Source organism: Spea bombifrons, chromosome 2 (genome assembly GCF_027358695.1).
Source record: "Spea bombifrons isolate aSpeBom1 chromosome 2, aSpeBom1.2.pri, whole genome shotgun sequence".
NCBI lineage: Eukaryota > Metazoa > Chordata > Amphibia > Anura > Pelobatidae > Spea > Spea bombifrons.
Window position 1 is genome coordinate 47,941,596 of NC_071088.1, and position 114,604 is coordinate 48,056,199.

The window sequence follows — 114,604 nt, forward strand, 5'->3', positions numbered from 1 at the left end:
CACCAGGAAACTCAAGTACTCCCTTCATCTTCCAGCATCCGAGGTAGCTGCCCATATTGCCAAGCAGAAGTTATAGCCCTGCTATTAGGCCTGCCATTCAATCTCCCACTTTCTCCCCTATCAGTCATTTTTTGAGCCTCAAGGAGGCTATTCATTCTGTAGGAATCCTCTTGCCTGCAAATATTTAATAATTAACATAATGTAAATACCAACTAAACATGCATGATTGCCCAAGTGTATTCATATTAAATTATACAGCACTTGTAAAAAAAATGTTTCTGTAATACGTAATCACAGGTGACCAGTTTAAAATAGTCAAACTTGCAACCCTGATAACAAACCTTTGAAAATCCAGTTTGACTTTAGATGATTATCTTTTCGTGTGTCGTTTGCATGCCGAAGCTACTACAAACAGAATAAATATCGAGCTTTAAAAAAATGTTCACATTTTCTAATAACACGTACTTTCAATTTGCATTTAAATCTACAGTACCGTGCAAAAGTTTTAGGGAGGTGTGAACAAATGCCGTTAAAATAGGAATACTTTCAAAAATAGATGTTTATCGTTGCCATTTGAGAAAAAGGAAAAGTGAGTGAACATTAGGAAGATCTTAAACAAAGCAATGTTTGGTGTGACCACCCTTTGCCTTTCAAAAAGCATCAATTCTTCCCACTGTTTTTTTTAAGGAACTCGGTAGCCAGGTTGTTCCAAACATATTTGGAGAATTAACTGCAGTTCTTCTTTTTTCACACCTACCTGTGCAGGGGCGCCCGAAGACTTAACACCGCCTGGGGCGAAGTTTAAAACGCCGCCCCCCCCGCCCCCGCCGACGCCGGGGGGGCGGCATTTTAAACTTCACCGACGCCATAATCTACGACCCCCGCTGAGCGCCGGAAATTGACGTCACTTCCGGCGCTCTGCATTACAAGCCGGCACCGAGACCGAACAGGGAGACTCGCCGCAGAGGAGAGAGAGAGAGGGGCGCCGAGCGGGTAAGCGAAAACCACTCGGTGCCCCTCTCTCTCTCCTCCGCTTCAAAAAAAAAAAGCGCTTGGGGCAATTGCCCCAGTCTGCCCCATTATAGGGCCGGCCCTGCACCTGTGTATGTGTGTATGTATGTGTATATATAAAATGCGGTTTTATAGGTTCCTCCATGATATAATTTAGATACCCCAAGCTAACTTGTCTCAACAATCCTTGGCTTAGCATGTCATGCCACACAGTTCCTAAACAGGTTAAACTAGTCTGGTATTTAACAATAATGCTGATACCAACTGTAGCTTGCTCTTTACAAGCTTGATGATAAATCAGTATTATTGTGGAGTATTTTATCATCAATATGTGTAGTCAGTGTTGTAAGATCATCTATCTAAATCTGGCTCTTCTACATAAAGTTAGGGAAACCAGCTGGCACAGGTGATTGTGCTGTTCGAGTGTTTAGCGCCACATGCTCTGTTTCGTTGGACAGTTCTGTAACTAAACCCAGCATTAGTAACATAATTCCTTGTACTGTTGAATGCCCAAATCCTTCCCAGAAATAATTCGTAAAACATGTAAAACGTTGCTTCTTTCATAAGCTTTGCCAGGAACACCAAATTGGGCACTGATAGGCTGGTGCCATGGCAACTTAAAGATGTGTGTTGTTCTCATGATTAAACCTTTGAAGGAAAAAAAATGTAAAAAATATAATGAGAGAGATATACAGGATGGGTGTCACTGCTGAGAAAAACAATACACAACAAAGTGATATGAGAACCCTTTCTTCCCTCACCACAGGGAAGGACCACTGGAGTTGTCTGAGGGGGGTCACCCACAGGGTCTACCACACATCTCTCACCAGAAAAAAAAAAACAAATCTTCAGAGGGATCCAGCTCTACTGTGGCCATTTTTAGTGATTCAAACATTTTCTAAATTCTGTGTCAAAAAAAATCAGCTGAATCTAACGGATTCTTAAATACAAAGAAAGCACCTGCACAGTGCCAACGCCCCCCCCCCCAAAAAACCACAACAACAGATGCATCGTGAAGGGCAAAAAGAATACATAAATAAGTGCCATTATTCCCCAAAGCTGTTTAGGCTGGTGTTATGAAAAAAACAAACTCTACACCACAAACGTAATCTAAAAGGTTGGGGCTTGCACTCGTGAAAGTGCTTGTAAATATCCCAAGGTGCTTACTTAAGTGCAATGGTGTAACCCTCATCATTTCATCCATGGTGACATGCATGCAGATCTGGGAACTGTCTGTGGGATCCAAGCTATCCCAGTTTTAATGCCAGAGGACACAACTTTCCATCTCTCTTGGGTACTCACTTAGCCAAAAGGCAGAGAGGCTCAGATCCAGTAATTCTGTCTCCAGGCCGTCATCTGCAGATCTACCTCTCGATGCAAAAAAAAGAATGAACTATTATACCTAAGGTTCATATTGACAACTTTTTTGTGGATGTATTATTACATCTATAGGGTATATAGAGTCCAGCTCAAATTCTTCCACTGTTGAGCAGCTCACTCAGCTGTAAATCCACATACAGTGTGTAAATATCATACACTAAATTAATAACATTAAGGCAGTGTATGAAATCTTAGTTCCTTACCAATGTGCTAGATGTAGAACTAGGAGTCCAATTTTAAAAAGCTTTTTAAAAGTATTTTATTATGTTTTACCATTAATGTTAGAGTATCAGGGCACTACATTTTTTTGTTTAGTTTATTGTTTAATGTTTTTGCTTTATACTGTACAGGGTTGCAGTATACATAAAATGAGAATGACAGATATACAGATTCCACAGGGAGACCCAGTATATGGCTTGCCCAGGGCACTATTTTAACGCTAACAAAGCTACACTATGAGATCAAGAAGAAATGGGAGCGTGTTAATGCAATCTATAAGTATTGTGTGTAAAGCCCCCCATTAAATGTTTGTACTTGAGCAGTGTATATGTGAAATGTAGAACTATGTGTCAATGTATAATTTGTGGGTTTGACTAATGGGTGTAACTCAGGGTGTGTGTGCTTCGTGTTGAGCCCAGCTTGCTATGCGTCAGACACTAGAGGTCACTGCGCCATCTATCCATCTATAAGCCCCAGTCCTAGATAAACAGATACATTAAAATTAATAAAACAAACGTGAGAAGTAGACCGTTTTTAATGACATATATTAAAATAATCAGCAGAATGTGCAGACTAAGTGTTATTGGCGGCAAGTGGTACAGATTGAAGCTTTTGTAGTGTATTTCTAAATTTTGGAGTAGCAGAATTAGACCTACGATTACATGAGGCGACTGCATAACTTCGAACACGTCCCTGCGCATGTGTGAATTTGTTTCTCAATTATGTGCGCTGCCCCGACTGCAGTGGTGGGAGCGTGAGGCGTCTGTCTCGGTGCCGGCGCTTCACGCTAACACCACAGAGCAGCGAGGCAGACGCCTCACGCTCCCACCACAGGGCTGCACGGTAAGTGACCTAAAAAGGGGGGTAGGGAGAGGGTAGATAGTGAGAAGGGGGGGCAGGGAGAGGGTAGATAGTGAGAAGGGAGAGGGTAGATAGTGAGAAGGGGGGGTAGGGAGAGGGTAGATAGCCTGAGAAGGGGGGAGAGGCGGTAGATAGTGTGAGAAGGGGGGAGAGGGGTAGATGGTAGTTAGTGTGAGAAGGGGGAGAGGGGTAGATAGTGTGAGTAGGGGGAGAGGGGTAGATAGTGTGAGAAGGAGGGAGAGGGGTAGATAGTGTGAGAAGGGGGAGATGGGTAGATAGTGTGAGAAGGGTGAGAGGGGGTAGATAGAGTGAAAAGAGGAAGAGGGAAAGATAGTGTGAGAAGGGGGAGAGGGGTAGGTAGTGTGAGAAGGGGGGAGAGGGGTAGGTAGTGTGAGAAGGGGGGAGAGGGGTAGATGGTAGATAGTGTGAGAAGGGGGGAGGGGTAGATAGAGTGAGAAGGGGAGAGGGGTAGATAGTGTGAGTGGAACCTGTCCTGTGAAACCGCTGTATGGTCTTGCCCACCGTGCTGCAGCTCAGTTTCAGGGTCTTGGCAATCTACTCATAGCCTAGGCCAGGCATGTCCAAACTTTTTTCGAAGAGTGCCAGATTTGATGAAGTGAACATGTGCGAGGGCCGACCATTTTGCCTGACATTTTCTGAACCATTAAAATTAAATGTAAATTAACTATTTTATGCAAAGTTTATTGAAAACGGCATACCACATCTATCCCTTTCTCACTGTCTCCCCTCCCTACCCCCCCTTCTCACAATCTCCCCTCTCCCTCCCCCCTTCTCACAATCTCCCCTCTCCCTCCCTACCCCCCTTCTCACAATCTCCCCCCTCCCTCCCTACCCACCCCCCCTTCTCACAATCTCCCCTCTCCCTCCCTACCCCCCCTTCTCACAATCTCCCCTCTCCCTCCCTACCCCCCTTCTCACAATCTCCCCTCTCCCTCCCTACCCCCCTTCTCACAATCTCCCCTCTTCCTCCCTACCCCTCCTTCTCACACACTCCCCTCTTCCTCCCTACTCCTCCTTCTCACAATCTACCCTCTCCCTCCCTACCCCCTTCTAACGATCTACCCTCTCCCTCCCCCCCTTCTCACGATCTACCCACTCCCTCCCTACTCCCCTTTGTAGGTCACTTACCGTCAACTCCTGTGTGTCCCGCCGCGGCTGCTGCTGCCGCCGCTGCTGCCGCCGCCTGCCTCTGCGCTGCCCAGAGTGCAGTGTTGGAAGCATGAGGCGTTTGTCTCGGGTGTCGGCGCTTCACGCTGAGCGCCGGCACCCGAGACAAACGCCTCACGCTTCCAACACTGCACTCTGGGCAGCGCAGAGGCAGGCGGCGGCGGTGGCAGCGGCGGCAGCAGCAGCGGCGGCGAGCAGAGGAGTCCTGGATTTCTGTCAGTCAGGGGGGCCCAAGAGGTGCCGAGCGGTCGTTTTCAGCAACCGCTCGGCACCCCTTGGGCCCCCCTGACTGGCAGAACTCCAGGGCCCGGTCGCAGTCGCGACCCCGGTAGTTCCGCCACTGCCTACAATTTCTTCATCAGATGCCCTTGTGGCTGTGTGTGCCGGCGCAGGGAGAAGGAAAGCCCAAATCTAGCGACGTCCGAGGTCGCAAGATTTTGGGCTTTCCTTCTCCCTGCGCCGGCACACACAGCCACAAGGGCATCTGATGAAGAAATTGTGTAGGGGAGGGTTAGATTTCAACCCTCGTCTACAGTCAAACATGAACCCTGTTTAAAGTTACTGTAGACGAGGGTTGAAATCTAACCCTCCCCTACACAATTTCTTTATCATATGCCCTTGTGGCTGTGTGTGCCGGCGCAGGGAGAAGGAAAGCCCAAATCTCGCGCTTTCCTTCTCCCTGCGCCGGCTGATGACGCCAAGTCCCATGGCTCACCTGGGGGGCCGTATCAGTCCGGAACGCGGGCCGCAATTGGCCCGCGGGCCGGACTTTGGACATGCCTGGCCTAGGCCATCCTCAGAGAGTTTTTTGCCTTGAGGTGCCATGTTGAACTTCCAGTGACCAGTATGAGAGAGTGTGAGAGCAATAACACGGAATTTATATATATATATATATAAATAGGTAAGAGAGCTGATAGGGCGAAACGCGTTTAGGTGTTTGACGTTATACCCGGAATACCCGGAAGCTGTTTCTTGCCGGTTGGAACTATAAAGAGGACTCCGATAATTTGATACTTTAATTCAAGAGCATATTGCACTTTATTGCTGCAAATAAATCTTTTTGCAATACATATCCTGTCTCCCCATCTGCATTTCACTGTTTGTATGGATCAGAAAACGGTTCGAACGTAAACAACGGAGGAGATACAACTTGGGAGAGGAATCCCACAACGCTTGTCTAGTTTGAGCAAGCTGTTTTGCTCAACCTTACATGAGTGCAATATTATCCTGGGGGGAAGTCTTTCACTGTTATAATATAGAAAGCACTATGATTATTACCGTATATTCCGCCGTATAAGACGACTTTTTAACCCCAGAAAATCTTCTTAAAAGTCGGGGGTCGTCTTATACGCCGGGTACTAACCGAGTACCGAATACTTACCCAGCCGGAGAGTCCCAAGAAGCCACGAATCTCTAGGGGAGGGGCGAGTGGAGAAGCCTCCTCCCCTGGGCCGGTCTTCAGGGCCACGCCGAGGTAGGTGCAAGATCGTGATCTCCCCAACTAGCCATGGACAGCAGGGCTGGTTGGGGAGATCACGACCTGCCTCTAACTAGCCCGACATTAGGGAGCTCGAGGTCTTCAGACCTCGGCTTCCCTGCTCCCTAATCACTACGCGCCGGCTATTGATGCCGAGCACGGTGATGACGTCATGTACCGGCGCTCGGCATCAACTGCCGGCGCCTAGTGATGAGGGAGCAGTAAACAGAGGTCTGACATGACAGACCTCGCGCTCCCACGACTGGGTGGAAGAAAGAAGATAGAAGATGAGAAAGGTAAGAGATGGGGAGAAAGGGGTGTGAGTGCAGTGTATGTATGTTGGTGTGAGATGGTCAGTGTGTTTGTAAGCTGTTTTGTATATATATATATATATATATATATATATATACATGTGTGTGTGTGTATATATATATATATATACATGTGTGTATATATACATGTGTGTGTGTATATATACATGTGTGTGTGTGTGTATATATATATATATATATATATATATACCGTATTGGCTCGAATATAGGCCGCACTTTTTTCCCCCACTTTAAGTTTTTAAAGTGGGGGTGCGGCCTATATTCGGGGTCTAGCGCCCGACGCCCGGGACATGCAGTCCCGGGCGCCGGGCAGGCAGCGGGGTTAAGATACAGATCCCCCGCAGCGGTGCAGGGGACCTGCATCCTTCTCCCCGATACGCTCAGACAGCCTCCCCTGCCGGCACTTCCCACGGGGGGGGGGTGCCGGCACGGGAGGTTATCTAAGCGTTTTACCTCTGCCCACCCCCGACTTACCGGAGCAGACTCCCGGGTGTCTTGCGGGGCCGGCGGGAGACATCTACGCAATACGCGTATGCAACTTCCGGTACCGGAAGTTGCATACGCGTATTGCGTAGATGTCCCTCGCCGGCCCCGCAAGACACCCGGGAGTCTGCTCCGGTAAGTCGAGGAGGGGGGGCAGAGGAGGACAGCGGCAGCGTATCGCGGGGAGGGAGGACAGCAGCAGCGGATCGCGGGGAGGGAGGACAGCGGCAGCGGATCGCGGGGAGGGAGGACAGCGGCAGCGGATCGCGGGGAGGGAGGACAGCGGCAGCGGATCGCGGGGAGGGAGGACAGCGGCAGCGGATCGCGGGGAGGGAGGACAGCGGCAGCGGATCGCGGGGAGGGAGGACAGCGGCAGGGTATCGCGGGGAGGGAGGACAGCGGCAGCGTATCGCGGAGAGGGAGGACAGCGGCAGCGTATCGCGGGGAGGGAGGACAGCGGCAGCGGATCTCGGGGAGGGAGGACAGTGGCAGCATGTTTTTTTTGGTGCTTTTTTAAAGAAAAAAAACTTTTTCTTTAAAAAAGCACCAAACTTTTAGGGTGCGGCCTATATACGGGGGCGGCCTATATCCGAGCCAATACGGTACATACACACATATATGTGTGTGTGTGTGTCTGTGTGTATATTTATATATATATATATATATATATATATATATATATATGTATATACGTGTGTGTGTAAAGGCAGGGGTGTGTGGTGAGGGCAGTGTATAAATGTGTATGTATTGACAGGCGTATGTTAGTATGTGTATATATATATATATATATATATATATATAAAATGTGTGTGTGTGTGTGTGTGTGTGTGTGTGTGTGTGTGTGTGTGTGTGTGTGTGTGTGTAAGGGCAGTGTATGTATGTATATGTCTGTATAACAATCACCGGTAAGGTACATCGCTTGCTGTGATTCGCTGGTTGTTGTACGCTGGGTAGAGGGGTAGTGTTATACGGCGAGTATAGTCCAAACTCTATATTTGAACTGGAAAGTTGGGGGTCGTCTTATACGCCCAGTCGTCTTATACGCAGGAATATACGGTATTTGTTTTTGATTTTCATATGTCAACAAGCCTCCATTTGAAAACGGTTGGATGCCAATTCCACCTAATTGAGGATATAAGTATTGTTTTCAATTATATTTCTGGTGGATTATACACTGTGTGTGTCACAATTTTGGTGAATTTTATATTTTCACTTTTATTTATATAGAAATTTATTTGGTAAAATTATTTAACTAACATATACATATATCTTTAAATTGTGTTTTTTTGCGCGACAGTTTATACATTTATTTAGATATATATATATATATATATTTATGAGCAAATCCAAAAATTAGCGCTATTTCTCCTAACGGACTGCTTTCACTAGATGGGTCTGGAACCCTATGGCAGTGGGCAACAAAGTCCAAAGGTGTCAAAAATCCAAAAGGGGCAAGCAGAATGGAGGTCAGGCAGTCCGATTTTGAGGCAGGCAGCAAGCGGCTTCACCTTTTTAAGGACGGTTTTTCACGCCGAAACTGGTCAGTGTTTCCAGAAATAATGGCAAAACTGCTGTGACTATTATCCTGGCTGAGTATTCTACTTTATTTTCATTCATAATTGAGGGTGATACATTTGTATCCAGTGAGTACCTACAACTGTGTTTCCCCTGTCTCTCTTATTGAGAGCTTTTTGTGTACTACATTTAACTACATTTAAGTCACCTTTTAATCCATTGGATATTCAATTTTTGTCCCTGCGTTTATACAGCAACATCAAGGAATCAGTCCATTGCCTAATGGGAAAGCTCTCTCCCCTCTATATACATTGGACTCCCCTGCTACACCAATCACAAAATCAAATAGTTGCGCCAGCCAACACCAGGGATATCCATGAATGTATAAAAGTAATTTATTAAACGTCTGTGGACAATAAAATCAAGGAGGGCAACAGAACAAAACCACAAACAAAAAGGCTTGACGTGTTTCGCACAAACAGTGCTTAGTCGTAACCTGGACCGGGTCCTTTTGGCGCTGCAGCACCCAGCTACGCTTGGATTTATTATTTGAAATTATATGGGATCTTCTTGCTACACCAATCAGCAAGAAAACTCCATCTACTTCACCTTGCAGTGGAGCAATTGAATTGGTGGAGCAGCACTAACCCCCCCCCCCGGGTTAACATCATGAACATCATTAACATTTGAAACATAGATACCTTTACTTTCTCCTCCTACTAGTGGCAGCTTTCCGCAATGAAGAGTTTTTTTAAACTGGTTGACAGATCAATACGTAATGCGATTAGATGTAATATTAATTGGGTGAATATGCTCCTACGGATTAGGAATAACACCAAGAAAAGATGTCATTGTCAATTAAACAAAAAGAACGAAAATCGAAAATACAAACATTTATTTTCTGTTATAAATTAGTTTTTTTATTCAAAGCCTAAACGTAAAAGATCTCATTTTCATTCTTTTATCAATTCAGATATAAAAAAAATATGATGGCAAAAGTTTTTTAGGCAAGGGAAATCTTATTATGCAAAATTTTAATTTTTTATTGCAATCTCACATATAAAATAACACATTGAATGTATTATAAACTGAAAGTTTAAAAAGAAACAATTATTAGCAGTAGTTCATCCCACGTACCTAAATATCGACTTGATATATGACCTTGAATATATGAATTGTATTAAGCGCTGCGTAAACTGTTGGCGCTATATAAATAAAAGATAATAATTATAATAATAATAATGTGTCACAAATGCCGCTATGTTGCATAAAATTAGCTAACACAATATGCCAATGGAACACAGGAGCGATGACTGCTGATAATGGGCCACCGTATGCCTATGAAGATATTCCATTAAAAATCAGCCGTTTCCAGCTACAATAGTCATTTAAGCAACATAAGCAATCTCTGCGCTGTATTTCTGATCTATTTGATGTTATTTTAATGGACACAATTTGCTTTTCTTTCACTATACTCAGCAGGAAAATGAAGTATAGACATGGCACAGTAGCCTTCTAATGGTTAACTTCTTGAGGACAGTTGGGGGGGCACGGTTTGACGGCGAACAAGATGGACGCTTGAGTCCAGAGCTCCAGCACGCCTGGCCCCAAAATAAGCTTCAAATTCACAATCTCACTCACCATGGGCAAGCACATTAAGGCTCACGCTACCTCGAAACCGTCGGGATCAAGGGAAAAGGGGTCTCTTACCTCTGTACCCCCATTACTGCGTGGATATCTAAGGTAAATTTCGTGTCCCATATGGAGGACCTAGTGGCTACATATACAGGTCGGGAATATAAAAATGGTCTTAAATTGCTGCCCTGGACGAAATTTATCTCTTCAACTCGTCTAATTGATCTGTGTTACACACACCCCCGCGGGATTCCATAGACTGATGTTGCTACTAACAATGACGAGGTCAGCAGGGTTCCCTCCTTTTTTCTCTTTTTATTCACCCTCTTCGTGGCTCTAATATATGGGATGTCATAACGGGTCACACCCCGACCGGCAGCGCGGTCAAGCAGCAATTTCTACGTTTGTTATTTACCTTTTCTCTATTTTTGTTTTATTGTTTGTTGTTTTAATTCTTCTCAGCCCCTGGAAAATTCATCCCTAAGAAATACTGCTGGGATTATTTGTGATTGCGACTTTGACTCTGCTATGCTATCAATATGCAACCCTGTCCTGTTGTCATTATTGTTCCATACAATGTATTGTATCATGGGACGTCTGATACGTATGTATCCATTTTGTACATCTATTATGCAAGCACGTCACAGAAAATCATCGCCTTAACGACAATTGACGTACCAATATTCACCATATTGAAAGGCTATATATATTAACCCTAAAATTAACCCTAAATACCCCATTTACCATAACTGCCCCTAAATTAACCCTAAACACCCCATCAACCATAACGTCCCCTAAATGAACCCTAAAGACCCCATTAACCATAACGGCCCCTACATTAATTGCATGTACTCCAGATAAATTACCTAATAAATTGGTATGGTTGATGGGGTCTTGGGTGTTAATTTAGGGGCAGTTATGGTTAATGGGGTCTTTAGGGTTAATTTAGGGGCAGTTATGGTTAATTTAATGCTGATGACTGAGGGTTAATTTAATTAATTTAATAAAGTTAAATTAAAGTGCAGTTAGAGGTGAAGGTGGGCAAACTAAAGTAGAGCTGAAACAACGAATCGATAAAATCGATAATAATCGATAACGGAAATCATCGATAACGATTTCCGTTATCGATTAATCGAGTGATCAATTCGTTGTTGGAGCACTCGGCTCCTTTTACTTACCTCCGCGAGCGTTCCCCGCTTCTGCTACACGCTCTGCAGTCTCCGCCTTCTTTCAGCTACGTGACGGATGTGACGCGTTCCGGAGGTAAGTATTCTTCATGTCTATGTGCACGGATCGCACAGAGCCACTCGCACAGAGCGAATCGCTCTGTGCGAATGGAGCCACTCGCACAGAGCGGTTCGCTCTGTGCGAGTGGCTCCACTCGCACAGAGCGGTTCGCTCTGTGCGAGTGGCTCCACTCGCACAGAGCGGTTCGCTCTGTGCGAGTGGCTCCATTCGCACAGAGCGGTTCGCTCTGTGCGAGTGGCTCCATTCGCACAGAGCGGTTCGCTCTGTGCGAGTGGCTCCATTCGCACAGAGCGGTTCGCTCTGTGCGAGTGGCTCCATTCGCACAGAGCGGTTCGCTCTGTGCGAGTGGCTCCATTCGCACAGAGCGGTTCGCTCTGTGCGAGTGGCTCCATTCGCACAGAGCGGTTCGCTCTGTGCGAGTGGCTCCATTCGCACAGAGCGGTTCGTGAGTGTGGGTGCAGGGCAGAGTGGGGGTGGGGGTGCAGGGCAGAGTGGGGGTGGGGGTGCAGGGCAGAGTGGGGGTGGGGGGTGCAGGGCAGGAGACTGGGTGCAGGGCAGAGTGGGGGTGGGGATGCAGGGTGTGAGTGTGGGTGCAGAGCAGAGTGGGAGACTGGGTGCAGGGCAGAGTGGGGGTGGGGATGCAGGGCAGGGTGTGAGTGTGGGTGCAGGGCAGAGTGGGTGCAGGGCAGAGTGTGAGTGTGGGGGCAGGGCAGAATGTGGGGGCAGGGCTGGGTGCAGGGCAGAGTTAGAGACTGGGTGCAGGGGCACAGTGCAAAGTGCTGGGTGCAAAGTGCCAGTGCTGGGTGCAAAGTGCCAGGGCTGGGTGCAAAGTGCTGGGTGCAAAGTGCCAGGGCTGGGTGCAAAGTGCAAAGTGCTGGTGCAAAGTGCTGAATGCTGGGTGCAAAGTGCTGGATGCAAAGTGCCAGGGCTGGGGCAAAGTGCTGGGTGCAAAGTGCTGGGTGCAAAGTGCCAGGGCTGGGTGCAAAGTGCTGGGTGCAAAGTGCTGGGTGCAAAGTGCTGGGTGCAAAGTGCTGGGTGCAAAGTGCTGGGTGCAAAGTGCTGGGGCAAAGTTTCTTGAACAGTAATAGTCCACCTCTTTTCAGAATGTTTGGGGTTATTTTGTTTCATAAATATTGTGTTTGGGTTCTTGTACTTTGAAAATATTGTTTTTTATTACATCATAACAAAATAAGAATGTTAATGTAAATTTTAAGTTGTTTTTTAACATCCAGTTCATTAAATTCTTTTAAATAAACGAAAAATTTGCATATTGTTTTTTTTTATCCGATTAATCGATTAATCGAAAAAATAATCGGCCGATTAATCGATTATTAAAATAATCGTTAGTTGCAGCCCTAAACTAAAGTGGAATCTAAATCCTGGGGGCAGTGAATACTTCAGTGACATCACTAGAGTAGGCAGGCAGGAGGGTTCATTGACTCAAATGAAAGGGGCGGGACCAATCGTCAGTGTGACTGCAGTTGGCGACTAGGAAATAGTAACTCCTGTGAGTCACATTGAGTGATCCGAAGATTCGGATCATGAATCGGATCATTTCAATGAACGACTTGAAATGGTCCGATCCACTTTACTGATCCAAACTTCCATTATTACAGGACAGAGACAATCGGGGGAGTGGCTGGGAGAATGAGAGAGGCGGTAGATGGCAAGATAATCTCCCCCTCCCCTGTCTCTCTATTGGTGTTGGCTGCTTGTCGGGGGTGAGAAGAGGAACCCAGTATGCTGGATAGTAGCGTAGTAGTAGTAAGACAATAGCCAAGGGTCAGGGCTGTAGACGGCAGTGTAGTCATAGTACAATAGCCAAGGGTCAGGACTGGAGACGGCACTGAAGTCGTAGTACAAAAGCCAAGGGTCAATACCAGGAATAGCGTAGAAGGAACACCAAACAAAAAGCTCTGACTGGCACAATAATTTAGCTCTTGTACCCACTTATTTCCCATACAAATAACTATAAAACATTCTTTGTATCAAATTATTTGTATTAAAATGCCAGAAAGAAAAACAGTTCAAAGGCCCTAATACATTAAATAGATTAGACATAATGGAATCAAAACATTTGCTACTGCAAACATTTTTAGATGAAAAAGTTCAATTTTATTCAGTGGAAAAAAGCAGCGATTAATACCACCACAACTGTTCTAGCACTGCATCATCCAATGAATACCTCATACCAGATACATTATTTTTTTTTTTTGTCAAAATGCACACAGTTCATGGCGCAAAGTGGTCTGCGGGTGGGATGAAGGCCATTGGGCGGCTGCGAGCAAAATTTAAAGCGGCCATTGCGCGGCTGTTAGTCCGCCTCCACCGGCCACTAATGAAATTAAAGCGGCTGGTGTGTACGCAACACGCCGCCCAATGGCCTTCATCCCACCCCTTTTTGCTGTATGTCCCTTTACATCATATTATTCGTATTGTAATGTATTGTATATATTCATTTCCATGCCCAGTTACCGTCATAAAATCTGCAATGTTTTCTGTGTAAATGTGTGTGTAAATAAAGTTTTTTTTTTCCTCCAATGTGATGTCATAACAGAAGATGCACAGATCTCCACACAGGAGCGAAGCTGTCACTCTGGAGCATCTCCATCTACAGCAGCAAAGAAGTCTGAAGAAACGTCAAAACTGCTGGCCCCCTGACAAAGAGATCTGCGGAGTGTCGGCTCTCCGGCAAAGAAATTCGCAGAGTGTCGGGATCCCAGCAGAGGTCTGAAGATTGTAACCTGCAGATCGACGTTTATGATCAATTATTTGTATTTTATTTTGAATTTCATTTTTGCCCATCCACAAGATAAAATTGACCTCTTAATGCCCAGAGGGAAGGGCAATTCTTCCAGCCACGGCTTCTCTAAAGGTTTCCTCCAACGCTGGGGTTTTTCCTTTCCTGCAGGCTGGAGAATGACTCTTTGTGAGTCCAGAGGTGGCCCCCCTTTCGACCTGCTTTATGGTCGATTATGTAGAAAAAATTGATTATATAATAAACTTTTATTATTCTCATAATCGTTGTCTGTGAATTTTTCTTCCAAATAGTAAAACTGCTTACTTGCTTTCTACTGTCATTCACCAACGGAGGAGAAACAAATTAATTTAACCTTTGAAGGGTCTTCTGTAAGCAGCATTTTGTGGGGATCACATTATTCACACATTACCATCTGCACAGGGCAGAGATACTTCAGTTATTAATGTCTCGTAGTGAAGTGATAGAGCAGCAAATAAAGGAGAAGGTACATTCTACATGGCAACAATTAATGGTTTAAATACCCTCACTGTATAAGCTTCTACACTCCAGCTTGGAGGCATCTCCTCCTTTGCATAGATAAATCAAGGACACCTTGTCTTTTTTTAATAAAGAAACAACAGATTTATAAAGAAGTAATAACAATATCTCTTGTTTTTTATAAAATTATGTCAACAAATATTTAACAAATACATAGATTAATGTTTAAGTCGTACTTTACCTTTTGATGGGGAACTGCCATATATGTGACGAGACTAGGATTAATTCCAGCATTTAATAAAACATCTTACATTATTATATGTGACTTGTGAACAGACCCGCGAGGGCAGAATGCGTTGGGAGCAGCTGCTTTCCAGCCAAATGTGACTCCGAGGACAGACGACCAAAGATGCATCCTTCATGTTTATTAATCAACGGAAATAACGGTAATCCAGCAGTTATAGGAGCCAACAGTGATTTTTATTTTAAAGGGGAACTCCCCTTTTTTATTGAGTCGTACCACATCGAAATTACGTGTTCAAAATATTGCGCCATGCTCTTTTTAAAATGTTTTGTTTTTATGAATATATATTTTGCTGTTTTTTTGTTTTTTTTTTAAACCAGTTGTAGTTTTGCCCCATAATATACAAATGGTTAATATGCAGCTGTCTGAAAGCATTATGAGTTCTTGCTCAGTTATCTGATCCCAATTTAATCGACTATACAACACTGGGAGTTATCACTGTATACAGCGCTAGGGGTTATATTACTGTATACAGCGCTGGAAGGTTATTACTGTATACAGTGCTAGGGGTTATATTATTGTATTCAGCACTGGGGGTTATATTACTGTATACAGCCCTGGAAAGTTATTACTGTATACAGGGCTGGGGGTTATTACTGAACACAGCGCTGGGGGGTTACTACTGTTTACAGCACTGGAAGGTTATTACTGTATACAGGGGCTATTACTGTATATAGTGCTGGGGGTTATATTACTGAATACAATCCTGGGGGTTATATAACTGTATAAAGCACTGTGGGTATATTACTGTATACAGCCCTGGAGGTTATATTACTGTATACAGCGCTGGAGGGTTATTACTGTATACAGCACAGGGGCTGTTACTGTATATAGTGCTGGGGGTTATATTACTGAATACAATCCTGGGGGTTATATAACTGTATAAAGCACTGTGGGTATATTACTGTATACAGCCCTGGAGGTTATATTACTGTATACAGCGCTGGAGGGTTATTACTGTATACAGTGCTAAGGGTTATTACTGTATACAGCATATACAGGTGGTACAGCATAACACCTGTTACTATATACTGAGGCACACATTGATGGTGGTACAGCATAACACCTATCACTATACATTGAGCCAGACATTGACAATAGTGTATCATAACACCTATCACTATATAGTAAGCCAATCATTGATGTCGTGTAGGCCTACCATTTCAGTGTCTTGTATAGTACATATAGATGCACCAAAATGAAAATTCTGGACTGAAACTGAAAATTCAGCTTGGCCATACCTTTTAAAAAAAAAAAACATACTTTTTAAGGTCTGCTGGTTTCCTTGTTGATTGTAAGCTCCTTGGAGCAGGGCCATCCTCACCTCTTGTCTCTTTAATTGATGCACTACTTGTTATGTGCGCTTTACTCGTTGTACAGCGCTGTGGATTATGATGGAGCTATACAAATGACTTGACAATATTATTATTATTTATTTTGTATTCTTTATTGCTTAAAAAAATGATACAATGTTTCATAGTGGGTTATTTAGAAAAGCATAACGGATTTAAAAATGAGTGAAAATGTATAAACCAAGACAGCGTCTAAAATAGTCAATGAAAAAGACGCACAACAATCTAACAAAAAGCGTCACATCCGATGTATGTGTATACATTTAAAGCCAAGTGGCTACAGCGGGCCCTTATCCCCTTATTTTCACTGGAACACAGACACACTCATGCCAGGATACACTCCCGCTAACACACACATGCTCATGCTAACCCACATAACCCACACACGTTTACACATAAAGACTAGGGTGACCACATTTTTTTCTGCCATTCAGGTACACACTATGAAGCCCATGAGATCACACACATAGGCGTGTGTATATATATTGTGACATTCATGTAGGATTGGTGGTGGAAGGGAGGTATGTGTCTCCTAGATTCCTTTCCTATGTGAAGTAACACCTGCTAGGTGATTAATTTAGGTGAATGAGAGGGTGGATATAAAAGGGAAGCCAGGAGGGCAGGTAGCTCTCTGGCTGAGGACACAGAAAGCCTGTCTGTGGGAGAGACATGTGTGTAAAGGTTGCTGGACTTATTATTGTTAAGTTGGCAGAGAGAAGCTCTCCAGCTGGTAGTGAGGGACATCCCTTGTAGAGTAAGTGCCGGACAGGCAAGGTTTTTCTTTTGTTGCTGTGTTATATTTTTGTCTTTGCAACCTTTCCAATAAACCTGACCCCGTGTCAGATTGCACAAACCTACTGCTGTTTGCCTGGTGAATGAAGACAGGGACTTGTCCCTTGTCCTCAGCGAGGGGCGATCCCAGACCTACCTCACAATATATATATATATATATATATATATATATATATATATATATATATGCGCGTTAGACATGCATTTTTAACTACATAATATGTACTTATCTCTTTGAAGTAAAGACTATGATTGAAATATGACTTCAAAATAACTGTGCAGTTTCTTTAATATTAGCCCATGCTACCGATATTTATTAATATTAACCCCTGCTGTCAATATATATATAAATATTAGACCCTGCTGCCAATACATTTTATATTGAAAAAAGCATTTTTTGTTGGGCCCTGCTCCTGCACCACAAAAATAGGTATAGATCAAATAAACAACACATAAAACAGCAGTTATTTCAACTGAATAAGACATACAAACCTACATAACTACTGTAACAAGGTGCAGGGTGTTGTTGCAGATGGCGTATACATACCCCCTCAATTTTGCAGGGTTTTGTATGATATATAGCCCCAGGGGGAGTATGTGTTGCACCAGATTTTAATACGTTTCTATATGGGCCCCTGGGGTGGAGCATAGGGCGGGATGGTGCTCGACCGGAGTTTACATACACTTGGACTGACACAGCACTTGTTTGGGGGTTTCATACCTCCCAACATTCCAAAATGTTAGAGGGACACTTTAAAAAAAAAATAATAATAATAATAATCTGGCGGAACTCGCCAATAGAAGCAATTGCACTTTACAATGTCGCGCTCGCATCGCCACTTAAAACACACTTTATTTTTGTCAGCACAGTCATGAATATTAAAAATAACCAACACATTGAATTGAATTCCCATAAGGCTCAGCCAGACATGCTACTTCCATGATGCTGGCTGAGCGCCATGGGAAGTGCAGCAACAGTAAAGCTGCAGATGCTAGCTGTGAACTAAAATTCCTATGATTCTCAGCCAGCCAGGTGTCCACCATAATGCTGGCTGAGCATCATTGGAAGAATTTTTTAATTAAAGAAGGCTAACCTCCCTCCTTTGATTTTGGAATCAAAACATTTGCTACTGCAAAAATTTTTAGATGAAAACGTTCAATTTTATTCAGTGGAACAAAATAGTGATCACATTATTCTTCACGATATTCTTGTAAGAAACTATTATTTCTTTATTAATTCATGTAAACTATTTTTTCATATTTAATAAAAGCTATGATTGAGATTTTTGTTTTTATTTCCTTTTATTTGCCAACCTGCCCCCCCCCCAGTTATGCACATCTGCCCCCAGGCTTGCCACTCTGCCCCAGAAATGGCTTATACCCCCCTTTATGACACTTTGCCTCTCTGATATGCCTTATACCCTCCTATATGCCACTCTGCCCCATGATATGCGTTAACCCCTTCAACGCCGCGATTGCAGCATTTTATGAAAAACGGATTTTGAGCCGACAATATCACTCCATGGGAGTGATTGAAGGCTTGGGGGTGGGCTCTGGGTAGCTGTGCTGTCTGCTCAGACACCCGAGCAGACAGCCGCAGCAGTGCCCCGCGATCAGCATGATTGTGGCAACGTGGGGGCATTTTTTTGAGATGACGTACCTGGTACGTCCCGGTCTGCAGCTACCATTTAACCATGGCGTATCAGGTATGTTTCGGTCTCGAAGGGGTTAATGTATCACGCTACGGTTGGTCATTCTACAGAAAAAAGAGGTTTGTTACATTAAAATAAACACACCCTGATTATAGGATGACACCCAAAATGTTTATATTAATTTAGGAAAAAAAGAAAAAGCCTGAATATAAGACTACCCTAAAGGAACAAAAACACTAGTAAATATTAATTCACATGTAAACTATTCATATTTAGTAAAAACATTCATTGAGAAAAATGCATTTTGAAACATTTTTGGCTATTTTTGTGGGACAAAAAACATCTTTAGCTATTCGTGGGAAAAACTGAGGCCTTTGGCATTCATTGTCTTATTCTCATGTAATAACACACTGATAAGTCTTACTATAACAAGAATAGAAGGTCATAGAAGAGAATTCTTCGGGGTTGACCAAGAGTCTCCAGATGAAGTGATGCATCCATGGATCTCCAGGTCAGTTTGCTCCTTCTCAGGGAAGAGTAGTAGCATTGGCCCCACAGAGATCACCTCCAATCCTACTGCACTTAGTGATGGGAAGTTCAGATCATTAAAGTGAATCGGATCATTTCGATTCGTTCACTGAAATGATCCGATTCATGATCCGGATCTTCGGATCACTCAGTGTGCCTGCACGGAGTTACTGTTTTCCAGTAACTCCGTGCAGGCACACTAACGATTGGCCCCGCCCCTTTCATTATGAATCCTCCCCCCTGCCTCCAGTGATGTCAATGAAGGCAGAGAGTCGTTCAAAGATTCGGATCTTACAGGGATCCGAATCTTACAGTGATCTGGATCACTGTAAGATCCGGATCATTGTAAGATCCGGATCATTGAAAGATCCGGATCTTTGAACGACTCTCTGCCTTCATTGGCATTCTAATCATTCAGAGAATGTCACCATACTGTTATAAATAATACATTAATAATCACTGCCCCCAGGATTTACATTCCCCTTTACCTGCAACTGCACCTTAAGCTAACTTTATTAAATTAATTAAATTAACCCTCACCATTAAATTAACCCTAAACACCCCATTAACCATAACTGCCCCCAAATTAACCCTAAACACCATTAACCATAACTGCCCCCAAATTAACCCTAAACACCCCATTAACCATAACTGCCCCTAAATTAACCCTAAACACCCCGTTAAGCATAACTGCCCCCAAATTAACCCTAAACACCTCATTAAGCATAACTGCCCCTAAATTAACACTAAAGACCCCATTAAGCATAACTACCCCCAAATTAACCCTAAACACCTCATTAAGCATAACTGCCCCTAAATTAACACTAAAGACCCCATTAAGCATAACTGCCCCCAAATTAACCCTAAACACCTCATTAAGCATAACTGCCCCTAAATTAACACTAAAGACCCCATTAAGCATAACTGCCCCTAAATTATCCCTAAACACCCCATTAAGCATAACTGCCCCTAAATTAACACTAAAGACCCCATCAACCATACCAATTTATTAGGTAATTTATCTGGAGTATATGCAATTAATTTAGGGGCAGTTATGGTTAATGGAGTATTTAGGGTTAATTTCAGGGGCCGTTATGGTTAATGGGGTCTTTAGGGTTAATTTCAGGGGCCGTTATGGTTAATGGGATCTTTACGGTTAATTTCAGGGTCAGTTATGGTTGATGGGGTATAAGGGTTAATTTTATGCTGATGACTGAGGGTTAATTTAATTAATTTAATAAAGTTAACTGTAGGTGCAGTTATAGGTAAAGGGGGGCAAACTCAGGGGAATCTAAATCCTGGGGGCAGTGTGAACATTATTAATGTATTTATTTATAAAAGTATGGTATCAGTAATATTCTCTGAATGATTCGAATCTCTGTAAGATTCAGATCCTTGTAAGATCCGGATCCCTGTAAGATTCGTATCATTCGACTCTTCGGTTCATTCGACTCTTCGGTTCATTCGACTCTTCGGTTCATTCGACTCTTCGGTTCATTCGACTCTTTGAACGACTCTCTGACTCTATGAGTCATCGTTCCTGTGTGAATTAATGAGCTGTAACCTGACCCCAGAGTCTGTGTCTGAGTGCTCTGCAGATGACTCACAGCTCTAGGATCAGGTTACAGCTGCATGATTCACAGACTGAACCGCTACAAATGAATCGTTCAGTCTAGTGAACCGATTCATCCGGATCACTAAAAAGAACCGGATCAAATGAACGATTCGTTCATGATCCGGACATCACTAACTCCACTTAACCATAAGGCTGTCTTAACTAAAATCTTTGTAAGTGGGAGAACTTGCACAATTGGTGGCTGACTAAATACTTTTTTGCCCCACTGTATATCCGTGTATACATAGATATATGTGTAGAATTCCTCCTCCATCCATACTTCGGCTCTCACAGACATCTGTTACTGTTATGCTTTGTCTAACTGATGGTACACTTTCTATAGCACGCACACATACACTTACATACCAAGTTGTATGCTGGAGAGTCGCTCCACTCCTAATTTATTGATGTGTACATCCAGCTACCATTTGACTTGTGACTTATGTCTAGATACACTACACCTTTTGATTTACCTCTCTGTGGCCCCTGCACTCCACATCACCGCCAAAGGTGCTCTTTTATTTTAGATGACTTTTTGGCACTCGTGTGTGGAGGTATGCCCTGTTTGGATTGCTGAGGTGGTTCCTTGGCACACATATTAGTTTAGCCTTTTTTCCCCCTCCCTCCCCATATCTCTATCCCCTTATACTGTATATTATTCAAGCACTGACTTATTGCCTTATTCGCACCTACGTGTGCCTGACAGAGAGGCTGCAGTTGCCACTCTGGTCTCTATACAATACATCTTATGTACCTTGTTTTTCTTTCCAATACATAGATACTCACCCCCACCAGAGCCTACCCTCCTCGCCCTCCATGGGCATGGACAGGGTTACTGGCCATTCTCTTGGTCCTTCGGCTCCCAGCTAGATGCTTCGGCATCGGGCTTCTCTTCTGCCCAAGTTTGGTTTTGTCTTTTGGGTTTCTTTCAGTTGTTTTATGCTTTTTGTTTCTTGTCCGGTGGAGAACCAAGCACAAGATATTTTGTTTGATTTATCTTTAATGCCTTGCTTTGTATAACAATATATTATGCCTTTAGACTCACTTAAGGTTGTGTCCCTGAATGTTAGGGGTCTTAATAAACCTCAACAGCAGTCGAAACTGCTTTATATTTTGCAGTATTCTCATACACATATTGCATTCCTCCAGGAAACCCACTTTCTTTCCTCTAAACAATATACATTAACCAATAAATACTACCAATCCTCTTACTTTGCTAGCTCACCCTCCTCCAAGACTAAGGGAGTTGTGATACTCTTGCATAAATCAGGAACCGGAGGGTAGAGGTTTATTTCTAAAGGATATCTTGGGGCACATTCTGGGCACACTCTGGCCAATGTTTATGCTCCCAATAAAGACCAGGTCCCCTTTTTAGTGAAACTGCTCTCTGGGCTAGCAGACTACCAAGAGGGTCTCACCATTCTTGGGGGTGACCTGAACATGGTGTTGGATCCACGTCTGGACTGCTCTACGGGCAGGTCTCACATCCCATATACAAAAATCAAACGAGTCAAGGGTATGTTACTTTTAAATCAGTTGGCGTACTCCTGGAGATCCCAACACCCGACCATCCTGGACTACACTTTCTATTCTTCCTTGCATGACAGATATACGCGCATAGATGCCCTCTTTGTTTCGCACAAACACCTCTCTTATCTACGCTCTACTTCTATTGACTCTCAGACTTTTAGTGACCGAGTGTCCATCCACCTTGTCCTTCGCCTGCCCTGCGCCCCTTTGAAACAGTGGCGTTGGCGCCTCAATGAGAACCTGATAGACAACCCCACATACGTAGACGACTTCTCTAAGCATCTTAAGCATTATTTTACGGAAAATGATCTGGAGGGTACTCCGATCCCAATGCTTTGGGAGGCCCATAAGGCAGTCATTAGGGGTCACTTTATTCAGCTAGGGGCTAAGTTAAAATGGGAAGACCAACTATCTATTGTCTCGATCGCGTGGAAAATCGCAGATCTTGAAATCCAGCACAAATAGTCCCTGGACCCAGTTCTTTTAGACCAGTTGAACTCTCTTAGGAGTCGCCTTTCGGCTCTTCTTGATTCAAAGGTGAAAAGGAAATTCCTTGCTACTAGGAGCCTCTTTTATGAATTGGGTGATAAGCCCGGGAAGCTACTGGCCCGCGCACTGCGAGCCAAACGAGCTGCCACTTTTCTTCCTAAGATAAGGGACTCGCAAGGCACCCTTCGTCACGAAACTGGCGAGATAACTAAATGCTTCAAGGAGTTTTATAGTAACCTTTATAATTTGCCTTCCAGTCCTGAGTCAAATGTTTCCTTGACTGACCTCTCCTATCTTGCGAAACATCTCCGCTGTAAGCTCCCAAGGGAAGCACAGTGGGACAGATGCTCCTATTACGATTGACGAGTTAACGAGAGCACTTAAATCAATGCCGAGGGGGAAATATCCTGTTCTGGATGGGTTTACCCCACTATATTATCAGAAATTCCTGCATATTTCAGGGCCCTATATGATCTCCCTATTTGGTGCATTGGCTAAGGGTACTCTCCTGGATTCACAGACCAATACTGCTCATGTCACGGTCCTTCCTAAGCCGGGAAAAGACCCTGAGCTATGTGGCAGTTGTAGGCCAATTTCCCTCATTAACACAGATTTGAAGTTACTGGCGAAGGTCCTTGCTCTTCGGCTCCAACCCTTTATCCCTAAACTAATACACAGGGATCAGGTGGGCTTCGTGCCAGGACGGAAGGCTAGGGACAATGTCATCAAGGTGCTCAATTTAATTACCCTAGCTAGACATCAAGATACCCCTTTATTGCTGATTTATATGGACGCTGAAAAAGCGTTTGATAGGGTGTCATGGCCGTTTTTATTCAAACTCCTTGAGAGTGTGGGACTGGGTCCAGGCTTTGTTCAACAGATTAGGGCCCTTTATACACACTCTTCGGCACGTATCCGTGTTAACGGAACTCTATCTGAAAAGATTACACTTTCAAATGGTACACGGCCGGGGTGCCCCATGTCCCCTCTCCTCTTTATTCTTACGTTGGAACCATTGGCTAATGCAATAAGACATAATCGCCTTATCAAAGGGGTTGCAGTTGGGGGGACTGAACATAAATTGGCTATATATGCTGATGACATGTTGTGTTCTATTACTGACCTTCTCAATTCTATTGCACATGTCATCTCAGAACTTGACACTTTTAATTTACAAAAATCAGAAAATCCCCCCTGCCCATAGATCCCTTCTCGCCCAATGCCATCCATTCCGTTGGTCTGCCGACTACATTGGGGGTCCTTAAGATTAATATCTTGACGCGTCTTTATAATTTGCCTTCCAGTCCTGAGTCAAATGTTTCCTTGACTGACCTCTCAGACTCCTATCTCGCGAAACATCTCCGCTGTAAGCTCTTTTTTATCCAATCACTCCCCATTTTTGTTCCTAATGCGTTTTTTAAGTCATGTCGCAGGACCTTCGCCAGGTATATTTGGTCTACTACTTCGCCCAGATTGGCGTTCTCGTATTTGACTTGGTTTAAGGCCCCTGCGGCGAGTCAAATACAAGAACGCCAATCTGGGCGAAGTAGTAGACCCCTCCTGATATCGAGGGGTATTGGGTGTCCTCACATTTACGAAGGGTGGTGGAACGGACGCGTGGTGCCTCGGCATTGTGGGTGCAGTTAGAGGCTTCATTCTTTGCTTCTCCTATCTCTGTTATACCTTCGGTGGCGGAAAAGTATCGTTCCCCTCTCATACGACCGCACCCCACCATGGGTCCGACCCTTACGGTCCTGAAACGAGCACAGCGTAGATACCGTCTCACTATCTTTCCTGTACCTCTTCTGCCGTTATCTTTCAACACAGACTTCTCAGCTGATGGGACCGGTGCTATCGCTTGTTCATTTCTCCTACCAGGGGAGGGGATTCTCTGAGTCTCCAGGTTGCTACGTGGGAGCAGATTTTTTCCTCTTGCAGACCTCCTTAGGGGCGCATACCCTTCCTTTCAGCTTCAGTTTCATAACCACCAGCTTAAACATTTCATTTCCTCTGTTGCCCCGTTGAATACGATGGATAGGCCCCTGGCGCCTTTTGAATCTATCTATGACGACTCTACCAACTCCTCACATCTCCTTACCCGACTGTATAAAGTATTTGTAGATGCCCAAACCTCTTCTAAGCCATACTATCTCAGCCTTTGGGAGGGGATCTGGGTTTGACCTTGGAGACGGATGACTGGGATAGGGCTATCTCTTTGACCCACTGCTGCTCTATCTCCAGCAGGATCCAGGAAGCCGCCTACAAATTGCTGATGCGTTGGTATAGAGTCCCTGCGGAGCTACATCGATTTATGCCGCACGTTCTGCCTGATTGCTGGAGGTGCAGTTCCCCTAGGGGTACTTACCTCCATCTGTGGTGGGAGTGCCCTCTGATAAGACCCTACTGGGAGACCATTATACGGATCATTAAACATGTGGATGATCCTGACATTACCTTTGAACCCGCCAGTGTTCTTATACACATTACTAACTCCCCGCTGGGAACATATAAACGCTCTCTCTCCATCCACCGCCTTAACGCTGCGAAATCAGTGATCCTCAGGTTTTGGAAACAACCTAAGACTCCACCACTTTCTGCATGGTTGAGTCGTGTGAACTTCATTCAACAAATGGAAGGAATGCATTCCTCGAGGGGATCAGCATATAAAAATGGTTTGAAGTGGTTACCATGGCATTCTTTCCTGACGTCTTCGTCCTTTGTCAATATGTTTGGGGGGGGGAGTTCTCCTGATTAGACCCCTCTGAGATCTGGCACTCTATTTTTCTCAATATCTGTCGCATTGCTCATACATGTCAATGGGTTAGTGACATCTACCTTGCGCTGATAATCTCTAAATTTACGATACTATGTATTGTTCTGGTCATTACGAACTCTGAGATATCTTACACTTACCTGCGTTGTGCATGTACTCTTTTTTTACTGTCGGCCTGATGTCGCTCTATGCGCTTAGACCACTGTATGTATGTATGTATGCTTACGATGACATGCAGGGCCGGACTGGGACTGAAAAGCAGCCCTGGAAAAATTTGGAGACCAGCCCCATATAGTTTATCTCACGGTGAAGCTCTTATACCCACACGCACCCCTTATACACATCCGAGTCACACTATGTGCCATTCTTTTTATCTCATTATTTGTATTAAAATGCCAGAAAGCAAAAGTGTTAAAAGGCCCTAATAAATGAAATACATTACACATAATGGGATCAAAACATTTACTACTGCGAACATTTTTAGATGAAAGAGTTCCATTTTATTCAGTGGAACAAAACACTGATCACATTATTCTTCACGATATTCTGGTAAGAAACTTTTATTTCTTTATTAATTCATGTAGACTATTTTTTTCCATATTTAATAAAAGCTATGATTGAGACATGTTTGGTTTTTATTTCCTTTCATTTGACAACCTACCCCCGAGTTATGCACCTCTGCCCCCATGCTTGCCACTCTGCCCCCCTGATATGCCTTCTAACCCCCTATATGCCACTGTGCCTCCAGAAATGCCTTATACCCCCTATATGCCACTCTGTCCCATGATATGCCTTCTAACCCCCTATATGCCACTCAGCAATATAGGGGGTTAAAAGGCATATCATGGGACAGAGTGGCATATAGTGGGTATAAGGCATTCCTGGAGGCAGAGTGGCATGAAGGGGGTTAAAAGGCATATCATGGGGCACTCTGCCTCCAGAAAAGCCTTATGCCCTCCTATATGCCACTCTGCCTCCCCGATATGCTTTATACCCTCCTATATGCCACTCTGCCCCATGATATGCCTTTTAATCCCTTATATGCCACTCTGCCTCCCTGATATGCTTCAATCCTCCTATATGCCCCTCTGCCCCGTGATATGCCTTTTAACCCCCCTTTTGCCACTATACCTCCAGATATGCCTTTTGACCTCCTCTATGTCACTCTGCATCCAGAAATGCCTTATACCCCTATATGCCACTCTGTCTCATGATATGCCTTCTAACCTCCTATATGCCACTCTGCCATATAGGGGGTTAAAAGGCATATCATGGGACAGAGTGGCATATAGGGGGGTATAAGGCATTTCTGGAGGCAGAGTGGCATAAAGGGGGTTAAAAGGCATATCATGGGGCACTCTGCCTCCAGAAAAGCCTTATGCCCCCCTATATGCCACTCTGTCCCATGATATGCCTTTTAACCCCCATATGCCACTCTGCCTCCCTGATATGCCTCAACCCTCTTATATGCCCCTCTGCCCCGTGATATACCTTTAACCCCCTTTTTGCCACTATACCTCCAGATATGCCTTTTGACCTCCTATGTGTCACTCTGCATCCAGAAATGCCTTATACCCCTATATGCCACTCTGTCCCATGATATGCCTTTTAACCCCCTATATGGCAGAGTGGCATATAGGGGGTTAGAAGGCATATCATGGGACAGAGTGGCATATATGGGTATAAGGCATTTCTGGAGGCAGAGTGGCATAAAGGGGGTTAAAAGGCATATCATGGGGCACTCTACCTCCAAAAAAGCCTTATGTTCCCCTATATGCCACTCTGTCACATCATATGCCTTTTAATCCCCTATATGTCACTCTGCATCCAGAAATGCCTTATACCCATATATATGCCACTCTGGCATATAGGGGGTTAAAAGGCATGTCATGGGACAGAGTGGCATATAGGGGGGTAAAAGGCATTTCTGGAGGCAGAGTGGCATATAGGGGGATACACTTACATACACACACATGCTGAAAACACATTCAAAAAAATATTATACATTTTGTACAAAAAAATACATTACTTTACTCACCTTCTACTTCTCTTCACTGACCTGACATCCGGTGCTGCAGCAGTCTGAGTGCGAGGGGGCGGAGCTTCCACCTCACGCTGCTCCCATCACTATGCAGCCATCGGACTGCTGGGAATGTAATCTGAACGGCCGGTACGTGCTGATGCCCCCGGCCGGAGCTACTTTAACACTTTTTTTTTTTATTTATATGGTAAGCAGGATCGGCTCGCCATATAAAGTAAAAAAAAAAAGTATTAAAGCAGAGCCGGCCGGCGGCATCAGCACGCACCGGCCGTTCAGATTACATTCCCAGCAATCTGATGGCCGCATAGTGATTGGAGCAGCGTGAGGGGTGAAAGGTCAGTGCGAGGGGGCGGAGCTTTCACCCCTCACGCTGCTCCCATCACTAGGCGGCCATCGCACACGGCTGCTGGGTGCCGATGCGGTCGGCCGGCGATACTGTAATACATTTTTAAAATTTAATATGGCAAGCCGGTCCAGCTTGCCATATTAAATTAAGAAAAAAGTATTATAGTAGCGCCGGCCGCATCAGCACCCAGCGGCCGCTCAGATTAGATTTCGGGCAGCCTGGGGGGCAATTGCCCCTGGTCCCAGCCCGCCCCTGGTCCCAGCCCACGGACCTTCCGGCCCACCGGGAAATTTCCCGGTATCCCGGTGGGCCAGTCCGGCCCTGATGACATGTATGTATTTTCATATCTTCTAATAAACGGAAAATTGAGAATAAAATGCAATTACTGATTATCATGTACTCGACCTTAACAGTATCTCCCATCTGTGCTTCACTCAGGTCATGCTGGCTTCCTGGAGAAACGCTGGACAGCTGGTGGCTGTAAAAATATACGTTGCATGAATTACATGTAGATTATATGGTTTTGCCAATTGTGATGAATGGCTAGGGGAATTTGGCCTATGCGTTACCCAATAGTTATACCCTTGTGAAACAGGAAGTCATGGTTGAACAATTTCCTGTACCTTGTCACCCAGGTGTACTAAAACATGTAAATATATACTTCAAATATATTTTTCTCATAATAATTTATAGGAGTGCCAATAATTGTGTCAGACATATGTTTAACTTTTTTTTTTTTTTTTTTTTTTTTACAAACATGTGCTGTATGTTTGAAATTGTTTGGTATCCCTGACAGCAGCATATTTTTGTTTTTTGTATTTTTTAAAGAGAAGCTCAAACAATTAAGACGATTTTCACAGCCTTCTTTGCTCATGTTTACCAAGGGTGCCAATATTAGCAGAGGGCAGTGTATGTGTGTGGGGGGGGCACAATAGATGATAGTTGAAAAATGTAAATGGCAGACAGGCAAGATACAAGAAAAAACGGTAAAGAAGATAAGGAAAGGTGTCAGCTAGTGAGATGCAAAAAATAAATAAGGCAAAAGAAATTACCAAAGAGGGGAGAAAAAAAGAACAGAAGGAAAAAAACTGCAAGGGGCAGATAGAGAGGGAAAAGGAGTTTACTAAAAACAGGAAATGCCTTGATGCAACTTTAAATGTAGGGGAAGTTCACAGAGCCCCTGTAAGCATTTGCTAAACGTTGTCTAATATAGGATTTTAATTGCTATGAAGCTGCTACCGTAAAATAAAAGAAAGAACACACATGTGCATTATACATTTATAGTATATACTATCCTTCTTAACATCTCTGTGTAATTTCAGTTAGGAGGAATAGACTTGTGGATTAGTACACCCCCTGCCTTTGTCATCATCACCTAGCAACACCTATCAACAAAAGGCTGCAGCTACATAATGTAAAGGGGCAAAGCAAAGGCTACCGGGCTTGTCACACGAAGATACCTAGGACCTCTTATCCTCGTATTAATCCATGCCACCCACAAGAAACCCATTCCCGTATCCACCTTACGAGAATGATAACACCTTCAGAGGGAGGGAAATGCAGGTAAGGGGGAAATGCTATTACAAAGTGCTAAGGATACATAATGGTATAGTTCTCAAACATTATATGGATGTACAGTAACTTTGGAAGTAATCGGTGATCACAAGCATAGATCCTATAGGGAGGGGACCAAAAGGGTGAATGTGTGCAGCTATTATACATTCAAATTTAGACAATTTATATAGGAAATTAAATAATTTGTTAAACAACGTCGCCTTTGTTCTGTCTGCGTGTTAGAAAGTGCTTTGAGGAATGCATTGATTTAACATTTCTGTACATGTACACCATAGGGTCTATTCACTAAAGAGGCTGTAGTCAGGAGAGTTTCATATCCATCACCAAGCCTAGTTAATGTCTGCTCTAAGAATAGCTTGGGTAGCTGTGTACAAAGTACTCGTGTTTGCTCGATTATAAGACAAGGTTTTGTTCAGAGCAAAAGTCTGACTATGAGACTAAGATCCAGATCCCGCGCAGCACTGTAGGGGACCTGGATCCTCCTGTCTTATGCCCCCCCCCCCCCAACTTACCAGTGCTTCTGACTCCCTGGTGTGTAGCCGGGGCAGCGTGTAGACGTCAACTTCCGTTGCAGCCGGAAAGAGGTGCGGTTAGCAGCGGGGGTTGTCTGCGTCCATCGCGCAGACCTTCCCCGGCTGTCAGTGAGGAGAGTTCCGGTGCGGGGAATGCTCACTGACAGCCGGGGAAGGTCTGCGCGATGGACGCAGACAACCCCAGCTGCTAACTGCACCTCCTTCCGGCTGTAGCGGAAGTTGCCTACGCGAATCACGTAGACGTCTACCCGCTGCCCGGATTAGTACCCCCCGGGAGTCAGAAGCACCGGTAATCTCTGTAGGCAGAGTGCTCTGTGAAATGCCTTTTAACCCCCTTAATGCCACTCTACCTCCAGAAATGCCTTATACCTCCCTATATGCCACTGTGCCCCATAATATGCCTGGCATATAGGGGTATAAGGCATTTCTGGAGGCAGAGTGGCATATAGGGGGTCAAAAGGCATATCATGGGGCACAGTGGCATATAGAGGGTTAAAGGGCATATCATGGGGCACAGTTGTATTTAGAGGGTTAAAAGGCATATCATGGGGCACAGTGGCATATAGAGGGGGTATAAGGCATTTCTGGGGCAGAGTGGCAAGCCTGGGGGCAAATGTGCATAACTGGGGGGCAGGTTGGAAAATAAAAGGAAATAAAAACAAAATATTTTTCTCAATCATAGCTTTTATTTAAAAAAAAATTAACATTTACTGGTAAAACTTTTTTCCTATAGGGTCGTCTTATATTCAGGCTTTTTCTTTTTTTCTTAAATTACCGTATTTGCTCGATTATAAGACGAGGTTTTTTTCAGAGCAAATGCTCTGAAAAATACCCCTCGTCTTATAATCGGGGTCGTCTTCTAATCAGACCTCAAATAGAGGTCTGATTAGGAGACTAAGATCCAGATCCCCCGCACCGCTGCAGGGGACCTGGATCCTCCTGTCGTCGCCCCCCCACACACACACACACACTTACCGGTGCTTCCGGAGGTGAAGTTGGCAGCGGGGGTTTGTATGCGTCCGTCGCAAATACCTTCCCCGACTGTCAGCGATCAGAGTTCAAGAGTTCCTGATCTCTGACAGCCGGGGAAGGTATTTGCGACGGACGCATACAAACCCCCGCTGCCAACTCCACCTCCTTCCGGCTGCCGCGGAAAGAGACGTCAACCCGCTGCCCCGGCAATACAGCAGGAAATTGGAAGCACCGGTAAGTAAGTGTCGGTAAGTAAGTGTGTGTGTGTGTGTGTGTGTGTAGGGCATTTCTGGAATGCCTTATACCCCTATATGCCACTCTGGCACTTAGGGGGTTAAAAGGCATATTATGGGGCAGAGTGGCATATAGGGAGGTATAAGGCATTTCAGGAGGCAGAGTGGCGTTAAGGGGGCATTTAATAGTGCACTCTGCCTCCTGAAATGCCTTATACCTCCCTATATGCCACTCTGCCCCATAATATGCCTTTTAACCCCCTAAATGCCAGAGTGGCATATAGGGGTATAAGGCATTTCTGGAGGCAGAGTGCTCTATATAATGCCTTTTTAACTCCCTTAATGCCACTCTGCCTCCTGGAATGCCTTATACCTCCCTATATGCCACTCTGCCCCATAATATGCATTTTAACCCCCTAAATGCCAGAATGGGATATAGGGGTATAAGGCATTTCTGGAGGCAGAGTGGCACATAGGGGGTCAAAAGGCATACCATGGGGCACAGTGGCATATAGAGGGTTAAAAGGCATATCATGGGCCACAGTGCCATATTGGTGTGGCAAGCCTGGGGGCAGATGTGCGTAACTGGGGGACAGGTTGGAAAATACAAGAAATAAAAACAAAAAAAAAATATTTTTCTCAATCATAGCTTTTATTAAAAAAAATAGTTTACATGAATTAACATTTACTGGTAAAACTTTTTTCCTTTAGGGTCGTCTTATATTCAGGCTTTTTCTTTTTTTCCTAAGTTAATATTCAGATTTTGGGGGGTCGTCTTATAATCAGGGTCGTCTTATAATCGAGCAAATACGGTAATATTCAGATTTTGGGGGGTCGACTTATAATCAAGCAAATGGTATATTTAAATCACTAAGACTCTTTAAGCCACCTCCCCGATTGAACTATGCATGGTGCAAAGAAGTTTGCTAGGGATGGTCTTTTATAATGCATAGTGAGTTTACAGAGTGGGAAACCATAACTCTATAACCTAATTTACCAAAGTGCATATTATTTTGTGCTTTATAGTGTGTACAAAATGAAACCTATTTTACTAATGTATTATTTCTCATTAGAAATGAACCAAACCACATTTCCTAAACCCATGCAAATGGTTTCCTGGAGGAACATATATAGAGTTTCTAAACTCAACCCCTTTCTGGCACCAGATTGATTAGCAAACAACAGTGACAAAAGCTTGACCAGGTTCAGTTGTGTTAAATGCTAAAACTGGCCAGAAGAGGTAAAACTGGTTATTTGGAAAAACAAAATCAATGATAATGGGTATTAACTTTAATCCAATTCAATTTGCATCCAAAGTTTGAAAAGTTTTTTTTTTCTGCCATGACAAACAGTAGTATGTTTCCGCCGAAAGGACCATTCATACTATCAAATCAAATCACAGAAATAAACACATTTGCAACCAACAGTGTAGTATAGCAATAACAGTCTCCTCTTGGCTATAAATGTAGAAAAACTGTTTTTTATACTTAGACATTACGCTATATCAAATCCTTGAAATTCCACAGTGAGATGTAACCATATATTATTCTGGGATACTTCATAACACTAACATGACATTCAGCTGCATTAGCAATTCAATGGCTATTGTACCTGTTTGCAAGGAAAACATTTGGTCCACTGGCTTTAAGGCATAGGATGCATGAAACTTCAGGTCCTACATAGAAACATCGAATTAAAAGAAGAAATAAAACCGCAACAAGAGGACACAAGCATAAACTAGAGGGGCAAAGGTTTAATGGTAACATCAGAAAATATTACTTTACGGAAAGGGTAGTGGACGCATGGAATAGCCTCCCAGTGGAAGTGGTAGATGTTAATACAGTGAAGTCATTTAAGCAAGCATGGGATAGGCATAATGCCAAGCTAAATATAGGATAAGGGCAAGTACTAAAGGAGAGTACTCAGAGGTTGGGCAGACTGGATGGGCCTACTGGTTCTTATCTGCCGTCACTTTCTATGTTTCTATGAATTTGATGGCAGATGAGAACTATTCAGCCCATCTAGTGTGCCCATTTTTCCTGAAATAAACACTCCTTTCAGGAACACCTTAATCAATCTTTGGACTTGTCTTAGATTTAAGATAGATTTACGCCTATCCCATGCCTGCCGTGCGCAAGTGCACTGTTATTCAAGGAATGCCCGATCACACGATCAGCATTTCATTACTGTAGGTGTCATTGCTGACACCCTGGACTTTCACTTGAGGACAGGAGAGCCTTAGCAGGGTGTTTCTAGACCCTGCTGGGCTTTTCCAATGCTCCTTCTCCTGGCTGATTCCAATTATTGCAATCTGCAATGCTTGCTTGCAGATAACTTCCACTATAAGTAAATTAAAAAAACTTCTATTATTTTAAAAGAAGGCCTTACGTCTCCTAAACAAAAATATGTATAACTTATGCGGTTTCATTAAATATATATAAAAAGGGGAATCATGCTTTAAAAAGCATATGGTAAAAATATTTCTGTGCTTTGGTTATGAAATCCTCCAGGACTAAAATGGTTAATCTACTCTTTAAACTAAAGGGGGGCCCATGTATAATAACATGTTGGTGTTTTGGTAAGCAATACCCTAGGTATTGTGGAAGCATTGGTAAGCACTCTGTCTACAACTTGGACAGACTTATTTTGTTCCCACACCAACCCAGGTCTGGCAAGTAGAAGATCCATTTTTATAATACCAGCCAAGGGCTTACATGTTTGTAATTTAATTTGGGCTGGGTTTCTGAAGATATGGCACCAGTGGTTGCTCTGTTTGGCAATCTGGTCCTCCAGCCAATCTTTTGGTTCGAGTTTGCAAAAGGGGTCATACCTAGTTTTGAAGAGGTGAACCCCAGAACATGAAAAAAACATTATCCATTATTCAATGGATAACTTGAAGTCTGGCTCTGAAGATTTTCATGTGCTAACACAGAAATTACTATTTTAAAAGGCGTGAATTCAAGTGTAAGATTTGCCTTTGGTGTCACTGGCCTATTTACTTCAAGCTTTCATGTTTTTTTTTATTATTTTAATAATAGCATAAGCATATGCTAATTTTCAGTTAAGTTCATATGTTTACATTAAAATGTATTTATGTGGCCCACAGAGAGCGACTTATAGAAACCCTCCTCACTTAGAACAACAGGAGGACCCGTGGAACCGTCTAAATGCCACACCAACCCTATCAAGCGCTAGGAGGACAGTTTATTATACTGATCCAGAGGTGAGCCAGAACGCTTCATGATGCTGTGCAGAGGTGCACAGTGAACTTCCCCGCAAGGCTTCTAGATGCTGGAGTGCTTCCTTTGAACCCAGTACTAATGATGTATGCTGTGATATATTTTATAATTATTAGTAGGCATCCATATAACGTGCTATATTTATTGAATCCTTGCATTTGCTTTATAATATAGCCTAAATCAATACCAATTTTAACCCCTTCAGTCCCAGGGGTTTTTGGTACCTCAAAGCCCGGAGCAATTTTTTTTCAGCATGGGAGAAGAGTTAGAAACATGGTTTCTCACTCTCCTCCCTGCACCGATCACACTGTGATCTCTATGCAAGTCCCCACGCGACCCGGAAGTTAATGCTCGATCGCGCTATTGGGCATTTAAAAATGTAACAGTTTTCCAGCGTTCGTGCCCAGCTGTCAGGGGGGAGTCCAGCCTATCAAATGATAATATATCACATGAGCTTATGTGATTTCCCTCCGTTAGTATCTATCTCCAATTATACAATGATTTTTTTTTTTTGCAGGCTCCATCTGACAGTTTAGATTTTCATCTGAAATCCTTGTATGATCATCATAATTCTCTCCTGAAGGACCGTAATGAAACACTGTTTCAGATGGAAACTTTAACAGACAGCCATGGGTGAGCAAATTTGTAAGCAAATAACAAAATCAAGAATAAGGAAAAGGGAGTGACAGCGCTACTTAATATAAATACAGTAACATATATCCTAAAATATAAAATTAGGCCACTCAACAAGCATGAGTAGCCGCTCCTTTTCAACACTTAAAAGTGAAAGATAATAGAACCAAACAACCCGGAGCACCACCAGTGAAAATAATGCATATGTGATAAACACAAAAATATACTTAATACTATCTCTTCAATGACTTTCCAGAGGGATGTTTTCTTCTTTAAGTGCTGTATATGGATAGAGAAAAACATACAATAGTGCTCTCTACATATTTGAGAGGTAGAATCCTTACACTAAAGGGAGCAACTTGCATACCTTCAAAAAGCCTCTGGGCATAGGATACCAAGGAGGAGTCTCATCTACACCATCTATTTAAACATTCATTTTGGGCTGGAAGTTGGATAAACGAAGTATCAGACTTGCATTTATTCACACATACCAAGTGCTTTGTGCGAGACTCCTTGTGGTTTCTTCAGGCATAAGCCTTATATTATATCCGTTAGTAAATTTGTTTTTATGGATTTCACTATGATTTGTTTTTTCATTTCTGTATAATTTGAGTCCATCCTCTGATTGTAGTTTCTGAACTTAACCTGTGGGGTGCCTGCCTATACACAATTGGTGAGCAACAAGTTGCTCCCTATTATGTAAGCAAGCACTTGGATTTTTCATACTGGATTCTACCTCTTGAATATACACTACTGTATTTTTATTTTTCTCAAGACGTACCATATGAAGAAAACATCCCTCTGAACAATCATTGAAGTGATAGTATTACACATATATTTGTGTTCATCAACTATATAATTTCACTGTTAATGCTCCAGGTTGTTTGGTCCTATTATCAAATAACATAATCACCCGCTATTTAGTAAAAGTGGTATAGGATGCCAGAATTGGACAAAGAGAGGATTAAAATACATACAAAATTCCATATAGGGCAGGGGCACTGGCAGCAGTTAGGAGATAAGCGTAAGCTCGGCCAACAATGTTCGATGCACACAATGCCCTTTGATGCATGTTTGCCAAATTAGACTGTATAAAAAAGCACAGAAAGGATATAGACATGGCATAAATGCTACCCAAATCCCTTGTTACTCTAGACAAGGGCCCAAAATGTTTAAATCAGGATCAATTTTGATTTAAATGAAAGCAGAATTCACACCCCTTGCCAGCTCTCCCATAATATAAGAAATTCCAGTAATGCTAGTGGCACACAGCACATTATAAAAAAAAAAGTTATTGCCAATAAAGAACAAATAAGAAGAGTCCCAATGACCAAAAAAAGGCACAATTTCACTATATGCTCTCAGTCCCAAGTCACTAACGCAGTTTCGCCTTCAGGAGGATCCTAAAAAACAGAGTGAAAGAGACACCACCTCCTCAGGAGGAAAAGTCAAATATCCGACAGTGGGTGAGTCCACAAAGAATCAGTGTATATAGCATCGATGGAGCCATTGGTGAGTGATATTTTTCAACCAATTTTTTTTTTATGATTCTATCAACTTTAAGAATTAATTTTGTCTTCAACCATTAAGAATCTAAAATCAGACCTTGAAAGGACAAAGAACTCCAACATATTAAAGAAGAGATGTGCAATCATACCCTAGAAGAACAAATAATACAAATCTGAAACAAAAATAGGGTTTAAGTATTTGCCAATTAAGATATAATAAAACAATTATCGGGGGTTAGGTGAAATCTCCTTTTCATAGTTAGTGGCTATTGGACATCAGTAGCATTGGTTTTAAAAATATATATAAAACGTTTACATTATGTAACTTATAAAACAGCATGCATGCACCGAAAGTGTTCCCATTTATTTAAATGGAAGCATCTGGACTACCACGTGTTAGCTAATCCAAGTTTAAAAGATGAATTGGATTAATAGAACACCCTTTTGCAATTGTGCTAGCACTGCTATAAATTTCCTGTAAACAGGAAGCGCGACCCCAAACCTTTGAACAGTAGTGTAATATGTATATATATTGTATGACCAAAAGTATGTGGACACCTCTCCTAATTATTACATTTTTGTGCTTCAGCCAAACATTGATAATAGGTGTATAAAATCACATCAGCATGACTTCTCCATAGACAAACATTGGCTGTTAATGGGTCATAATGGAGAGCTCAGTGAGATTAACAATGACACTGTCATAGGATGTCACATTTGCCACAAATCCGTTTGTGAAAATTCCACCCTGCTAGATCTGTGTGCTATTATTGCAAAATGAAGTATCAACAGCTCAATCATGAAGTGGTAAACCACACTCACTGGTGGTGCACGTAAAAAAAAATATTTGCCTGTCTTCTGTAGCATCACTTGCTACAGTTCCAAACTGCCTCCGGACTCAACATCAGCACATGCACACAGGGAATGAAATGGGTTTCCATGGCTGAGCGGCCGCACACAACCTTAAAATCACTAGGCACGATGCCAAGTGTCGACTGGAAAGGTGTAAAGCGCACTGCCACAGGAATATGGAGCAATGGAAATTTGTTCTTTGGAGCGATGGATCACAATTCACTGGAAGTCAGATGGACAAATCTGTGTTCGGTGGATGCCAGAATAGCACTACCTACTGGATGCATGGCGCCTACTGTATAGTTGGTTAGAGGAGCCGTAATAGTCTGGGCTGTTTTTCAGGGTTACATTACATTTATTTGTAAAGCACCAGCAGATTCCGCAGCGCAGTTAGTCAGAACAACAATTTAGCAACACATACAATAACAAACCGGTGCAAAGGAGAAGAGGGCCCTGCTCTTGCGATCTCACAATCTGGGCTAGTCCCCTTATTTCCAGAGAAAGGAAAGGCTTTTTCAGCACACAACTGTACGCTTCCAGCACCATGTCCTTTCCTGTTTCAGTGGTGTGCAAGGTCCATAAAGACATGGCTTGATAAATTCAATCTGGAGGAGCTCATGTGGCCTTTGCAGAACCCTACTGACCTTACAAATACTCTTTTGGCTGAACAGTCACAAATTCCCCTCAGACACACTTCCAAGCCTCGTGGAAGGCTTTCCCATTAGAGCGAAGGGTGTTGTAGCATGTCCATATTAATACCTTTCGGAGCAGGGTGTCCAGCAAGCTAATACAGGTGTGATTGTTAAGTGTCCACATACATATAAATGTAAAGTGTATATACCGTGAAAAGACTAGGAAAACTTTCCTGACCCCTGCACCCGCAGGATTTTCTATAAACTACACATGCACTGCAGCATGATATTAACAGGTTATCACACAGCGATCCCACTCTGTTCATGAATTTAAACTCTATTAAAAAAGGAATGGTAATAGTTTTACATGTAATACAAAACCACTCCATTGGTTGCCATGGTGATTACCACAAATGTACTAAAAATACCTTTCGGTATTTGCGTAGTTCGGTATTTGCTTAGTTCTGAGCTAATAAACTAATGTTAGTGAAAGTGATGATTAAAGTACAAATCTTTTTCATGAAAGCTTGATTAGCAGAGCAGATGTGTAAGGGAGAGGACAGTTTCCACATTAGTTTAGCCTACGTCATTCATATTGACCAGTAAAGCTACCCAGAATCCCACCTCCCCAATCTATACCTCAAGCGCAATATAAAAAGATGACCGATGTTTATAACCTCATTTAATGTCTTTGTATGTAATTCTCCATCAAAGTACACGCACCTTAACAGAGTGAGAGTGTGTGATCATATGCATGTCTTTCAGATGCTAATGAGTACAAAATACTTTGTATTGAAACGTACACAAACAATGCTGGAGTGTACATGTTCATTTGCACACGCAGGGTGGTTAGGTAAAAGGGGACGTGTTAACATGGGCCAGTTTGCAGATTAATGCTCATTTTCCTTTTTTCCCGCTTTCAGTAAGCCAGCACACAGCGGCAACCAACCGAGGATACTCCCGTAAACAAGATGGCGGCTACTACAGCATCTGACAGAGATACCACCGCTGTTCATTGCAATTCATGTTCCACACGAGAAAATAAATAAAATGCATAATAAAACGAACGTGTGACTCCTGTTACCCACGAGGAATGTAAGGCTATGCACGGAACTCAAGACATCAATACATCAGGCGAATCGGGGAAACTGATCCTACTGTTTGGGGTGCCGCTTGAAAAACACAAACACACATACACTGCTTCATCGCCAGGCATTGTGTGAGTCCGCGGGCCAAGGCCAGCTGCTTACTCCAGATCAGAATCGCTTATATACTCACAGACCAGGCGTAGAAGGGCAAAAACCCTACACCGCTGGTTTAGTATATCTGATCAATTCATCATATCAAGAGTTGCAGCCTGAAGACCTGAGCTCAGCGCACACAGCCACAGAGGCTTAGCGTGACGTGCTTTTTATCATCTCTCCCCTGGCACAGACTGCAATACACAGGGAGATCAAATAAGATCAGTGTGTAATAGAAAATTAGGAGCGGCAGCACAAACACACACACAAACACTCGCCCACTCGCCCACTCGCCCACTCGCCCACTCGCCCACTCGCCCACTCGCCCACTCGCCCACACACCTTCCGCCCTGCTGCTGCTCCTGGAATACTTCCGCCCATGCATCCGCTTTATATTGGTTCCACCTGCAATGCATGATGGGCACCCTACTGCCTCTTCCTGTTACTACAACCAAAAGAAAAATACTGCCGCAACGTGGCGGGAGGAGTTTCGTTATTTTCCATTATCCAGAAATGAACCCCCAGTCGCAGATTAAGGCAGACGATAGTGTACTTTGGCTAATTTATTTTCTAATTGGCTAATTAGATTTCCTTTAACATTAATACACAATGATTTGTATTCACATTTCACAAAGCGTGTACTGTGTATACGTTTGTAATTTTTCAGAATATCATGTTTGTGATCATAGGTGGGGCAAAAACCTCCCTTGTTTAGTAGGGACGCTATCTCTGGGAATTGGAACCCACATGCCCCGTTTTCTCTTGCCATTTTTCATATTGAAGGGTATGGGAATATAACATTGCTCTTCAGTCCTAAATTCATACGAATTTGTATAGATCGCATCACCAAATGTCTAGCTTTGGATATTTGCTTTATCATCTCCACTGCCTCTTAAGGTCTAACTGAAGTTCATGCTGATGCTTAACAACCCATGTTTAATTGCCCCTCTCTATTAAATACATATTAAAAACACTGCCGGTTTCCGTGAATGGAAAGAAAGCTTATGTCAATCATTTAATCAAAAAAGTTACATGTCCCTAATCAGTACCCCATGTGCCATATAAAAAGCAAATGACAGATGTTTACAACTTTGCATATAATCATACGTCAGAGTACATGCACCTTAACATAAAGCTAGCCCTGGGCATCTCACTGGTAGTCACATAATTCCATTGTGCAAGTGATGTTTGCCAAAGGTGTGCCTGCACTACAAATCACAGCAGGAAACATTCTTATTTGGCATACGAAAGACATTTTCTTACACTGTATATATATGTACCGTTTGTGGAGTCTATCATATGAATACGGCTTTCAGAAGCTAATGAGGCTTTGAAAGAAATATAAATAATGGTGTATTGTTCATGTTTATTTGCACACACGGCCCGGTTAGGTAAGGGGCGGATGTGTCGCAACACAACCAGTTTGCATACGAGAACTAATTTTCTTTTCTATTTGAAATGCTGGGAGTTATGATACAGGATTGCCACCTCGTTAATAATTCCTAGTTATCACTGGGCCTGCACTGGTCATCTATCACACTGGGCAAGATTTAAGATGGGTCCTAAAAATATCTCCAAACATCTACCCTTTGCATTATCATCTCCACTGCTTCATGAGGTCTAGCAGGATTACTGCTTCATAAGGTTATGTGGATGCTAACAACCCACGTCTCTCTCCATCAGAGACATCCGTTCTGCCATTTTTCTGTAGCAAAGTTGCCCAAGATCCTGGAGGTCCACTTGGCTGACAGCACACATTACTCACTACTGTGCTGCAGTGTGTGGCCACAACAGCTGCATGAGTATAAAGAAACATAACCTGTGTATCCAGCCAGTAGCCGCTGGTGCCAGAGCCACCTAATCATCTTCATTCTGGCCCTGATTACCAGGATTGAGTAAACCAATGCCACGTATCATAGGCGTATATATAATTCTGTGTGTTATAGACATAAAAGATATTATGTATGAAGGTGTATTTGTCAAAACAGTAATGCATTTGCAACAGGATTCGTACCTGGAAGAAATCACCAAGTATAAAAAGCCTATTTAGAAAAGACTGCATTGAAAAAAAAAGAAGAAATCGAAACGCAAATCCAACTTAGAGGCTAAACTCACCGTGGACCATAGCAAATTCAATACAAAACTCATTGAAGATTGCATCTAAATACTGAATTTATTTTTAGTTTTCCAGCAAGTTAGTAACATTTCCTTTGACTTTAATCTTGAGCCAAGTTCATTGTGAAGTCAAAGGGACATGCTAAATCAAACTTTAAACTGTACTCTGACTTGAACCACGTTCTGCAGTAGTTTAACATTTCTAAAATGGGTTGTTAATAAACATCAAGTCCCTCTTTGATCGTATCACAAAGTATAATCAAGGAAGCAAGACATGTAGATTAGTGTATATATTAAATCTGTATATATAGTCCAACTCGTCTAGAAAACCAATTTCCTAAACTGTTTTTGTTCCATTGGCTTCAGTCTATCCATTAATATTCACTCTAAACCAGAAAAAAACACCTGTATTCAACAAATCTTGGATGTCAGGAAGTTACTGCTGGTGTCTGAGAATCAGGGAAATTAGAGAATTTCACCATATGATCTACTCTATAAAAATTACCTCATCACAGTGTCGGGGAAATGTTGAGAACATGGCTCAATGAAGCGTATAGGAGCCACTTTAAGTTTGCTAGGTTTGCTTATATAGATTATATGCACACACATATGTTCTACATAGTGATTATACTATTACTTTCCCCCTACCTACCACCAAGCACTCTACATCAACCCCCAGGTTCACCCACCCTTTTTTTGGGGGGGGGACTTAGTTGTACGCCCTGCTATATGTAACGAGAATGGCCTTTTATGCCTTCCTTATTCAAAATTGAAACTGCTTTGCACTCATGATTTGGGGTCACTTGCAGCCATGTAACGCTGACATACCACACAAACGCAGTATCTTTGTACTCAGGAGAAGTGTGGGATAAATTCTGTGCTCCCATTATACTTATGGTTGCAGTGGACCACCTAGGTAAGATGTCTGAAATCTTCAAGCAGTGCTTTTTTAGAGAATATATTTTATGGGGTTTAATTCATGTTCGGGACCTCTACTGTGTCTCATAATACGTTGGCCTGGTAAAGTGATCTGTACAAAATTAGAACGTTAGAAGACGCGCATGTTCCAGTATTCTGTGAAATATGCCTTACATGTTGGGTATTGCTGTACTCGGGTGGTGGTTTTGAATACAAATAAGTTGTTTCAATAATTGCATGTACTCAGGGAAAGAGATAATTTTTATGTCAATGTTTGACGTAGGTTGGAGCTAAAATGTTTAAAAAGTCTTAAGATGATCCTAGCGAAATACTTTTGGTTGGAAAAATATATACTTTTACACAGCAGTTTTGCTTTTTCTAGCTGCTACTGAAAACAGTGATGCACGTCTTTCATGTTTACCTTCGTAACTACCAAAATAAATGGAAATACCGTATTGGCTCGGATATAGGCCGCCCCCGTATATAGGCCGCACCCTAAAAGTTTGGTGCTTTTTTAAAGAGAGTTTTTTTCTTTAAAAAAGCACCAAAAAACATGCTGCTACTCTGTCCCCCCCCCGAGATATGCTGCCACTCTGTCCTCTCCCCCCCCCCCCGAGATATGCTGCATCTATGCACATCGTGTATACAACTCCCGGTGCCGGCACTCAGCGGATGTGCCGGCACCGTAAGTTGTATACGCGTATTGCGTAGAAGTCTTCCGCCGGCCCTGCAAGACACCCGGGAGTCTGCTCTGGTAAGTCGGGGGGGGTGTGTGTAAAATGCATCGTGCGGACGTTCGGACGATGCGCTTAGACAACCTCCCGTGCCGGCACTCCCCCCATGGGAAGTGCTGGCACGGGAGGCTGTCTGAGCGTATCAGACAGTAGGATACGGGTCCCCTGCACCGCTGCGGGGGATCTGTATCCTAACCCCGCTGCCTGCCCGGCGCCCGAATAGACCCCGAATATAGGCCGCACCCCCACTTTAAAGACTTAAAGTGGGGGAAAAAAGTGCGGCCTATATTCGGGCCAATACGGTACTAGGCAGATAAAGCTTTTCCAAAATCATAACTACATAAATATACGTATATTTTTTATTTGCACTGGCTATGCATAGTTTTCATAGGTGAAACTATGAGAAAAAAACATTTAATTCTTATACTAAATGTTTATATTATTTAAAAAGAAAAAACTCTAGGTTTTCAAAGAAAAAAAAACTATACATTTGCAGGGAAATCACAGAATAAAGACATGTCAAAACATGAAAATTGAAGAAAAAAAAAAAAAAAACAAAAAAAAAACCATATAATGACCTTGGTCTTTAGGGGGTTAAAATCTCATTAGTACGCAGATTGAACTTCTTGTTTGCATTACTAGTGCAGCAATAGCTACTGATACGCGTTAGACAGCTTCTAGGAGAGGTGAGGTGAAAGGATGCAAACTTACTGTAGAGAAGGAACTTCGCTATACAAGCCACTGAACACAGCTTAGGTAAAACACTTATGCGATAACTCATGGAACTAGGTTTATACCAGTATATATCTGCCCTCACACAAAAGGTTAAACTGAAGTTACATTAAGGTATAATAATGTCACCGTTGGATTTAAAACTGGTTCTAAATCATTTTTTATTTAAATGTAAAATTCACCCTGACATCATATAATGGATAATCATGCAAACCCCGTGGAGGCATATATATGGAAAGGGGAGGGGGCCACATAAAACACAGCTAATTTAAGTATTAGGACATGACAGAATTATTCCCACTAAACGTCATCACGTTGTGTTTTTATTCTCCTCGACATGTAATTAACAAGCCAAGACACTATTTCCATTATATATATATCACCTTGATATTTAATATGTCTGCTGAACCAATAATTAGCACTGCTTGTATATTAAACCGATTTTGCATTGTTTAAAAATATTTCAGCTTGTATAATCACAGCGCATAAGAGATACCATCACAGAAAGGAAAGGAATAAATATGTTTTCATAGGAAGGGGGTTTAAAATGATACCATAATCATAGGATTTGTATTTGTGGAAACAGTTGACCCTGCTTGACACTGGAGCAGCATTGTAAAGATAGCGTTCCTTAATAAAATGGAGGTGTTAACTATGTCTTCCACATCAACTGTTACAAAATGGGTTTGTATTATAGAGTAGAGGCAAAAATGGCTTCCTGATGGGGCAACGATGTACAGCCCATGTCACTGCAGGAGGGAGCGTTGCCAAATCAGTCCAAACTCTGCTTTTCCAGTCAGTCCATGGAATTCTCCAGCTCCCTTGGCATTCTACTATGTTCGCTTCTGGTTCCAAAACTTGGTACGGGTTGAATGGAAGTCACTTTATAAACAGGACATAGAAGGCCATGGTAAAGCAGGAAACAGCAACAGCCAAATGCAAACGGGAGCCGATAACTGCAGCTGTACAAGAAACTTTATATGAGATTCAGCACATAGCAAACAGATCACAAATATATACATACTTTCGGAATGTGAACGTAAAAGTATTGTAAACCGGGAATATACACGGGGGAAATAATCTTCTGAATTACATGCCAAAAGGGCTCCAATGGCCACATTGTTTGTTGATGGATTAATGAGCTACGTAATGCCACCCTCTCTGTATTTATGTCTGAATTTGTGCAGTGTGTCACTCAAACATTGTATGGCTGTTAACATGATGTAATAAGCAAGAGCATACGTCAAAGAAGATAAATGCAGTCCGGCCCGATACGATTAGGTGGCCTGGCACATCTTCTGAGTAGCTCCACTGTCAGGAAAGGTGGCCACGTATTTCCCCAGACAAATGTACATTTCACCTACTGATGACCGGCACGTGTAAAACTCTAACATGCAGTATGTGAATTATGAAACTGATTCCCATCTGTCAACACGTGCATCCTATGCACAACATGGGAGAATTATTCACGTGCTAGTTAGCAACATCCTAGAGTTGGGTCCATCAGGACGTACTTGAACCAAAGGTGGCAAACATGAGTAACAACAATATTTGCTTTGCCAGACCCCCCCCACTTATGAGGCTGTATACTATTACCTTTATAGAACACTCCCCATACACCCTTCTTCTCAGACAGGAGCCAAGTGCGCAAACGGGGTACCTTCCTGAAGTATGCGCAGGTGCAGATAAAGAGGAGAGCAAAGACCAGGAGTCCGTCCAGGGAGTAGGCTAAGGAGAGACAAAGCAAATCTCTATATATTTACACACAACAGGAAATTACACATATACATACATTATGTATGTGTATATATATATATATATATATATATATATATATATATATATATATATATATATATATATACACACATACACTACGGAGACAAAACATAAGAACAGACTTCAAATGTGAAACGTGTACAGTGATGAGATGTAATAAAAAAGTACGAATTTCAGCGAGACTTTCAAGAAAACATACAGACACAAAACCTCTCTGTGCGCGTTGAAAAAGACAAAACAATTGTCTCGCGTGGGCACTCGTAGTATGTTAACGACCCCTTACCGTTAGTCATGTCGACTATAATCTCGATTTCTCCCTGCTGGTGCTTCGGTTCTTCACTTCCTGGTCCACCTCACCAAGCAACAGCCAGATCCGGGACACCAATTTCGTAAGCCGTAGGCGGCCATATTTGGTGATGGCAAGCGTCAGGGCAACTTAAGTGCGCTTGCGTGTAAACTCTACCTCACTTCCGCAGCGGTATTTTAATACGGTGTTTATTCACTATATTATACCTATATTTTGCAGCATGGCCGTCTTTGATTGGGACTGACAATGCGTTAGGCGAGTGTTAATGGCTTAATAACGCCGTTCTGTCTGCATACATGATCACTACCATCCATGTTTCTCTGACGCGCTTTCACCGACATGGATTGCATACTCTTATGGTTCTGCATGGTCTGTTAGTTTGGACACCTCCTTGTGGCTGTATGGTTAACTGCACATTTTAAAAACACCGTTTTTTTTTTTTATTTTGTTGCCCAAAAGTATTCAAAGACCAGGTTCCCACTTAAGCCTTAATTCGCGGTCCCGGCCCTTTAAGGCCAGCAGCCGTCCGCTGATGTAAGCATCACCTACATCTAGAGATGCGCACTCGTATGCTACATTTTTATACTCGTGTAGTGTGCGGATGGGCATGTCGAGCCCAAAGTTACATACAAACGCTCGACTCAAATAAAAAGGGGTTTTCTATTAAAAGTTTTTAGAACCTTCCTCCTTTGTGGTCAAAAAATGGGAAAATGCTTTCACTGCGTCTGCAGGATTCACCTGAGTTTGACTGGCTGTAAATATATCTTATATGGAGATGTTTAATCACAGTAAGTGGAAGATTAAAAATGCTGAGCTGTACAAACCGTAGAGTGATACAATTTACCAGCAGGCGTCAACTACTGAAGAAACGCACCACTAATGAACTAAAGCATAATGAGAGTGAAGTAGATATGATGTTATCATGTGAATTCTACTGATGACACAATAACAGGCAAGTGTACGATGAAGTAAAAAGGGCATTATAGAATGGAATGGGAGTCTCTCTCTCATGCATTATTGATAAAAGTCTCGTCTTTCTTTCAGGTAAATAGGCTGTTTAATTTAAAATGCCACATGCTGCGAAACCCTGGATTATCTATAACACACACTAGGAAGGTGTGGGAGAGAGCGTGTTTATGTGTGCGCACGGTGGTTTACAGCTTAATCTACTACTACTACTAACACCCGCCTACTGTACGCCATTGCATCTTACTGAAAGAAAGCCACCTATCGCTCATATTGTAACAACGCAGCTGAAGAAGGCAGAGCAGTAGGCAGTAAAACACAAAAAAGGATGAAAGTAGTTTTTATTTCACCAACAGTGGCAAAGTTTCGATCCTACTATGGGACATTGCCCAAGCAGCAGGCAGGAGAAAACAAGTCAGCAACAGAGAAACCGAATTTGAAGTGTGTTTAAGAATGTCGTAATCTAGTACTGCTTGGTGCCAGATGATGCTAAAATGACAACTGTAGCGAGCATACGCATACTGTCACATACAGACAGAACACGCATCTTTGGTTGGATCCCACCAATATTTTATACAATATGGGGAGTGTGGGAGCTGAAAAAAAGATTTCTTACATCCTTTCATTAACCTTTTACTGCAATTATGTTATTAGTCTTGAAGGAATTTCTCACTACAGTTGTCCTCGAAAAATGTTTGGCTTTTTAAATTAAGAAAATATTTCATTTTTTCCTTTAAACCAACTGGTTTAACCCCTTAATGCATTGTTTTCAATGGGTTTAGGGACCGCCCATTGTCCTTAAGGGGTTAAAGCTAGACCAGCTATTGCCCCCCCCCAAAAAAAACAAACAAACAAAAAAAAAACAATGAGGGTCACACACTTTGTGCCCAAATGCTGCAAGGTTTTATCTAGTTTTCAAATAAAAAAGGTTATACCTCACTACATAATTTCCTTTCCCATCAGAAAGTGTGCGTCATATATATATATTAGTAGAGAATATGTATTGTTTAACATCCCGACCCTAAACATTAATATTGCATGTATACGGCACCTATCTTTTAAAATGTATTAATTTAATACACACTAATGTATCACAGAGCAACAAAATTATTTTAATATGGAAAATCTGTTAATTCATACACGCAACAATGCAAAGTGTCCCCTTTAAAATAACTCAGATTTACACTGTTGTCATGATTCACCACCCCTAGGAGGACCACTGCGAAATTCATGCCACATTTTCACTAGAGGCTCCCTCTTCTTCCAAATAAATTCATGGCCGTATAGCGCATACCAGCTGAGAAAAGAATTAAAAAAAAAAAAAAATGCTGTTAAAATAGGAACAATCTTAAACACAAAGATAGGGGGGGGGCATTATAAAATGTATATTATACATGTACAAACATACCGTATTTATCGGCGTATAACACGCACCCCCATTTTAACAAGGAAATTTGAGTAAGAAAAAATAAATTTAAACTTGGAAGCTATGAACTTAATGTTTGAATAATGTTTATAACATTATAACATTTATTATAATGTAATAAAAGAAATAAAGAATAAAGAAAAAGCACAAAAAAAACTTCATGAGAATCACTGCTATCTGGGAAACCACACACACTCAGACACACACACACACTAAGACACACACACACTAAGCCACACACACAAAGACACACACACACACACACATGCAGCCAGACACACACAAACACACTCAGAGACACACATTAAATTTATATATTACTCCCTACCGTTTGGGAGATCTTTATCTTCCAGCATTTTACTTTTTGTGCTGATGCCGGGGCCGGAGTGACGTCATCACCCGGCTCCCGGCATCAGAGAGGGTGCGTGAGAGAGCTGTGCAGGGGAAGATTGTGCAGCTCTAGGATTTATCGGCGTATAACACGCAGGTAGGGTTTCAGCTTCATATTTTAGTTAAAAAAGTGCGTGTTATACGCCGATAAATACGGTATATATCCACGAAATATCTCAACAAAACGAACGCCCCTGCTATTAAGCAATATGAAAATCTAAACAAAATGTTTATTAAAAAATGCAATAACATTTCAAAATAATAAAGTCTCCAGAGGCGTCACCTATAACTTGCACACACACACAAAAAAAAAATATATATATATATATATATATATATATATATATATCGGAATTAGGGATGGCTCTTTTTTATTCTAGCACGACTGTACCCCAGGGCACAAAGCAAGGTCCATCAAAACATTGCTGGAGGAAGCTGACTGGCCGACACAGAGCCCCGATCTTATACACACACACACTTACGCTGTATGAGAATTAGTGTTTACTTACATCCCAAATAAAGCACCTCCAAGGTGTGCTGCATGGTCAAAAAACTTCCATCCTAGGATCAAACCAGCGGAATCCAGGGCAAGGATTGCCTTGAGGGCCTGCATTTAGATTGGGGATTAAAAACACATTATATATAATTATATACACACACAATTTTAATCGCTAGCAGGTTTATTATATTGTGTTTGCTCAACAACAATGAATGGAAATATACATACACTGCCGGCAGTGAAAGTGAACATAGGCAAAAAGATAATGGCCAGCTTGGCTTCAGGCATCTTGGTACAAACCGCAGCAAGAACAGTCATTATTGCGCCAGACTGAAAGAGAGGGTTAAAAGAAAAGAAAAACGACAATAAAACTGTTAATATCAACTATCACGTTGACCACTGATGTTTCAGTACACAAGTTACAAACGCTGCGTTAGCTATCTTTCAAGTAGATGTCAAAATACAAAAACCAATAAGTATCTTCATTCTCAAGACACAGAATGAATCCTATATTGAATTTGCACCGCAAAGTGACATGTAAGCAAAAAAAAAAAAAAAAAAAAATACATACTGCTCCCAATGATGGGCCAAAACGTCCTGTGACTGTTTTACAGACGTAGCTTGCGAATGTTGACACTACTCCTATAAGATAAAAAAGGAAAATATATGAATATCATTTTCATTTTTACAGGATGGATGCAAATATTCAGGCTCCAAACCGCCTGCGTCACTCAACTCGTACATAAAAAAAAAAAACAAAAAAAAAAAAACCCACACACCTATCTGAAATATATGCATTAACGTGATAATTACATCAAACACACATTTTTACAAAAACTAATTTTAGAAATAATGTGTCCGAGAGGAATGTTGTGCAAACTGTTTAATATGTCATCAGAAAAACATCTACAGGTTTTGGGAGAAACAAAGTTCCCTGTTAATCATAAACACAAAAATAAATACAAATACTGGCTAATTTTTTTATAGTAATACTGATGGTGATCTAAGCCTCACCTGCAGACATGTACACAGCCAGAAACTGTTCTGGACCCAGCATGGAAACAATGCTTGACGAGAAGCTCCACAGCACATACATATTTGCCGCCATATGGAACAGTGAGAAGTGACTGAAGGTTGAGAGAACCATGGGAAGGCAGAGGGAACCTGGGGAAAAACAGAAATACTATATAAAAAATTCAACATAAAACATTGAAACTTATTTCATTTGGTGGAAGGGGAGGAAGACAGGGCAAGGCAAAATATAAAACAAAGCCACAGATGGGCGAAACAGCAAGACAGGATAAATGGACATTTCTTTTTTTATTTTATATAGATCCATCAGATTAGCTATAAAATGACACTGACACATAAAATATAGCCATTAGCAAAACAAAATATGTATCCATGTACAATATGTAACCCTTTAATAGATGGAAACAAAGGATATATCATGTAAATATTCGCCCATGCCCTAGGAGTGTGTCAGTGGTGGATCCAGAGCCTGACTTTGGGAGGGGCACTCACACCAACACATTAACTCACGTGAACACAGACACTAACATACCCATGTTCACACTAACACACATACTACCATAGCCACACAACTTGCACTCAGATACTCGCACTAATGTACACATCCAGAAACACATTCTCCCAGACTCACACCAATACACCCATACTAACGCAACCAAGCACTCAACACTAGCACACACACTAACACACAAACATACCCAGACACACATAACCATTATCATACCCAGACACACAAACGCACCAACATACCCAGACACATAGAAGCAGAAAGCCACACACAACTCACTTATGCTAAATGTTTTAAATGCAGCTTTGACACCCAACTACCGTGAGGTCATGCGACGCAACCTGACCCAGCCTCCTCAAAATTTGGAGAACAAGGTAAGTCTGGATTGGCCAGGAGGGCTTTAACTTTAATTTCCAACATGACACACACTTTGAAAAAGGGTGAACTGTTCTTTCAAGTAGTTTCTGAAACTTGAAAAGATACAGGAATGCATTTTGCTTATATGCTGCCTTTTGTAATATCGCTTTTTTACCGATTTCTTCGACCACTGCTATGACACACGCATAGTTTTTATGTTTCTCAACGCTCCCCAACATAAAACACTATCTTCTTTTAAAAACCTTTGGCCTATGGTGGTAAGTTCTGTTTATATCTCTTGAGAGAGGTGCTTTTTTATTTTTATATTTTTTAAATATTTTGACTACAGAGATCCCTTTAGTGCCTTCATGGAAAAGTCACGTCATCAAAGTTTCCCTGATAATTCACCCCCAGTTGCAATACAGTTGACGACCATTTATGCCAACAGGTTCTGTGTAGACCCTTCACAATTTGTACCACTATGATCAGTGCTCCACCGGTGTCGCTTCTGGAACAGAAATGCCCAAACAGAGGTTTGGTCATTCAAACACTTAAATGAACTGGCGCTCACACCAAGTGCTGTTACGCCTAATCTGTCATTTAGAGCCATCGCTGGTGGCTGCTGACAGAGGACAGTTAGACTGTCTGAACTCCCGTACATCAACAGAGCCGGCATTGAGGCCACTTTGGAAGGTTGTAATAGTACCTCCTAAGGTCAGGAATACGCAATAGACAAAGCTTTTTTTTCCCCTCTGTTTAGGGAGTTTATAAAATATTTATGAGTATTTAACTTGCTGTTAAACAAATGTCTAGAAAATAGTTTGACATTTTTAGTCGAATTTAGGATGTTGAAAAAATATAATGGATGTAGGATGTAGAAAAATATAATGGATACTCAAGTTAAACTGTTAGGTGTAACATTTTTACAAACAATGGCTTCCCAATTGTCTTGCATTGGTCTTGCTGTATTACCCCAATTCACATGATGGTTTGGTAGTTTTATAACATACCCACATACATGTTCATAACAATCCACTAAAATTAAACTATACTCACGAGAAGCAGGATTAGATGTAAAGTATCGGATCATCGTGCGTTGCAGGGAAGGCACTCTCCAGAGGCAGAATACCAGTATATTGGCAGCAACAATCCCTGTAATGAGAGATTAAAAATTACAGTGTACTAATCTAACAGACAACATAACTGTTCTTAGCATGTTGTTTCAAGCAGTAACACATGATCCTTACCCGATACGGTCTTCTGTCCATCACTGAGACTGTTCCACCACTCATTCACCTACAGGGACACATGCACACCCGATGTTAATGTCTCTGACAGAAGACGCCTGCAACACAATGGCAGACATTTTTCTTTTTTTAATGGCCAGCAAAAAGACTCATTAAAGCCAATTCTTAAGGGCACACCTTTAGGTAGTATGAAATAGTGACGCATCGTTTAGAACAGTTTCTTAACATTGTTTGCAGAGTGCCAAGTGCAAGATTGCAAGGCTTTGTAGCGTGACAGGTATGCTGTGATCTAGCCATGATTATATAAGGAAATCCTGAACAACTGTAGCACAGACACTAGATAAATGATGCTTTCCTACAACAACGTTGAGTCATTAAACAATGCACAAACGACACACACTACTGCCTCTTTAATGTTATCTCGTTAACACATGCATATTTTACTAAAATGGGTGGAAGGTTAAACATGTCTCACACAATGTGAAACACAGATCTAGAATCCCTCTAGATTGTAAACTCGTTTGAGCAGGGCCCTCCTCACCTGTTGTCTCTGTCAATTTTTTATGTTACATACTACTTGTTGTGTCCTGTCTACCCATTGTACAGCGCTACGGAATTTGATGGCGCTATATAAAATAAGAGGAGCTGTCAAATCTGAGATGAACCCATAATTGAATCCAACAGTGAAAGTTTGAAGTTATACCAATAAATCATCCTGCTCTGACATCTGCCAAAGGCATGGCCAGGGTATTTCATTAAGCCTCAGTGAAGATTTTATTTGAAGCCAACTGTCAGTCTATTTTCGCAGACTACACATGTTATCTTACGCTCTAGAGACTGTTTACAACTGTATGATGTATGAATCCGAGGCAGCAACGCACCAAGATGACAACTATCTCCTATAGCACAGCAACATACAGAACAACAGTTTTTATATAAATACTAAACTGAAAAGAACACATCAAAACACCTTTGATAAATTATAGACACGCATAAAGAAAGAAAGAAAGAAAGACCGAAAAAAAAATATATATATATCCCAGGGTAATCTGGGATGTGACAGCCTTTTATAATAACATTTTACAGATGAAAGGGTCAATTAAGTGAAGTTCTAGCAAATGACATCGAAGGTCTGAAGTTGTCCATACCTGCTTCCTAAATTCTCCTTGCTTCTGCGGCCGTAACTTCTCCAGCCAATCTGCTCGAATATCATCCAGGTAATTCCTCATTCGCGATTTTAAAGATTCATACTGCCATATAGCAGCAACACCAAAAGAGCAGCCTGAGAACTGAATATAGACTATTAAGCAGGTCTCATTTTTTTTTTCTACACATATGTGCAAGAAGTCAATGTAGCCAAGCACTTTTTATGGCGTTTTGTTTTTGTGTATCTACATATTATATTAGGATGTCTAATATGAATATGGCATTTTTGGTACTGAGCACATGTGATGTTATAAAATAAAAAAAAAATTAGTGTTGCCTTAAACTTTCTCTACGATCCAACCAGCACTGTTTATTATGCTGACTGAAGTGAAGGTCAAGCAAATTGATCATTCTTATTTTACTGGTACCTTTCTTCTACCAGCTCAGTGACTTGTCAGGCTTCCAAAAGTTAGACGGAGATATAAAAAGTGTGTGTGTGTCAATAATAATAATAATAATATAATCTGTCAACTGATGATGCATACAGGGATCAAGAAAGCATACCCCGACAGTGAAGATGAAAGGTTTGTAAAGTTGCTTCAGAATGTGAGAACGTGCCGGAGATATTGGTTCTGCCAATGGCGGTGTAAAGCTACTCCTCATTGTCTCAGGACTCCCCCGAACCTCAGCTTCTCCCCTCTCAGGTTTCTTTGGGGCTTTCCTGAACCCATTCCTTTGTTCTATAAAAAGTCTACACACAAAAAAAAGGAGCATAAGCCAGCATATAAAATGCTTTGCATAATACCAAATAAAATCAGAACAGCACCAAGCACCTCACACATATGCATATAAAACTAGTGTCATCCTGTCACAGACTATATGGGTTAAAATTCGCACTATAATTCCCATCAGTCACGATAAGAATATCAAACAGCTACATAATTACTCTTCATGCATATTATATATATTATATACCTTCGTCCTTGACACCAGCTTCTCCCTGTACAAGCTCTTAGTGTCCAGCATGCAGATGTCATTTTGGCAATCTGAGAATGATAATATATTTTCAGAATTTCTTTTCGTGATTCATATTCTTTATCTCCTGAAACAGCAAAAGATAAGCATAGTACAGTATAACAATAAATAAAAACAAAGTGAAAACATGAAGAAAAAAAAAGTGATGCAATTGTGATATACATTCACCAAGTGTCATAAACGTTAAACAATTCTTTATAATAAAAAAAGACAACCACTCACGGCTATGAGAGGAGGTTACAACAACTCAACACTAAAGTGACGGCTTAAAGACCAGGCCTCGTTAACTCTGACAGTTCACAGCACGGAACTCAAGTCACCAGACGCGTCTTCGCAGACTCCTCCCTTTCCGCTATACGTAAGCAGCGAGGGCGAACCGTTTAAGTATGACCACTGCAGCGCCCAGTACGAATGTGGCTATGCTGCCCTGATTTAATAGTAGTTGTGAATACAGAGATTCGGTTTTAGTTGTAGATTGTTTTAGTCGCGATCCGAGGTATTTATGAGAACGTGGATGTATTGGGCGATTATTTTCCCACAGCCATCTCTGTTTAAAGGGAGGTCGCATATGCATGGATTGGAAACTGAGCTGTAAAGTGCTGTAGTTGAAGAACAATATGTACATTTTTCACTTTTTAAGAGCAAGTTGCCAATCAACTCCCAGTATAGCTCGGTTGGATCACTGAAAATATTAATCACATTTTGTGTGTGCGCGTGTATATCTATCTATCTATATATATTATAGTAACCAAATGTATAATGCAGGTCTGCTTTAAATTGCTATCCTGCAATTTTCAAATCAAGACCTTACCTAATTTATACCCCCTGTTCCCCAATGACAATTTTAGGGTCCTAAATAATTTTGAAAAATGCTCTTTACCCATTAAAACCTTAGTGATGTTACGTGGCGCCATGAAGAAATGTGCAGAAAAAAATAACTACTGTGTAGAACTTAATGAATAAAGTGGAAGTGTGCGTGCCTGTACAAAATGCCCTCAGTAAATAAGGGGTTAATCAAGAGTCCCATTTTTCTGTGTTTGATGTAACCATACAAATTCTGCTTAGAATTTCTCATCCGCAATAGGTGCCACTGCTAAATAATGTTTTGCAATGTGTTTGATCAGCAAGCAGGGGGAGCAATTGGAGATCCCAGCAGGGTTTAGAAAGTGTCCTGCAATGACCTTTTGGTGGGTGCTCGCATTACTTATAATTACTTACTCAGTGCACCGGTGCTTGTGATGCTGACAGTCCAGGTCGTCAATAGCCGAAAAACTATAGGCTACTGAAGTGGTTAAAGTACATAGTACTAAAGTACATTGGCCACCATTAGGACCACTGTTGGCTGCATGAAGCCAGTCAGTGGCAAGGAAGTGCTCAATGGGAGGACATCTTGCACATATGTACCAGGAGCTCTTACTAGATCCCCTGGAACTCTTGCGTGAGCCACCAAATAGGTCTATCTACAAGCTTGGAGGTCGGGAGAAGAGGCAGATGCATGTGGGTTTTGGAAATTTAAAGGGACCATTAAAATCACATGCACTGACCTGTTTGCGCCTATTAGGACAATCTCAACAAAGTTCCCCCCCCTTCGAAACAATGAAGAATAAAAATGATGGGGAAAAAAATCAAATATTAAAAAAATGAAATTTATTTAGAGCTTAGTGATGTCAACATAACGACACTGGCATCCAAAATGTATAGGAGAGATCCTCAAATACTGCAACAAAATCACTACATCCTAAACTCAGTAGTATTAATACATGTATAATATAGGGCACCATGTAATGTATGGATGTGACGCTCTTGAACATATAAATATATAGATGTGGGGTATTACTGTTATCACTGGATGCTGCTAAACATACATTGGCTCATTGTTCAGCTGTGACACCTACAGTGTAGAGGAATTTCTAGACATATTGCATTTAAATATATATATATTATTCTATTTTAGTATATTTATTTTTACCTTTTTGTCACTAATAATTATGTTTTAGGTATTTCTAGTAATTTAAAAGAAGGCCATACCTGAACAGGTAATGTTTGTGGGTACATGAAATATGGAAAAGCAGGAGTCATCATTTAACAAACATGTGGTACAATCACAAATAAAAAACCCTAGTACTGACCCAGGGTTAACTGCAAATGAAGGCGTGAGTGTCCCCTGTTTTCTAACCTGATATTAGATCGCTGTTCAGATTTAGCTGCTGATTACATGCTGCAGACTGCTCATCTTCTCAAAGCCACAAAAAGCTTGTTTTTGTTTGAACACTGATATCAGCGTTTTTGTGTATACTTGTGTCAATTATTACACATTTTAATTTTAAATATAACCTTTAACTGATTAAATTAGCATCTATAAAGTTAAACAGTAACCTGGTTATTGATTGGTGAAGCCCTCTCTGATACGTGCCTGCATACGCTCGTATCTTCATACAATAATGTATAGCTAAAGACATTGTAGCTGGAAGACATGGTACTTTGTAAGCCAAGTCCTTATGTGTCCAAAATCTACAATGTAAAATTGGTTTATTATTTGGTTTATATTCATGCAATAATAATATAATCTATACATTTATTATATAAAATACTATTACATTATACCATTACAAGTATCTTTACATTGAAAGAGGTCATATATAACCTCTTTCAATGTAACTGACTTGGAACATACCAGGTGCAACTGTTATCAGGACACACGTTCAGTTCTAGGTTTAGCATGTCTATACATGTGTTAATGCTGATGGACTGATGGAGTGTCGAACGTTATTATACAACTGTAAAGAAGCACGTTATATCCCATAGAAGAGATGGGAAACCACTACATTACATTATTAATATATTCCTCTATAACATATTCTACGGTTATATTGAATGATTTTTGTAAAGAGAGAAAGGTATTGAGGACCCTGTTCATGTTTTTCCTTGCGGGTGGCTGGCCTATAACAGCTTAAACTTCAACTAGGGAAACCTATACACTATTTCCAGGACAATATTTAACGAGGCCTTGATTAAGAAAAGTGTGCATCACAACAGGATATAGCGTTAAAGTATAGATATACCCACATTATTTTACGAATAAAGTAACTGACTGCCACAAGTGTTCTTTCATTTTACTATTTCCTTTAAACAATCAACTCCGACATATTTAAGAAGACTTTTTATGTTCTATGGCAACAACCTATTAGCATAGTTGGGAACTCTCTGGTTCTTTGTGTCCATTCCTCTTTCTCTGGGCAGGGAAATAGTATTTAGCCAGCCCCCACTGTCTGGCTCCTGAAGGCTGCCTGAGGCTAGCCCTGTCCCATCCATGGCTAGCCCTGCCTCCACATGCAATTAGCCCCTGTTCCTTCATGAAGCAGCTCCCCAGAAGAAGGAGAGTTCCTGGTAGCCTACCCTTGGAAGTTCCTAGATATGCCCACTGTCGTGTCACATGACAAGTATTCTTGGCAAAAATGACCAATGAAGCAAAGTTTTACATAATTAAAGAGACCCAACAGCCATCATGTGCACTTTCAATGAATAAAATTGCTTTCACCTTCTCAACGTATGTTATATAACCATGCGGGTTGCCTTTGTTACAGAGGTGCCTGAACCCCATTGAGCACGCCATGTTTGTATATTAGTAAAACGTAACTGAGCGCCACCTGATTTTTGTGAGTTGGGGTGTATTGCCTATTTAATAACTGTTACATGAACAGTATAAGTTACTATATGTGATGCAATAAGACGTGTCACCAGGGCTCATGGTAGCATATAACTGCCTTTCATTATGGGTTTAGGTTGGCTGCTTGAACAGTAGCGGAAATGCATAAGGATTTGTTATTTTCACGTTATGCTTATTGAATCTCTAATAGGGCGTGTAGATTTTTTTGCCATATGATCCTATATGGGAGGTACTAGAATCCCAAACATTTTACTGTTCATTTATATGTGGATTTTATGTGGATTTCTTGGGAGACCGTGGTAGGATTCTAAATTTTTATTGCTATTTGTGTTAAAATGATTTGTTTTTCCCCAGTACATATGTTTCTTTGCTGGTTACAGTTTACTTGACTTTTTTTTTTTCCACTGTAGGATTCCTAACCAAATAGTGTTTTATGCCACTTCACAATGTGTTCAGTTCCAGGTGGGTGTTAAGAGCCTGGGGGGGGAGATTGAGAGCTACTCCTAGAACTCCCTAACCCCCTGTCCGTGGCTGGGGGAAGGGTCTCTAGCCATGCAGCAACTTCCCAGCTGCATGAAAGGAGAATTACCCATTTGCATTGGTAGGGAAACTTGCTTTCCAATTGCTGTTTATTTTAGAGCTGAAAGTTGGAAGTTTGTTATATATTTAATTTTGTGTCATTAAACATTTCTAGTTTTTAGCCTAGTAAAAAAAAAAAAAAGTAACACTAGATAGGACCAGCAGGCCTTGGATACACCGGGTCCAAGCCAGTCTGGAGCGTTGGATCACGTTAATACTTCAAAGCACCACTCTTTCCTTTTCATCTAATACTGCATTTCCTTCTGTCTTCTAGCAATGCACTATGCATTTGGTCTTGATGTTCTCAGTTCTTTCAGCATTACTATGTTTTTTGCATTCCTTTGTATTTGCTAACCACATTCTGTGCAGGCTTTGTTGCACTGTATTCAGAGTTTGATTGACATCCCATGTTGCCTTAGGCATGTGATTTCCACCTTACCCCCCCCATTATGTACTTTAAGTACGCTTATATTGGTGCATATATATACCGGTGTGTGTGTATATATATATATATGATAATGAAATAAATCTTACTGTTTTATTAGTATCATGGTTGTGCAGACTGAAGAAATGCAAATTTAACTGACTTGGTCAAATTCAACTTTTTTTTTTTTTTTTTTTTAAGCGAGAGATAGTATTCCAGTAAATTGTTCTAGAGTTGGGCCTACATTGGCTGAGAATCCAGTTCCCCTAGTATACCCAATCATATGTATACGTCCTGTACTTTAAGGAAAGCATTACACTTTGGGTCAGACAATATTTTCCAGTGCTACAGTCGTACAAGTGGTCTAATAACAAAGGAAAGGAGCTCATGGGTTAATCCGTGGGGTGAAGGAATCCTATTGTTGAATTGTCCCACCCTCAGCACAGAGGGGGGTATTACCAGGACAGATGTCCCTAAAGCTGGAGGACAGTCACACATTTTAACTGGATAAGGCATCCAGGGGATATAACCTTTTTTCAAGGTATGTAACAATCAACACTTTTCTTTAACGTTTTATACAAGGTTTACATTTATTTTAGGAAAATGACAACAAAGCTGGTTTAAGTGACCCAGTTTCTGTAAATTCATAAACTTCTGCCACCTCAGAGGTCTGGATTATTTGTACTTAGAAAGTAACTTGTGGTTTCCATTGTAAGCAAAGGCAGGATAAATGCTATGGGCAATGATAGCTAATAATACACATTATATATACCACATATCGTATATATTAGTCATATATCAGCAGATGTGGCATTAGCTAATAAAAATTTGGTCATTTTCCTAATCTAAAGTGGTTTTTTTTTGTTTCTAGCTAACAAACATTTACCAACAGTAAACATTAATCCAGGGCATGAAATGACCTTAAATGTTTTATTGTAAGTGATGCTGATAATTGAACAGGAAGCTGTTTAGTAAAAAAAAAAAAAGATGCAGATTTTAAGGTTATTTATACATTACGTTAAAAAAACATAGGTTTTAGACCCTGGAAATTCAGTTTTAGAATCCCTGATGCTTTGGATTTGACCAGTGGCGTAATAAGATGCAGAGAGTCGGTTACCCTCCCAAAACTTACCCCTGTTCCCACAACCCTTCCCCTGACAGACAAGCTTGTCCAGTGCTGACACCCTTTCGTGGGTGTGAATACTCCCATCAAATCCAAAGATCAACAGAAATCTGCTGGTTCCACCCTCACCCGCGCACCTCCTCTTGCAGAACACCTTTACTTAACTGTAGAACTGTTCATGCCGGAATAGTGTATTACCTAGAACTCCTGATCTGGTGTAATGTAACAGGATATTTATTCTAGTAGGAAAAAGATACCGAGATAGACACAGAGATAGCTGGATTTCTTTTTTGGTGCGCTTTATTGATCAGTTTTAGGATGAAACTTGGCGCTCTTGTTGTTTAGTATCGCTTTGGACACAGGATGTGGGGGGTCAAGTAGAATGGTTCTCACTAAAAGAAATGTTCTACAACAACAGTAAGGAGTATCTCTTAATCAGCGGATTGTATTTGGAACATGCTTTAGGGGAAATATTTGGCAGATTGAACCCTCTGGAATGTTTAGGAAGGGGTGGAGGAACAAGTACTCTTTCAGTCACCTAGGATACTGCTTGTCTAAATAAATAACAGCCATCTGCTGATAAGGGGTAGAGGTTTGTTCTAGCAAAAGAATTCCCTCACTTGTATTTACAGCCCCGGTTGACAAACATATGGGATACGCCTTTTAAAGACAAGTATTAGTGATCCAGAACATTCCCACAAAAAAAAACTTTAATTCTTTAAACAGGGCCACCCTAATACTCCTACCTTTTCTTGAAAATTTACCAAAGTAGTGGTTTTGTGCATGTGTCAGATTGCTTACCACCTGATTCAACAGTATTTTGTCCAATATTTGTATAATTCAATACTTTATTTTAATGCTGCCTTGAACATACAAAGTCCAATAACAATTTAGAGAATTTTGAGAATAATCCAAGAGAAGTAATGGCAAGGATGACCAGATCTCCCCATTAAAAGCGATTGCTTGCTAAAAATGATTGCGTATTGCAGGGCAGGAGAGGTTGTAATTGTAGTCAATGCAGTATACATTTGCTACACGTATTTAAAGGTGAAGTTTGGACCCCGTTCACATGAGATGTGGATGAAAAATATATGAGAGCAGGATTCCAGCCCCTCCAGTTACAGCACCCGTCCTGTTGTCATACCCGTAGACATGCATGCAGTTCCTGATGTGAATTGTGGTATCTAACTGAATAATGTCTGTTTTGCACTAAAAGCTCCAAAAATGTCATTTCATCAAGCAACAAACACTAAAATGCATTTTGCAATCAATTAAAATAAAGATGCACCAGATCTACAATAAGCAGATTCAGCCACACTACTTGCACTTGATCTTCTAGAAATTCTGGTAGATAGAATAGGTAGTATAGGGTGACCAGGTCAGCCATGTTTTAAAGGACATACACATTTCACACGTTACTGATTGGCATATATAAAGTTCTGTCTTGGAGGCCCAGACAGCCCATCTGGCAAACAGGCAAATATCTGGTGGGCTGGTGGCACTGCACACTTACCGCTACTGCCATGATATGTATATTATTTGAATAAATTGAACTCCGGAAAGTGCCCTAGGGTCTCTGGATTTTTGCCCCTTGAAAACCCTTCAGATCCTTTAAGAAAATTAGGGAAATATCACAAAGGCAACTTGCTCTGTTGTTTTTATTGTCATTAATTAAAAAATGACCATTGTGCAATCAATGCTGATGCAAAACAACTTTTTTTTTTTTAAAAAAGTGCATGATTATTTAACTTTAATTATTTTAACACTTTTTTCACACCCCCATCCACCACAACGTTTTTAACCTGATTACATTCTGAAAATCTGGTCAGCTTAATAAATACATAATGCATTTTCAGTGTTTACTAATCTATGTTTGTTCAAAGCTGATTAAAACAAATGTAACAGCGGGATAAATGTATAAGAAATATGGTAGGTAAATTAACATACAGTGCCTGGTTACAATGGGCAATTTACACATTTGTCAAGGGGATAATGCACTCAAATCTGTAGATCTGCTGAAAATGAAATGTGAAAACTGGCAAGAACATTACAGACCATGCAAGTGTTGCATTTTTAAGCAAATCATTGTTTTCAGATGCGGATCTAGCAGGAAAGGCTCAATACAATAATAGAAGTCCACAGGGAAGGATACTAAGGGTATTTAAACCATAGACGGAGCAGTACATTAGGAAAGTGCCTACCGTGATGATATTAAAACTTAACCTTTACTAGAAGAGACTAAAAAAGTCTGGAAGGGTACTCCATGAACAGTTATTGGATACTTGCTTGCTGTTTGAATGTTTGTTGTGGAGTTGCCTATACTCAAAATAACCCGAGTGAAAGTGCTGAGGGGGCAGTCCAAAATATTATTATCTTTTATTTATATAAACAATTTACGAGCGGTTCTTCCAATCCGTATATTTAATATATATGACAAAACTAGAATTGACAAATTACGACAAACTGGAAAATAATAAAAAAGAGAGAACTATTCTAAGTAATACCCAACTAACTGTAAATAGACAAGCACCTAACTATCACTACACCTCAGCATGATTTACAAAGAGTATAGAACAAGGAGCTAAAAAGCTGATGCGTTTCGCCATTTATATCATCACTACTTTGTCAGGGAATTGCTCCCCAGTTATGCTCTGGAGATTCGTATGTGCTTTAAAGGCCTAACAAAATGCTAGACCACACTGCAAGTCTGTCTGATGGGCATATGTAGGGGAGCGCTCAGGGTTTGACCTTGGGTCTCTGGGTTTTTTGCACTTATCACTAATGAGGGGCAGTTTCACACAGTTTTGAACTGATTGTAAATAAAGCTACAGACTGGTTTTGCGTCCAGTATGTTATGGTTAATATCCGTGCCTGAATGCACAATGGCGAGTCAAGGTTTCCATGACGACCAGTATTAGAATAATTTGGCAAGTCACTAAGACGTGGTCTAAAAAATGGTTAATTTTTAAAGTGTCTTAGGGTCTGCTCATGTATAAAGTTCCCAGGTATGCACTGGAGTCCACTTTCCTTGCATGCTGATGAGGCTACCTGTCACTCTACTCACAAGAACAAACTATACAGTGGACTGTCTTTTGTCTCAGGGTTCATCTTCCTTGCGACAAAAATAACACCCTACATTGAAACCAAAAAATCCCAAAACAAAAGCAGAAACTATTGTTCCTACATTATTAGTAAAATATTGAATATGACGCAACCTTATTGTTCAATTCATAGTACATTTTGGGGGTCCTCTGAAATTATTTTTGAAATTATTTTGGAAATTTAAACACTTGACTTATCTGCGTGATCCTGTTTGACACCATCCAGTCCTGAACACATCAATGACAAAACATATATAGAGGTTAGATAATACTTAATAATACATAAATATTCCTTAAGTATTACTCTGAGTGCAGATAAGATCAATACTTTTTTTAAAAAATAATGGTGTACATGATTATTAATAGTAATACAAATAATACCATATCACTGAGCGGTTGAAAAAAGCAAATAAATTCATGGAACTTTTTTTTTTTTATGGAGAAAAGCAGGCATTTTGACATCTTTATAGATATACTCTGAAGTGCGTAAACGAAAATAAGATACTCGCGTTAAGCATTAGCAACAATGACTAATGACTGTTCATTAAACCCTGACTTGGCCTGAACTGATAACTGATGAAAATGCATGAACGCGGCAGTTCATTGTTAATGTTAGAAAATGCGTTTTCAGGTCTCAGGAGGAACCTGCATTTGATTCATACACAATTCAACGTTTAAGCATTACAGTGCATTGAAATGACTTCCCTTCATTTCACATCCATACTTTATAGTAAAGCTTTTATTTGAAGTGGTTCAAGGTGGTGTAATGTTGATAAAAAGGCATTTTACGTTTGTATCATACTTCTATAAATATATAGGATGTGAGGAAGCCGAGTTGTCAGTCATAGACAAAGTGATACATAAGGCATTGAGGGACTTGATCACACACAGCCTATCAATACATTCTGTATGTTAGCCATACAGTTATATACATGGATCGTCTATCTAAATGTCTATATAGAAAAGTACCGGTATTAAGGAACGCGTGTTTTTCCATCGGCCTCTAATTGTGAAATAATCTTAGAATTTGATGTATTTATTAATCTTATAGCAGGCTGCCGTTTTCCAAAATGCTGCCCACCAGGTAATCGGTGATACTTCATGCGTGCAGAAAGTCCAAAGGCAGCTAAAGAGCCTACTTTCGGGAGCACAATGTATGATTAAGGCTGTGCTCTGATTGCGAATGTCTCTTTTTGTGCATGTGTTTGTTTATTAAAATGTGAATTGAGTTGTATGCGTAGTACCACCCGCTTCCTGTCCCACATTCCCTCACCCCACCCCACTTCTCAGGTACAGACAGGTAACTGGCTTCCTTTCATTCCTTGCATATGCAGCCGCACGGCTCCTGCGCCTTGCTTCGCCAACAAAGTTCTCCCGTTCCAGGTAGGCTACAAACAGAAACATTGTAGTTAACGATTTGGTATTTCGTGGGCTTTTGATAAGCAGCATAATATTGTTGTGATGGTTGTTGTATAGTAATTTATTGTTGGAGCCGGCAGTGCCTGCGCTGACTGTGAATGTCGCTGGCTTGAAGAGTGTTGAGTGGTCTGTCTGTCTCCTTCAGGCTCTCCACGCTGTGAGCTCTTCTGAGCACTTTATTCAAAATCTGCAGCTGATTACATTTACCGTCATAAATAATCTTTACATTTTCTTCGCCACGGCCACTGGCAATGATTTTGTGAAGAGTTCTGTGAATCCTCTGCCGGAGTTGGCTCTAAAACGTTGGTAAAATATGAGCCTATTACATGTTTTGAGATATGTGTATATAGGTGCCCTCACATGTTAACGATCAAAGGTATTTTAAGTAAAATCACCTTAAAGCAGGGACTTCAGCCATAACTTAATCACAAGTAGATCAGAAATGGAGTGATTCTTTTTGTACTGAAGTCTTAATGCAAATTCTGGTAGCTTGCAGTGAGAATTAGAATTAATGTTAGCAATAATTGATTGCCTTCATGCCTAGTACAATGTACAGAATCCCATGCTGGATGGGTGTAGTGCAGTAGGGAAATATATACGGGAGGGGGCTGACACTGCTGTCTCTGTTCACACTAGGGCGAGTAGACTTCGCCTGAAACCCAGGACACATTTGGGAAATGTATTGTTGAATTAAATCGGCGCACCATTTTCATGTGTTTTCCCGTCAAAGGATCATTTTTTTACTTTACTGAGCGGTTAGTAGATAAAGGGAACGGCCTGCCGTCAGAAGTGGTAGAGGGTATTATTGTGAGGGACTTTAAAACATGCATAGGCATAAAGCTATCCGGAATCTAATGTGCAAACGAGATGGGACGAATGATTTTTAACTGCCGTTGAATTCTGTTTCCATGGTCGCTGTAGTCGTTGGTAGATTCACAGTGAAAAGCTTATAAAGTATGATGGTTGAGGGTTCGCACTTGTAATATTTACAAATGCACGTTTCTGTGTTTCTTTGCTCTACATGCTAATCGTATACGATTTGGACAGAACTGCCCACTCAGGTTTTTTCACTCCCGGTCATGTTTACGTGTGTATACACTTGTTGCATGTCTGGGAAAGGGATCAATGCAGGATCTGATTGAGACGGTCTGGAATGAATCACTAGCACATAAAGCGGCGGAGCCAGACAGGGAGAGGAGGGCAAAGGTTATTACTTAAAAACTGTATTTTTAGTACGCCAAGATTTTCTCCTTTGGTAGTATTGTTGTTGCCTTCGTATCCAGTAATTATTAATAATTTTATTATGTATTTCTCATTAGGTCCGACAGCAGATCCTTGAATTCAAGAACTATGGGAAAACAAGAAGCATTAAATGAAGGAGAGACACATTATATCGTTCCACCAGGTGAATGCATGGACTGTCACATGGTCACAAAGGGGCTATAGGTTTCACCTTTTAATTTGTCAAAACAAACCAAATATCTCACTTCCACAGGCTCAACAACGTCAGAGACCATGTATTACTAACCTTTTTAAAACAGAGCAGCAGTTGGCTTGAGAGACCAAAATCGTCCAAAGCATGCTGAGTGGGGGTCATTATTTGATCCCCAGCTGTCACACGGTGGTGGCATATACAAACACACTTGCTCCAAGCCTAACAGCTGTTAAAGGGGAATTATTCCTTCCCCCTATCTGCCCCCTCTACTAAATTATATATTTTATATAAATTATATATATTGTATATCTGATTTCCCAGAAATACAAAATAAAATAAAAAATAGTGTCAGTATGGGTATTTTGAAAATTAGTCCTTCAGTGATTACAAAATGTGCAATTTGGAGTGCACTTAAAGGAAGTGGAGAAATGTAAGTAAGGACGCAAAGTATATATATATATATATATATATATATATATATATATGTGTGTGTGTGTGTGTCCCTAATGTCATGTTTGTTTGAATGTCATGTAACAGAGCAGAGCACGGGTTTTGGGAGATCTTTGGCCAAAGATGGCAAAATTAGCAATTCTCTGCCCTGGTTCTTTCTGTTGCCCCATACACCGACTTTAGCTGTAAACCCCTCTAAAGAAGGACACATCTACTCTTATTACTCTTTGAGTACTTTAATGTGCCTTCTTTCAAAATAGCACTTACCTGACATAGAAGTTGCAGCCCTACAGCAGCTGTCCTTCTCTAATGTGGTCAGACATTTGTTGCCTTGAAAATATTGCCATAGAAATAAATTGGAATGCTTGCCACGGATTTAGGAAATAAAAGTTCTGTCATTGTTGCTTGCTCCAGTTTGTCTGCTCAAGTGGAGCTTATGAAAGCACATATGTAATTAGAGACCATAGGTATCCAATTAAATAATTGTGTATTCTTACAATGCATGGCAGCCTTTTTATGATGAAGTTCCTGGTTATTTTTCTAGCTATTCCCACAGCTGTGTGCCCATTTTTGAGCAGTTGTCTAACTTACACTTTTTGTTACCCTAGGTCATGAAGCACTTTCTCCTGGCTGCAGGGAGCTGACGCAGGCAGTACGTATACAGCAAAGGTCTCTGGAGCAGAAAATGCAGAGCTGTCTGGATGAGTTGCGCAGGCTCTGCTTGCGGGAGGCAGTAAGTTCTATCTGTGAATTCTCTGCATTGTTGACACAATATTATCCATCATCACGCTTTCCTTCTGTCTGTCTTTTTATCTTAATTCCTTTCTTTTCTATTTATTTATTATCTTTTTAATACACAAAGTACAAAAACAAAAGGAGGTTTATTTCATATCATGAAACAATAATAGACACCCAGACAGTGTTAAGTTATCTGATCGATTGCAAGCAGGGGACACAGGAAACTCTGCAATTGCATTTTGTTTCTATTGTTTCTATTTTTCAGTTAAATGTATTTAACTTTTTATAATAACTTTACCAGTGATAGTTTGAAAGTTGCTGGGAAAGCTGTAAAGGTGCCTATAGCTCGGTTTCTTTCCTATCTCTCGAAATTGGAATAAGGATCACCCAGATATATCTCTGGTTACACAATAAACCTCTTATCCCACTAACCCACGATTTTCTTTTGACTGTCCAGGAACTCACGGGTGTATTGCCAAAAGAATATCCACTTAAAACTGGTGAAACACCCCCTAAGGTGCGGCGGAGGGTTGGAGCTTTGTTTAAACTGGACGAGCGAGCGATTCAGTATAAGAGAGAGGTGAGTAAGGGTTCAGTGCCAGATACTGGATTTTAAAGGGTAACTCCCATTATTTTTTTATTTTATTGCCGGATTTTTTTTTTCAAATATATTGTGTGGTTTTCTTTTATATTAAAACGGTTCTAGTTTTTGCATGACACATTGTTTTCAGGTAGCTGCCTGTTAGCCATGTGTTCTTCCTGTGTTTCATCTGGGCCCAATCTACTAAAATAAACACCATCATTCCTTATCCTGCTGCCTGTTGTAAATAATACAATGGCTCAGTATTAATCACCCAGTAGAATGCTCTCATAGACTAATAAAGAGTCTATAGAGACCTAAATATAATGTCTTTGCTGAATCACCTTAAAGGGGCACTCCAGCCATTATATGTACTCTAAGGCATAATATAGCTGTGTGGACCCTTTTTTCACGTGGTTTGTTTAACAAATGCATGTCAGAATCCCCCAATGCATTTGCCCCTTTCCACACACACACACAACCATCTAAATGCCCCACAGGAGATGTGTTATGTTATACTTTATAAATATACATCCAGTAAATTCCAGCACTGGATCTGGGAAAGCTGTGGTGTCCGACCCCAGTGTGCATGTTTGTTAAATTCTGCCTTTGAGTTCAATGGAAGCACTTTTCTGACTGATTGACAGCTTCAAGCAGCCATTCAGTGACAAGAACAGTCGGATCACGGAGGATGGTCTGCAACTTCCGTTTCAGGAACCTTATTTTTATTTTGGAAGAATACTCTTATATATGCATTATTCTGTTGTGGGGGTGTCAAGGACATCAGACAATCCCTTTAGGAGTGACGTTTAAGCAGAAAAAGTCAAAATATCACATGACTAACAATGGCAGCATCCAGCTCTGCAGATGAATGTTTTTTTTTTGTTTTTTTTTAGAACAAAATGAGAGAAACCATGTTGTCCATGCTAATTTAGCACTATATTGGATTTATCATTTAAGACAATACATAGATTAGCTCTCATTCATAAGTGGATAAATGGATTATTTAAATGATCGACGGTGGTAAAAAAAATTCTGTGATTGAAGTTACAGTATTTGGCTTCAAATAGGGGGTGTTTTTAAACAAATGGGTTCAACAGTAGGTGGGAATGCGGAGGATAGAAAAGGTTAGTTGCTGGAATTCCACTGAAAACCTCACAAAATAATCTCTGTGGGCGCCTCGAATGCACTCAGTAATCGTTTGACAAGCTCAGCAGGAAATTTTCGGTGCCTGCCGCAGGAGCTAGCACTGATAAAGTGTCACAGCCGGTGGTAGCGGCGCTGCAGGCTGCTATTTAAGATGAAGTTGAATTACTGTTATCTGTATGGGATCTGGAAAAATGCAGTTTTAACCTTAGCCCACTTATAAGTCTTGCTGATTGGAGAATTTTTTTAAATAAAATTATGAATTGTTACATTTGGAAAGACTTGGAGGGCCTTCTTTAACGTATGGATTCAATAACCGCTGCAAAGAAAAGATCTAGCCGTTGAATTCAATACAAGTCATATAATTTGGGTTACTTAAAATGTTAGTTATAGTTTGATTAATTAATGGGTAGGTGAGTAGATGAAAGCAAAGTATGCTGTAGGGTAGACTACAGGTGTATTTCAGCATAATTTAAACGACCCATGTGTCAGGATTTGTTCCTCGAAATAGGTCAATATTACTGGCCCTGGTATGTGTATAAAAAAAAGGTGTATCAATGCATTGTACAACTGCCAATTTCTGCAGACTTTAATGTTAGATAGATGAGTTAAATACGTTTTAGGAACAGACTTTTTTTTGTTGTTTAGACTGTATATCGTGATAAGGGTTTACCCGCAAGCCTTGCCCTCTCCAACTGTTTTTCTCTTATCGTTGACTTGTTTGTCACACCACATTAGTAAAAGTTATAAACGTTAGCCAGCAGGAAATCTTTAAGTACCTTAACTCATGAGATTTCTTCAGTCCTTTCTTTTCTTTCTTTGCAAACTAAATTAAAAATGAGTTAACAAGTCTATGGTTAGTTGACTTTGTGAGCCACCACATTAACGTTAATACAAGTATCTGTAATGGCAGTGCTCGGTGTGAATAGGCACGTATAAACTCAGTTACTCAAATTTTATATTCTTACACAAAACGGGTGGTTTACACACAATATTAATATTCACAATTCATCTAAACACACATTTTCTTGCTATGCCTTGTGCAGAAAAAGAGAGCCACCATCTGTCCACGAATCTGTGGATTGTGTTGTCCATTATGAATACAAATATTATAATAATTGTCTGCATTGTTGCAATGATGTCATTTGGTGATTCACTTTATAGCTAACCTTAGTCTGGTTTCAGCATGGTTCTGTCTCAGTCTGCCTCCAACTATATGTTTATTGAGCATTTGCGCAAGCATTCTCGCAATCACTTGGTGTACAGGGAATGTTTAAATGGATGTAATAGTAACATTTAAATACATAAAGTGATTTATTTTTATTTGAAATGAGAAGAAATGTTAGTACAAGAGATCATGATCTAAAACTCGATGTAAGGAAATATTACTTTACTAAGAGGATGAAGATAAATGTACCGTAATAGCCTCCCAGCAGAAGTGGTACAGGCTAATCTAGTGAGGGAATTTAAACATGAATTTAACACGAGACCAAAGATTTAGTGCTTAATCACTAGGTGATATTGTTCCTTTAAGATTCATATCAGAAATGTACAGTTTTAGTTTTGACCCGTAGCTTAATGAACAATATCACTCTTCACAGGAATTACCATACGATTTTTTATTTTTAGTGCAAACATTCTACACGACATTCATTTTATGTTTGCTTTTCTGGAAACTGCCTACATATGAAACTCTACAGTCATGACTAAATTGCAGGATTCTCGTTTTTGGGTTAAGCTGACTTTGTCCGCATTTAGCAAAACTGTGTTTAGTATTTACTGATATTATTAAAATGCTTCCAGCTCCAATGGGTCTGTCTATGTTTATAGGACCTGGTGTCGCTATACATCAATAATAATCATTTGTGTCATTCTAAAAGTAATTTCATTGACTGCTCAGTAATATTATAAAATTCACCATGATTTCCCTATATATATATAATCTATATGTTTACTTTCCCATTGATGTGTAGGTAGCAATGTATCGCTTATATGACCTGTTTCTTTCTTCTGACCTGTCCCTCACTCTTGGCTAAATTCTAGCTTTACAGACCTGTTTCTTACTGTCACCATCCCCAGGACCCACTCAGCTCCCTGGAGGCAGATATTTTACTGCAGCGGCAGATCACAGAGGCAGCCCGCCGCCTGTATCTGGAGGATTCCCTGTCCAAACAAGTCCGACATCGGAGAAAGGTAGCACTGAGAGCTGCGGAGCAGAAGCTTCTAACTCTAGAGGACAGGCTAATCCAGGAACGCAGCCAGGGAGGAGGTATGCGATTAGAAGGTAAGAGACCAGACCTAGTGAAGATCAGAGTTTTGAGAACAGTGAAACAATGGTATATGAATTGGTTGGTGGGTGACATAGATTGTTATATTCAGTTGAGAAATGTGGAGACCCTGGGTTAAATTGAGATGAAAAATGTCACATCCAGTCTCTAATCGTACCGCAGTACTTACACATTATCAAGGGTCAACTCATCTTTTCTATAGAAACTAGCCTTGGCTGGGTATCTAATGAATAGAACCCTTTTGCTGTTTTACAGAGGAAGTGGGTAAAAAGGAAACGTGATAATTATAAAGCCATTTAAAATATTAATTAAACAGGGGGTTGTAGGATTAATGGTTATTGCTAACTATGGAGCACCACTGGGCAGCAAGACGGCTATGTTCTAATGCCTTCCTAATCTTTACAATTAGACAGCAGTGTGTCCGAATCAAGCTCCATGTCTGACATCACAACCTTGGAAGATGGTAAGACGAATGATTGGCAATTAACATTAAATTATCTAGAGGTATTCTATTGGCTCCAGAATAATGATTCTCGAAAATTGTTTTCTGTAGATGACAGCCAGAGGGTGTCTTTCTCTGTTTTGCCATCTGTTACCCGACCTCTTCCACCTCAGACACTTGAGGGATTGCGTCCTGTATGGAGTGAGGGTGAAAATGAAAAAAATCCACTGCAGAACAGCCCCTGGAGAGAATCTAGCCTTGACCTGCCCTATGAAAAACCACCCAAGGGTTTGAATAACTCCCGAAGCCAGAGCAGGTAACTTACTTAGAGTGCATTTTAACATTAGGGATAGAACATGGGCCGCCCCTGGCAAATATCTTATAGAGCATGAGTTGAGTACCATATAGTCTTAGATAAGATAATTTAGTTCCCTGTTGGGGTTGTATGGCAGTATGTTTGATATAGTTAATGCTGATAAGTGAGTAAAGTTTGAGTTGAATCTCGACATAAACCTTTCTGTTGTGTAAAGTTGAGTAGGATTAAACACTGGTATAGTGATGATAGGATGCATAGAAAAGAAGATACAAGAGCAGAAGAAGAAGCAATTGTAGTTTGCCTTGGACCTATAAGTGCTTTTAACTAAAGGATCAGTAAGGCATGGGAAATATCTATAACATGCCACATTGACATAGTAAGCAAGCAACACAATACACCAAAGGAAAGGCAGGCAGTTAGGAGTGTGAGGTTGAAGAATGTGTATCTAATGTGCTTTTTTTGTCCTTATAGCAGTCCTGCTGTCACACCTTTACCCAGTCCCCAAGAACTGCCTACTGGAAACAGAAATCACAACACCCAGAACATTGATATAATTACACTAACCATACAAGGCAGCCCAGAAAGCAGCAATAGAAGCAGGGTCTCAAAATCTGTAAGGTGAGAGGGTTTCTCATACTTGGATCAGCCAAATATTGCCAAAATACCTCTATTGTTTTTGTTCCATTTAGCTATGTTGGCTTTTTTTTTTCTTTCTTTCTAAACAATGTCACTGTTATATTCTGTAGAATTCAGAGCAACCACGAACTCGGTGAACCTAGAGGACGCAGCTTATGCCGCCGGGCGACCAGCTTCAACACTTCATCTAATTCCGTATACTCCTCTTCTCTTTCAAACCCCTTATATAATTCCTCTAACCCTTTATACACCTCCTCTTCTGACACACTGTTTGAGTCACCAAGTTTGCCGCCATCGTATAAATTAGCCTTCTGCCCTGTTGCTCCACAAAGAGAAGTGCTTAAAATTGTCCATGTACCAAGTATAAGGGAGCACGTTGTGCTTGCCGAACCCTCAAAGCCTGACATTACGCAGGAGCTGCATTATTGGCACATCAGAGCCAGTATGAGGGGATCCAATGGTTTGCGGCCAAGGTCACTGGACCGACAAGGAGCCATAAAGCTGCGCAGTGGGACATCCTGGAGCCACCTGGTCCAGACACAGAAAACACAAGTAAGGCACTTTATTTTCTTTAAGAATTATCTTTGTGGTTATCATGTCCATGGACAGGTTTACATACAGACAGGCAGATAGCTAATCGCCATGCCTATTATTTAAGGAAATATGATTATTATTATTTTTATGCTAATTTTACCGTTAAAGGAACCATTTGGTTCACACACCTCCAAAAAGCTGCTGTAGCTAGATATTTTCCAAATCTGTGTTCTCACATAGAACGCAGAGGAAAGATTGAAGGAAACCATGTACTCCTTAATTGGAATCTTTGCATTGAGCAAAGAGATAAATGAAAACAGTAAATTGACGTATAAACACCTGGTTTACGAAAGTTGTATTTCACAAAATGCGTGATATTGACTCTTCCTGTACAGACATGTTGGACAGTTTCTGTAAAATTGTATCTTGTTTTACTTGTCCTTCCCTTTCTGTCACACCTTGATGGGTGTATTATTATTATTGTTTTATTCTTATTATTTCTTGAGTTAAACATTACCAGCCAAACAGATCTTACACTTATACAGCACTTTAATGCATATGATAGCTGAATGGACCCTTTCAATTTACTTGGTGTTCCCTTGAAAATACATGAGGGGATTCTGCATTATCCCTGTTTATGCATCTGCCCCTTTTCCTGTCCCTTCTATTTGCCAAGCAGGAGATGTGTTTGGCCAAACACATTCCGTAACACATACATATACTTTCCGCCAGTCAGCTTTACTGTCGCCCCTGAATGCATGGAAAGTGCTGCCATTGATTTTAATGGGAGTGCTTTCCTGCCATTGATTGGCTGCTTCAAGAGAATCAGCAGACTACAGTAGAGTTCTGCTGCCGCTTCTATGGAATGGTAATTATTTTTTTCCCTGACATTTCTTTGAGGTTTAAATAAGCCATATTAAAGTACTTACAAGTATTTAAATGTTAATTATTTGTTTTGTAAAGAGTTGCCTGGTGAACTCAAGTGCCCCTTTCATTTTTATCTTTTATTTATATTGCGTCAACAATTTACGCAGAACTTCATACAATACATATATTCAAGGAGTATGACAAAATTAGACAGACTAATACAAACCAATAGGTATTTTAATCTTGTTTTCCCACTGGAAGAACTCCCAAAGTTTGAACCCTTGCATTGGTGATAACTCAGGCGGAACATTTATAGTAATTGTGCAGTTGCGCAGATGACTATAAATCCTGCCATGCCCCCATCCTCTGGAATGCCCTTCCCTGGCTTATCAGACTCTCCCCTTGCCTTCAGGCTTTTAAAACATCTCTCCAGACCCACATCTTCAAAGATGACAGGTTAACTCCCTTCCTCGCACCTACCTGTAGCTCACCTTTCCTAGCCTCTCCCCTGTTGTACATATGGCTAGATACATTCATATGGCTGGTCCATCGCAAAGATTGGCACTTTTACTTCTTGTGTGATATACCCCATCCCTTTCTAGATTATAAAATCATTTGGGCAGGCCAGGACCCTCCTTTTTTTTGTTTCTGTAATTTCAGATTGTTATGTTATCCACTACCATGCCAACTGTCCCAAATTTGCCAGGAAAGTCCTGTTTGTTTTTTTTAATCCTCTCCTGGAAAATGTGGCTCTTTCTATGAGACACATACAGCCTAAACTCTGGTAATGAGCTCTAGACACCCCAGGAAAGAAGAGATGGAGCCTAAAGTCGGCGGTCATGCAGCTCCACATAACTCTGCCCACTTTAGGCTCCACTCACTTTAGACTTGTTATGTCCTGCTTACCCATTGTACAGTGCTGCTGTATAAATCAATCAATAACTGAAAATGGGGGGGGGGTAAAATTAAATTAGACATAGGCTCTAATATATTATCCTGAGCTGTGTAAGTGTCCCTATCCGTTCTCCTATATTAATTAAGCTCTGCTATCTTTCGTTCGGCAGGTATCCCACAGGCATGTGCTGAGAAGAACAGCAGAGGGTGCTCCTTTGCAGTGGTATGACCCAGAGGAGGCCCAAATTATTAGCCAGGTCTAGAGAATCCAGGATCCTGTAAAAAAATGCCTATGACAACTCTGCACTGAACTCCACGGCTGTCTTTATATGTCTATTTTTGCCAGGACGATATTATCTGTTTCTCTGCTGGACAGAGATTTTTTTTATTATGTTTCTTCCTCACGGACACCTTTTGATATCTGCTTTACATTGCAGTAGTACTGCAGATTCATGCGCAATAAGTGGAACTGATGCTTGATAACCTCTAATTATCAACAAGCTCATTAAAATGAATGACACTTTTAATGGATAAGAAAATGTGTTGCTTTATATCTAATATATTATGTAATCTATTGAGGTAAGACACAAAAGTACAAATGTTGCTTGATCAAACTAATTTTCATTCACTGTTTTCCTAAGCAGTTTTTTTTTATTTTTTTATTTAAACACTATCTTATCGGACTAATTTGTTTTAATGCTGCTCCCCAGTATCACTTAATGTGTAAGTAATGATGTTCGGTGCAACCTTTTGTAGCTTCAAACAAAGTTCTTTATAGATTATTAGTTTTGCAGTAAAGCAATCATGAACAGATAAAATAACATAAGTTCAAACAAATGAGGAATGTTTATGGGCGCCAAAAAAACCTTTGAGGCCTTGTAAGCATTTATTTAAATGCTGTAAAAAATCCTAATTGTTTACATTAAGGAACACATTTGTTGATATATTTTCACTCAATCAAAATATGCAGACGTTTATCACTTGTTCTTTTACTACAAATTTTGCACAAAGTTGTACCAATGCTGACTACCTCATACTTCATATGGACCATAGTTCAATCACTTCCTCCTGTAAGCAAATAAACCTTTGTATACACATCTGGACTATGTGCAAAGGCAAACACAGTCAAAATGCACCCAACCTCCATCTTTCATCTCCCTCGCTTCCACCGGTGAACCTTAAGGTGTAGGATGTTTTCAAAAAGCATTTTATGTTCACACCCTCCAGTGGCTTCCTGGCAATTACTTTATTGACTTTTTCTTTTGTTATAAATGTGTAATGTTTGATTTTCCCAAAACTGCTGCATTAGTCATGTATTTCTATATGAATTTGACCCCCATGGATAATAATGATGTACTCCAGCGAGCGGCACAAAGGTGGTAGACTTCTAAAGTATACCAGCAGAGGATACAATCTTTTCACCAGCATCATTACTTCACAAAACCTTATGCAGAGCCGGCAGTACTCGATTTTCAGGGCAGTGTTAAAATAATTCAATGTCATCATCACATATTAAAATTATTACTCCCTTGCTGGTAATGTGAAATAATCAATACTGGGTCATAAGATGGCTGAAGATTACATTTCCAACTAGCAGGCCTTGAGGTTTATTTTTATGCTTGACCATTCTATACTTCTAAATAATCAGTAGCCCTACTTTTTAAAAACTTCAACAACACAGAGAACAGAGAGTTGTTATAAATGGTAAATTTTCAAGCTGGTCAAAAGTGGTAAGTGGTGTCCCTCAGGGTTCTGTTCTGGGACCATTTTTATTCAACATATTTATAAATGACCTGGCAGTAGGCGTTGAAAGTCATGTTTCTGTGTTTGCAGATGACACTAAACTAGGTAAAGTAATACAGTGTGAGCAGGATATTACTGTGCTGCAGAGGGATCTAGATAGACTGGGGAACTGGGCACACAAATGGCAGATGAAATTCAATGTAGATAAATGTAAAGTTATGTACTTCGGGGTAGGGAACGCACAAGCAACCTACACCCTAAACGGGAGTGGATTAGGGGTAACGACAAAGGATTTGGGAATTGTTATAGACAACAAACTAGGCAACAATGTGCAATGTCAGTCTGCGGTTGCTAAGGCCAGTAAGGTATTGTCGTGTATAAAAAGGGGCATCAAGTCGCGGGATAAAGATATAATTTTGCCTCTGTATAAATCAATGGTAAGGCCGCACCTTGAATATGCTGTGCAATTTTGGGCACCTATTCTAAAGAAGGATATCATAGCACTAGAAAGGGTGCAGAGGCGGGCTACAAAATTAATACAAGGAATGGCACACTATAGTTATGAAGAAAGTTTAACTAATTTAAATCTGTTTAGTTTAGAAAAGAGTCGCCTCAGAGGGGATATGATAACATTATATAAATATATTCGGGGCCAATACAAACCATTGTGTGGAAATCTGTTCATAAACAGGACTATGCATAGGACACGTGGTCATGCGTTCAGATTTGAAGAAAGGAGATTTAGACTAAAGCAGAGGAAAGGGTTTTTTACAGTAAGGACAATAAGGATGTGGAATTCTCTGCCTGCAGAGGTAGTTTTATCAGAGTCTGTACAGACGTTTAAACTGCAACTGGATGGATACCTGGAAAAACATAATATTCAGGGATATAATCTTTAATTATGGGGAAACAGCTTATTGATCCAAGGAGAAATCTCACTGCCATTTTGGGGTCAAGAAGGAATTTTTTTCCCTTGTTAGTACAAACTTGGAAAGAGCGAAACCGGGGTTTTTTTGCCTTCTTTTGGATCAACAGCAACAAATTAACAGATATAGGAAAGGCTGAACTTGATGGACGCATGTCTTTTTTCAGCCTATGTAAATATGTAACTATGTAACTCGTTGTTGACATTTTTTTTAAAAACTTTGTAATTTGGGATTCTCAGAAGTGGCATATGGACCGTAGGTTGCAAAGATGTGAACATGAAAGCAAGCATGGGAGTACTGGCTTAATAGGTGCTGAATCTTGTAATGTTGCTTAGTAATACATTTCCCAAATCCACTAGTGTGCGTGTAGGTGGACAGCGCCCTGACACATTCATTCACCTAGGGCAGGGGTGGGGAACCTTTTTTCTGCCAAGGCCCATTTGGATATTTATAACATAATTTATAACATACCGTATTTGCTCGATAATAAGACGAGGTTTTTTCCAGAGCAAATGCTCTGAAAAATACCCCTCGTCTTATAATCGAGGTAGTCTTCTAATCAGACCTCAAAAAAATTTCTGCTGGGGCCATGCTGCTTACCGGGCTTTGGTCGCGAGCAGCGTCTCTGCTAATAGCAGCATGAGAACAGGAAGCTAGAAGCGTCCTCACATAACTCTACCTCCCCCCTCCTTCCTCTGGGGGCGGGGCCAGAGAAGTTGCTCGCACAGCCGGGCCCCTGCAGAAGTCTTCGAGGGAGAGATCTGCAGTTCAGGTAAGGGGGTGGGGGAGGGTTTTTGTGATTAGTGTGTGAAGTATGTCTGATTAATGGAATGAATGAGTATTTAAATGTTTGTGAATGAGTGTGTGTGTGCAGGCCCGGACTGGGACAAAAAATAGGCCCGGGCATTTAAGCCTGAGCAGCCCATATTTATTTATTTATTGTTAAAGCCCACCCTTCATGTACCATCTTTGCATTTAATCATTCACACAAATCATTAACACATTCATTAATGCAGTCTCACAAATCATTCAAGCAATTCATCCTCACATGAATTCATTAATTCTCATACACATTCACACTACCCCCTCTCTTCATCTTATCTGCCCCTTCTCACCATGTTCCCCCTTTTCACTATGTAACCCCCTTCCCCACTTCTCAATACGTACCGTCTCTATCTATCCCCTCTCCCCCTTCTCACTGCACCCCCCTCCCTCACCTTACTTACCTTGTTGCCGGAGCAAGCAGCAACTGCGACCGCGTCTGTGGCAGGGCAGGATTGACTTAGGGGCTGATGGAGCTGCAGCTCCAGGCCCCCACCTTAAAATAGGCCCAGTCAGGACCGGACTGACTGGCCCTATATGGGCGCATTAACGCAGAGCCCCTTAAGCCCGCCGCAACTGCAACCGGGTCCGCCACTCTAAGGCAGAGCCGGCCTTAGGTGTTCTGGCGCCCTGTGCGGACTACTCCTCTGGCGCCCCCCCATCCCAAAAAAAGAAAGGAATAAAAACTTGTAACAAAACTCCCCTTTCACACTATCTATCCCCCTGTATGACTATCTACCACCTCTGCCTCTTCTCACTGTTATCATTATATACTGAGGCAGACATTGACGGTGGTACAGAATAATACTTATCACTATATACTGAGGCAGACAATGACGGTGGTACAGCATAACACCTATCACTATATACTGAGGAACACATTGACGGTGGTACAGCATAACTGCTATCACTATATACTGAGGCAAACATTGACGGTGGTACAGCGTAATCCCTATCACTATACATTGAGCCAGACATTGACAATAGTGCAGCATAACCCCAATCACTATATACTACGCCAAACATTGATGTGGTGTAGGCCTACCACTTCATTGTCTGGCTTAGTAGTAGGGATGCACCGAAACGAATTCTGGACTGAAACCAAAAATGCAGCATTTACCTGTCCGAAACCGAATATGACCTCCCCACACCATAAAAAAATCTAACACTTTTATTTAAAGTAAGTAACACACCAAAATAGGACAAAACAATTAAAAAACAATATTACCGTATTGGCCCGAATATAGGCCGCACTTTTTTCCCCCACTTTAAGTCTTTAAAGTGGGGGTGCGGCCTATATTCGGGGTCTAGCGCCCGACGCCCGGGACATGCAGTCCCGGGCGCCGGGCAGGCAGCGGGGTTAGGATACAGATCCCCCGCAGCGGTGCAGGGGACCTGCATCCTACTGTCTGATACGCTCAGACAGCCTCCCCTCCCGGCACTTTCCACGGGGGAGTACCGGCACGGGAGGTTGTCTAAGCGCATCGCACGGACGTTCACCGGCAGCGGCGATGCGCCGTTGGCGGTGAACGTCCGCACAATGCATTTTAACCCCCCCGACTTACCAGGGCAGACTCCCGTAACCGGGAGTTGTATACACGATGTGCATAGATGCCCCCCTCCGGCCCCGTAAGACACCCGGGAGTCTGCTCTGGTAAGTCGGGGGGGAGGACAGAGTGGCAGCATATCTCGGGGGGGGGAGAGGACAGAGTGGCAGCATATCTCGGGGGGGAGAGGACAGAGTGGCAGCATGTTTTTTGGTGCCAAACTTTTAGGGTGCGGCCTATATACGGGGGCGGCCTATATCCGAGCCAATACGGTATATGTATATATATATATATATGATTGTTAACAGCAATCACATTCTTATCATGCCCAGACATACCCAGATTCCAGGATGTACTCACAGACTTGGCATGATAGGAGTATGATTGCCCTATCTACCCCTTCTCGCTCCCTTCTGCCCCATCTACCCTTTCTCACTCCCTTCTCCTCTATCTACCCCTTCTCACTCCCTTCTCTCTATCTACCCCCTTTCCCCTGTCTCACTCCCTTCTCCCTATCTACCCCCTCCTAACTATCTACCCTCTCCCTCTTTGAAGTTCACTTACCTTTCAGGAGTCCTGCGGTGGGGGTGCAAGGCCTCTGCCTCCCAGCTCTGCCACTGTATGGAACAGTATACAGAGTGATGGGAGTTATGATGTACTTTTAGAGCATAATTAGATCATGAAAAAGATATTGGAAATGGTACAGCATAACACCCATCACTCTCACACACTTACCAATCCACACATATATACCAATCCACACATATATACCAATCCACACGTATACCAATCCACACCTATAGCAATCCACACACATATACCAATCCACATGTATATACCAATCCACATATATATACCAATCCACACATATATATACCAATCCACACATATATACCAATCCACACATATATATACCAATCCACACATATATATACCAATCCACACATATATATACCAATCCACACTTATATATACCAATCCACACATATACCAATCCACTCTCACTGAATGTTTTCCTACCTTTCCTCTTTTCTCCTTACAGCTCCTTTTCCTCCTCTTCTTCAGTTCTTCTGTCTTCTCTGTCTTCTTCCGGTTCAGAGGGCACGGACAGCGGTGGGCACGGCTTCAGTGTTGTGCGCCGGGATCTGACAACAAACCCCGGCACACACCAGCTGTTGCCACGCGGATCACAAGGGAGCGGTATCGGAGGTCTTTAACAGACCTCCGGCTCCCTTGAGTGATTTTAAGCCGGGTTATACCCGGCTTAAAATCACTCAGGGGAACCGGAGGTCTGTTAAAGACCTCCGATACCGCTCCCTTGCGAGCCTGCTCCTCCAGCGGCGGACATTACTGTCCGTCTCTGGAGGGGTGCCAGGTGCCGCAAGTTGGCACCCCCTGATGAGCGGCACCCGGTGCGGACCGCCCCCTGCAGTGTGGCGCCCTGTGCGGTCGCACACCCCAAAGGCCGGCACTGCTCTAAGGGGCCGGGAAGTCCCCACCAGGGCTGGCCTTAGGGGTCTGCGGCCGCACAGGGTTTAAATTAAAACATCGGGTTTTTTTTTTCAACTTTATTTAACATCCTCCATGTTAAATAAAGTTAAAACAACTTTATTTAACATGGAGGATGTTAAATAAAGTTAAACACCCCCCCCGATGTTTTAATTTAAACCCTGTGCGGCCGCAGACCCGTAAGGCCGGCCTTGGTGGGGACTTCCCGGCCCCTTAGAGTGGCGGACCTGGTCGCAGTTGCGGCGGCCTTAAGGGGCAGGTGCCCCTTATGCCCTGCGTTAATGCGGCCGTAGGTAGGGTAGGGGCCTGGAGCTGCAGCTCCATCAGCCCCTAAGTCAATGCGGCCCTGCCGTGGCCTGGCTCACCGGGCAAATGCCCGGTGTGCCCGATGGCCAGTCCGGGCCTGTGTGTGTGATAGCATGGATGTGTAAGGGGGGTGGTGGTGGTAGCATGGCATAGGGAGGCTGTAATCCCACTACTATCATCTCCAGGTTCCAGCATGTACTGGCTGCCTTGGCTTGATAGGAGTGTGTGCTGTTAGCAGTTTATATATATATACCTCCAGAAATGCATTTTAACCCCCTATATGCCACTCAGCCCCATGATATGCCTTTTAACCCCCTATAAGACATATCATGGGGCAGAGGGGCATATAGGGGGTTAAAAGGCATATCATTTGGACAGAGTGGCATATAGGAGGGTATAAGACATTTCTGGAGGCAGAGTGGCATATAGAGGGTTAAAAGGCATATCATGGGACAGAGTGGCAAATAGGGGGTATAAGGCATTTCTGGGTGCAGAGTGGCAAGCCTGGGGGCAGATGTGCATAACTGGGGGGGGGGGCAGGTAAAAGGAAATAAAAAAATATATATATTTCTCAATCATAGCTTTTATTAAATATGAAAAAATAGTTTACAGGAATTAATATTTACTAGTAAAACTTTTCCTATAGGGTAGTCTTATATTCAGGCTTTTGTTTTTTTTCCTAAATTAATATTTTGATTTCGGGGGGTCGTTTTATAATCAGGGTCGTCTCATAATCGAGCAAATACGGTAATTCGTGAGCTATACAAAATTATCAATTTAAAAATTAGCCCCACGTGGTATATATATATATCCCACCACCCAGCCCCCCTTTTAGTATTGATTTATATGATGCCGCAGGCAGCAGCCCCTTGTGAATTAATGCCACATAGAAAACCTATTGGGTGAACTGAAGAGCAGTGTCCCAGATGAATGGTCTCAGATCCCTTGCCATGTTTTCTCCAACCTCATCAGGCATTTTATGAGAATAGCTGTTATCTTTGCAAATGGAGGTAGCACAAAATCAGGGGCGTAACTAGAAACCAAATTGCCCCAACTTCATCAAGCAACATGTCTCACAGTGCCACATTTTGCCCCAAACATCTTGTGATTGCCTTTGGGGGCCAAGCAGCTTATCAGTGCCATCCTAAACCCCAAACAGCCTGTCGGTGCCACCTTTGCCCCCCGCTTGTCAGTGCCCCCAAACAGCTGGTCTGTGCCTTCCTTGCCCATTGCCCCACCACTTTCTACATAGACTCCCTGGCATACATATGTAAACACACACAAATTACACATTCTTACTCATACTAACACACACATTCCCTCTCACACCATTTACTTACACACACTTATGCATGCACGTTCATGCTCACATACATAGATACAAACATACCCTCGCCCGCCCCCGCTTACCTCTCACCTCTCTTGCAACTTCCGGTTTCAGCGCAAGGTCATGTGACATAATGTGACCCCCAAGACATTACTGTCTCTCTTTGCCCAGTTCAAAATAGTTTAGAAAGGGCTCTTTCGACCTAGACCGGTTTGTGCAGTGGACAGGACCGGTCCAGGTCAGAAGGGCCCTTTCAGAACAATTTTGAACTAGTACGTGGAGACAGGAATAGGTGGTTGCAGGGGTAACCCTGGACCCCTTAAATAGATGGGCCCTGTCGCAGTTGTGACCACTTCAACGCCTGTACTTATGCCACTGCCAGTAGTGTACCCAGGTGGGGGCATAGAGCCAGCGGTCCGCCCACGGTTGCCACTCGTCAGGGGCTGACCCGTTGGCCTGACGAGCAGATATCTGCTGGCCGCCTTATGTGGGGCGCCACAGTAGTGAGTTTCTTTACACAGTGTGCAGGTGCCACAGTGGTAAGCTGCGGGCTCATAATAGTGATGCTCGGCCAGTACCCGGACCAGTGAATTCTGCAAGAGAAGTAAGGGGGTGCAGGAGAGTGAATGGGTGAATGAATGAGTGTTGAGGGGCAGAAATGGGTCAGACAGGCTGCTTAGGGAGACAGAGGTAGCACAGGCAGGTTGTTAACCCCTTAATGACAAAGCCCGTACATGTACGGGCTCAAAATGAACTGTTTTCAATGGGTTTAGGGACCGCCCATTGTCCTTAAGGGGTTAAGGGGGCAGAGGTGACACAGGCAGACTGTTCAGGGGGGCAGAGGGTGCACAGGCAGGTTGATAAAGGAGCAGAGTTGGCACAGGCACGCTGCTACAAGGGTAGAGGTGGCACAGGCAGGGTGCTTCAGGAGCAGAGTTGGCACAGGTAGGCTGCTAAAAGGGTCGAGGTGACACAGAGGGGCTGGTTTTATATGGGCAGAGGCCTACCACGTCACTATCTGGCTTAGTGTATAGTGATAGGGGTTATGCTCACCACCAGCAATGTCTGGCTCAGTATATAGTGATGAGTTACGCTGTACCACATCTGTTCAGTAAATGTTCTTTATTTCAACTTATTTTGTTTATTTTTAAATTAATTTATTTATTAAGATTTCTATTTTTTTCCAGTTGACACAGTTGGCAAATTTGTGAAATAAATATTCTTACCAACGTTATTTTTTTTGTGCGAGGGGGGGTGCCACATACGAGATCCGCCCCGGGGGCCAAATACTCTGTACGCCCTGGCCAGTCACCAACTTGAACATTATAAAATTTGGGAGGTACGGGCTATTTCAGTTTTCTTATCGTGCTGGGGAGCAGCAATTCAGAGTTTCACCCAAACCTCCCAAAAAGGACATAAAATCGATTCATACATTAGAAAATTGACTAGTACAATTAAAAACATCATGTACCAAGACACATGCCATCACGTGATGCTTTTATGACAGGTGACCTTGTAGCATCACGTGACTCTTTCATGACAGGTGAACTTTTTACAGGACATGAAGCGAAATAATAGTGCAATATAAATACAGTGTGAAACCGCGTATTACACAGTCTATACACCGCATTACGATGTCTTAGTTTTCATTCAATCTAACGCCAAATAAATCCACATAAAACTTAAAATGGAAGGTGAGGCAATGTAATGCATGTAATTACTTGGGAACGGGAAGGCGTGGCATTGAATTTACTTTCACTTTACATGCCTCTGTGCCGAGTTTCGTGTGCGTTAAGGAGCTGCGGCGTCTATGGGCTCTCCGGACGAGTCTGCGAGGCGGTCAGAGTCTATTGCTGTGGATTGTTGAGAGTAATATGTAGACGTGGGTTAGGGCGGCCTGTGTAGTGTTTATTGAGGTCCTAAATTACGCATGTCCATTTATAATTACGGTGGTCGGTTAACGCAGCGTGTCCCCCCCCCCCCGTCTCTCGTAGATGGCCAAACAGGAAGTTTACCGTCAAAGCTTTGGGTGTATATCCGGTCAGACAGAAACTGTAAGTAAATTTAGGAGTTTGTTGTTTATTCCTGTCACTGGATCAATCTTGGAAGCACCTATCCGGCTACTACTACAGTTTTTACACTTGACCCGTTCATGACCCCATCTTGTATAGTCACACTGAATTGCTGTATGTGGTGAATAATATGATACATAAGATGCATATTTATCACATGATAGATCAATAATTGTTTGACAGGATTGCTTTAGTTGTAGTACTTGAAATACATGCCATGGTAACCCCCCCCCCTTTTTGCTTAAGGCAGCTTTAGATCATAACGCATATAGGGTCCTTAAAGGTGGACATTATTAACAACACTTTGGTTTATTGCCATTGTATATAATGCGTACCATTTTGAAACTGCTATTCCTACAGAGTGACAATAGGCCACAGAGGGATGGGATTTTTTTTTATGGCTTTTAAGTGTATATTGGGGTCTTTATAGACCTCATTTGCTGGCACTCCCGGTGTCGTGATTTGACTGTAGTCTGTATAATTATATAATATATATATATTCTCTCTGATCACATATTGCGCAGTATGTGCAATCAGGCAGAGAAGGGGGGGGGTCACCAGAGATTAACAATGGGGGGGGTGAAGTGGTGTAAGACAATGTAGAAAATCAAAGTGTCCATTTCTTCTATAAAGGTTGTAAAGAACCAGTATGTCAATGTTCATATACTATATGACCAAAGGTATGCGGCCACCTGACCATTGCATCTGTATGAGCTTGTTGGAAATCCCATCCCAGGACTGTGGGCATTAATATGACGTTGTGACCCCCTCCCGCCTTTGTGGCTCCATTCTTTTGAGAAGGCTTTCCACAATGTTTTGGAGTGTCTGTGGGAATTTGTGCTCATTCAGCCAAAAGAACATTTGTGAGACTGCATACTCATGTTGAACTAGAAGGCTTGACTTGTAGTGGGGGTTTAAATTCATCCCAAAGATGTTCAGTGGGGTTAAGGTCAGGGCCACTTTGCAGGCCATTCAAGTCTGTCCGAACTAAACACATCAAACCATGTCTTTACGGACCTTGCTTTTTGCACAGGGCACGTTATGCTGGAAAGGGGCTTCCCTAAACTGGTGTCACAAAGTTGGAAGCATACAATTGTCTAAAGTGTCTTTGTTTGTTGTAGCCAGGGCCGGCCCGACAATGGAGCCGAGTGGGGTAACTGCTCCAGGCACTTTGCTGCCCCAAGCGCCCCCTTTTTTTTTTCCTTTTCTTTTCTTTTTTTTTTAAAGCGGAAGCTAGAAGATTTCCGATAGTGAAGTATACTTTACACCAGTGCTCCTTAACCCTCTCCTCAAGGCACACCAAACAATGCAGGGTTTAGGTATTACTAAGGTGTGTGCAAGGTGTTGCGAAATTAAAAACAAACATACTTTAGACACACCTGAGTAATACCTAAATCCTGGACTGTTAGGTGTGCCTTGAGGAGAGGGTTTTACACCACTCTGGTCGACAATTGGTATTGCGCATAGTGATCTTTGTCTTGTGTGCAGCCAAACAGGCCACGGAAACCCATTTCATAAATTTCCTGACACACGGTGCTTGTACTGATGTTGCTTTCAGAGGAAGTTTGGAACCTTGTAGTGAGTGATGCTACTAGTGATGTCCGGATCATGAACGAATCGTTCATTTGATCCGGTTCTTTTTAGTGATCCGGATGAGTCGGTTCACTAGACTGAACGATTCGTTTGTAGCGGTTCAGTCTGTGAATCATCATGCAGCTGTAACCTGATCCTAGAGCTGTGAGTCATCTGCAGAGCACTCTGGGGTCAGGTTACAGCTCATTAATTCTCATAGGAACGATGACTCATAGAGTCAAAGAGTCGAATGAACCGAAGAGTCGAATGAACCGAAGAGTCGAATGAACCGAAGAGTCGAATGAACCGAAGAGTCGAATGAACCGAAGAGTCGAATGAACCGAAGAGTCGAATGAACCGAAGAGTCGAATGAACCGAAGAGTCGAATGATTCGAATCTTACAGGGATCCGGATCTTACAAGGATCCGAATCTTACAGAGATTCGAATCATTCAGAGAATATTACTGATACCATACTTTTATAAATAAATACATTAATAATGTTCACACTGCCCCCAGGATTTAGATTCCCCTGAGTTTGCCCCCCTTTACCTATAACTGCACCTACAGTTAACTTTATTAAATTAATTAAATTAACCCTTAGTCATCAGCATAAAATTAACCCTTATACCCCATCAACCATAACTGCCCCTGAAATTAACCGTAAAGATCCCATTAACCATAACGGCCCCTGAAATTAACCCTAAATACTCCATTAACCATAACTACCCCTAAATTAATTGCATGTACTCCAGATAAATTACCTAATAAATTGGTATGGTTGATGGGGTCTTTAGTGTTAATTTGGGGGCAGTTATGCTTAATGGGGTGTTTAAGGATAATTTAGGGGCAGTTATGCTTAATGGGGTCTTTAGTGTTAATTTGGGGGCAGTTATGCTTAATGGGGTGTTTAGGGTTAATTTGGGGGCAGTTATGCTTAATGGGGTGCTTAGGGTTAATTTGGGGGCAGTTATGCTTAACGGGGTGTTTAGGGTTAATTTAGGGGCAGTTATGCTTAATGGGGTGTTTAGGGTTAATTTGGGGCAGTTATGCTTAATGGGGTGTTAAGGGTTAATTTTAGGGGCAGTCATGGTTGATGGTGTGTTAAGGGTTAATTTTAGGGCAGTCATGGTTGATGGGGTGTTTAGGGTTAATTTAATGGTGAGGGTTAATTTAATTAATTTAATAAAGTTAGCTTAAGGTGCAGTTGCAGGTAAAGGGGAATGTAAATCCTGGGGGCAGTGATTATTAATGTATTATTTATAACAGTATGGTGACATTCTCTTAATGATTAGAATGCCAATGAAGGCAGAGAGTCGTTCAAAGATCCGGATCTTACAATGATCCGGATCTTACAGTGATCCGGATCTTACAGTGATCCGGATCACTGTAAGATTCGGATCCCTGTAAGATCCGAATCTTTGAACGACTCTCTGCCTTCATTGACATCACTGGAGGCAGGGGGGGAGGATTCATAATAAAAGGGGCGGGGCCAATCGTTAGTGTGCCTGCACGGAGTTACTGGAAAACAGTAACTCCGTGCAGACACACTGAGTGATCCGAAGATCCGGATCATGAATCGGATCATTTCAGTGAACGAATCGAAATGATCCGATTCACTTTAATGATCCGAACTTCCCATCACTAGATGCTACAGAAGAAAGGATAATTTTACATTCTACAATCCTGTGAAAAAGTATTTGCCTCCTGCCTATTTTTGTTTCTTTTTTTGGTTTTGTCACATTTAAATGTTTCAGATCATCCAAATAATTTTAATATAAGACCGACATTAACCCCATGCAGACAATTGACGTGCGAGGCACAGCACGGAAATGCATCCCATTAACGACAATTGACGTGTCTGGCACGTTATGGTGTTAAGCAAGTGTAGAAGGCGATCAACAATTCGACATCCAGGCATTCGACACCAAAAAAAAAATGTAGGGACCCCATACGACTACTCCTAGGAATTATTGTATTAATCCTATTAAAAGGCTATATGTCTTTCAATATAGCAGTGCTGTGTGGCTAAAACAGCACTTGAGATGCGATCAGCCAGTGTCATATAGAGGCATTCAGCAAAACAAAAAAAAATATCAAGGGCCCCATTTGATCGCTTCTAGGGGCGTTTTTAAAATGCCACCTGTTAGAAACGTATTGCCTTTGATTACAGTTACTACAGCCAACCATGCAGGTCAATGGAGCACAGCTCACCAATTGAAAATGTAAAAATAGTGAAAATAAAAAAAAAATCACAATGTAATAAATTGTAAAAATAAAAGACCCCAGTGCTGTCACCATATAGGTAAAAGAAAATATATACAAAACATTTAAAAAAAAATAAATAGTTGAAGTCCTAAAATTGGCACTGTATCTTCCTCAACATACTGGAAAGAGTTAAGATACCAGCATTTGAAACACCCTGGGGTTTCTAGTTTCGAAAACGTTCGGTTTTATGGGGTAAATTGAGTTGGCCTGTTTTAAACTCGATGTAAAAATAAAAAAATGCGCCCCTCACAAATGTGACTTTTTAGCGCCCAAACAAACCTATGCATAGGTGGTATCACTATACTCAGGAGGTGTTGCTGATCATATATTGGGGTGTTCTTTAGCTGTAACATATACCAGGAGCTGTAAATTGTGTGTGTGGAAGAAGAAAAAAAATGCAAACAAAAATGACTACCACAAAGTTTGACAAAGTCTTGCAGGAGAATTAGTGCTTTGAAATTGTTTAAATACCCTGGGGTGTCTAGTTTTCAAAATATATGGTTTGAAGGGGTAAACTGATGGCTTCAAAGATGTCCTATATATCAGGAGTCCCCAACCACTGGGCCGCATACCGGTCCATGGCCTATAAGCAACTGGGCCACACAATAGGGTGACCACATCTTCCGGAATCAGTGGCTTCAAAGCCGTCCTTTTGACGCGGAGGAGAGAGAGGGACGCCGAGTGGTTTTCGCTCATGAAGTCTTCAGGAACCGCTTGGCGTCCCTCCGTCTTCTCTGCGAGGCATCTAGCTCGGTCGCAATGCCGGCATTTTGTGCTGAGCGCCGGAATATGATGTCATATTCCGGCGCTCAGCAGTGAAGCAGCGTGCGCAGGGAGACAGAGGCCTCTCGCTCCCATCGTAGGAATCCTGGACTTCAAATGGGGAGAGGGTAGATGAGGGTAGTGAAAAGTGGGGGAAGGGAGTAGGTAGTGAGAAAAGGGGGGAGATAGTGAGAAGGAGGTAGTAAGTATATTGAAATAAATAGTCAGAATTAGTGAGAGAATGAAAGTGGAGTATTATAAATATATTAATAATAATAATAATAGAAGTTAAATGCACAATAAATGTAATGCACCTGAATCAAACCCAAAACACCCAGCCCCCGGTCTGTGGAAAAATGGTCTTCCACAAAACCGGTCCCTGGTGCCAAAAAGGTTAGGGGCCGCTGCTATATAGCCCATGGGGCAGAATGACCAGTTTTGAAAAAAAATGCTTTTTGAAATAGCAATATGCTACTTGTGCTTTTTGCTCTATAAGTTGCCAAAAACATAAAAACAACAGGTTTTTTTCCATTAGCTTTTAATGATGAGTAAAAGATTTTTAAAAAAACACTAAGTATGCGCTTTTTTTTTCAAATGTTCACTATAATTTCTATATTTTATAATAAAGTAGATGATATGATCAAAATATTGGTATCTAAATAAAGCCAAAAATATATATAATGGGTGGGTATAGTAACTGAAGAGAAGAAAATTACAGCTAAACAGGAGAACCACAGGAATGTTGAAACGCCCATTGTCACGGGTTGAAAAGGGTTGAAACACAAAATGCAGTTTTTAAATGATCATTCCATTAGTTCTCAAAGCACGACATTGGATGGTTTTCAAGCATGAGATGCCTTTTTAAGGTCATGCCACAGCATCTCGATCAGATTCAAGTCAATCTTTTGACTAGACCACTTCAAAACCTTAATTTTGTTTCTGTTGAACCATTTAGAGGTGGTCTTTTGCCTTCAGGGTTTTCTGGTAGAGGGCTGAATTTATAATTTCATCAATTATGGCGAGTCGCACGTGTCCTTGAATTTCTTTACATCACAGCATCTTTGTTCTACTTTTTAGCCCACGCCCCTTGCAAAACAGATTCTATTTCAGTAATGTTTAGATTCAACAAGGTTGGTATTAATCTGCCTGGGTGTATCTGGTAAAACCGAGTCAATCAATTACACTGCTCTGAGAGCATGCATGGTCTACCGCTTTGTGGCCAAGTTGCTGCTACTTCTAAATGATTCCAGTTCACAATAATTACAGAGGACCAGGGCTGAAATTTCACTAACTAACTCATGGCATAGATGGTATCCTATGGCAGTGCCACAGTTAAAGTCCTTAGTAGGATCCATTCTGCCCATATTTGTCTACGGAGATGGCTGCCTATGTGCTTTTTTATTTTATCAAAAAGCAATGGGTATTTTTTTTCCAGCTTTTGCAGATAAAACATGTAAGAATGACATTAGTACACTGTTATGGAAGAGGAATAGCAAAAAACATCTAATTTTTACAAATTTACTTCCACATGTTAAATGTAATAGTTCCACCAATATTTGGAGGCGTGTGACTCTATATGCAAGATCAACTCATTGTTATCGCTAAGAACTAAGTGTAAAGATGTAGTCCTATGTGCCTAATGGTACCACCTTCACTATCTGAGAGCACCTTGCTCAAAAAGAGAAGAGACAACAAAGAGCATTTATAAGGCGATTAAAAACAATTTTTCTTCTTTTATACGCTTGTGTGGCTTATTGTCTGTACAACATCTGACAGGCCGTGTTGTGTTTATACCTTGTAAAACTTTGAAAGCGTGCCATGAAGTAAGCTTTTTTTCAGCATTCTGGTGCTTCATGGGAACATGGCAATAAACGGCTTTAATTTTTGAAGGTCCTAATATTACGTCCTGATCCGCAAACAGGATGCGTTGTGTAAATAAAAATCCATCATGTAGGCGAAGTGTCTGTGTAGATAAACTGTTCACCACAGAAGATATTCTTTTGTTTACCTCTAGGTATCATGATAAAGAGTCTAGTTTTTCTAGTAGATTGTGCTGAGATATAATATATAAGAATGACTGATGTGCAGCTGTCTGAAAAATAGCTCACAAGCTATATACTACAGTGACAGGCCAACGCAGGGTTTGCGTCCTACTGATATCTGCCCTCGCTGTAATGAGCCATACACAGACCTGTTAAATAGACTGTGGGCATGTCCTATGGCACAATGATTTTGGAAAAGGTCTATAGATTTTCTCAGCAAGGCAGGTTGAGCAATATACCATGGAAAACTTTAACAACCACGCTTGTCTTTTTCTCCCCCACTACAGTGGTGGGCAAGCTGCTACAGATTGCCTTGACAGCCATCAGGAAATCAATTCTCCTGAACCACCTAGCTCTCTCAAAAACCCAGATGTTTTCCGTTTTCCGCATGAACTGGTTGGTATACACCAACGATAAGGAGCTTAGTACAGAGATATACTTTAAAGTATGGGTCCCCTACAAAATAATGCTGACATTAGCTGACAATGCCAACATTTCAATATACCTTCTGGTATATTGATCAATTGTTATTGGGTGTAAATGTGTTGAGAAACGAGAGCGTTGCGTTATTATCTGTGCGGAAGGACGGGACAAAATGGACCGGTTCTTGGTTTAAGGTCAGAAGAGTGAAGTATTCACTGCAGATTTTATATGCATTTGAAGTTAATAATTAATAAAATCACATTATGCCAAGAGGATTGGGGTTCTGCTGCTCTTGAATTGATATCCTTTATGTTAACCTCTTTTTTGTTTGACAAAATTATACAGTGCTCAAAAAAAATTGTTGGAACATAAAAAAAAAAAAGAAAAGAAAATAATAAAATTGCAGAATATTTTCGAAAACCATTTTAATCTGATGGTAGTAGTAATCAAGAGTTGGTAGTAGTTTTCCTTTAAATCCTTCTTTTTATAAACAATGTTCGGCATATCAGGAAGATTGTTTTTTTTTTTTTTTTAATTAATTGCTTTCTTTATGCCGAAAGTCAGAATGGTCAGAAATGTAAAATCAAATTCTCTGTTTGTCCTATGTATTTTATCAGATAAAATAATCTTCCCTATTCTTTTCTTTGATGGTTTTCAAACTATTTTGTAAAAGAATGTTTGGATAATTCCGTTCTTCAAATTTTTTTAATGGTTGTTTCTTTGAATATCAAAGTCCTTTTCGTTGGTACAATTTCTACGGATACATGCCACTTGTCCCTTTGGTATATTGTAACTTGCAAAATCAATAAACCCATTTCCATCCGTGGGTTTAAAAAAAGTTTTAGAGCACATTTTTATAAATAAAGTACCGTATTTGCTTGATTATAAGACGACCCCCCCCCCAAAATCTGAATATTAATTCAGGAAAAAAAGAAAAGGCCTGAATATAAGACAGCCCTATAGGAAAAAAGTTTTACTAGTAAATATTAATTTATGTAAACAATTTTTTCATATTTAATAAAAGCTGTGATTGAGAAAAATATTTTTTTTTGTTTTTATTGTATTGTATTTGCCCCCCAGTTATGAACATCTGCCCCAGATATGTCTTATACGCCCCTATATTCCACTCTGCCTCCCTGATATGCCTTATACCCTCCTATATGCCACTCTGCCTCCAGAAATGCCTTATACCCCTATATGCCACTCTGGCATTTGCATAGGCAGCGGAAGTTGTGGCATTTGATGATTATTAATACAAGAAGTGAATTTGAGATTTCGTTGATTTTGATTAACATAAACAATAAATTGGTTTAAACTTTCAAAGGTACCTCGTCAAATAATTAAAACATCATCAACGTAGCGTCGCCAGAGAACCAGATTTCTGCCACATATAACTTGGCGTAGCTTGGTGCAAATCTGGTTCCCAGGTTCCTTTTGTAAAACCTTTCTAATGGCTTCTATACCCTGATTGTGTAGAATAACTGTGTATAATGATGAAACATCAATGGTGGCCCAAAGGTAATCTGTAGACCAATGTATATCCTTTAGAACGTTCATAATGTGTTTAGTATCCTGTATATATAAAGGGACAAGTGGCACGTATTTTTGTATTACTAGTGTCGTAATTAATCCCACTAATAATAGGCCGGCCTGGAGGGGCAGTTATATTTTTATGACTCTTTGGTAGGAAATAAAAAAAAACAACAAAAAAAAAAACCTGCTATTTTGGAAATTCAATATTTAAAAAAATGTATTCACTCTTAGTAAGCTTCTAAATTATTTTTAGTATATTTTATTTATTTATTTTTATTGCCCAGAATACGGTTTGACTCCTCCATGTAGTATGATCTGTCCGTGAAGACACTGGCCCCTCCTGTATCCGCGGCTTTCATTACTAGGTCACAGTGCTGTTATACAAAAATACATATAAAAGAGACATAGACATAAATGCTAGTATATAAACAGTGTAAAATAAATCAACAAATGCTAATACCAAAATTCCTTGGGGTTGTCTCTTAGATGGTAAAACAGGCTCTCTCTCAAGACCATTTGCCCACCTTGATCGTGTAGAATAACTGTGTATAAGGATGAAACATCAATGGTGGCCCAAAGGTAATCTGTAGACCAATGTATATCCTTTAGAACGTTGATAATGTGTTTCGTATCCTGTATATATGAGAATTAATCCCCCTAATAATAGGCTGGCCTGGAGGGGCAGTTATATTTTTATGACTCTTTGGTAGGAAATAAAAATAAAATAAAAAAAACTGCTATTTTGGAAATTCAATATTTAAAAATAGATGGTAAAACAGGCTCTCTCTCATGACCATTTGCCCACCTTTTTATCCCCCCCCCAAGACTAACCTTTTTTTGTCACCTGAGCAAAGGGAAGGGAGTAACCTGAAGGTGGGTGACATAATACTTAATATGACGCCTGCTGAGCTTGGCATAATTATGACACCAAGATCATTATCATTCTCTGGTCCTAGTGATTGTTTTCATTCCAAACTCTGCACCTCTGTCAGCTGATAAAAGGACCCTTTCAAATAAGTCCTGTTATGGGCATAGTGATGTAATGTATGCTGTGGCCCAAAGTTATGTAACCATCAGGTTTTGGACATTATGTCTTCAATAATGTTACTCTGTGTCCGTTGATACTCTCCCCAACCCCTCCCCCCCCCGGGAGATGTAGCCAGGCCGTCTGGCCCTTCACCATTCCACAGGTGACATCTTCCTGGCAATGTTGACAATACCCAGTATGTGCAATCAAGATTTAAATTGGGCTCGGCCTTCAAAGGGAAAGGTGTGAATAAATGTTAATGAACAGAGCAATACAGTCAAATCCCTTTTTTACATTTCCTTTTTAGATTTACTTTCGTGTGTGTGTGTATATATAATATGTTTGTTATGAGGTGTCTAATGTGCACTTAGACAGAGTCTTTACTATAGTTCTGTTTTTCATCCCACAGATCCGTTATGTCCATGGGGATCTGTTTGGTTGTCCGTCAACGGATTCTCTTGCTCACTGTATAAGTGCTGACTGTCGCATGGGAGCTGGTATTGCTGTGCAGTTCAAGAAGAGATTCAAGCGAGTTGAAGAAATAAAGCAGCAAAGTAGGTTTGTCTAGACAGAAACATGGCGGGGATTTCACATTTGTCTCCTTGATTGATAAAATGTGCCCTACAAAAAATAACTACTGGCAAACTACTTGGTAACAATTTTTTTTTCTCTATTGTGATTTTTAACCCCTTAATGGCCAGTGCTCTTTTACACTTCAGGGCCAGAGCAATTTTCATGTTTTTCTATTTAACTGTCGTTCTTTCTCAATTGGTGTACTCACTAATGTATGAAATGTTTGAAAATGTGCTGTCCATTTAATGTATTTTATTTTTAGATAAGAAGAAAGGAAATGTTGCTACTTTAGAAGTTGATGGACGATATATTTACTATCTGGTAAGAATTCTTAATTGCATTTTATGTGGGGAAGAATGTCTCCTGCTAACTCAACATTGCATTATACAAAAATAGTATATGTGCCTGTCATAGAAATCACAGGCATGTTTTTTCTTCTGCCTCCCTAACCCACCCCCTCCTGCACACACAACTATTCCTAAACTTCAACATGATTCAGAAGCCTCCTGTACCCTACAAACCTCCTCCAGCACTACTAGGCAGCCTCCTTCCCACCTTAGGCTGGGCAGCGCTTAACAGTCTGGAACAATCCATCATTCTTTCTGCAGATCACTGAAGCACCTTGTCCTGCTATCTCCATACAATACTGTATGTGGCAAAGGCTTCATTGATTTAACCCTTAGAGTGCCAACTATGTATGCTCCTATGGAGCCACTAGCATTGATATAGTTAAAAAAAAAAAAAAAAAAACTACTGCACTGGCAGTTGTCAGTTAGGCTCTGGAGCACACACATGAATGAAAAATGTATTATACTTTTTACATTTTTGTTACATAACTGATTACTGGCTGATTAGTGACGTTTTAGGTCAGGGATTATTAACCCCTTAAGGACCATGTACGGGCTTTGTCATTAAGGGGTTAATAGGACTCGTTGATCAATGTGAATGGTAATTTACAAGTGATCTGATACCCAACCATACATACCATTACACACTACCTGTACCCCAGCACTAAAGAAAATGTCCAGGCCTCACATGGGAAAACAATTGTCCAGATCTCTGGCACTCATAGGGAGCTTTATGAGAGTTTTTTTTTTTTTTTTTTTAATACTTGTTTGGCTGCTTAACATGGCAATTGCTGGTCATGCTGGATGGATCTTGATAAGAAGGACCAATCAGACTCCAGCTGCTGTATTTTGCTACTTTAGCTTAAACCCTGCCCAGCACGAAAGGCAGTTTGCACAGTAACAAGACTATGCTATTTTATGTATGAGATTGTGCATACCAGTTGCGCTGCTCTCGTTTCTGTTGTGAGCCGTAGTAATGCCAAATCTTTGTCTGGCAGTGTGTGAAGCCGGAGTTTTATATACAAAGCCACTTGTCAGATGACTGGTCAACAAATTAAACAGAAACTATTGCATTCACCCCTTTCGCTCCTGTGACAGCAGGTGATACCTGGTAACATCAGGACATTTTTTAAATGTTACTTCTATTGCATACTGTGTAGCGTTTTTGTTTTTAATGAATGTTAACTGCCATTTTATGTGTCTCATTTGTTGTGTAACTAGTGCATAACGAGTTTGTTGCAAAAGAGTCCTTCCAGAATTGTCCGCACTTGTGAGATTTAATTCAGAAAGCAAGTCACATTGGGGCTGAGTTATAACAGGGCATCACTTGGACATTTATCGTCTCCTTTCCTGTTCCCGCAGATTACTAAAGATAGAGCATCAGGGAAGCCAACATATGAGGACTTGCATAGAAGCCTGGAAGCCATGAAGGATCATGCATTATGTAATAGGGTAACTGCAATATCCATGCCTAGGTACTTGCCATTTCTCCCACATTCACTTTACCATAATTTACTACCTTATTTAATTCACTGCTAATCTTTTCTCCCTCTCCTCTCAGAATTGGCTGCGGTTTAGACCGTCTCCAGTGGAACAACGTCGCTTCTATTTTAAGCGAAGTCTTCAGAGACACAGGCATCGTCATCACTGTCTATAGCCTGTGAGGAGGTGTCATATTGATTCTAACATGCGTTTGGCATTCTTTATATATTTAGTGGGTCTAAATATATGTGCCTCTGTTATACTTTATTTCAGATAAAATTCTTGAAATAGGCTGTGTACAAATTTCTCTTTTTTTTTTTCCTATGGAAATAAAATTTTGCGAGCCTGCTTTGCATACTGTTTCTTTTGGATTCAGGAGGGCACAAAATGATCTTCTTTCTCAGGAGCAGTTTGTCTTCATAGTCAAAATATTTCCCACCCTCTCCCCTTTTTCCATTACCCTTTCCATTGTCTTAACAGTGGTAAATCTGTGTGACGTGGATAGGTCTCCTTCATGTCATGCCTGCATATATATGGTGATTCTTAAAGAATGGTACACAACTTCTGTTTGAAGCTTCTGTTGAATGAGATCATCTCTCTTTTCCCCTACAAAAGGCATATCTAAATGTAACATTGTGCATATTCAACTGTAATGCTAAATAACGAGAAGGATGGGGAGGCATTGCCATCTGCAACCTCTGCCTTTCTATAGACTAGCTATTTGCACTGTTTGTTTTATTTTGGTTAACTTAGCAAAAGTCATTTTTTAAATTATTTGTTGTAATTCAAGATCATAGTATATTTAACTGGCTGTGATCTAATGATTTTGAGGGAATGCTACAACATGAAGAAGCGCCATAAGAGGTTGTTTTTCAATACAACAGACATGTTGGCAACAAAGGGTATCTGAAGCTACTACACAAAGTCTGTGCGAATTTATTATAAATTCAAGACAAAAAGGTGTTGACTATTCAAATTGATTTTATGGAAGAAAAACAAAAAGAACAATAAACCAATATCTGATGATTTTTCTGGAATACCTGGGTGTATTTTTCTTTCTGTGGTTATATATACAGAAAAGTCCATAGTCAATGATGTTCATACATGTCCTAAAAGATCTTAGGAAGCTTGTTCTTGCTTGTAGCTGAATATGCCACAGGGTATTAAGCATTTTTTTTTGTGGTGTAACTGCTGCCAAGTCATTTAAAGTTAATGTTTTACTGCTCTAGTTGTTGTATGTATAGGAACTTAACCCCTAAGAACACAGATATTTTATGCTGTAGTTATGCAGCAGTTTTGTCCTTAACTGTAATTTCACACACTCTCACCTATTATTCATTCATCTATTGTTTTTGGTTTTTCATTTTTTTTCCAGGACAGCTAGGGTTTCTGAAACCATTCTCATAATAGCGCATATATATATATATATATATATATATATATATATATATATATATATATATATATATATATATATATATATATATGTGTGTGTGTGTGTGCTATCATTTTAAAAACCCACATGTTTATACAGTATTAGTTGATTTCTTAAACAGAATATGTTGAAATACAGAACAGTATCTTAAATTCAACACCATGCCCTGGAAAAATAGCCAATATACATAGATACAATGTGTCGTAGGTTTTTTTTGTGTGAATGTTATAGAGTCTTAATTGCAATATGCAAATTTCCATTTTTCAAACTTGCTAGAATTAGTTGGTGATTAAAAAAAACTATTTCATTTTTTTTTTCTCTGACTATATATGTACAAAATTAAAACCTCAGTTTGTATTCAGCAACATGAATGGTTATGAGGCATAGCACAGTCTAAATTAAAGTATGCACATTTCCCTTTTTCCTGATTTGTATGTGTTAATGTATATTTGTTATGTATGTGTTAACTGTCCCAATCAAATTGTATAGAACTGCGTAATTTGTTTCAATTTGCTTTATAAATAAAAGGTAGCAACCCATGGTTCTTATCTAGGAGCGCATAAGTATGTTTTGTACATGTTTCCACTCCAACATCTACCAAATGTTATAGTAAATATGTATTCTTCATAAGTTTGCCACCGTTGTTTTTCTGACGGTATATGTGCACAAAAAAACGTCACGGTTTTGTGCTAGGTCATTCAGTTGCAGTCAAGGGTAATGTTAATGCTACAGCTAACAAAAACATTTTATTGTCCATCATCAGTGCCGGACCTCGCAAACGCTTTTTCATGGTTGAATCGGCCCAATTCCCACAGATACTCTGTATCTGTTTAAAGCCTTCCTCGAAGAGTGGAAGCTGTTATGGCATTGAAAGGCTAAAACTCCATTTTAATGACCATGGTTTTTGGAATGTTATATCCAACAAGCGTGTATAGGTCAGGTGTCCACATACTTTTGTCCACATACAGTTTCCTTTGCTCCCCTAGTTGTTTTTGCATCTGTCATAGATGAAGGGAGTAAGTATGAATGATTAATGGTGAAAAATGAATGGTGTTGGAAGTTTTGCATTTAGTCACAACCCTTCAGTTTCAAGACAAAAATACATTCCTACGAATTATTCAACACACTTTAATTTTGAAATATCAGTGGAAGAAAAAAAAAACATTCTATCCACGGTAGCCATTTAGGAAAGCTTCACATCAAAACTAAAGCATGAATTTAAGGTAAAGCCTACATACTACGTAATTGTGAAAGCCAGAACCTTTTTGAGTATATTGAATTGTATGTTTCTAGGTACAATTATAATTTTTCTTACAGATGCACGATCAGACCTAAAACAGGCAAAAATGAGATGGATGAAAGATAAACATATTAGCAGAAAATTATCAGACAAATCCAGTATGGGCAAGGGAAATAAGAATTTATTATTTGGACTAGTTCCAGGCGAGAAACATTGAGGAAAAATAAAGCATGATGTAAATGAAAAGGCAACAAAAGTAAACCAATTAATTTAAAAAGGAATCTAAAATTAGTTTCCCCTCTAGGAGGACTGCCTTTTTTTAACTTTGAATAATACATATATATTCACGTTGGTAATGCTTCTAAGATATGAGAGATCGCTGTGGAAGGTCATTTAACCTGCTCTTAAAGCCATTCATAGCAAGTACTGCAGAGTGCAAGGAATATGTGCATACTTTCTTGTATGCGTGTATAGCAAAATATAGCATAAAGTGGGTTTATGTATATACTGTATGTTCTATGCATATGCAAGTGTGGATGCACTATACACCCAAAATCTACTCTGCTCATTTAACTGCCAGGAGGATTAAAGGCATGTGCATGATTTAGGGCAACATTATCCCTGGCAAAAATGCTTGTCTCAAATGTTTGAGCCAAATAAGGGGACATCTTCTCATTTTTAAATCTAATCTAATTCTAAAATGAGCACTTCTTTGTGGTATTTAACAGATCTGCACATCTTTTGTGTAAATGGCATGTTCCATGATGCTAATACCCTACTCTACTTAACTGGCTGCTTCTTTCTATCCCCCCTAGCGTGTGTGTTCAATCTCTGGATAAGACAAGAGAGCCCAAAATAGACACACGGAGATGCACAAGAGCACAATACACAAGGGTGTTGTGATCAAGAGAGGATTTTGGAGAGACCCCCTAGTGTTCACTGCTGAGCTGAGTAAACAATGTTTCGTATGATAGCTTTAAAAAAATGTGTCAGGCAGCCAAAAAGCTTATTTGAAAACTTTGCATACTGTAGGGAAAAGGAGTGGGGTATCTGCAAAATGTATGTTATGTTCAATTTGTTTACTGATCCACACACGTTTCTAGAAATGTTTGTTTCATGTTTTACTGACTTCTGAGTTGTTTTTCCCATAAAATAATTAGGAATTCTATACATTTTTGGTACCATTTCTGCAATATCATATATTGCACAAGTACCAAAAATGTTCTGATTTTCTTTTATTGTATCTTTTTCTCTGTTGTTATGACGGTGTAGCTACAAAATATATAAAGGGTTTGTATGTTTCAAGACTTAGAAGGCTCCAACTATGACAATGCATGACGTGAACTATTTAGAGTGATTTAAGCACCAAAATTCAAGCTGCCCTAAAAATAACTCAACACTCGCGTCCTCTTCACTGCCTTCTAGCCAGCACAGCTGTTCATCTCAGTATTTCTGCAAGCTTCTCCTCATAATATTTCGCGTTTTCTTCCAAGTCCTCCCAGGGAATAAAATTGCCTTGATCCTGCTTTTCTTCAACTTTTCCCTCTTCATCCAGGTTGAAGTCAGGCTCCACAAAATTTTTCCATACGAGTGAGTAGTCGGCACCACTCATCATCCTGAGTTGGCAACCTCCTGCACGGAGAGCACGTAGAGCTCCGCGGATCTCTGACTCCTCCCACTGGAAAAGCCGCGCAACAACCAAACGAAGCTGGAGAGTTTTGTTCCGTTTAAGGCATTGTGCTATGCTTGCAGCACAAGACACACATGGGCTTGAGGAAACATAGCAGGTGACAACAACCTTGCCTGATGTGAGAAACTGTGGCAGGACTGTGGTGAAGAAGGCCTCTTCTGCATGAGCAGAAACATGCTCGTCTTCCAGATACCCACGAAACACTTGTCCCTCACCACGTTCCACTGTGTAGCATAATAATGTCTTGTTGCGCCCAGAACTATACTCCACATTCTTGAACTGGAACATAAATGAGGAGGCAGGAATGCGACTCCTAGGAAAGATAAACAGAAAGGATATGTTTAACTTGTGTGTATAGTGTTACTATGCAAACAGTGCAACACTATCCAGGATTCCACTAACCAGCTCCCAAAGTAGAATGCAGCAACAGAGAACTGGATTTTCCAATGCACTCAGTTGCATAATGGTGTCCTAGAAGCATGTCACTTTTACAGTACTACAGTTTAGTGTTCAGTGCACTTGATGTAAAATATATACTTCTCATTGAGCATAAAATACAGTGCTGTATACAATAATTTAGGTTAGCATTCACAAAAACCTGGTTTTATCTGATTTTGTTCCAATAACTTTCCATTATCTGCATAGGCGGAGGTTGGCATTGTTGTCAGTCATAACATTTTGGGTGCATTTTCTCTGCTCAAATGCCACAACCATCTGATGCTTTACGGTAATGAAGTTTGGTTCTCCTAGGCGGAGGGGTATATTTACAACAGGGAGAGTTTGCAGTACAGTTGTGGTTTTAACTCTCTCACTTCACTATTCTTTATAAAGGGCCAACACTAGCATAGAAGGTCTGCGCTGGCACTGCATAATGTATAATTTAATGGATGAGGAGAGTGAAGTCTCACTGATTTATCTATACATTCTTCAGGGCTAGCCAAGCTCTTCCTGCAGTAGATGCTCATTGGTGTTGGCTCTTCATAATGACAAGTGAGGTCAAGGAATTGAAACCATAACTCTTTTGCACACTCTTCTAACAAAACTCCCTTTAGTGAATAGAGCCCTGAGGGGTGTATGCACTAAAGGGAGAGTTGTGGCACTATTTTCCCAGTGCAAAGGGCTGAGGAGACTTTTCATTTTAAAGAGATCTCACTGGTATTTATTATTTAAAGGGGTACTCAAGCCATTATATGCACTTTAATACAGCTGTTCAATGGTGTTTAATGTTCAGATATATACATCTCCCTGTATGTGATATACTTGCCCCCAGCCAGCCCCATCACTTGATTTCAATGGGAGTGCATTGCTGCCAATGCATTGACTGCCTCAACTAGCCAGCAATAGTAACAAATGTTGGAGGATGGCAGCTGCTGTATCTGGGCTGCACCTATTACTTTTATATCAAGGAAATGTTCAAATTTTTGTCGTGTTTTATTTGTTAACTGCAATCCAGTACCAGCATATGCACCACACTGCAGATAGGTATATTAATGTTGGAGACAGATTTCCCATCCAATGCATTACAGAGGGGCAAATTGTTGTTTTATAGCTTCGTCTTTGTAAGTGTATTCCAGGGTATAGAGATTTGGTGATGCATACCTCTATTGTATCTGTGTGATTTAATTATCCTACAAGCAACATTTGTCTATATGTCACTGTTTGTGAATGAAATTGTAAGCGTCAATTATGTTTGCTTTGTAGTCATGTACTTGACTTTTTGTATCCAAAATACATTAGCTCTTCAGGTCCTTACACGAATTACCTAGTTGTTCCTGATGTTGTGAAAATTGGGTAACCACTTCATAAAAACATGACTGCAAAGCCTTTGTGAGTTATTTCAGCGATCAGACTCTCTATCCTGATAGCAATCCACACTGTCTCAACAACAACCAGAAACCAGCCCTGTTAGTCCAGGTGGGTAGAATGTTCCTCTGTTGGCTTGTTTATATACTATATGACCAAAAGTACCCTATTTGCTTGATTATAAGATGACCCTGATTATAAGACGACCCACTCAGACACGTACCTACCCACTCAGACACCTACCTACCCATACATTACAATACCCACTCTGACACTTACATACCCATACACTAATATACCCACTCAGACACACTTCCAAACCAAGTCACGCACTCAAGCAACTAAGGCACTCATTCACTTTGATGCCTCAGCAGGCGCTTACTGCAGCTCCCACGGGATTACGGAATGATGCTGTGTGACCCCGCTAGGGCTGCCTCCTCCAGAAAATTGAAGAGGTGAGTCTACCGGATCCGCTTTGGAGCGGCACAGTGCTTATGGAGCAATCTCCCCAACCGGCTTTTCTTCCTCGCAGTGGGCGGGCTATCGCGGCAGTGGGAAGGTACGCGCGTATACAACTTCGGCTGGTGCCGGCACTTTTGCCGGCGCTCGGTGATAGACGCCCGGTGTAAGTGCCGGCAGCAGCTGAGGTTACCAGACAGGAGGATCCAGGTCCCCTGCAGTGCTGTGGGGGATCTGGATCTTAGTCTCATAGTCTAGAAGACAACCTCGATTACAAGACGAGGGATATTTTTCAGAGCATTTGCTCTGAAAAAAACCTTGTCTTATAATCGAGCAAATACGGTATGTGGACAACCCTCCTAATTATTGAGTTTAGGTGTTTCAGCCACACCAAGTGCTATTATTGTGAAGTAGAAACATTTAGGAGTAACTACAGCTCTGCAAGTAGCCCACACAGAGTCCTAAGAAGGGGGGGTAGCTAGTGTGAGAAGGGGGGGTAGATAGTGTGAGAAGGAGGAAAAGGGGGTAGATAGTGTGAGAAAAAAAAATGTTTTTTTGGGGGGGCCTTAACAGATTCTCGCACTGGGGCCCTGAGGCTTCTAGTTACTCCCCTGGATACAGAAATATGAACACCTACATTCAGTAGGATTATATTAAGGTCAGTCACTTCAGAACTAGTAATATGATTTCAAATGAAGCAGCAGACATAACCCCATAAATATTTAAATATTGTTTGCTAGCCAGCTGTGAGAGTAACCAGAGATCAGTCAACATTCACTGTTATGGGTACATGATAAACATTAAAAGGATTAGAGCCATGAGAGATCAGTTAGGTTGTATCACTGTCATAGAATCCCCGAGGTCATAATGCCAAAGACATATTGAGAAACATAAGTCCAAATAGCAGCTTCCTTGCAAGGGATGCGTTTGTGACCATGTCTAAATAACTAATATGAACTATGAATTTGTATCCCCTACATTACCACCAACCTTCAAATAAGGTTAGGATAGCAGGAGGCAATAAAAGGTGAGAAAGCTCACAGTTGTGGAGCATGATCCAAGCTAGGAGCAATATATGCATTTGTCTGAATATTAAAGCAGAGGTGGTGCTTAAGCTGATCAACTGATCAATGGCTTGTGCTCATGTGCTCTTCACAAACTTGGCCAAACCATTTTATTGGTCTCAAAGCCACTGTAGCTCACTAAGATCCAAGGGTATTCGTCCCATGGAATGCTCATACTTGAGGTTAACAGGATACCAGATCAAACTTTTTTTTGTCATTCCACATATAGCCGTCAATATGTATAGAGCAATTTACACCATGATGGGCTCCTTTGATTTATTTTTTTTCTGAGCAGTCCCTTTTCGTGCTGGACAGGATTGTATAGTGCATATTAAGAGTGTTAAGGTGTTTTAGAGTACCAAATTAAATGTGCTATTCTCTCTACTTTGATGATTTAACACTATTATACAGTAATTAGCTACAGCATCAGACAGATGAATATTAGTAATGTTGGATGACAAACTTTTCCAAGGAATAATTCTTTAAGTCAAACATGTTTTGTTTTCCATGATACATAATTTTTGAATATTGCTGATCGGCTAAGGTGCTGCTGTGCAGGACTGGACTACTGGGATACCAGGAGATTTCCTGGTAGGCTGCCTCCCCTGGGGTCAGTTTTGAAGCTGGCCATCTAATTATATATTTGTGGTATGGCCACCAATGAGGCAAAAATGGATTTTTCCCAGCAGCTGCATTGGTGGCCTTGGACACATGTATAATTAATCCCACTGTGAGTATGCAGTCAGCCTGCACTAGAAATTATGTCATATCTGACTGAAAGACGTGACCCCGTACCAAAGAGAAAGCTGCGGGTAAGGTTAGGGAATACGAGGGTGTATGCATGAATGTACGTTGAAATAAAAATGTATGTACAAGTGTGCGTTAACATGAATGTCTGAGTGTATGTGAGGATAAATGTGTATGTGTGCTTGTTCAGGCAGGCTTTTTGGGGGACAAAGATATCACAGGCAAGCTTTTACAACATAGATACAACAGTCGCTGTCAGAGCCGGCCTTAGGCGTTGTGGCGCCCTGTGCGGACTACTCCTCTGGTGCCCCCCCTCTGCCCCTTCAAACTACCCCCCCTCTGCCCCTTCAAACTACACCCCCCTCTGCCCCTTCAAACTACACCCCCCCTCTGCCCCTTCAAACTACCCCCCTCTGCTCCTTCAAACTACACCCCCCCTGCCCCTTCAAACTACCCCCCTCTGCCCCTTCAAACTACACCCCCCCTCTGCCACTTCAAACTACACCCCCCCGCCCCTTCAAACTACACCCCCCCTCTGCCCCTTCAAACTACACCCCCTGCCCCTTCAAACTACACCCCCCTCTGACCCTTCAAACTTCACCCCCCCTCTGCCCCTTCAAACTACATCCCCCCACCCTTACCTTGTTGCCGGAGTCCTGCAGTGAGAGCGGGAGGCATCCGTCTTCTCGCTCTGCCGCGGTGCCGGCATTTCATGTTGAGCGCCAGAATAGTCCGGCGCTCAACATGAGATGCCGGCACCGCGACGGAGTCACGGAGAGTAAGGGGTGCCGAGCGGTTGCTGAGAACTTCACGAGCAACCGCTCGGCGCCCCTGCCCGGGACTTAGATTAAAGCATCGTTTTAAAAAAAAAAACTTTATTTAACATGAATGATGTTAAATAAAGTTTGAAAAAAAAACAAAACAAAAAAACGATGTTTTAAGTTAAGTCCCGGGCAGGCGCCCCTGCAACCATGGCGCCCTCTGCGGTCGCACAGGTTGCACACCCCTAAGGCCGGCCCTGGTCGCTGTAATACTATACACTTAAATATACATACACACACACCACTTTAACAACACTTACACATACATTACATTACATTTATTTATAAAGCGTCTGCAGATTCCGCAGCGCTGTTACAGTCAGTAGAACAATTTAGAAACACATACAATAACAAACTGGTGCAAAGGAGAAAATGGCCATGCTCTTGCGATCTTACAATCTAGTCGTTGATTGTAGGGGAAGTGAGACAATAGGTGGGGATGAGTTGAACTGGTTCTGATGATGTGTTGAAACTATTGATTGTTCAGATGGCTTGATTATGATGATGGTTGGGAGTAATGGCAAGGAATGTTGCATGCTTCCCTGAACAGGTGGGTTTTCAGAGAGTGTCACGGAAGCCTCCGTGCCATGGGCTCCTGGAGGGGACTGAGGGCCAGCCTCCTTCCTTCAGACTATGGGCCCTGGTAAGGAGTGCCACATTATCCAAATCATAAGAGACTCTAAAGACTGTGGAGCTCGGAAGAAGATTTGGGGTTCCTGCATTTTGGGACTGTGACGGTTCCTAGAGTCACCCTACCCCTCAGTTAATGTTATCCAGTGACATGAAGCCCTTTTGTGTGTTATTAATAAAAATGTATTTTATTATTGCCTTATTTCCTAACCGTTTACATATAGCACACTAAGGTCTGGGAGATAATCTAATCAAGACAATGTGTATTTCTTATCTTAGTGGTGTCTGTGTCCTTTTGTATTGTTAAAACCCTTTACTGCCCCTGTTGTCTCTGGGAGGCAAATTAAGGGGGCTGTTTGTATCCCAGTATCTTGTTTTATGTTAATGTGTGTTTTGCTGGATATACCCAGCCGTCTGTGTCTAAAATAAATCCTCTTGTTGTACCTAAAAACTAGTCTTGCATGGTTATTTGGGTACTGGATAGCGATATCCCTTTACTTTGCTTGGGGATATTGCTGACGAATTGCAGGAGCGGGAGAAGTCGCTCTTGGCGGAGAGGGACAATCTGAGGTCCCTGGTTGGTCCTTCACAGAGAGGTTTTCAAAGTTGTGTATGAGGCAGAAAGTCTGATGGAACAGGGAAGGGAATTCCACAGGAGGGGTGTGGCGCGGGTGAAATCCTGAATATGGGAGTGGGAAGAGGTAACAACAGTAGAAGATAGCCGCAGGTCGCGAGAGGAGCGAAGGGGGCGGGTAGGGGTATTTGGATAGGAGGATAGAGATGTAAGGGGGTGCAGAGTTGTTGAGGGCTCTATAGGGCAGGGTAAGAAGTTTAAATTTGATTCTGAAGGGTATGGGGAGCCAATGAAGTGATTGGCATAGTGGAGCAGCGGATGAGGAACGGCGGCAGAGAAAAATTAATCTAGCTGCAGGGTAGAGGATGGATTGAAGCGGTGAAAGGCGGGAGAGGGGGAGACCGGTTGGTAGGGAGTTGCAATAATCCAGGCGGCATATCACAAGGGAGTGGATTAGTAATTTGGTGGTTTCTTGTGTGAGGAAAAGGCAGATTCGGGAGATGTTTTTCAGATGGAGGCGGCAGGATTTGGTGAGGGACTGGATGTGAGGGATGAAGAGAGCAGAGTCAAGGGTGATACCAAGGCAGCAAACCTGGTCTGTTGGTTGGATAGTGGAGTTGTCAACAGTAATAGAGATGTCAGGAAAAGTGGACAGAGTGGATGGTGGGATTACCATGATTTTGGTTTTAGAGATGTTGAGCTTTAGGTAGCGGGACGCCATCCATGTCATCTGCATATAGATGGGACGGGAAACCAAAGGAAGAAATAAGTTGTCCGAGGGAAGAAGTGTAGATGGAGAATAGCAGAGGCCCAAGAACTGAGCCTTGAGGAACACCAATAGATAGTGGTAGGGGAGAGGAGCAAGTTCCAGTAAATGAGACACTAAAAGTACGGTTAGAATAGTAGGATTAAAGCCATGAAATGGCTGTGTCACGGATGCCATGAGCATGGAGGGTTTGTAGGAGGAGGGGGTGGTCGACTGTGTCAAAGGCTGCTAAGAGGTCCAAGAGAATAACCAGTGAGAAGTGGCCTTTTGTTTTAGCTGCGAGGAGGTCCATAGTAATTTTAGTGAGTGGAATCTCTGTTGAATGCTGTGGACGGAAACCAGAGTGTAGAGGGTCAAGTAGAGAGTTTTAAGAGAGAAAGTTTGTTAGTTGATTGTAAGTTAATCATTCCAGCAGTTCGGAAGCTAGCGGGACAAGTGAAACTGGACAGTAGTTTGATGGGATGTGGGATCAAGGGAAAGTTTCTTTAGGATGGGGAAGATGATGGCATGTTTGAATGAGGATGGGAATACACCAGAGGAAAAGGAGAGATTAAAGATGTGGATTAGGGTTCGGGTAAGGACACTAGACGGGGGGGTAGGAGATGTGAAGGTGCAGGGCCGAGGGTACAGGTGGTGAGGTGGGAGGACAACAGGACCTTGGAAACCTCAAAGGGTGTAACTGGGCTGAAGCAGGTGAGGATGGATTGAAGAGAGGAGGGAGGATGAGGTACCATATGATTAACACTATGGGGAGGATGTTGTCCCTGATGGTGTCCATTTTGTTTTTGAAGTAGGTGGCAAGCTCTTGGGAAGAGAAGTTGGAGGGCAAGGGAGGTGCTGTGGGCCTGAGAAGGGTGTTAAAAGCGGAGAATAGATGTTTAGGGTTAAGGGAAAGAGAGGTGATTAATGAAATGAAATATGTTTGTTTAGAGAGATGGGGGCAGATGTACAGGAATGGAGCATGAATTTTTAGTGAATTAAGTCTTCAGGTGAACGAGACTTCCTCCACAGGCGCTCAGCGGTACGTGAACACCTTTGAAGGAGGCGCGTCTGTGTGGAATGCCATGGCTGAGGTGGACGGCGTGGGGGATTGTGTACGGTTACAGGGGCAACCATATCTAGGGCTGAGGCTAGTGTATGGTTATACTGAGCTGTAGCTGTGTCAGGAGGAGGAGGATATACTTGAGAGGAGTGGCCGTGGTGTATCTGTAAGTTGTGGAGTGTTGAGGTTGCGGAGGTTACGGTAGGTTTGTGGTGGTTTCTTGGGTAGAGAAGGTGTGTGTGATATGCCAAGATTAAATGTAAGCAGGCTGTGGTCAGACAGACAGATGGGAGAGTTGGAGAAATGAGATGTGGAACAAAGGTGGGAGAACACTAGATTTGATGACCGCCACAGTGCATTGTGAGAGGAGAGAGAGGAGTAGAGTGAAAGTAGTTTGGAAGCGGCAGGAGAGGATGGGTCATCAATAGGTATATTGAAGTCCCCTAGGATTAGTGTAGGGATAGTGGAAGAAAGAAAGTGGGAAAGCCAAGCAGGAAAAGTGATCAAAGAAATGTGAGGTGGGGTCAGGAGGCCGGTAGATCACTGCAAAGCGAAGAGCAATAGGGGAGAAAAGATGGACAGAGTGTACTTCGAAAGACGAGAAAGAGAGAGAGGGAATTGGTGGTAGACATTGAAAGGTGCAGCAAGGAGAGAGGAGAATGTCAACACCACCTCCCTGTTTGCCTCCAGGTCTGGGAGTGTGGCTGAAGTGAAGGCCACCGTAAGAGAGAGCAGCAGGAGAGGTAGTGTCGGAGGATGTCAGCCATGTTTTGGTGACTGCTAGAAGACTAAGGTGGTTAGAGATGAAAAGGTCATGGACAGCAGTTAGTTTATTGCACACAGAGTGTGCATTCCAGAGGGCACAGGAGAAAGGGTGCCAGGGTTACAGTGGACTGATTTAAGATTGGAGGGATTGTGGTAGTTTGTGTTTGTGTGGCGGAGGAAGGTGGGGATGGTGGAGCAAGTGTTACGTTCAATGTCACCTGAGCACAGAAGGAGTAGGGTACAGACAGATAACAAATGGGATTGTGATAAGTGGGCATTGGATGCCTACGCTTAAGAATGGTTAGTGGTGTTGGGGTAGGCAGAAAACAGAATGGCATATGAGCTAAGGTGGGGTGATAAAAGACGGGATGGAGATATGTGGATTGTAGAGGGGTTGTCAAGGGGTGCAGAGGCTGCAGTAATTGTAAGATTTGTGGGAAGAGGACATGGTAAAATGTACGGGTTCATAGTAAGGATGGAGGTGAAGCAAGCAAGTGCTTATGTGGGTTACCTGCTTTCTGCAGTGGTACTTGGTATGTCGTTTCCCTCCAGTTTAACTCCAGTGTAACTCTTAACTGTCCACTTATGAGGCATCACACAGCCCCTCCAGCACCATACACACATATAGATATCTATATACACAAAGCCACTCTAACACCATGCACTTACACATATAAACATACATATACACACGCATGCATGCATGCACACTCCAACACCATACACTTAAACGTACATGCGCACACAATCTAAAAATATACACTTACATACACACTGACAGCCATTCCAACAAATACACTTACACACATATACATACACACATTTGCTCTCTCTGATGATACACACAGCTCACACTTTTTAGTTTTAATTTTTTTAGGAGAGCTACAAGTTTATGTGCACTGTTTAATACCTACTGTGAAAGTAATTACTCTGTTGTAAATAACTTTGTTTCAAGTATTTTATTTAAGATGGGTTTTTTTCCCCGCATTATACAAGCTATACTGTTGCTCTCTCAATTGGTCCCAGTGATATTAGGAACTATGTTTTCACATGTATCTTATTTAAAAATAATGTGTTTTTCAGATATAGTTAAAAATGTCCCTGTTCTGAATAAAAAATAATCGGTACAGAACACGAACTGTGCAGTGTTTCCAAAAATAGCACCATGAAATATGTGGATGGTATTAAATTTTTAGCGCTGGTTTTAATTCCCAGTTTAGCCCTGCGATGCATACTACTAAGGGTGCTACTATCGCATCACATCTACTGCAAGACAGCAACTTAACTGTGTTGGTTGGCAATATGTGAAATATATTTGGCCCTCCTAACCTTTAAAATCCTTCAAGTGGACCAACATTTTCTACAGATTACAAGCTAGTTTTTTGTAGAATGAATTCACTAGTCTACCTAATGTAATTCAAAGCACAGATGTCATGCACTTGAGTGCAATACTTGCCAAGATTATCCTGTAGCACGTATGCATCCACTTTTGTTTGGCCAATATGGCAATCCAATTTGAAACAAATATCAGTGTGCAATTGCATAACTGAATATCAAACAAATGTGTTGCACTTTATTATTCAAAATGTTTGAATATATACAAATAAAACATTAAAAAATGTTTACGTACACATCCTTTTCCACAAGGCACTTACCCCTCTACTATCTCAAAGGGAGGCAATTCTTCCTGCTCTTTCTTCTTGCTTTCTGCCTCACCTTCCTCTGTTTCTTCTGAATTCTGGGGTGGGTCCTGTGACACCTGGGGAGGCTGAAATTTATTTTGCTGGTTTGCCATTATGGTTTTAAAAAACAGACTGAGAGAAAAAACGTAAAAGATGGAAACGATAAGAAGGGTATATAAAAATGAGAGAGAAAGAGAAGCAGAAAGGCTTGCAGGAGAGTGATAGAGACAAGCAGATGGCTAAGAAAGGACCTCGGGTTGGTTTCTGTTATCTGGGATCTAAATATGGCTCTTGGGACTGACAGTGACAGGGTGACCGCTGAGGAATGGACTTCCCCCACTCCTTCTCACTCACTCACTTATACCCTTCACTGCCAGTGGGGAAGTGGAGTTACTATATACAGAGCAATGTATAGTTGCTTTATAAATAGAACAATTCGTGCTCAATGTGCAATGTAAAAGTATGCTATAATAAGCTACTTATACATAAAGAAATATTTATAGGTAACTTTTATGAGGAAACATGCACCAATAACTGCTTACGTGTCTGACACACATTCAGGTATCACAAAAGCAATAATAGATACAGATAATGCTACCAATGATTCAGAAAATGCTTTGTCCTAAATCCAGTACCTTTCCTGAACTCCATGCAAAATATCTCCTTTGGTACTTCTGGAGTATTCTGATACTCCTATGTATACGCCTGATTTGTTATTAACCTTTGTCCTGACATTGGTCTGTCTTCTGCCTTACCTGTGTTGCTACCTCTAAATATTGCTTATTTTATTGTACCAGAATCTCTACAGTCCTCTCATGTATCTGAACGCATCCTTGTTGCTGAAAACTGCTTGCCTGAGTTTGCGTCTGCATAGGTTTCAAAGAGAAGTGCACTGTTGGAGACATACATTAGAACAATGCATTTTATTGTTCAGAATTGATTTAATCCTTTGAGCTAGGAGTGGGAAGTTGGGCCTATACTTGTTTATCTGCTGTACCTTTGCTGTTGACCTAGGGCAGCATTGCCAGCCATCCCTTCCATGATGTTGTCTTGACTACAGGGCACCGGGATATGTTATACCAGCAGTCTGTGTGGCACAGTGTAATGTAGTTTTTGGAGGATGTACTGGCCAGTTAGAGCGATCAGAGATCTCTACTGTAACTGACCCATTTTGCACACGGGGTCCCTGGTTTTGCAACAGAGTAACTGTTGCCTCCCTGGACCTCCCGCCCTAGGCATGGGCATACACAGGATGCAAAATATCCTCCCCACTTTTCCACTCTCCCACACCAATACCTCCTTAACTCCTCCCCATTGCCTACCCTTGTTGGCTCAGGAGAGGGGTTTCTTGGTGGGAGGCAAATGTTAATTACCCATAAATATGAACAAATGATATGGCCATGGTAGTATTAGCTAACATACCAGCATGCACAACATGAGAACTTTAGTTTACAGTAGCTGGATTGCTAAAGATTAGCCATATGTGCACACCAGTCTACAAGTCCTATGGTGTTCAATCAGTAATGGCTGATGTACCGTATTTCCCTGTGTATAAGACGCACCTTTTTTAGAAAAATTTGGGGTCTAAAAAATGGGTGCGTCTTATACAGTGGTGGCAGATTTTTTTCAAAATCGTATTACTAGAAAAGGGACCTGCTGCTTATCTGTTTTGCTCAGCAGCGTCTCTTGATCCGTCGCAGAGACACAGGAACCCAGTGGAGTCACGTGAATGCACAGTGCATCACATGACTCCGCTCAGCAGGGGTGTAACTAGAAACCTCAGGGCCCCGGTGCGAGAATCTGTTAAGGGACCCCCCCAACCCATCTATCTCCCCTCTCCCTCCCTACCCCCTTCTCACGATCTACCCTCTCCCTCCCTACCCCCCCTTCTCAAGATCTACCCTCTCCCTCCCTACCCCCCTTCTCAAGATCTACCCTCACCCTACCTACCCCCTCTTCTCAAGATCTACCCTCTCCCTCCCTACCCCCCTCTTCTCACGATCTACCCTCTCCCTCCCTACCCCCCTTCTCAAGATCTACCCTCTCCCTCCCTACCCACCCCCTTCTCACGATCTACCCTCTACCTCCCTACCCACCCCTTCTCACGATCTACCCTCTCCCTCCCTACCCACCCCCTTCTCACGATCTACCCTCTCCCTCCCTACCCACCCCCTTCTCACGATCTACCCACTCCCTCCCTACCCCCCCTTTGTAGGTCACTTACCGTCAACTCCTGTGTTGGGAGCGTGAGGCGTTTGTCTCGGGTGCCGGCGCTTCACTGCTGAGCGTCGGCATATGACATCATATGGCGGCGTTCAGCGTGAAGCGCCGGCACCCGAGACAAACGCC

The 114,604-nt window shown here is 41.5% G+C and overlaps 6 protein-coding genes and 1 non-coding gene across 11 annotated transcripts; 3 read left to right on the forward strand and 4 right to left on the reverse strand.

Annotated features, from left to right (window-relative positions):
- The first annotated feature begins 29,432 nt into the window (after nucleotides 1-29,432).
- Nucleotides 29,433-39,253, forward strand: CFAP276 (cilia and flagella associated protein 276). The gene is made up of 5 exons (XM_053457837.1): nucleotides 29,433-29,572; nucleotides 34,429-34,545; nucleotides 35,079-35,194; nucleotides 36,591-36,706; nucleotides 39,110-39,253. Exons 1-5 carry the CDS (start codon nucleotides 29,498-29,500, stop codon nucleotides 39,178-39,180), a joined length of 495 nt encoding a protein of 164 aa, XP_053313812.1. The 5' UTR covers nucleotides 29,433-29,497; the 3' UTR covers nucleotides 39,181-39,253.
- Nucleotides 39,254-39,437: 184 nt separating this feature from the next.
- Nucleotides 39,438-39,812, reverse strand: LOC128476082 (small Cajal body-specific RNA 2). Its single transcript, XR_008347106.1, has one exon. It is a non-coding gene; the product is annotated as a small Cajal body-specific RNA 2 (non-coding RNA).
- A 4,258-nt stretch (nucleotides 39,813-44,070) lies between these two features.
- TMEM167B (transmembrane protein 167B) lies at nucleotides 44,071-46,145 on the reverse strand. Its single transcript, XM_053457839.1, has 3 exons — nucleotides 45,989-46,145; nucleotides 45,523-45,654; nucleotides 44,071-44,888 (listed from the first exon to the last, which is right to left on the reverse strand). The coding sequence occupies exons 1-3, from the start codon at nucleotides 45,996-45,998 to the stop codon at nucleotides 44,806-44,808; spliced, it is 225 nt and encodes a 74-aa protein (XP_053313814.1). The 5' UTR covers nucleotides 45,999-46,145; the 3' UTR covers nucleotides 44,071-44,805.
- A 1,924-nt stretch (nucleotides 46,146-48,069) lies between these two features.
- On the reverse strand, nucleotides 48,070-54,966 carry PARL (presenilin associated rhomboid like). 2 transcript variants are annotated; one of them, XM_053457829.1, is made up of 11 exons: nucleotides 54,841-54,966; nucleotides 54,559-54,629; nucleotides 54,148-54,334; nucleotides 53,586-53,726; nucleotides 52,438-52,486; nucleotides 52,247-52,342; nucleotides 50,308-50,457; nucleotides 49,865-49,935; nucleotides 49,522-49,623; nucleotides 49,304-49,401; nucleotides 48,070-48,275 (listed from the first exon to the last, which is right to left on the reverse strand). In XM_053457829.1, the coding sequence occupies exons 2-11, from the start codon at nucleotides 54,618-54,620 to the stop codon at nucleotides 48,170-48,172; spliced, it is 1,062 nt and encodes a 353-aa protein (XP_053313804.1). In that variant the 5' UTR covers nucleotides 54,621-54,629; nucleotides 54,841-54,966; the 3' UTR covers nucleotides 48,070-48,169. The 2 variants fall into 2 exon arrangements, with proteins under 2 accessions (XP_053313804.1, XP_053313803.1); XM_053457828.1 differs by having other exon boundaries at nucleotides 54,559-54,685.
- A 9,873-nt stretch (nucleotides 54,967-64,839) lies between these two features.
- On the forward strand, nucleotides 64,840-75,919 carry INAVA (innate immunity activator). Its single transcript, XM_053457827.1, has 10 exons — nucleotides 64,840-64,895; nucleotides 66,251-66,336; nucleotides 67,425-67,549; nucleotides 68,012-68,134; nucleotides 71,360-71,564; nucleotides 71,978-72,031; nucleotides 72,122-72,326; nucleotides 72,798-72,944; nucleotides 73,073-73,514; nucleotides 75,428-75,919. Exons 2-10 carry the CDS (start codon nucleotides 66,282-66,284, stop codon nucleotides 75,518-75,520), a joined length of 1,449 nt encoding a protein of 482 aa, XP_053313802.1. The 5' UTR covers nucleotides 64,840-64,895; nucleotides 66,251-66,281; the 3' UTR covers nucleotides 75,521-75,919.
- A 9,260-nt stretch (nucleotides 75,920-85,179) lies between these two features.
- OARD1 (O-acyl-ADP-ribose deacylase 1) lies at nucleotides 85,180-97,885 on the forward strand. 4 transcript variants are annotated; one of them, XM_053457833.1, is made up of 6 exons: nucleotides 85,180-85,276; nucleotides 85,432-85,491; nucleotides 95,545-95,689; nucleotides 95,971-96,029; nucleotides 97,418-97,530; nucleotides 97,617-97,885. In XM_053457833.1, exons 1-6 carry the CDS (start codon nucleotides 85,202-85,204, stop codon nucleotides 97,717-97,719), a joined length of 555 nt encoding a protein of 184 aa, XP_053313808.1. In that variant the 5' UTR covers nucleotides 85,180-85,201; the 3' UTR covers nucleotides 97,720-97,885. The 4 variants fall into 4 exon arrangements, with proteins under 4 accessions (XP_053313808.1, XP_053313809.1, XP_053313811.1 ...); XM_053457836.1 differs by having other exon boundaries at nucleotides 85,210-85,274; nucleotides 85,427-85,491; XM_053457835.1 differs by having other exon boundaries at nucleotides 85,218-85,299.
- Nucleotides 97,886-101,457: 3,572 nt separating this feature from the next.
- On the reverse strand, nucleotides 101,458-112,525 carry APOBEC2 (apolipoprotein B mRNA editing enzyme catalytic subunit 2). The gene is made up of 2 exons (XM_053457830.1): nucleotides 112,229-112,525; nucleotides 101,458-102,215 (listed from the first exon to the last, which is right to left on the reverse strand). Exons 1-2 carry the CDS (start codon nucleotides 112,366-112,368, stop codon nucleotides 101,651-101,653), a joined length of 705 nt encoding a protein of 234 aa, XP_053313805.1. The 5' UTR covers nucleotides 112,369-112,525; the 3' UTR covers nucleotides 101,458-101,650.
- Nucleotides 112,526-114,604: the final 2,079 nt, after the last annotated feature.

Coding starts and splice junctions, on each gene's coding strand:
- CFAP276 (XM_053457837.1), top strand. CDS start 29,498: ATGCCACCCACAAGAAACCCATTCCCGTATCCACCTTACGAGAATGAT. Junction 34,546..35,078: donor TTTATTATACTGATCCAGAG/GTGAGCCAGAAC, acceptor TTTTTTTTGCAG/GCTCCATCTGACAGTTTAGA. Junction 35,195..36,590: donor ACTTTAACAGACAGCCATGG/GTGAGCAAATTT, acceptor TTTCGCCTTCAG/GAGGATCCTAAAAAACAGAG.
- TMEM167B (XM_053457839.1), bottom strand. Junction 44,889..45,522: donor ATGGGGAGTGTTCTATAAAG/GTAATAGTATAC, acceptor TTTCTTGTACAG/CTGCAGTTATCGGCTCCCGT.
- PARL (XM_053457829.1), bottom strand. CDS start 54,620: ATGACATCTGCATGCTGGACACTAAGAGCTTGTACAGGGAGAAGCTGG. Junction 54,335..54,558: donor AGCTGGTGTCAAGGACGAAG/GTATATAATATA, acceptor TTTTGTGTGTAG/ACTTTTTATAGAACAAAGGA. Junction 49,936..50,307: donor GGCTGTGTACATGTCTGCAG/GTGAGGCTTAGA, acceptor TTTATCTTATAG/GAGTAGTGTCAACATTCGCA.
- INAVA (XM_053457827.1), top strand. CDS start 66,282: ATGGGAAAACAAGAAGCATTAAATGAAGGAGAGACACATTATATCGTT. Junction 67,550..68,011: donor GGCTCTGCTTGCGGGAGGCA/GTAAGTTCTATC, acceptor TTGACTGTCCAG/GAACTCACGGGTGTATTGCC. Junction 72,945..73,072: donor AGGGTCTCAAAATCTGTAAG/GTGAGAGGGTTT, acceptor TATATTCTGTAG/AATTCAGAGCAACCACGAAC.
- OARD1 (XM_053457833.1), top strand. CDS start 85,202: ATGCCTCTGTGCCGAGTTTCGTGTGCGTTAAGGAGCTGCGGCGTCTAT. Junction 85,277..85,431: donor CCGGACGAGTCTGCGAGGCG/GTCAGAGTCTAT, acceptor CGTCTCTCGTAG/ATGGCCAAACAGGAAGTTTA. Junction 95,690..95,970: donor TGAAGAAATAAAGCAGCAAA/GTAGGTTTGTCT, acceptor TTTTATTTTTAG/ATAAGAAGAAAGGAAATGTT.
- APOBEC2 (XM_053457830.1), bottom strand. CDS start 112,368: ATGGCAAACCAGCAAAATAAATTTCAGCCTCCCCAGGTGTCACAGGAC. Junction 102,216..112,228: donor CCCTTTGAGATAGTAGAGGG/GTAAGTGCCTTG, acceptor TATCTTTCCTAG/GAGTCGCATTCCTGCCTCCT.